Source organism: Dermacentor variabilis, chromosome 1 (assembly GCF_050947875.1).
Source record: "Dermacentor variabilis isolate Ectoservices chromosome 1, ASM5094787v1, whole genome shotgun sequence".
Taxonomy (NCBI): domain Eukaryota; kingdom Metazoa; phylum Arthropoda; class Arachnida; order Ixodida; family Ixodidae; genus Dermacentor; species Dermacentor variabilis.
Genome location: NC_134568.1, coordinates 122,832,266 through 122,936,868, shown reverse-complemented (window position 1 = coordinate 122,936,868; position 104,603 = coordinate 122,832,266). Strand labels below are relative to the sequence as shown.

Genomic DNA, 104,603 nt, shown 5'->3' with positions numbered 1-104,603 from the left:
GAAGGCCAGCTCTCGCCGCGTGATTAGAGAGTTTTAGACTTAGCGCCGCAACACTTTTGGGCCCCAAGCCGCATTGCGTTGGTTGCTCTTGGGTTCGGGGGAGCATCAGAGATTTAAAACTGGGGTAAGAGCAGCGATGGGTTGCGCGCTAGGGACGCCGCAGTGGTGAAAACAGAAGACGCTTGAAAGCGAAGAAACAACAAAATAATTAACTTTTTAGGTCGCAGGACGCCAACCTGTCCTCAGCTATCGTCTCCTTGCGTTGGGCTGCGCGTCTCTTGCCTATAAATATGCGAAAATCACCCGGAACATGGCAAGTCTGCTCTGCAACCAACTGTTGCGTGCCGATTTAGGTTGGATTGAAATGCGACCACCCATTCGAAGCTTTCTGGCCAGTCATGCTTGGCGCCATAACTTGACTATGCAATCCGAGCTCTGGATGGCTGCGGCTCGTATGTCTCTCATGACTATCACGCGACTGCTCGTCGCGCGTGCGAGCCAGCCAAGGTGGCTTGTGAACCCACGTTATATTTCGAGTTTAGCGTCTTTGGGTTTAACCTACCAGTAAAGTTTCGTTCGTTCTCCGTCCTCGCTTCACCGTTGGAACTCGAAGCTTCTCGGACGATGATCGGCAGTTGTTGATCAAACGCAGACAGGAAGCTTCAAGTTCCAACGGTGAAGCGAGGACGGAGAACGAACGAAACATTACTGGCGCAGCACGACAGGATCGGCAAGCCCCACAACGAGCAACGAGCAGCGAGCCAGGCGCAAGGCATCAGAGGGCCACCAGCCAATTCCGCAAGGGTTGCACTTCATCTGGACGAGGACGTCAGGCGGCGCCCCCAGCAGCAACGGGTGAGCGGGATTCCTTGCGTTTTGTCGAGGTTGGCATGGCTGTTGTTCAGTGAGGTTAATGGTGTTCACGCGCAGAACAGCAAATGCGATTGAGGCTAACATAAACATTGATACTGCATCTGAACAAATAGAGGGTCAGAGACGGCAGGAGCTGCAACGCGTCGGAGAGACTTGGCTGAAATCAGGATTACTGATAGATCAGTGAGGCTCCGTACCATGTACGTTAGACTTGGCTGAAATCAGGATTGCTGATAGATCAGTGAGCCTCCGTACTATGTACGTTAAAACGAGTCTGGGCTCTAACAGTCATTGAGACAGTCGAAGAGTGAGACTTTGTTTCTCAGTTGTTCAAGTTTGTAATGTATTTGTTTTACCTGCCATGTATATAGAAAAGTTTACGTATAAATATTTCTTGTACATCTGATCTGCATCGCTTCCTGTCTGCGTTTGATCAACAACTGCCGATCATCGTCCGAGAAGCTTCAAGTTCCAACGGTGAAGCGAGGACGGAGAACGAACGAAACATTACTCTACCGCAAAGACCCAAGGCCGTCTTGCGTTCTGCTCATGCTCAGTTATGGCCCGGTATCTTCTTGGGGCCTCAGAGCACTTGGGGCCCCAATTCTTAAACCTCTGTTGTTTGCAGTTCACACTCTCAAAACAGTTGCACCCTTTGGGGTGTATATTGCTACAGAACAATAATCGTCATCTGTCTTGCCCGCATTTCCCTTCTTTAACACTGCGAGCCGGGTACTTCCAAGTCACGAACGGCATGTGTGTTATCAGCATGACAGAGCCTTCTCGACAGGAAAGTAACGAGCGCAGCGTTTTCAAGAAAGGAAGCGCAGGCAAGGCAGATGATTATTGTGGTGTGGCAGATATACACCTCAAACGGTGTACCTTTGTCTAATAGTGAACTCTAAAATGCGTTTACACCCTTTGGGGATTATCTTGTCCCACCACAATAGTCTTCATCTGGCTCGTTTGCGTGTCCTCTCTTGAAAACTCGGCGCTCGCTACTCGGGGCTCACTATTTCTGCAGCACGTGGAGGGCATGATGAGTGAATACCCTGAAAAACCGATTATGGCCTCTGACGATAAGCTTCCGGTGGCATAATATAAAATAATGCTTCCTGTGCATGATTCTATTAGGCGCCTTGCTTAAGCTATGAGTTTTCTTGAGCCGAAGGAGGAGGAGGAGGAAAGAGAAAAGAAGAAGGCAGGGAGGTTAACCAGAATAACGTCCGGTTGGCTACCCTACACCGGGGGAATGGGAAAGGGGAAAGCAAAGATCACAGGGAGAGAGAGGAGGGAAGGAAAGAATGAAATTGTGGCAAGTTCGCTGACGCGTGCGGTTTTACAGAAATTGCCTTAATAGTCACAGGTGGTCGCACAAACCCGTCGTCCTTAAGAAACACAAAAGTGCCTTCACCGCTTTATGGGCCGACGGGCGATGGGGGCGGTGTTCCAGCAGCACCTGCACAGAAAGCGGCCGATTGTCCAGTTTTTGGAAAGCTTTGGCAAGTTCTTGTCGCTCTAGGGCATATCTTGGACAGTGGCACAGCAGGTGGTCGATGTTTTCTTCGGTGCCACAGACCTCGCATGCTGCACTGTCAGTCACCCCAATTAATGTAGAGTATGCCTTTGTGAAGGCCACTCCTAACCAAAGGCGACAGAGAAGCGTAGCTTCACGTCGAGGAAGTCCGGGTGGAGGTCGGAGCTGCAGGGATGGGTTTAGTCGATGTAGTCGTGTAAGTCGTAAGTTTTGCGAGTTCCACTCGGTCACTGTGAGGCTACGTGCCAGGTGTCGAAGCTGCCTTGCAGCGTCAGTCCTCGAAAGCGGAATCGGAATGCAGTGCTCTTCTTGATGAGCTGTGCGAGCAGCGTTATCGGCGGACTCATTGCCACTGATTCCACAGTGGCCAGGTACCCACTGAAAAACGACTTCGTGGCCTTTTTGTTGGACATCGTGGTGAAGTTTCACGACTTCGTATGTCAATTGGTCATGACATCCGTGTCGGAGAACTGACTGCGTGCACTGTAATGCCGGTTTTGAATCACAGAACACAGCCCATTTTCTGGGTCTTTCCGAAGCAATGAATTCCAGTGCTCGACGCAGGGCCGTTAGTTCTGCCGCCGTTGAGGTCGTGACATGCGATGTCCTGAACCGCAGTGTCATTCCTCGCGTTGGTATAACCACGGCACCACCAGAACTGCACGACGTAGTCGATCCGTCGGTATAGATGTGCACGTGGTTGCTGTACCTTTCATGCAGAAGAAGTAAGCTCAGCTGTTTTAGAGCAGGGGCCGGTAGATCTGTCTTCTTCTGTAGTCCTGGAATCGTTATCTCAACTTGTGGACGGCTCAAACACCACGGAGGAAACGCTGGCTTGGCCGCAGGTGCGTACCCTGAGGTAAACGACGCACGATGTGCACTGACAATACCGCTAAATGTCGAGCAGGGCCTTGCAGCAGTGAGGCTCGCCAAGTGGTGGGAAGGGGTCCTAGCATAATGCCTGAGATACATACGCATTGTCTCAACGGCAATGTGCGTCGTGATCGGGTAATCCTGCGCTAGGGCAATGGTTTCAGCCGTTGATGCACTGCGTGGTAAGCCAAGACATATCTTAAGGGCTTGGGCTTGAATACTCTGAATCGTACGCAGGTTAGTCTTGCAGGTGTTGGATATTGCAGGCAGGCTGTATCGCAGGAATCCAACGAACAACGCCATGTACAACTGTAACATAGCGTGTATAGATGCTCCCCAGCTTTTTCCTGCAAGGAACCTGAACAGGTGACAGATAGCAGTCAGCCGCTTTTTCACGTAATTGACGTGCGGAGTCCAAGACAGGTCTCTGTCAATTACGACTCCCAAGAACCTGTGGCTTCTGCTGTATGGTATAAGTTGTCCGTTAATAGATACGCCGTAACCAGACATTGGATTCCTCGTGAATGCCACCATTGCGCACTTTCCGCAGGAAATTTCAAGTCCTTGTTGACGAAGGTAGCAAGATGTCATTGTGGCTGCCTTCTGAAGCCGAGCACGAAGCTGAAGTCGTGTCACACCTGATACCCAAATGCAGATGTCGTCCGCATAGATGGAAAGTCGTACGGTGCTTGGCAGGTTGTAAACTAATCCACTGAGGGTGAGATTGAAAAGAGTCGGGCTAAGCACTCCTCCTTGAGGGACTCCTCGGCTACCGTAATGCTCGGACGTCGGGCCATTTTCTGTGTGCATGTAGAATGGTCTCCTCTGTAAGTAGTTGCACACCCACATATACATCTTACCACCAAGTCCGACGGCTTCTAACGTGCTAAGGATGGCTTCATGGGTGACACTATCATAAGCTCCTTTAACGTCTAGAAACAGAGCAGCAGATAGTCGCTTACAGGCCTTTTGGTGTTGCACAAATGTTATCAAGTCAACAACGCTGTCTGTTGACGAACGGCCCCGTCTGAATCCGGCCACAGCTTGTGGATAGATTTCATAGTACTCTAAGTACCATTCCAGACGTGTTAAAACCATTCTTTCCATAGTTTTTCCGACACAGCTGGCAAGTGCGATCGGACGGTATGAGGAAATGTCCAAAGGCGACTTGCCAGCTTTGAGAAGTGGAATGAGGCGAGTTGACTTCCACTCTTGCGGAACCGTACCCGTCTGCCAGGAGTCGTTGTATAGGAGCAAGAGCGCTTTCCGAGCTTGGTCTCCTAGGTTACACAGGGCACGGTATGTAATGCCGTCAGGTCCTGGCGCTGAAGAACGCCTGCACAAAGCCAGCGCAGCTTCCAGTTCTTCCATAGAAAAAGGGCATTCCATGCGGGGATCGCGTGAGAACAGTGGGTAGTCGAGCGTTCCCGTACCCGTTCCATCGGAATTTGCCTCGCCAGCAATCTTTCTGCAGAAAGATTCAGCGACGTCAATATCTCTACATTGTAGATAAAGTGCCAAAGACTTTAACGGGTGGCGCTGACCAGAGGTTGTGCGAAGGCCACGAACAGTCCTCCATATAAGCGACAAAGGTTTTCGCGGATCCAGGGACTCGCAAAAGGATGCCCATTGTCGCGAAGCCAGCTTGTTCATGTGACGCTGTATTTTCTTTTGTGTTCGTCTAGCCAATCTCAAATCATGATTTGACTTCGTGCGTCTATATCTTCGCTCCGCACGACGGCGAATGGCGCGAAGTTTTGCTAGTTCAATGTCGAAATCGGTGCGGGAAGAACTCCTCGAAAGCAGATGCGTGGTTGTTTGTATGGCATCCTTTATCGCGCCCTGTAGGTTATAAGTCTTGAGCCCAAAGTGCCTGCGGCACCCAAGCACATCTGGTTGCGAACTTCAGCGACCACTTCAACCTCAACATGGCGTCCTAGTCCCGAGTATATAAACTTGTACGGTGCTATGTTTGGCGGGCGTCAGCGAGAGAAAGACTAGCAAACAGCCACACAATGATAAAAACTTGCTAAAGCCTGCTATTGTGGAAACACTGCCTAGCATCAACACTATCTGATCCGAGCATATATGTAGTATCGAAGCCAAATCCAGTCAATAATTGAGGCTCAAGGTGGATTTATTTAACAGTCTTTCAACTTTCAATTTTATTTCGAATTTTCCTTCCTTTTTACAGCAAAAGAAAATGCAAGAGCAGGAACAAAAAGCTTCACAACCGCAGCTTGACGAGCTTCCTGTCCCCTTTCTTCGACAACCAATTGCGGAATATACACAAACAGACTGTGTTCATCATCATTATCATCATTCTGTTTTATGTCCACTGCAGGACGAAGCCCTCTCCCTGCGATCTCCAATTACCCCTGTCCTGCGCCAACCGTTTCCAACTAGCGCACTGCGAATTTTCTAATTTCATCGCTCTACCTAGTCTTCTGCCATCTTCGACTGCGTTTCCCTTCTCTTGGTACCCATTCTGTAACCCTAATGGTCCAACGGTTGTCTAGACGGCGCATTGCATGACCTGCCCAGTTCCATTTTTTTTCTCTTGATGTCAATTAGAATATCGTCTATACCCGTTTGCTCTCTCATCCAAACCACTCACTTTCTCTCTCTTAACGTTATGCCTAGCAAACTTCGTTCCATCGCTCCTTGCGCGGTCCTTAACTTGTTCTGAAGCTTCTTTGTCAATCTTCATGTCTCTGCCCCATATGTCAGCACTGGTAAAATGCACTGATTGTACACCTTCCTTTTCAGTGATAATGATAAGCTTCCAGTCAGGAGCTGACAATATCTGCCGTACGCGATCCAACCCATTTTTATTCTTCTATGAATTTCCTTCTCATGATCATGGTTCCCAGTGATTAATTGACCTAGGTAATTGTACTACTTCACAGACTCGAGGCTGACTGGTGATCTTGAACTCTTGTTCTCTTGCCCGGCTATTCATCATTATCTTTGCCTTCTGCACATTAATCGTCAACCCCACTCTCACACTCTTTCTGTTAAGGTCCTCAATCATTTGTTGTAATTCGTCTACGTTGTTGCTGAATAGAACAATGTCGTCGGCAAACCGAAGGTCGCTGAGATATTCGCCGTCGATCCTGACTCCTAAGCCTTCCCAGTTTAATATCTTCAATACTTCCAAACACGCAGTGAATAGCATTGGAGAGATTGTGTCTCCCTGCCTCACCCTTTTCTTCATAGGCATCTTCCTGCTTTTCTTGTGCAGAATTAAAGTAGCTGTAGAACCTCTGTAGATACTTTACAAAGTATTTACGTAAGCGGTCTGTACTCCTTGATTACATAATGCCTCTATGAGTGCTGGTATCTCTACTGAATCAAATGCCTTTTCGTAATATATGAAAGCCATATAGAGAGGCTTATTGTATTCTGCGGATTTCTCGATAACCTGATTAATGACATGGATGTGATCCATTGTAGAGTATCCCTTCCTAAAGCCGGACTGTTCCCTTGGTTGACTAAGGTCCCGTGTTGCCCTTAGTCTATTGGAGATTATTTTGGTAAATATTTCATATTATACTAGGGGTAAGCTAATGGGCCTGTATTTTTTCAATTCTTTAACGTCGTCCTTTTTGGGGATTAGTATAATGTTGGCATTTTTCCAGTGTTCTGGGACCCTTCCAGTCGATAGACGCTTCGTATAAAGAGCAACCAGTTTTCCAAGCATTATGTCTCCTCCAGCTTTGAATAAATCGACTGTTATTCCAACTTTTGCCGCTCTTCCTCATTTCATGTCTTGCAAGGTCCTTCTGATCTAATCGCTATTCATAGGAGGAGTTTCTGTATCCCGTTCATTACTGTTTTTAATGGCGGTATCCTGACCCCTCTGGGCATTGTAAAGGTCAGTAGAGAATTCTTCCGCTTCCTTTACTACATCTTCAAGATTGCTGATGATATTACCTTGCTTATCTTTCCGTGCATACATCTTGGTTTGTCATATGCCAAGTTTCTTTCTCACTGATTTCAGGCTGCATCCATTCTTTACGGATTATTCAGTCTTTCTCACGTTATAGTTTCGAATATCACTTATTTTCACCTTGTTTATCAGTTTTGACAGTTCCGCGAATTCTATCTTATCTCTTGAGTTGGACATTTTCATTCTCTATCGTTTCTTTATTAGGTCCTTTGTTACTTTGGAGAGCTTGCTACTGGATGCCTGGGTGCCTTGTCCCCCACTTCAATTGCTGCCTCTGAAGCCAGCCTAGTAACCGTTTCATTCATTCGCTCTATGTCATCATCATCTCTCTGTTCTAAGGCTGCATATTGGTTTGCAAGTGCCAGCCTGAATATGTCTGCTTTTACCCTTACTGCTTCTAGGTTGACCTGTTTCTTCTTGACCAATTTTGCCCTTTCTCTTTTCCAATTGAGTTTACTCCTAGCCTCACTAACCTATGATCATTGCACTTTACCCTACCTATCCCTTCTACATCCTGCACTGTGCTGGGATCACCAGAAAGTATGATTTCAATTTCATTTGCTGTTTCACCATTAGGGCTTTTCCAGGTCCACTTTCTGTTGATACGCTTCCTGAAAAAGGTGTTCATTATTCGAAGCTTATTCCTTTCTGCGAATTATACCAACATCTCTCCTCTACCGTTCCTAGAATCGACGCCGTAGTTGCCAATTGCTTGTTCACCAGCCTGCTTTTTCCCCCTTTTGCATTGAAGTCGTCCATTACTACAGTATACTGAGTTTGCACTTTTCTCATTGCTAATTCAACATCTTCATAAAACTGACCGACTTCTTCATCATTGTGAATGGATGTTGCAGCGTAGGCTTGTACTACGTTTAATCTACCGCTCTTATTAAGTATGATTACGACTACAGCTACCCTCTCATTAATATTGTAGAATTCGCCAATGTTGCCCACTATGTCCTTATGGATTAGGAATCCTACCTCGTATTGCGTCCTATCTGGCAGACCTCTATAGCAGAGGACATGGCTGTTATTCAGCAATGTATAAGCCTCAAGAGTTCTGTATTCTCACTAAGGCCGATGATATCCCAAACAATGTATGTGTTGCATATTTACAAAACGAATTGATATTATACATACATCCATATTCACATCAGAACATATATAACCTCTATATATATATTCCCATCTGTGCACATACGTATCTACACCTGTCCAACATCTATACATCTATACATGCAGACATACATCTATATCCAGAAAAAAAACTGAAAATAAAAGAAAGATCATGCACAAATGATAAGCAAAGCCAGTAAAAAAACACGTTATAAATAATACCAACAATTTTACTGACAATGTAACGACAATGTTCAGTGGAACATAAAAAGAAATGCGGAACGATGGAAAAGCGAAAGATTATGAACATGGTAAAATTTTCAAACCTTACGATTTAGAAAATTTGACCTTTTTAATTAATTTAATTTCATTGCCTTTCTCGTATTAGAGTCGAGTTCGGTATGGGAAGCATATATCACGTTTATATTCTCGGCACCTGGTACTGCAATCGCCTGAAATCGTAATTAGTTCTTGTGAAAGGTAACACCCACTGGCTCTGTTTTCTGAATTCATATAACGCTTCCTTTGACTTGACTAAGTTACACAAATTTATAAAAGCCTTGTTGTTACACCGAAATTTTTTAGTACTATGTTATAATCATAAAAACATTCAATAGGAAGCATATTAAGAGCGCAAAATACATCGAGTGTATTTACATCAAACGGTGCCATAAAAATATGTCGGACAGTTTTCATTTGCAATATTTTTAAGCTTCGAATGTTTGCTTGCGATGTCGTACCCCACACTAGATTACAATAGCTAACATGCGAAAGGAAGATACTGTTATATACCATCAGTTTTACCTTAGAGGGCAGAATGTGCCGTAATCGGCAGATTATTCCACATGTTTTCGCCAAAGTGGACACAATACGCTCAACGTGTGAATCCCAAATTAAGTGTTTGTTAAAAATTACTCCTAACGTTATTACATGATGAACCAATTCTATCCTTTTTGTGCCGAGATAAAGAACAGTATTGCAGTTTACTGTTTTTGTGGTGGCGTAAACAATACAGCCTTAATTTTATTCGCATTAATTGCTAATGAGTTCAGGTTACTCCACTTTTGTAACCGGTTTAAAGTCTTGATTGCCATATTTGTAAAACGCGCAATGTCATGTGATCTGAAAAAAAAAGGTTAGTATCATTCGCATAGACTATGAACTGTACATGTTCGCTAATATTGGTTATGTCATTAATATAAATATTAAATAAAATAGGTCCAAGTACACTTTCTTGTGGAACGCCTTGTGTTAATTCCCTTGCTGATGAAAGTTTTGATCCAATAGCGACACAGTGCTTTTTGTGCTCAAGATATGATTTCAAAAGTCTAAGGGGAATCCCGCGAAAGCCATAATAGTTTAATTTTGCAAATAGGGTTTTATAATTAATCGAATCGAAAGCCTTGGAAAAGTCAACGAATACACATACAGTTAACATGTTGTTCTCAAATTTATTTAAAATTAATTATTTTTGCGCTAACAAGGCAAGCGCTCTAGACATTCGATACCGGAAACCAAACTGCATATCTGATCGCCTGCTATGTTTATCACAAAATGAGGTAATTCTCTTGCAAATTATCTTTTCGCGACCATTCGAAATAACAGGAAGTATAGGTATTGACCTATAATTTGTTAACTCGGTTTTGTTTCCGGACTTAAATATAACAATCACATTCGCATGCGGCATTTCCTCAGGAAAGACGCAGTTTAATAAGCAAACGTTAAAAGTCTGACTAAATACATTTAACAAAAGGTCACGTGCAAATTTAATGGGTTTAATTTGAAATCAATTTATATCGCGCGATGTGCTGTTTTCTAAGGACATAAAGGTAGAGTATAATTCTAGTGTTGCAGGCTCAAAAAAAGGCTATGTAAGTATTGGGACTTCTCAGAAAGGAAGTTGAATTTATATCATGCGTCCTTAATGTTACAGACGTAATGTGATTGTTACATTTATCAGTTAATTCCTCACCAGTAATTACTTTATTATCAGTTGTCAGCTCTAATTCCGGCTTAATATGAGATTCCAGCATAGAAGTTTATTTACTTCACGCCAAACGGCATCGCTCCTAGTTCCCCCTCTATTAAAAACATTTTTGAAATGTCGGTTCTTGGCATTTCTCAGAAATTTATTTAAACAGTTTCTGTATTTTTTAAATGTAGTGAAGTCAGCGGGATCCCGAGTCTTCAGAAACTTTGCATACAAAGATTTTTTTCGCCGATCATTCTGAGGCATTCATCAGTAAGCCATGGTTTCCTAATTTTTTTCATTTTTTATTTTTTTTGTACGGGAAAGAACCTTCGTAAACGTTTAAAACTGTATGCATAAATATATTACACGCTTCATCTGCGTCTGTGCAGTCAAGTACGGAGCTGAAATTTAGTTTTTTGGTTTCCTTGCGAAAGTTTTCTAGAGTTTTCTAATTAAGTGCTTGAATCTGAAATGGCTCAGAACGATGAGACTTCCAAAATGCGCGATTCACCTTATATATCATGCACACGAGTGATCTCCTATGTTTCCTTTAAATTACACCAGACTGTACATAACCGTCCGAGCTATTCGTGATAAACAAATCAAGCAAGCTTTCGGAGTTGGTACAAATTCGTGGGTGCCACAATTACGTTTCTGCAGCAGAAAGAATCAAGAATAATCTGCAATCTTCCCGACTTCGGTGTATTAACTAAAAGGCTAAAATTGAAATCCCCGCCAATGACAAGTTGCAAGTGATTTGTGCTGACGAAGCACAACAATCTTTCAAGAAACGCGAAAAAACTCTCAACGACGTCGCTAGGAGGACGATACACAACAGTGCAAACACACTTCTGTGATTCTGGACTGAACACTTCGTGATCTGTTGTCAATGCAGAGTAAGCTGGAAGCATTCTACATGAAATTTCCTCAGATACAAGCTGTAATAAACCCCCGCCACACCTATGAGAGCGATTCAAATAGAAGGTTTCGAAACCAGGCATTCGAAACACTTCCCAGTCTGATCTATGCGATGTTTCCGTAATCATTACATTGTCAAATTGAAACGGGAACTCACCGATAAGCGCGATCAACTGGTCATGTTTGTGTCTACCGACTGTGCGTCACAGTGAATAAATGAAAGGCAATCGCACGAATTCGGCTTTATGACGTCTCTTGCTGAAACCATTCCCATGGCGCAAATAAAATAAGAAAACTGATCAAGGAAATCTTTTTGTACACGTGTCTACTCGCTCATATTTTGCAGATGTGCCTCGCAACGAAGTCAAATTTCATAATTTCATAATTTCATGATTTATTTATTGGTAAAAATACAGAAAATTGCATGTACGTAGTATACATAAATAGGTTCCATATTCGAAGACTGTATCGAGACATCCATAAAGATATTTATGATGATATACAATGTTTAAAGCATCAGTAGTACAGATGAGAGCTAAGAGTAGTATCAAAACGTGTTTGTAGCATATGAATAATAAGAACACTTGTTAACATCATGACAGTATAAAAAACAGAATAAAAGTAGAAAAGAAAATACAGACAATATCAGTAAGTATTTATTATTAATGTTTTTGTACTCTTTTAAATTGGTATAAATTCTTTGCATTTTTGATGATAGGTGGTATAGTATTCCAAAGCGATATCAAAGAAAATTCCGCAGTCTGTTTACCATAGTTAGTACGCACTTTAGACGGAAATTATTATTGAGAGCAAATATAATGTGACTATATATGAGCTATCAGGTCACAAGGTGAGAAATAGATCGATGGTAGTTCCTTAGTCATATATTTGTAGAATAATATCCCTAGATAATATTTGGTGAGTTCTGAAATGGCTAGGATGTTGTTTTTACGTAGTAGTGATTTTCCATTTGAAAAGCGTGAACTGCTTGTAATAATTCTTATGGATTCGTTCTGGATTATCTGGACGGATGCCAAGTGAGCATTATAAGTGTTATCCCAGCATATTATGCCGTAGTTAATATGTGAGTGAATTAATGAGTTGTATAGCGAGATTAATGTACCCTGTGTAAAGTAAGGACGAGTTATCTTTATATTTCAAGTTGCAGTCAAGAGAAATCCCAAGGAAAGATGGGCATGGATTGGGAGAGATAGACTACGAGCCAAATGTTAAAGAAGTTAAAGAAGAATTGCATAGGATGTTACAAAACGCCAGTTTAGTTCCCGTTTCTTAGCAATGGCCATGCCAAGAAGCTTCTTTAGCTGTGGACAAATATGCTCATTTGCAAATATTGCTTGCCACTTGTCAAATCCTAGATCACTGGAATTATTTCTAGCCTTCCGCGCTTTCTCAAGCACTTTCTCACGCTTTGCACGGTGGTTGAAAACAACCACAATGCTCTGCTCCGTATCCGCCCTTCGTGAAGCGACTCGATAGCAAATCTCAATGTCTTCCTTCTTAATCGGTTCACCCAGTGCGTTGCCTACTTTGCCTAGCACATCAACTAGGTTTTCAGCTTTCTCCTACGGAATTCCCTTAATTTCGATGTTTTTGTTACGAGATTATTGGTCTTGAACAGCGACCTTGGGCGATGTTTCACGCAATTGTTTTTTTAGTGCTTCGACTTCCTGCATAAGTGCCTGTTGCAATGTTTTGAGAGCTACATTTTCCGCTTTCATTTCATCACAGTCCTCCTTGAGTGTTTCGAACTCTTTGTTGATAAACTCAGGACTATCTTTAAGCTCCCTTATCTCCTCGCGCAGTTCCCGCGTTAAATTTGACACTTCCGTTGTCACCATGAAAAGCAGTCAAAGATAACAGTGGTTTCGCAACAGAGGCAGCAAGCTAACAAATAGATAAGTTTCACTATAAGGTAAAGTCTCAAACCTGGAAAATCAAGCAGGGAAATGTTAGGCGTCTTTCCTACACGCTGCTTCTGTTGCGAAATGGTGTTTCGTCGATGCCGCAGCGTTCTTTTATTTCAGGTCCTGGTGGCGACAAGATCCACGTGATCCAGCAAGGTTCAGCAGGATCAGCTGATAACCGCACGGTCTGGCTGCACCCACTCGAGCAGTGGTAACGCTGCGCTTGTCTTCTATTCTTCTGTGACGGTTTACTCAAGCCTGTGTGTGTGTGCGTGCGTGCGTGCGCGCGTGCGGGCGCGCGTGCGGGCGCGCGTGCGTGCGCGCGTGCGTGCGTGCGCGCGCGCAACGCCAATGCCGCTGACGTGCCGGATCGCTCAATAGAGCAGTTTTCAACCAAAGTACATACGTCGACTCGACACTGCAACGTTAACGCCAAAGGAAAAAGAATGAATTGGAAACAAGAGACTTTCCTTCAACACAGGAATAATAAAGAAATCTTGAAAGCTTGGGTAAGCTGAGTTAATTGAGATGGGTAGGCGTGGAAAATTCATCGGGGCTTAGAGACGAAAGCGAAGAAAGGGCAACTGCACTCGCGTCGACATGAGCCTTTCTTTGTCTGCATGCCAGGCTGAACTTTCATAATGATATCTTTAAGAGCTTCATGATTCCCACATAATTCCTTTTTAGGGTCACCCTTATTTCAAACATAAACAGTAAGGCACCTCCTGCGATACTTACGGTAGCGATGGTCATCGTTATTCTGATGCGGCATGCTTGAAGTGACCGCATGTGTTCACTGCGCGGATGGGTGATTCGCGATTCGTCTGTGTTAAGACATCGAGAAGCACATTGCTTTTTTTTACATGTATGCCTTAATGCACAGAAGCCTGAATGTAGAGGCGTATCCTCTTACTCAATGTACTGCAGACTCCAGCAGTGGCTCCGACAGAATGTGACTTCTTTGTTCGCCTTTCTCTATTGGTGAGACAAGAATTTTATTCCGCTATATCAGTATGAATATAGCTATTATCAACTAAGGGATCTAATTAAGTTCAATTATTTACTCTTTGTAACCTTTAAAGAAGGAAACGTACGGATTTGTTACACGCGCTTCAGTTTTTCTGAAGATATCCCGTTCTTGCTGAGAAAGCTATTCCGTTTTTAGTTGAAAAAAGAACAGAACGCGCTTCATTTGGCTATTTAAAGCCATAGGAAATCGGAGCGAGTAGACACACGGCGCTTTCTCTTCTTTGAGAAACAATCGGGCAACCGGTTCGGCCTTGCCAAGCGCTTAGCTTAGGCGCACCAGCCGGCAGCGTCGACAGAGTGGCGCGAGTATGGCAAGCGTGCTCCTGAATATTGCGCACCTTGAGGGTGCCTCGATGTCGTCCTTGCCCACCACTCCGCACGGAGTGGCGGGCAAGGACGGTAGGAGTCTATCGTACTACTGCACGCCACCTGAATATATTGGCATTCCAATGAAAGGCTGCGCTGTCTGAAAAGTAATAGGCGCCCTCAATTGTTTCCTCGTTTCATTTATTTCATGTTTTTTTTATTTTTTTGCATTATTGACAACCCTCTCACTTTCAACTCCATTAGACATTTGGTTATCTTGAAGGGTGAAGCAATCGCTGTTCCAGCCTACAAGGTCAAGCCTAGGCACAAACGCGGTTCATCACTCCATCTGTTACTTAAAGCGTGCGATCATCGTGCTATATTTTCTCGTCTCTTCTCTGGCGTTCATGCATTATTATAGCTCACAACATATTTACCTTAAAATTGTGGTTATGTTCGTGGTAAGCTTTTTTTTTCTTCTTATCATTAGGGGCTCTAAGCCCTCACCAAACGTCAACTTTTTTGACGAAGCAACGATAATTTCTACAACAGTATACTGGCGCACTTGCTGAATCCATCCCAAGTGAATATAATCACATAGGCTCTTGCTGTAATGTATCAGTCTTGTTAGGTAGTCGGCTGTTCACGTGGCTTTCCCTGTATTTTACTTTCCTCTTCGCCTACTGGACGCAGCTCCTGTACGGATTTGGAAGCAGAAGCTCGTAAATTAGACCGTAAAACTGCTCGCTTTCTTAGAGCTACCATTGCAGTAAACACGACACTAGGGCCCTAAATGCTGCCTCGCAGTGAATCCCCAACGCAAGTTCGAGATAGTTCAATGCTGCTTCTTGATATTGGCGTGGCTTTATGAGGCTCAAACTTCAACAATGACTTTTCTTTTTGTTGCGATATGCCGTTACAACGCTGCAGCATACGGTTAATAACAACAGTAGACTATTAGTATTATATTCAATAACAACTTGCCCAGTTTACCCAGTTATCTTCTTAGATAACGTTGAAACAAGAGAAATGAGAGGAGGAACGTATGCCGTGCGACACATAAATAAAACGGCCTTCACAAGTCGCTTGCGACCGTCTACAAACCGACAGCTCGTAACGAACCACCGTCCCTCTTTGCCTTGTGAAATATTTATACTCGTGAATTGACAACCAACCTTGAAAACGACGGCCTGCGCATGCTTTATAAAACAACTACAATTGAAATGCCCACTGTGCCAAATTTCTCGGTACACGCGACGTGGCATGGAGGACGATCAACCTGAGAAATTGCGGAAACTCCTTGTTTACTTGCGGCGAAGCTATCCCAGCGTCGCATTCGTCCATTTCAAAGAACCTAGAAAAGATTAAAGAGGGCGTGGTCCAGAGCACGACGCATGCATGCTCGCATCTCTGCGTTGACAACTGACCTTGCTTCTGTTGTCTTTTTTTTTCAGCTCGTCATTTTGCTTCTTATTCACATCTCACTCATCAACCTAAGTTGCGCATGCTGAAAAAAGGAAACCTTCGCAAACTGCTTTTTTGGTCGAAAGCTGCGTCATGACTAGTTAACTTATATATAATGAAAAAGCATTCCCAATTTCTTTTCTTGCACCATTCTGTGTAATTTTGTAACGCCTTATTCATTTGTGTACGGCGCTGCAATGAAATTGAAGCTAGCACTACTTTCTGTGGTCAGAGATCACGTTCCGCTGTTCTGTACTATGTCCTGGCGCATCAAGTGAGGATGTCATGAAGCAACAGCGAGAATCAGTCGGCGCACATATTTCAAGCCACACTACTTTGCCAGCTACCTCGGTCTGACAAAGACGGAAAAATGTCAATTATTAATAATTCATTTTCAGACGACAGCGTTAAGGAGCTCGTGTCGCAGAAAAGCCGGTGTCGTCCGCGACAGTGTCGGCGTCGGCGGAGTTGGCCGTGAGCGATAAATTCCAGAAGGCACTACATAAATAAGAAAACATCGTGCAAGATGGGCTGGTGGGAATCAAACCATGGTCTCCGGAGTGTGAGACGGAGACGCTACCACTCAGCCACGAGTTCGATCGTTCAAAGCCGGACAAAATCGCCTCCAGTGAATGCGGTGTTGCCTTAGAAACGTGCCGTAGAAAGTTATACTGCGGTGTATATCTGTAATTATGACCATGTAAATTACAGCAGTCGCAGTTTCACGAGTAGCGAAGTACGTTTCCGCTACATTTCTTCTGGGCTCTGCGCACACGCAGAGCCATCTTGCGGCAAACACAGAAGACCCTCTCCTCGCAATGTACGGCGCTGCCCCGACACGTGGCGCGCCACTCGCCCCATGATCGCGTCCGCCTTCATGGCGCGTCGCGGCCCGGCTGTTCGTGCCGATCGCGACGTTTGGTTCGCGTAGATCGTTTGAGTAGGCGGTGCGAACGGGGTGCGATAACGCTATCGCGTTCCACTCTTGAAGGCGACGCTTAAGCGTCCTCCAATTTTTATTTGCACGCTGAAGGCGCAGGGCATGAACGTTTTTACCTTTCTAAAAAAAGTTTAATTAAGAATTCTGCAGACGGAAGCGGTTAATTGTAACGTGGATGGGCGTAATAATATCTGGAACGCTTTGCCTTTCCATCTTTTTAAAATTCAATATAAATTTGGATCATCTTTCCGGAGGACAATGCTTTTCCCGCCCGCACGCTCGCGCGGAATAAATAGGAGGCGCAGTAGCCCAACTTGTGGCGATAGCCCAGCATACGGTCAGCAGAAAAAAAATACACATTGAATATTGCGATAAGAAGGGTGAGTGGCAAGTGCACAATGAAATTATTTATTCATTTATTCATTTATTATACCTCAAAGACCCCAGTTGTGGTATTGCATGAGGGCTGGGTTTTAATTACAATGAAAGTGTGATTCCAGTGCCGCCTTGAATTGATGTAGATCGGAGTGGTGCGCGGCAATTGCAGGTAGATGGCTCCAGTCTCGTGCGGTCGTCACAAAAAAAAAGGGGAGGGGTGAAGATGAGTGGTAGTTTGCGCTGGTGGAGGGTAAACCACTGGGGAATGGTTTGTGCGGCTGGACAAGCGATGAACTGGCAAGATAGCTGGAACTTCGAAGGGAGCATTATAAAATGTATGGTAAGGGCATAGTGTAGATATGTGACGTCGCAATTCAAGGTTGGTAAGGTGACCACGAGCCTAAAGCTCGGAAATGCTGGAATGGTAAGAATACACAGAGTAAATAAAATGAGCTGCACGATTTTGGACTGATTCGAAAATATTAGATAGGTTAGATTGATGAGAATCCCCGACAGCACATGCGTATTCTAACTTTGGGAGAACAAATACAATATAAGCTAGTAGTTTCACTGATGGGGGAGCGACTCTTAAGTGCCTACTAAGAAAGCCCAAATCGCGATTCGCGGAGTTAGCTATGTTTGTTACGTGGGTTGACCAGGAGAGATTGCTTGAAAATATTACGCCAAGATATTTATAAGATTCAGTGGATAATATTGCGGAGCCGGAAATGATATATTGTGCTGACTGGTAATGCGGCCTGTGGTGGAAAGGTATTAATGAAGTTTTCTTTATATTTAAGAACATTAACCATGTGTTATTCAATCAAATACTTGTCAAGTTAGCCACCTTGTTCGATGTTCGCGCAGTTTTGTACTTTCAACGGGCATGATTGCGCCGAATGTGGTCGTTCACTTTACTTTGGCAGCGTGCTTTCCGTTTAAAAAGTTCCCTTAAGGCGCAATCGAAACAGGTGGATCACTGGAAAATACCACGGTTCGATATAAAAAAGTTGGACTCACCAGCACTCATGAAAATTGCCACAGATTCAAAGCATACTTTCTACCGCTGGCGCAGTAGTAGTGGTGATAATAATTGGTTGTCTATTTTAAATACCTAGATAAATAAAGGAAAAGGAGAGTAAATACAGATTGCTACTGACCACAGTAACTCTCTAGCGCAGTCGGATGACACGCAGTATGTGAACTTGGAAAAGTGTTGCAGTGATGTTTCACTTTGTGAATATGGGTTACACTCAAGCGTATGGGTGCAATTCCCCTTTTTTGTGCATTGCGCGCAGAATGGTTTACAAATGATTTGATTGTGTGTAAGCGTGGCGGATTTTTCAAGGCTCATTTCTTATTTTGTATGTTTTCCGACCGCTTTTAGATTATTATGAAGTGTAAAGTGTCATTAGGAAAGATGGTAAAGAACTGTAAGGAAATGCACAGCCTTTATTACTGCAAGCAATTTGGTAATGTGCCCATTCACATTATTCATTTTCGCTTACTCCTCTTCCTCTTCTGGAGACTCCTTGGCACGCCCAACCCGCGCCTTATGCCGCACTTGTTCAGCTCGCTCACGACGACTTCGGGGTCGGTCGACTCGAGCTCGACCTGCCGCCGCTTGCGTCGCTGCTCCGTCCGTCTCGCTCGGCGCTCGACCTCTCGATCACGAGACGAAACCGGTACGTCCACGGCGCACACAGAACACGTAGCAACTGCCAGGGGAGGTCAACCCAGAGCGCCTCCGCCTACCGTCCTCCTCCGCGACGTTTCACGTCCTTTCTCCTTGCCCGCTTGGCTCAACGCCACCTAGACTTTCCTCTACGTGGCGTTGCTTTGCCACGCACTCGGCGCGCTCCTCCGTACTTTCCCGACGCGCGGTTCTCTCCTCCACCACCAGGCGCCTTCTTCCTCGAGGCGACGCACATGTTCTCGCCTATTTCACAGACGGGGAATGTACGCTTGCTCGTAAAAAATAACGCAACAATACGCCCTCATATGCTACCTTAAGGTATCAAAGCTGCCCAAGTTGAAGCACTCACTATGTAATTAACGACAAGAAGGGCAAGTGAAGGGCTCCATTTTTGCTAGTCACAACCATACGAGGCCAAACAGACCAAGGAAATGATAGGGCAATTTACTTGAAAATTATGGGTGGCGTGAGCTAACACTCGCAGGGCTAGATTTAGTACACATACACAAGTGACCCGAGAAAGTAGATGGGAAAAGGCGCCGCCGCTGTAGCTCAATTCGTAAGAGCATTGCATGAGTAGTACAAAGATGTGCGTTTCGTTCCCATCTGCGGTAAACGGTCCTATCATGCACTTTAATTTCTCTTTATCACTTCTACATTTCAATTAAAACAATGTATTTTACCCTACGCAGTCCTTGGTTTCATTGTCTGTTGGCTTCATATGATTTGTGACCAACAAAAATTGAGCCTGAGTTTCCAGTTATTGTCGATTATACAGATGGAAGATAACTTCCCTTTTCATGAGTCTAACTTCACCTTGCGAATTTCGCGAGAGCTCTTTTGATGATTGTTCCTTCCTGCGTAGTTGTCGATTAACTTTCCTTAATGCTGCCCGCAGTAGTAGCACCCACGGGGCCGTATTTTAGAAGGATTCTTCTTTCCCAGATTTCATTCACTTTTTAGCATCCGTTCTTCCAAGTGGCCCATCTTCGCGATTGCAGTGCCGCCACTTCGTGTGAAACAATGGCGAACGACAAGAAGGATGGAAAATGAAAATAATCACTAAAAGAATGCCCATGGATGCCTATCTACTTTTGGTAAAATTTCAGAACACTTCTAAATGACGTGACGCAACAGCATTCCATCCCACAGCTCACAGTGAAAGTGGTACCGCCAAAATTGATCAATCCACAATGCAGCTTTGATTAGCTCATTTCTTATAGTGCCCAAATGAGTTTTCTTTCCATAGTACCCGCGCGGGCGCGCTTGTGTGTGTGTGTATTTTCACTTCATATGGGAAACACCATTATGCTACTCCCTTGAAGCTCCTACAACTCACAATCCCGCGGGATTTATTTTGGTTATTGGGTCAGTGGGCGCAGTTCGCTCGCTGTGTCTCTTAATAGTTCGGCTTTTAAACTGAAAAGCAAGCGCCCTATTTTTCCCCCCTTTGCTTTCGTTTACATATACCCGTTTCTACGCTTGACACATGCATAGTTCTTCACCAGTTGATTAAAATTAAAATTTAAAAATTTTTAAATGATATTGCGCTACAAAAAAACGACACGGACGTGAGAGAAGACGACACACCAAGCGCACACCATGCGCTTGATGTGTCGTCTTCTCTCACGTCCGTGTCGTTTTTTTGTCGCGCAATATCATTTAAGCAATGGATTACCAACTTGCCCGGAATGCAGCTCTCATTAAAAATTTTCCACGCACTACACGGCAGCACATTTCAAAACTACTACTTGAAAAGGACCAGCGTTTTTGAAATGCAAGGAGAGCGCAGATGTGTCTCTTACACGCAGCAAAAAATATTGAAACAATTTGAAAAAAAAATGAAACCAGCAGCTGTGTCATGAAAAACGTTCCATCAGACACAACATGCTCCAGACAGGCCAGTTTAATCCGGACGTATCGGAAACAGCCATTTAGTGACACGCAGGTTCTCAGACATGTCGTTCCAGTTCCTTCACTATCAAAACCTACATGCTTTCTTATTTTCTTTCTTTCTTTTTGATATGCCGTAAATATCCCGGGAACAAGAGGAAAACGGTTTCGAGGACGGCTAAATTAACCATAAATAGGAAGTAAACTTAGTGAGGTAGTGAATCGTACTTCCGAAAGAGAGGACTCAAATAACACTCCATCTCTATCCTTCTCTCTCTCTCTCTCTCTCTCTCTCGCTAACGTTAAATAAGTTATTAGGGCACAAAAAAATGCTTGTTTGAGCTCAGTCTGCTTTCCGCGAGCGCTTGTGCTTCGTATTCTTCAAGTTATTTATCCTACAGTGCATTTTAGTCTTTCTTCTTTTGTGCCGAAAAATAGTCACAGTGACATATGCAATTCATTTTCATGCAAGTTGTATTGTCTCCCGCAGCCGATTTGCAGTTGCCTCACTCAGGTCTGTTTTGAAGGTCAGCCTATTCTCGTTTGACGCAAAACTGCCGGCGTTGTTTTCGGTGACTCAAGCACAACTCTCCTCACGTCGCAACATAAACAAGCCAGGCTGTTTCTGCCGTCTTGTCCAAAACAATGAAGCTGGCTCGCTTTACACTCTGCAGCTCATAGAAGGTAACGTCGCAGTGACCAGCGTGTCTGCCTGCAAAGTAAGTTTGGGTCGCGTTCATGTACACTTATATATTATCTTTTTAGTTCCTGCTCGAACGAATCTCGTCGACTGTCGCGCTTTAGCGAGGTCTCGTGCTCCTCTTAGCGATACTCAAAGAGAGGTAAGTAGACAGATAACGAAACACTTGAAATTTAACTAGCATGCATCTGCTCGGCTACATTACACACGTCCAGGGTGAGAGAAGAGCGAAAGAAAGAGTGAGAGCAGATGTAAAACTTCAGGGGCTTAATTCGCAAAGGTCTTCGTTCGTAACTGCTCTTCGATACTTGCTGGTCGCCTTCGCGTTATAGTGTTCAGCATCAGGATTGGCTGAGAATTGCTCTTACGAGCAACCCTAGCCCAAGAGATTTTCGTGAATACAGGCACAAGTGCGTCATACCTAATGGACGAGTCGTAGCATATCTGTGGTAGCGCACTGAATACCATTACCTTCAAGGCCATTGACCTTGAGGGTAAATATATAAATAAATAAATAAATAATAAGTGTGCTGCGCAAGCTCTCGTGTGTCTTTCTAGGCAGATGAGGTGTGAAACCAAATAACCTTTCACAGAGCCTAAGGACCTTTGAGTCTAGCAATAAGCAAATGCTCCATCCAAAAAAAAGGCACATCGCTAAGTAGGACTTCCCTATGCTTTTGCACACCAGAAACCTTGCATGGCATTCGTCATACCTAGTAAAAGTATCAGAAGTTAAGCTTTGTGTTGTGTTGAAGAAGAGCGTTGTTTCAAGAGGCGTAGGACAGGATGCGGACACAGTCAGACGCCTTTTTCACCAAGAACCAATGTACAGAGACTTCTTTTAATCATTTTATGGGAGGATGGGGCAAGAGTGTCCATGGTGTCAGTAGTGTTGTCAATCGGAGTTCATGAAGCTTTTCGTTTGTATTTACTGTTTGCCATTGGTCGGCAACCTTCGCTAATATTATGTGCAGCGTTAAGATTGGCTAGAATTTGCTATTCGGAACAATTCCAGCATACGAGCTTTCTTTTTCCTTTATTGCGGGCCCTGATATTTTGGAATCTATAGCAATTTATATCACTTCGAATATTAGTGTATTTTGTGAAATTTATGTATCTTTATGATAACAGCGTATTTATTATCTCCGACAGATATCGTGTTTAACAGGAAGCTTTAACTCGTGCCCAATACTGATCCCGCCTATATAAATACATGTAAAACGCAGAAACACTTTTCTGAGATAACCACTGAGCAGATATTGACGAAATTGGTTGCATTTGCGAGAGAAAGTTCAATTCTAGTGATTGCAGGAAGCGGAATTTCGATTTAGGGCCCGAATGTCTTTAAAAAATTTGCAAATGCTGGTAAGCTTGAAAAAAATAGCACGTAGTTTACATATTTGTGGCTCTGCACATAGACAGATATCACAGTTCTGTAAACTGTATCCACTAGAGCATTCAAAGCAAACAACTTTGAAATGTTAGTTTATGTCTTGCGTGGATTTGTTACGTTATCTACAAGTGTTTTGCAAAAGTCCTACTCGCATATTAATGATAAGCGTGAGAGCCATGTGTAATACATCAATTTTTCCGCTTTAGATGTACTATTATATACAATTGACAGAATTGTTATATCATTTTTCATTGCTGACTCAAAGAGTCGTAACAATTATAGTTTCGTTTTCTGGAAATTTGCAATTTTAGCAAGTTTTAATGAACATTGACGGCCTAATTAGAAAATATGCTAGCAAAAGTCACTTTACTTTCACTTTTTCCTTTTAAATGCAGTAAACCTAATCAAATTTCGTGCAGTGGTTGCCGAGAAAAACGATTGCCATTTTCCTATGTATTCAGCATAGGAGCCCTCGCCAAACTAATGATTCCTCTTAGAAGTGGCTCAATTAATTGAATGATGGAACAATGTAATGGGGGAAAGAATAATGCAATATCATTTGATATCGTTGAAAAGGACTATTTTTAAAATATTGTAAAATGTAAGAAAACACCTCTGAGTAGCGCAAGCCTTGTTTTATTCGAATTTCTTGTGAATCGTATCAATGCACAAAAAATGTTATAAGAGTCCCAGCTAACTGCGTTGTGCAACACAATTTGGTTGTTCTATTAGAATAAATGAACATACAATCTGTCATGCGCTAATATCGAATCTGCTCGTAGCTATTGAATCCATTTTGCTGCTCAAAAATAATGTGGTTGCTTCAGCTTCGGAACCTTGCTCTCTGAGTTTGTGTTTTGTGAACGGCACGATCTGCGTCAATCGCATTTGGTTTTTCGACAAAACTAAACTACGACAAGGCATCGGCGGAGCACGCACACGGACCAACACAATGCGCGCAATTGCAAGCAAGTGAGTAGCAGATATGGCAGCGCTATGGTTCTCATATAAGTGGTTAGAGGGTGCGAACCGTTTCAGACTCAGTGAATGTCAAGAAAGGTTGCTCACAACAACGGTAGTCAGTGAGACTGTGCTTTTTCTCATTCCTACTTTCCTCTTCTTTCTTTCATCTTCCTGTGCAGCACGTTCAATGCAGAACTTTCACACGGGGTGTCTCCAGGAGAATTCGCAATAAGTGCAGAATTATGTTGACAACCATCACTTGTGAGTAAATATTGAAATCAGTCATGTGTGATGATCTTGGCACGTTCTTCACTCTGGCATTCAGAGTTTTCTCCCAGAACATACTCTTGGCACGTTCGATCGTATAATTTATTCGCATATTGATATTTCATCACTAAATTATTCACAAGTTCGCATGCCTTAAAGAGTACACTTCTGCCGACAAAAAAAAATATTTCAAACCTTCCTGACGAAACCTCTTCCATTTATGTTACCCTGCCCGCCCCGTTACGAAGTCCTTCTACTATTCCTGCAATGCAAGAGCTATGCGTCTACCGTGGGACAAGTCGGAACACCCAATGAAAAGGAAATGCCTGCAAAAGCAAAGAGCAAACATGCTGAGGTATGTTCCGGTGCTTTCTAACGAGATAAATCTTCAATATAGCACGTGCTCAAAAGCAACGTAGTATTGTTTTTAGAAAAACGTGGCACTCGAACTAGACTACTCTCGTCGAAAAGTGCGCAGACGCTTCTGTCAAAGTTCCTTGTAAGTGCCGAGCATAAACGTCTGCGTTGCAGCTGCGAGCCACTGTTTGAGCTAAACAAGCTATTGCCATCATTTGCGATTTCAAACTAGAATAAACATTCTAATTTAACAGCACGTTCTAAATTAGAATGTGTAACAGCACGTTCTGTGTAGCCGACCGGGCTCAGTCCTGGTTAACCTCCCTGCCTTTCATTTATCATTTGCTCTGTCTCTCACACCACGTTCTGGTGAGGGTGTTTTCAGACTTAGCGCTCATCTCTGCAGACAATTGTATGGCTTCACTCACCCAGGTAGTACATATATCAGAATATGATTACAACTCAACCTCGATAAGTTCTTGTACTGTGCAACTGACCGTTGTCACCAAGAACAGAGCAAATGCTTGCACACTCTCCCATCCCTGACAAAATGGGATTTTGTGTCGCCTTCCTGCGCCCTGTCTTTAAGGTTTATTGCAGTGCAGCGAACGGCATAGTGCAGCCCGCGCCTGTATACAGGCGGAGCAGGGAAAATACATCGCACTTTACTGTTTCCCGGCGCGCAGGAGCCGCCCTCACCTGCACTGATGAGACGCAGCATGCGCTCACAGGGAGCAACGAGAGACACACAGGAGAGAGAGTCCATTCATCGTTTCATTGTTGAATATAATCTTGGTTCGTGCGATTTGCCGACGAACTTTAGAAGCAAGATGAACACAACTCACAGGGTTCGCTTGCCGATACAACATTGGCTATTAAACTGGACGATAGACTCCATCCAAAACATCAAATTCCAGCAATGTCGACAACATCCGTTCTACTTCTTAACTACTTTGACTTGAGCAGCCCACAAATAACAGGTACAGAAAGATGCGTTGCCGGCTCTCTTTCGGTCCTTCAATTCATGTTCGCCGCTGAAGTCAAATATCACGTCGAATTACAGTCTTCGTAATTCAAACGTGTCCATATCAGTGCTTCAGCGCACCCTGCAGCGTTACCACTGCTGCAACGGCGTTTTGAAACAGTAGGCAGAAATGACGGACACCAGCAATTAGGGCTCTTAGCGGCAGCGAGCTGGAGACAGGCAGTGAAACGTCTTTCTCAAATGTATAATCCCACAGCCTGTGAGCTGCAAGTGCCACGTTATAAACTGATTCCACCCGTCTATGCGCACAACACACACGGGGCAGCACTTCTTCTTTTCCTTGAATTTGGGGTTCATGTACTTGCAAAGCTAGGCTGTGGAAGGCTGTATAACTCGTAAAAGCTTCGCACAGAACAAGAAAAAAAATACATTCCGCGACAAAGCGAACATGAGTTCACTGGCTCTGTTTCGGCACTGCGCGGATATTTATTCGCAGTGTCGCTCATTACGTTCGTTTACTGACCGAGCAGAATGATTTGCATCCCTTCCTGACTCACTGATGTTATTGTGAAACTTGGAACCTCGGGAGTGGTTGTGAAAGACTAAACAGTGCGCCGCGGAGTGGCGGGCAGATTAATCAAAAATAGGGATGTTTGAATAGTAAAATTTTGAATAAAATGGAATACGAATATTCGAGATAGACTACCACCGACTATCGAGACAAGTATTGAATACTTTGTAATTTCTAAAGCAAACTGAAATGTGAATCTTGCGTAGGATTCGTATGGTAAAAAAAGAAATCAGGCTTATACGTGTATACACTGACACATGCATGCAATACCGTTCATATTTAGACGTTCGGACAACTGACGAGTTTGTAAATGATAACGGCTTTCGACTATCTCGGGCAACAGGGAAATGATCGTAATGAATCAAGGGCACGGATTGTTACCAGATTCACGTAGAGTGTTGCCATCGCTGGAGTAGAGAAATGTGTCTGCAGCCCAGTACACTGATTTAAATGCACGGAAAAATGGTCAGACTGGTCAAATGAAAAATTGGTGGTGCATCCATCCTTCGGATATGATTGGCGACGTTAACGCGTTTAGCAATTTTTCTTTGGTGAGTGTGTAATTGGTGATGATATGCTTTAAACATTATAATGATTATTCGCATGGTCATTGTATCTCCATGCCCTATATCTATGCCATCCGTCAATCCCGAAACGTTGCGATCACATTAGCACGCGCACGAAGTGGCAATCTCGCTGCCAACCGCAATGCCAGAAAAAACATTCGAAAGAAATGAATATTTGACAACTTAGAATAGTGAACTCTCGAACTGAATACGCATCGAATAGCAGGGGCTATGCGATTCGTATTAAAAATTTGCAATATTAGCGCACCCCTAATCCCAAATGTCCAGAATTTCAGCGTATGGAAATGTGAGCGCTTTGATTGCACACGTACGGTCGAGAGCAAAAGTCCAGGGACTACGGCACCAGCAAAAAAAAAAAAAAACTAGTTTATTTTAACACAGCCGTGCAACGTGAAATTACCTTAATGCATGACGTTGGGCAAACAGGCGCACGTAGGCAGTGCCACTAGATTTCAGCCTTTGTGCCAAGGCTGCGAGGGAAAAAAGATTTACCGCTTTTTCTCGTCCCCAAACTTTTACACTGCACTTTACATCACGAACAAATTTTCATTGAGCCTGTGGCTTTAACTGCGGCTCGAACAAAGTTGGAACGGTCTGTCCATAGACAAACTGTTCCAAAGGTTTTGAGTGGCGTTTTCGCCTTCCAAACCAAAGTAACGCAGTGCACTCGCACCTATTTTTTCGTGCTGTCCTCGAAGAGACACAGTGTTAATATAAAATTGACGCATCGTATAACGAAGATGAAGAAAATCTTGCAAATTGGCGGCTCTAATTTGACTCGTCTTCCTTTGTGGAGGTGACGCAACCTCTAGGCGGATAAGTGTCGACCGGTACCATCGTCAACTGACTGTTGTGGACGTGGCTTACCGACGACTAGAAGAGCTGGCTCAGTTCGTTTAGGGGTGTGGCCCAGATAGCCCACGTGCAAGGGAATAATCTGGGGGAAGGGAATGTGGGCACATGTGATAATACCTACTAAAGTGTAAGCTCGGGGATGATCTCAGTAAGATTGTATCGCGCTAGCACGCTCCCCGCAGACCCTACGGAAGGGACTGCCTGATCTCTTCTCAATGCATAGGCCAGAAGGGTACTCGCCCATGCTCACTCACCAATATTGTCTCGGGCTTCGGTGATCGGATACGGACGCTCGGTATATCATCATTAAGGGCTAGACAGGGAGTGTGTTCATTTCTTTCTATACCCTGATAGCGAAGGACCCATTCCAAGAGCACCCGGAGGCTGGCGCCTGAAGGCATGTGAACGCTTAAATAAGCGCGAAGGTGACAATGCAGTTAATCTAGTATGACATGGCGGAGGGTGTATATGTAGGCTGTCGGACCGTATGATCAATGCGTCGCTGGCCTTTGTGGGCTTGCAGATGATGTCCAAAATAGCCTATGTTTCGGCGTCCTCAGCGGTTGACATGGCTAATAAGAATCTCTGAATGAATAAGGTGGACCCACTACTGCCGTAAACGTCCACTCCGGTGTACGGGCGGCGTTTACACAGTACGTGGCGTGCAGCGTTGTAGTTACTCAGGTTGCATGGGCCTGTCAGCGGCTGTGGTGATCAGGTTTCTGCACATTGGAACGACAGCGGCCCACAGGATCAAGCTGATTACTGGTGGGAAAAGTTGAAAAGGCAAAAGGTAACTTATTTCGTGCCGAAAGTGCGCCGCAGTCACCCGGTCCTGCGTCGACGTCATTGATGTTACGCGCGGTGATACGTTTGAATATTTTCTTCAAGTGAATTATGTAGTGCTGCTGCCTCTACGTCACTTGTTCGTCCACGATCATGATGATTGATGATGATGATTTATTGGCATTCCCTCTGAAATGGGGCGGTGACAAATGGTCAGGTAGCCTGCTTGAGTAACTCACGTATGCTATACATGTTTTTCATTCTAGCATTTTGTATAAATCTTTTTAACCTTTTTTTTTCTTCCTCAAAACTTCTCTTTCTACCTTGCACCAACCCATGTCTGTAACAGATTTTATCGTATCAATCTCTTTCCTGCTTTTGTTCCCCCAATACTCTAAACGTACTTTGTTTATCTCGACTGCTGGCCGGTTTATGCGTCCGTCCACTTTTAATCCAAACGCTTCTGGAAGGTGTACGTTATCTACAGGTCTCACTGGGTTAAGCCCTTCGCATTCCATTAGCATGTGGTGAGGGGTCTCCGGATTGTTTCTGCAGCATGCACATGCTCCATCTAATTGCGAATATTTGCTGCGGTAGCTTTTTGTCCTTAGGCAACCAGCTCGAGCCTTAAATAGCAAGGCACTTCCCTTCGTGTTATCATACAAATTTTCCTTTATAATTTCTTTCTTCTCATTCTTGTAAATCTCCATGGTCTTATTTGTTTACGTTCTTTGCATTCAATTCACTGTATCTGTTTCTCTCAACTTTATTCTGATAACTGCTGGTTGTCTATTTACCCATTCAATTACCCTGTACTTGGTTGACAACTTTATTGACCACTTCCTGCATTCTGTGTCACGCTTTTCTGGTACAGATACTTGTGCACTTAAGCCGCCCTTTTCTTTTGCTTCATATGCTCCTAGGTCTTCCTAGAAAATTAATTTTGCTCTGCGCTTCTCTTACTTCAAACGAGGCCCAACCCATGTCAGCGTGCACTGCCTCATTTGTGGTTTCGTCGTGGGCTCGCAAAGCCAACCGGCCTACCGATATTTGGTTAACTTCCAACCCCGACAAGATATCCGATTTTGAGCAAAGAATGACATTTGCGAACGTTCGCACTGGCACCATTATTCCCCTTTCCAGATTCCATTCACCACCTCATATTTATGTGGCCCCAAAGTGATCTGTTTCATTATAGCAGTATTCCGCTTCCCCCCTTTTTTTCAGATTCTCTTGGTGGGTGCTTGAGTAAGTCTTTCCTTCGTTTATGTGTACGCCGACGTATCTATATTGCTTGACTGTGGGTATGACTTGCTGTTGAATTGACACTACGTAATTACTCGACTCTTCATTAAAGATCATAATTCCCAATTTCTCTGTACTCAACTTAAGGCCAAGATTTGTCACTCTGTTGCCACACATATTCGCAAGTGTCTGTAAGCTCTTGAATCGTCCACTAGTAGCCCCATGTCGTCGGCACACATCAGTACGGGACCTCCTGTTACGCCATTTGTTCATTATGCATGTATGATAAATCAACACCGAATTCACCGTTTTCCGGTGGTCTTTCTGTGCCCTTAACAATAAAGAGTGAACAACAATGAAGACAGAGGAGATCCTTGCTTGAGTCCTTGATGAATTTCCACCACTCCATTACATTTTCGACCTTCCCATACAATTCCTACTCAGTTGTCTCTGTATATCTTCCTCAGCAGCTCCCCGAAATGTCCGTCTATGTCTTCGTGCTTGAGAAGGAGGGAACGCACGTAATAGAATACACAGCTCCACTTACTGACATTTCCAGAGAGTGGCCTGCAGCTACGAGTGCTGCGTACGCGCCGGGGTCAAGCGAGAGCACAGTAATTACGCGAAAGTAAACGATGGCTTCAGCTCCTTTTCGGAACATTTCGTCTTTCAGTCACAATTTAAGCTTAACGACTGACATCATCCTGTGCGCAATCTGGTTGAGTTGTGTTATTTGTGTTATTAGACGCTTCATACACCCCGTCGTGTTCCAGCGGAATACCATGGAGCGCTGACGCAGCGTCGATTGGGTTTTGTTAGCATCTTTAGGAGGAAGGTTTCGTCGGCGTTTCTGTGATGCTCAGAAAAACAAAGCGTTCAGGTTCCCTAGAAGGCGTAGTCGCATGAGAAGTCACAGTGGGTAATATCATTGCTGCCTGTTCGTTTTTCTTTCCTTCTTTCTCAGGGTGGACGCGCCACAAAGGAAGAAATTTGCTACGCTAACGTGGGCTGCTTCTCTCGACACGACCGACTGACACATCCATCTAATTTCCCAAGCAACCCAAACCTTCTCATGCCCCTTTTTCACCTATATTCAAGAAAAAAACGGCATATTCCAACAATTTTCCAGCTGAGGCCAAAAGGAAGTTATTGGTATCTGGTGGAGTTTGGCAACGAGAAACCGTTATTTATTTTGATACATGGCTGGCTGGAGTCTGCCTACACTCCTTGGGCACAGTCCATCAAAGACGCACTCCTTGGAGAGGTAAGCAGATTTTGCAGTACTCATAAAACCACGCATGTGAGCCTCTTAGTTGACAGAAATGAACTACCAGCATTGCAGCAGTTTATGTGCTAACAAAGATCTAAAAGCTCCAGAAATTTTTAAGGCGTGAAAAAAAAAGCAGGATTAAAACATGTTTTTCTTTCCGGAAATTTTGGAAACATTAAAAGAATATCCAAAGTTATTTAGCATGGAGAGGTAAAAGTGCCTTCCCATCAGAGTTAACGCCAGGAGATGTTACAACTGCTTGTGGCGAATTGTTGATATTTTGTAACAAATATACTACGTTTCGTTCGCTCAGGAGCCCTTCGTAGTAATTGTCATTACCGACGATGAAATCAGTTATGTTGTTCTGCTACGGAGGGAGGGCTAGCGCGCTACGTGTTAGCATTTATTTCAGCTGCAGTCTGTTTGCTACACGGCAAAATTTATGTTGCTGGTTAACCACGGTGAAAGCTAGGTCACGCATCCTAGCGCCTAAGAGGTACGGAACTGTACAAAAGGGGCAGCAGTAAGTAGATTGTTTTGTGCCACCCGATTAAGACCAGTTTAAAATGGCAGTCTTTAAAGCCCTATTATCGTTCATTTTACAGAAAAACAAGGTTGTTTTTAATTTTAAAAATGCAGGCCAAACTTCCATTTTTTAATATGAAATTTAGTGAATTAAGGTATTTGTCTGAAGCACAATGTTCCAAATGTTGCTTTATATAGAATGCAACAATTCCAGTTATGCGGCCAGACAGCCGGCTATCGGAAGACGAGAGCATAAATCTTAGTGCAGGGCTGCACGACTCCCAGGGGGACCAAAGCGAACTTCTCTTGGAGTCGCACTGACCACAATTGGGAGAAAACTGCGAAAATGCAGTTTATATTCGGAGCCATCGTACTTGCTGCCATCCTGAGCACGTTTTGTTATGGCAGGCGGTTATGATCAGTCATCGAAAATAGAAGGTGGCTCTTGATCAGAGATATCAAACGGAACGTCTGCGACCGAAGGAAGAGGCTAGTCTCAAATCATTGTCAGCTATATTTCTGCATTTTTTGCTATCGGGCTGTTTTATAAAACAAAATGAGGGGCCTCTTCCAATGCATTCTTCAAACTCCGTCCAACACTGGTGCGCGATGAGCTCTATAGTGCTAGTTGGAGCCGCAGCCTTCCGGCATCACCGAGAAGGTGTTGCGAAATGCAAACACAGTCGTGTACTTAGGTTTATGTGACCGTTCAAGAACGTCAGGTGGTAAAAATTATTTTGGAGCCGTCCACTACGGCGTCTCTCATCGCCCCAGTGTAGCTTTTGAACGCTAAAACCCGTGAATCAATCGGATGTGTGTTTGGTCGCGCGTCCTTCTTTTCTGCTCCCGAACAAAAATCCCACACCAGCCCCTTACCTGTTATAGTGCTTGACGCAGTCAACGGTTCACGACGGCTATCGTGTTAGGATACAAAATTGTCGTTTATCTCAATATATATATATATATATATATATATATATATATATATATATATATATATATATATATATATATATATATCCATGCAATTATCACCACCATAGAAATCAGAACTCGGACGTTGAGCAGCCCTGGTCTATTGAATGCAATTATTTGTTTGGAGCATCAAGTTACTCAGCTTCATAGAAGAGTTCGCGAGCGGTCCCTCATGAGCAGGCGAATGTGTCGCACGAAACGAAGTAACATTTTGGAAACTAAACGCTGCAACCTGCACGTGCAAAGCTAAACGTACTCATCGAAAAACTTGCATGCTGATGAAACGTGCTCACAGGCTATCCCTGGCACCGGTGGGGTACACACCGCAGACCTGCGCCCTTCCTACAGAACTCCACAGCAGTCTCCCCGCTGAACTGTTCTGCTACTTGCTTATGAAGCCTCAATAATCGTTGTTTCGTTGCAGCGTGCTTAATTAAAGTCACGCGCGGATTCCTTCGATAATAATGCAGCCGCTAGATTGCACATGCTCGTAGGCAAATCGTTATGCAGTAGTGTCGGCGATACCGACAGACGTCATCTTCGTAATCGTAAAGAACGCGTCAATTGCAGTTGTACCATCGATTGGAGGATGAGAGCATGATGTCTATTGGCGGCGAGGAGTTACGGAGTCGCCATCTATCGGAAGCGGCTCGCTGGCGTAGTATGAGGGATCACGTGGCGCGCTCCTCATAGGTTTTGCTGTCAGCGCTCACTAAAAACACCACGCGCGAGCTCTTCCGGACATTTCTGTAAGTACTTTCGAAACGAGAGAAGCTTTTTACTGTCTAAATAATAATCTTGGGCAAACTGAAAGAGCACAATCGTTTACAGACGCTATCTCTTTACCGAATACGTACAGTGAACGCAACTGCGCGCGGTCGCCGCGATGGAGTCTCCTGAACCGGCTTCTTGCGTGAAAGGTAGGTAAACGCTGAGAACAAACTACATGAAGTATGTTCTTATAGTGTTTGTATAACTAAATGTAGCGTAATAGAATGAAGCCTCAATGCAGCGATCGCACAGATTCGCAGCGACCGACTGCGCGTCTGCATGCTTGTCCGCGCACTGTTTCGCTTTCGCCGCGTGCTCGATTTCGCACTGTGCCATGAGCTTTAGGCCGCAGAATATGAGCGTTTGACAGTATACAAGCAACCATTGTTGCGTGGGCGCTATCAGAGCTGTTCAAAAAATAATTTCATTGTAGAGACTTCGACGCCTACGGGGACTGTGATGTACGGGCCGTCGCGACGATTCAATATTTTTTTTATTCTAAATTCTTTTACCTTTCAATATTATTTCTAGAGTTGCGTCACACTGTATGCTTATCGGTGTTCTCAGCGTGCGATTTCCCGCTGCTCCTTTTTTGTAATCCAGTGCACTGATTCATAACACAAACATGACCATATGCCATGCTTTCTTTTTAATGTGCTTCTTACCACTCCCTTTCCACTCCACTGAACTTGCCAGTATCTATAGCATCGACAAGTTCATAGACCAAACCGTCGTGACATTACTCGGGCAATGGACTCGGGCGAGCGTCGACCTCAGTGCGCGTTTTCGAACATCACAGACACGGCGCCGTAGCAGAAATCTTCCTCGCGTCTGTGCTTGCTGGATACTCGAGTTGTAGCCGATGACTGTTTGCCGGTTTTATGGTTCGCGAGCCAAGCTTCACGCGGCTTCTTGTCCTGCGCCTACGTGTGAAGAAGGCTGACATCGGCCTCCGTTACGTACGCCCGGCACTGCGGCACCGAGCAGTAGCCTACCATGTTGCGCGCCTTCAAAGGCAGCCACTACCTATTGTAGTGCTTTCAAGCGTTGTAAAGGAGACACTGGAAGCGGGGAAATCTCCCCACTAAATGAGGACCGCAGCGTACGAGGGAATTTAAACTCTCGTTTTCAGCTGGCTTCGGCGCTCCCGAAGCAGCCGACGCGGCCGCTATGTCCACGTGATCCCTCCTAGCACGTCACGCCGACGGTGGCGCCAGCTTTTCCAGTGGTGGAGCTCGAGGCCAATATAGTTAACCAACACATTTTTCTCAAGCATTATCAAAATCTTGCTCTATAAAGCGTCTAAACTCTAGTTGTGGATCCAGAAAGCCCACCATTTGGAGGCAGAGCATATAGTCAAGCTTCTCAAATTATTGGACTGAAGCGTCGTCAACACCTTTCCACTGAGGTTGTGCGACCAGAAAGCCAGCCACCGGAAGGCTATAGACCAGAAAGACTTGCAGGAAAATTGAGAGTCAAAGGAAAGGACGAGATTATGCGGGGGCATTTCTTGATAGAATTGGACGAAAAGACCAGAAAGACAAAAACTGTTCTTTTACAAAAAACCTGCTATTGACATGATTATTTCAAAGTATAGAAGAGGGAAATAGCAGCTAGGGAAGGGTACGCTGTCAGGCAAGGAACACAAGCGCAGCGTAGCTATTGCAGAATGATGCACAGCTTTTGCAAATGCTCAGCTCATGCGCACCTTCGAAATCGGGTGAGCGCAAGGGCAAGTTCTGGTCTGCGCGCTAGCCGACACGTCCCTAGACAGACTGCGAAAGGCACCTGACCTGTCATTTGAGTCCACTTTTTCTAATCAATGTGAACAGCATACCAGGATTGTCGTCTTTTTATTTCATCTGTCGAAGGGCGGATCCTGTTTCCCACTACAAGTGACGCTTGTCGGAGGTGCCCCTCCGAGCAACAAACATTGACAACGCAGCACACCACCTAACCTCAAAAATATTCCACAAATTGGATTAAATAACGTGTTCCCTGAACGTTAATTTTTAAACAGTGACAACAACCGAGGTCACCCACACCGGCGCACCGTCAACGGGAGCTAACAGCGTTTCATGCTTAAAAGGTAGGACGCCGAAAGCTCACATGTGGAGACAGCAACAGTCTATGTTCGCTGCCGCGCGCGCGCGTAGCGTTAGTTCGCGGATAAAGACGTGTTTACTGAGGCCAGCTTTCTTAAGTAAAATTATCAAAAGGACGCGATCCTCGACCTTTTGACATGCATATGTGATCTCTCACATAGAACTTGCAAATTTTCATTTTTTAGCAGACGCGCTCAATTTCTTCAACCTGCTGTGATCTGCATTTTTATTCCAGCGTGCTTTTTATTCCTGCTTAACTATTTTTACGTTTTTACACTTTTTACTTGCATTTGTATTACTTGTATACTTTTTACTTGTATACTTTTTACTTGTATACTTGTATTATTTACTTGTATTGTTACTTGTTTTCTTTATATATACAATACAAATCTTTTATTTAAAAAACGATGACCTTGAGACACCTGTCCTCTTCGCATACGAGCTCTACGGTGAGGCGGAAATACTTTGCGTTGCTTAAGTTGCACTGAAAAGACTCATTAACAAAAATTTATGAATTAAAAGTTTATTAGCGACTTAGAGGCAGTTGTAGAAATGGTGAATTTGAAGGCAGTGACACTTCAATGCTCTCTCGCTTTTTTTTTTAAGATCTTGAAAATCACACCTAATACCAGATATTTGTCGTCAAATCCTGGCAATATCGAAACCGAGCGCCAGAAGAGCACAGAAAAGAAGGCCCCTCTATCATATCAGAACTGACAACAAGTGCGAGAAGGTTTGAACGTCTCGGCCAGTCGCGGCACTTACTCATACGGCACGCTCTGCCTGGCATGTCATGTGCCGCGCTGTGTGTCGGGTCAGGATTTGCTGCGTCATGCTAGCGTTCAAACTTCTCCTCAGACTTCTTTGCGGGGCGTTGCCGTCTGACGCGCAGCGGGACGCGCTCAATTTGGTTTGTGCCCATATTTGGCCTTCAATTTCCATTATGAATACCTCACTGCACGCGCGTTGTTCTCGATATTTAAAGAAAATGGTTATGCAATAAATTGCGACACCGCACAAGTTTGCCATATAAACAACTGCCCTGAAGCTAATAATAGAAAAAGTAAAGGAGTTTGTGTTTATTGACTACAGAGTAACTTAAGCTGCGGCAAAGTATTTCCGCCTCGCCATAGAGCTCGTATGCGAAGGAGACAGATGTCTCACGATCATAGCTCTTCGATCAAAAAATGTGCATTGTCTAAAAAACAGCACCCTGTTTAGTGTAGAAAACCTCATGCAGTGCACTCAATGTGTACCATTTTTATCGTTTGTATCCAAATGCTCTTCTACCACAAAAATAGGTGGATCCCACGCCTGAGTAGGAATCTGGGATAAGGGAAGCTGTTCTTTACTGAAGTTTTCCTTTCCCCGCTTCACCTCTATGTAGCCAAGCGCTCCACACTCAATGCACGCTCTTGTTCCACGTTGTTCACTTAATGGGGTCCTGAACCACCCCTCGGGCTTGGTGAAATAACATAGTCCGCTGGTATAGCATACACTGCTGTAAACATCTTAGACAAGTTTTGCAGTCGTACGCAGTGCGTGGAGCTTGCTATTCTGCTTTAACTCTTCTGGACGCTTTATTTCGTAATAAAGCGGATTTCCATACGCGGCTGCTATTGGTGAGCTGCGGTCTGCTACGTAGCGTAGATACCGCGGCCGCCGCGGGGTGACGCAATCGGTCCACTGGCTGTGCACACTACGGCTCGCTGTGGGCGACGGCGTTTGACGTACGTTCAGCGCGTCGTAGGCACTAAAATGGGAAGTAGTGGCGTCTACGTTAACATCCCAAATCAAATTTGAACTGCGTGCCACGCTGACTTTCAGTAGGCAGAGCGTAGAGGGCCCGCCCCGCTCTGCCGTAGCCTTCGCAGTGTAAAGGCCCAACCACTGGCATGTGTCGGCAAGCTTCGGCACGTGTGAATGCGTCAAAAGCGTCGGTCGGGAACAGGATGACACGTGGCGACGCGTCGCCGGCGTGCACCAATCAAAGGCGGCTATGCGTCGCCGGCGTCAACCAATCGCAGGCTACGAGGTCTCCGGCGGCTATGCCTATGATGGCCGACGATGCGTAGACGCCGACACCAACGATCGTCCGAGTTCTTTGGACGCACGACGCACGCGACAGCGTTCCTGAAAGACAGTGTTGTGATAGTAGGTCGACAAGGACGCGACCGACGACCGTGGGTTGTGGCAGTGCGACGTGGATCCGAACCGACTTCGAACGACGCCGACAAATCCAACCTGCCCACTGGGATCTGCCGGTCTCAGTGCGATCGTCTGCTAAAGCATCCAACCGAATCACGATTGCCGCAACGTCTGTGCTTGGTGTAGGCGTATTTTGTTGTGCTCGAAACGAATGAAAACATGCTATTCTATTCTAGTCGTTGTTAGTATGTTTTTGACAACGTCATGCACAAGGCATAATTTTCAAGTGACTGGATACGTGCTTTTCAAGCTTTAGAAAACCCGGATCAGTTTATATTCTCGTATTTGATGTTCCTGTAGTGAGTTTTCTCGTGGAGTCTACATTCTGTAACCTTGACAAAACTCAATAAGCAATTGACAATTCATAATATTTTCTGCAGCTGTACACTTTCTATGATTCCTAAGATGCAATAAATGTGGTGAAAGCAAGTTTTCAATCAACGAGAGCTGCCCCCATACATTTGAATGAGTGCCTCAATAGTACGACTTGGCAAATGGCAACAAAAGACACCTAATAAAACCCTCCAATTCTCAAGTTCGTATTGTCTGACGGTATGTCATTTCATTAATGTCGAGAAAGACAGACTTGACATGTTGAAACCAGTTACAAGAGAACGTGGCCTTTGCAGAGTGAAAAGTTCTCTAGCAATACACTCAGACTTGCTAGAGATTGATGCCGCTCAATGTGAAGACCTCCCGATGCGGTGATGATGCGTCAAAACAACCTAGAAAGATAAATGAGGTGCTCCATGGGAAAGATTAGGCAGAAGCAAGAATCGGAAGTTGACAAGCTACGAATTACGTAAATTTTAGTTGTTCTAGATGGTTTTTTGTGAACGCTACAGGTGTTTCAATTCTTTCCGCTGATTTTCTCTGTACCCACTTTTTCACGTTTCTTTCATACACCAACAAGCACAATTATATTGACGCGCATACTTCTTTACCTGCATCCGGTGACCGTATTTCACCAGCTAACAAGTGTTAAACATTATCGCTCGGCGCAGGACGCGCCTGCACGTATCGGAAGTTTCCCGAATATTTTCGATGGTTCTATCCGTTGTCTGTTGTCGACGAACTTGTATAATCTGACTGCATACGCGACACGAATTGTGCAGTAGTTTCTGGAAGGCGCGCGGGCACCAGCGAATACGCTGGAACTTTCGACGACTGATGTATGAAAGCTTACGCGCTTGACCCACAGATGAGATCGACGGTCACCGAATTTGCTCGCCGCTATTGTTGCGAATGAGTTGCTTTTGCTGGGCACTAGTTCGCTAATAAAGAGTTAAATTTGTAACTCTCACTTTTGACTCTGCATCATTTTTCACCGTCAACACTACGTGACAATATTTCTAACACAAATTTTTAAGAAATTATGGGGTTTTACGTGCCAAAACCACTTTCTGATTATGAGGCACGCCGTAGTGGGGGACTCCGGAAATTTCGACCACCTGGGGTTCTTTAACGTGCACCTAAATCTAAGTACACGGGTGTTTTCGCATTTCGCCCCCATCGAAATGCGGCCGCCGTGGCCGGGATTCGATCCCGCGACCTCGTGCTCAGCAGCCTAACACCACAGCCACTGAGCAACCACGGGGGGTCACAAATTTTTCAATTATACTTTGCGTGCCTAATTCTTACATAGTTGGCTGCGCAATGAGCTGCCAAAAATGAAATCGTACAACAGCTTTTGATATGATATGGCATAGCCGTGCAGGTGTTTGCAAAACGATCTTGTAGACAGAGGACGCGCGAGCGCGAGCGCTGATGTCAATATTTTGTGCACTATTGTTACTTCAAAGGAAAGAAGAAACTGTTGCGGCAAGCGTGCATTCATTAATCAAACGTGTTTTCATATATAAAAGAGCATACAGATCACTAACTTATTGTTTAAAGCTTAGGTTACAGCGGGCTGTTTTAGGCCGGACTTGGACGATTGAAGACAAAATAGTCCGACAACAGTGTGCCGCAGCCGAGTAGCGAGCGTCGGCGCGCGTCAGAGGAAGAGATAGAGATTCTTGGTTTGGGAAGGAAAAACAGCTTGTGTCCAGTGGTTGAGTGCCCTTTTCCACCAACCGACGCGAAGCGACGTGTTCGCTTCTCGGCGCGTGCCGAAGCGCACCGACGCATGCCAGTGGTCACGCCTTAAGGCATTGAAAAAGGAGTGGAAGCACAGCGAAGGACATGTTTGATTGCCAATAACTCCACTCACTTCTGCTGAACGCACTGCAGCACTTTTTGCGGCGAAGTATTTCTGAATTAGCTAATTTTACCTTTAAGCGCATTTGTCCACTTCGATAAAAAGCGGTTCAGGACCCCTTTAACTTCTTTCTCCACATCTGGCCGCTTTTGTTGCCGACTTCTTCTTCGCTTCGATGCAGCCGACTCCTTCAACTTTCTACTGCCGGCTTCTTCAGTTCTTGTCTCTTGTTCTGCTGGTCTATTTGGACACGTACCTAGTGGCACATATCCATTCCTGGAGATTGGCCAAGAATGTTTATATACTCAGCGTCACATGCGCAGGTGCACATAACCAATGGCCCACGTTACCTATCCAGACACACACCCAGTGGTTCTTGCAGTTGCACATACTCAGCGGCCCAAGTTGCATAATCGTCTGGACAGCAGCAACCAGCAGTCAGCTGCCGCAAAGCGGGGAGAAGAGCCCAAAGCTTCATTTCATTAATCTGACACATGCGCGTTTGTGTACAAAGAAAGCCATTTGATATGATCATTGCGGTGAAAATCAAACCCTTTTGAACCCCTAATTTGAACAGGCAATATTATGCAACTTACAAAACGAAACAAGCCACCAGCTTTGATTACGCCAAGACGTTATTAGAGAAAAAAAACGTCTTCCAATAACTCGCATAGTCGACTCTGGAAGCAGTAGTTGAAAACTAAATGATTTAGCATCTCTGGCACTGCAGTATAGTCGCACAATGGGCTTAGAACCCACATTTGCAGGCACACACACATTTGGCAAAACCACAGCAAGCAGTCGCCTATGGGCGAGAATACTTCCCGTCGGATATTACAGTGACGCGCCTTAGTTGTCGAGCGCATTGACAATTTCGGCAGCATGAGTATCGTAGAGTCTGCTAATGCCTCTCGCTACAACGGGACGCCTCGTTCAGCTCTTGTTTCACTTATGTCAGACGAAAGCGACGCGGGCTGTAAGTGACTGCTCTGAGAGTTTACGGCCCCCTGAGTAACGGAGCGCCTCCTTTTGCCTCGCGTTTCTTGCTGCAGGAGGACAGCAACGTTCTCGTGGTCGATTGGAGCGGATTGGCAGCCACAGCGTACGCCAACGCAGCGGCCAACACGGCTGCCGTGGGGCGCACGCTAGCGCTGCTCATGCAGCGGCTCGTGGACGAGTTCCCGCTGCGCGCCGCGCGCGTGCACGCTATCGGATACAGCTTCGGCGCGCAGGTGGCCGGCTTCTTCGGCAGAAACATCAAGAAGAATACGGGCACCCTCATCGCTCGTATAACAGGTGAGCCTCGAGAACGCAAAGATGATAACCAGTATTGCAAGACATTTCCACTCGGATTTCGCACTGAACTTTACTGTTCATTCACTTAAGCTACAGCCCTGTCTATACTGCTTAGACGACCACGATGTGTACAGCTTCGGTTATAATGGCTGTCACTCGGTGACACCATTGCTGTCACATGCATTCCTTGTTGGAATGGCCCAACAGACCTAACTACGACGCCTGCAGCTGCGATAATATAACTGCGCCGATGCTTTGTATACCTGCCCACGTTACAGTGCGGATATGTAAGCGCTGCATAGCGCTTGACACGCCGGAGAATTACCCGCTATCGGCACAAAATATCGTAGGGAATTTACCATCCAGGACAACTGTCCTGAAGACTGCTAGTGCTTTACTTCCTTTTATGGTGTGAATTCACGGTCCTTCGAGATCTCTGGTTGAATTTAAGGCTATACCTCTCATTTGTTTGTGAAATTTCCATCACTTTTCCCTCTCTTTCCTTCCCACTCTCTTTCTAACTCCTTTTTTCATACCCGCGCGCAGAGTAGTATATCAGAGACACATCTTGGTAAATTCCTTTCCCTGCCTGCTTTGACTTTAATTCCACGAAGTGCGCCATTGCCTAGTATTCTTAGCAAGAAATCATTGTAGACAATGCCCGCAATAATCCAGCAAAGTTGCCTCAGAGCCCCCAGCAGTTACTCGCTGGCCCGAGGTCAGGCGCAGCATTGAACAATATAAGAACCCTTCCTTTAGGTACAACTAGGCAATGAGTCAAGAGCCTCTCAATCCAATGACCGACGCTTTGCCGACAACGTTTGTATTTCGATGTAATAGTTCATTTTTAAATGGGTTTTATGTGCAAAAACCACTTTCTGATTATGAGGCACGCCGTAGTGGAGGACTCCGGAAATTTTGACCACCTGGGGTCCTTTAACGTGCACCTAAATCTAAGTACACGGGTGTTTTTGAATTTCACCGCCATCGAAAATGTAATAGTTCTGCGGAAACCCGCAAGGTGGACAGAAGTAATTAAGAAAGGGAAAATCAGACATCCACCCGTTCGTAGCGATTGCCACAAAGGAAACCCAAACGGGTTCCTCGAAAGAAAAGCCCGCAGTTGAAGAAAATTTTGTCCTGGTCCATGAATTTTTCTTGCGGGTTTCCGCAGAACAATTACGTCAAACTCTTTCTTTTGCTTCGAGTTCTTGACAAAATCGACTTCGCCCTGCCATCGCCGCCTGGTTAGCTCAAAAGGTAATGCGGCTGCCCCGGAAAGGCGGTGGTCCCGGGTTCAAGTCCCAGACCAGGACGAATCTTTCTTTAACTGCGAGGCTTTTCTAGGTCTCAACATACCTCCTGTAAACACGCTGTGAATAGCATTGGAAAGATCGCATCTCCCTGCCTGACGCCTTTCTTTATTGAGATTTTGTTGCTTTCTTTATGGAGGACTACGGTGGCTGTGGAGGCGCTATAAATATCTTTCAGTATTTTTACATACATACGGCTCGTCTACACCCTGATTCCGTAATGCCTCCATGACTGCTGAGGTTTCGACTGAATCAAACGCTTTCTCGTAATCAATGAAAGCTATATATAAGGGTTGGTTATATTCTGCACATTTCTCTATCACCTGATTTATAGTGTGAATATGGTCTATTGTTGAGTAGCCTTTACGAAATCCTGCCTGGTCGTTTGGTTGACAGAAGTCTAAGGTGTTCCTGATTCTATTTGCAATTACCTTAGTAAATACTTTGTAGGCAACGGACAGTAAGCTGATCGGTCTATAATTATTCAAGTCTTTCGTCCCCTTTCTTATGGATAAAGATTACGTTGGCGTTCTTCCAAGATTCCGTACGCTCGAGGTCATGAGGCATTGCGTATACAGGGTGGCTAGTTTTTCTAGAACAATCTGCCCACCATCCTTCAACAAATCTGCTGTTATCTGATCCTCCCCAGCTGCCTTCCCCCTTTGCATAGCTCCCAATGCTTTCTTTACTTCTTCCGGCGTTACTTGTGGGAGGTCAAATTCCTCTAGACTATTCCCTCTTCCATTGTCGTCGCCGGTGCCACTGGTACTGTATAAATCTCTATAGAACTCCTCAGCCACTTGAACTATCTTATCCATATTAATAATGATATTGCTGGCTTTGTCTCTCAACGCATACATCTGATTCTCGCCTATTCCTAGTTTCTTCTTCACTTCTTTTAGGCTTCCTCCGTCCCTGAGAGCATAATCAATTCCATCCATATTATACTTCCTTATGTCACCCGTCTTACGCTTGTTGATTAACTTGGAAAGTTCTGCCAGTTCTGTTCAAGCTGTAGGGTTAGAGGTTTTCATACATTGGCGTTTCTTAATCAGATCTTTCGTCTCCTGCGATAGCTTACCAGTATCCTGTCTAACGAAGTTACCACCGACTTTTACTGCACATTCCTTAATGATGCCCATAAGATTGTCGTTCATTGCTTCAACACTAAGGTCCTCTTCCTAAGTTAAAGCCGAATACCTGTTCTGTAGCTTGATCCGGAATTCCTCTATTTCCCCTCTTACCGCTAACTCATTGATTGGCTTCTTATGTACCAGTTTCTTCCATAAGAAGCTGATCAATGAGTTTGTCGGCCGCAACCTGTTCTTTCAGTGAGCAACGTTGCACTGTAATTAATAATTCGCGGGTGTTCCCTTGGCAAACTTGCTCAGCGTACATTACGAGTGCAGTTGAAGAATTGTGCAGTATCGATCTTACCATCATTTCCCAATCGCTATCCTCACATAAAGGAGTAGCAGGCAACGAGGCAGCTTAGAGTTTTGCGCACACACAAATTTACGTCCTCAGGGGTTTACCTTGCCCCACAACGTTAATCGCCATCTGCCGTGCTTGCGTTTCCTTTCTTGAAAACGCCGCGCTCGTTACTTTCCTGTCGAGAATGCTCTGTCGTGCTGATAACGCGCATGCCGTTCGTGACTTGGAAGTACCGGCCTTGACGATTATTGTTGTGTGGCAAATATACACCCCAAAGGGTGCAACTGTTTTTAGAGTGTACACTCTTAGAAATATTTACACCCTCTGGGGCGTATCTTGTCCCACAACAATAATCGTCATCTGTCTTGCCCGCGTTTCCGTTTTTTAACGCTGCGAGGCCAGTACTTCCCAGTCACGAACGGCATGCGCGTTATCAGTGTGACGCAGCTTCTTGAAAGGAAAGTAGCGAGCGCCGAGCTTTCAAGAAAGGAAACTCGGGCAAGACAGATGACGATTATCGTTGTGGGACAAGATAAGCCCCGCAGGGTGTAAATATTTCTAAGAGTGTAGAGCAAACTAATAGGGCACCGCAGGATGCAGTCATGAAACCGGCAATCTTAAGACACTACCTCTCATTGTAATCTCTACCACACGAAACATGCGTGTTTAAGAGAGAGAGAGAGAGAGAGAGCACAGAATTTATTGTAGAAAAGACAGATAGGTTGGCCTGAGCTACACTCTTAAACAAATCCCTTTGGGTCGTATCTTACCACACAACAATAATCGGCATCAGTCTGGTCCGCATTTCCTTTCTATAATGCTGCGAGCACGGTACTTCCAAGCCACAGACGGCATGCGCGTTATCAGCATGACAGAGCATTCTCGATAGGAAAGTAGCGAGCGCGGTGTTTTCAAGAAAGGAAACGCAAGCAAGACAGATGACGATTGTTGCTGTGTGGCAAGATACGACCCAAAGGGTGTAGATTTGTTTAAGAGTGTAGTACACTCTGAAAACAGTTGCACCCTTCGGGATGTATATTTGCCACACAACGATAATCGTCATCTGTCTTGTCCGCATTTCCATTCTTTAACGCGGCGAGCCCGGTACTTTCCAGTAACGAACGACATGCGTGTTATCAGCAAGACATAGCATTCCCGACAGGAAAGTAACAAGCGCAGCGTTTTCAAGAAAGGAAATGCGGGCAAGACAGATGACGATTATCGTTGAGTGGCAAATATACACTCCAAAGGGTGTAAACTTTTCTTAAAGTGTATGCTCTGATCTGCTACTTTGCACAGGTAACGGAAGAAAGGGACTTCGCATAACTGAAGCCACCTTCCTTTATCGCATCCGCACGGGGTCAGCGCCGACACCTGCTTGGAGGTACATGACAGTGCTACTGAACGCGTCACTGTCGTGTGCGCCTTGTCAACCTCGTGGTGACATTAACCGTATTTTTTAGAGAGCTTTGAATGTCAAGTTTATTTAAAACGTGCTCAAAGTACAGTTTTGAAGGCCACCCTGGCAAGAAAGCTGTCAACATACAGCTTGATGAAGCCAGGGGGCCACCACCAGGCAGCATCAGCCCCCCCCCCCCCATCGCACACATCCGTAATAAAAACAATAAGCTTTCGTAAGTAGCTTCATTAATGCAACACGTGGCATATATCCACTTTCCTGGGCATGAATACATCTACATACATGTATTTAGATGTATGTAGACACCGAAAAAATGGAATAGTGTTAGTATAAATGCAAACGCAGAAGAGCCAAGCGCACAAGCGGGAGTGACATAGTGTACTGGATATACGGGCACCAGATATGTAGAGGGAGGTGCTTAGGATCCTTCTGGAATTTCTATGCGATAAAAAGCTGGAGTGTGAAAGCTAAGCCGTGTAGGCAGGCTGACAGTGTGAGGTGACTTTGGTGGTGCGTAACTTGGTGCTCCCACTTTAACCCGTCCTCGTGGTTTGTTTTGCCTGTATGCGCTTGCATTGGCTTCAAACTCAACTGCCCCTGATAAGAGGACCACGGGCAGAGCAATTTCCGGCCGTTTGTTCCAAGACTAGTTCAGTGCGCAGCTATTCCTCGTTCCTCCCCAACGTTTTCATGCTCCTGCCGCATCAGTTGCCGCCATCTATTTTTTTTTTTCCTTTAGACCTGATGGCCCGAAGCATCAGATACCGAAACTAAACCAAGTCCAGATGAACGCATTTGTGCAACTGTTTCTTTCCTTATAAAAAAATTCTGCCCCGATTACGTGAAAAGTCGTAGCACCTCACCTGCCAACGCACTATTACTTCTCCATAATAAATACGCACGCGTTACCGCCTTACTTTGTTGCCCTGATAAACCACGCGAGATGTGGGTGCCTTTAGAGCGTATAACAAGCACTTCCGCGCAGCCCGATTCATCTCCCACCCAAACAAAAGATTGAAGGGTTCACAAACGTGTTCACAAACGTGTTCAATCTGTGTTCACAAACAAATGTTCACAAACGTGTTTTTCCTGCCGCACGTGGTGTCTTGAGGAAACAAACGAAGCCTGGAGGCGATGGTTGTACCGAAGTGCGTTCTCGCTTCGTCAGCGTGTTGGAGTGCTGCTTCTTGTGTTGCGTAATGTACCAGTTTACTTCGAGGAGATATCCCGCCGCACCTATTTCAAATTGCTTCCTCGAAAGCACTACTCTTCTCTTTCACTCAGTTTCTATTCATTCTTGAGGAGTGTCCTTGAAATCGTGTATGAGACATTACGACTTGTTGCCCTGGAGCTTTTACGAAACAAAACTTGGAACAGCGCCACTTGAGGCGCCTTTCTCTCTTGTTTATCCATCACCTTCGCCACAGCAAGAGCACAAACTGCTGCCTGAAGTTTCTTTCTTACTTTATTAATTTCGCGTAGGTCTAGTAGGGGCTGACCTCTCGGCTGACGCAGGCTAACTCTTGTTTCTCAGGAAGATGGTATTAAACGTTCTGTGTGAAGACTAAAAGAATATGAAAGCGAAGGAATGAGATATAAAATGAATAAAACATGAAGCATCTGTATCCCAATATCATCGCCCAAACAGAAAGTGCCCAAAATTTCAGAAATGTTTTTTTTTTTCCTAAGAAACTGACTTTCTTACTGAAGTATGAAATATTGTTACCGTGGACTCTCACGGGTCAAATCAGCGCAACGTCCTTCGCATGGAACTTTCATAACTTACCGCTTCTTCCTATTTAATCAAAGTGAGACGTTTATCAAGTATTCGTATCGTATCAAGTATCGATGCTAAATGATTTTTTTTCACGCAAGGGAGAACTGCCCTCCACGTGACTAGCAGAATCCTAAAAAGTGACCAATTGCGGTGTCCTCAAACTAGAAAAAGAAATTATCCAGATCCGGAGAGCGTACGCCAGACCGACAACTTTCCCGCGTAGTCAGATTACCCTCTAAGCTAATCAGGAAGTTCGCGGATGGATGAGTGAGGCCCAATTAATCGAAACGCTGAAAACTTGGGTCGGGACAGTGTAACGATTATATTGCAATTATTTTGCTTGCCGCTCTTGGTCTGTGGTCAGAGCGGCGCTCCGCCTGCATTATCGCCAGGATTGGCAGGTAGTGAGCGATGGATAACAAGAAGGGAATTGGAATCGAGCAAAAGGAGTCCTTACGTTACACCGGCTTTGAACAAATTAATTATACACATACGTACTACGCGAATGTGCAAGGCAGAGTATGTATCTAGTAAGAAAAAAATTGCCATCCACAAGAAAGCAGCAGAATGGAAGTTTTGCGGTGGTCTTACTAAATTTTACCAAACCGGCGTATTATGCATGCTGTAACAATAAAAAGTATAATAACAAGAAGATAATTAACTATAATGTAGGTAGTTTGTTTTATAAGCCGATAACGAAGTAGCTCCCAGTTTTTCTAATTTCGAAATCATCTTTACTGAATGCTAGCATACAAGATTTGCACATAACAAAAAACTTCATTTTCCTCAAAGTTCGCTCTCATTGTGGCGAATTCCCATTTCATCTTCTTTTTTCTTTTAGTTTTCTTTTTTCTCGCTGTGGTGTCATAACGCTTTTGAGACTTTTATCTACGTTGGCACCCTACCTTATTTTCATTATAGCTCATAGTTTCTTTAGCATTTTTTTTATTTATGTCTTTGCATATATATAACATTCAAAAAAGAAAATCGACGAACCTTATGGCATAGTTTTTAACTGACGTTTCGGCCGGAGGACCGCCATTTGTCGCTCTGACGAAGACCGGTCCTCCAGAGGAAACGTCAGTAAAAACCTATGCCATAAGGTTCGTCCATTTCCTTTTTTGAATGTTATACCTTCGGGTCTGGCAGGAAACCCGACGTCTTGTATATATATATATATATATATATATATATATATATATATAGTAGGCAAAGAGGAATTCTTCAGGCTAACTTTCAAACGTAAAGAACTTGAGTGGTGCCACAAGGTAAACAGAACGAGTATTTAATTTCAACAGTTTCGAACGGTGGACCGATCTTCATCAGGGTTTACAAAATATGGCAGTTCGGCCCTGGTAGTGAAGACACCAGACCGGGTGCCCGGTCGTTCTCAGATACATCGGTCCACCGATCGCAACTGTTGAAATTAAATACTTGTTCTGTTTACCTTGTAGCACCACTCAATTTCTTTATATATATATATATATATATATATATATATATATATATATATATATATATATATATATATATATATATATAACAGGTATTCTTCTTATGGTTGTTATATGCGTGTAGTTCACGCTTAATTTACATACATCTGTACGTACTCGCATACTTGCACTTTTTACTATTTTCTTTCATTTCTTTGTACTTCCGCTCAACTTCTTCTCTATAATATTTGTTCTATCCTAATGTAAACAGTATGTTAATACCCTTATTTTACGCCGACGAAGCCGCCCGACCTGCACATGAAAGTGATCAATGTGTTTTGATTCCGCTTTCGCGAACAGATGGTGAGATTTACGTTCCGTGAAGATACTTTGCCCCTGTGAGACTCGAACGTTTTCACCATGTGTCGTTTGGGTTCGTTGTCTCCGGATATACAGATGTATCTACCGTCTAGGCTACCACGACGGGAACAAACCAGGCTGTACCATCTGTGGCTAGATGTAGCATTTACAAACTCTTCTGCCTTCCTTATTGGAATGGCCAACAGCCCCACGTACGGCACATCCAGCTGTGATGAGACGCTCGCACACATTATATGTGTCTGCCCGCGCTATAGCGACGAGAGGCAAGTGGTGTGCAGAGTGCTGGAGCAGTTGGACAATCGTCCGCTAGCAGAACTGAAAGCTCTAGGGCTGTGCTGCCAAAGGAAATTCCCGCACGAGGCCTTCTTCGCGCTACTGCGATTCCTGCGGTCTACGAGGCCTCACGATAGACTTTAAAAACACCGCCCCCTACAGCTTTATAGTGTACACGGTTTGTTTGTGCTCATCTCTCTTTCTCTCTCTCCCCCCTTTCCGCTCTCTTTCTCTTTTCATCCCCTTACTCCTTCCCTCCCGTGCAGTGTAGCCAACCAGAGCTCCCTCTAGTTAACCCCCTGGTCTTTCTTTGCATCATTTCTCTCTCTCTTTCTCTACCATTATATTGCTTTATTTTACTGTCATATAGTCCTTCCTTTCATCATTTAACCTGGACCGGAGGTCCCATCATTGACTATGGGACCTCTTTTTGTATTTCATATCTGTCAAAACTTGTAGATACCTTGCGAAGCAATAAAATTGGGAACATGTCATTACGTAAGTATTACATGTAAAGCGAATAAATTACATTGAATGAGGCTTACAATCTACGCGCATAATTACATCGGCGCGTTGCACAGCACAGCAGAGACGTCGGCCTACCACGTACAGCTTGGACGTGCAGCAATTCAACCAAGGCATTGCGCGACGCCACAGGCCACTCTATCTTGTCTTAAAAGACTGCCGAGAGTAATGCAGTATACGGGTGAAATAGCAGCAAAATATTGTTTACCATCAAACCTCAGCACAATTTCGTCAAGTGTTTTTCGTCACACAATGAAATGGCCGAACCAAGATGTAGGACGTCACGCTTACAGCAATGTGGGAGGTCAAGTTTCAGGGTCACCAGCTGAAATGTATGAACGGTGTCTCACAATCGTGATTTTCTTTTATCTTTTACGCTTGGAGTGCAAGGCCCGCCGTCTTGGTTAAGTCAAGAGTGCTATGTGGAGAAATGAAACATTAACGGTTGGCACAAGGTCTGTCAAAATTCCGATATCTTAAAGAATTCGTAATTGGTTCCTTCACTTCCATCAGACCACATTTAGCCTAATATTGGGTTTATTAAGACGCTTTAAGCCGGCCGCGATTCACCGCCCGCGCCCAGGAATTTGTCACTTTTGACTGCTGATGGGCCCCTCAGCTACCAGGTGTCGGCACTGCGAGGTGACGTAACAAATGACGTAAAATGCAGTGTTTGGTATGTGACTGAACAGACACGAGTTAGCGTGAAAAAAAAAAGCCGCAGCTTTGCCCGAAATATGGAGTACTGATAATGATAGCAAAGTATTAGAAAACTACACGAAGCACACGAAGGTTCGCCTACTTATCCGCCATATGAACTGCAGTAAACATTCACTTACTAAATAAATTAACAAGCACCATGTTACATTCGTACAGCTAAGCATGAACAGATCTCACTCGATGACCATGAACACTCGCTGTCACAACACTGGGGTGATGAAGAGCGCAGGCAGCGGGGAGTGAACGTTTCGGGCTGCCTCTCACTTCACCACGTCCCGGGAACCTAATATTCGGCGACCTCCAACACTAGGCACGCGGAAACACAGTGCGCATGAAGCCATCAGCCATCTCGGCTCGCACTTACATGAAACCGCCCCAAATTACCTCCAAAATATGCACGTGAGCCGCGCATGCGGTCAGCCACGTGGGCGGCAGAGATGCGCTCTCTCCCCTCCTAGAGCGCACTTGATGAGGTGATCTCAAACATTGGGAGCCCGAGAAGACTGCGCACCAAAGCACCATCCTTCTTGGCTTACCTTTGTACGCTTTCCCTCGCACCCACAGCAAACGGCACACGTGGCGCGATAGGAGCTTATCACATTTGACTTTATGCCGAACGTCACGGCAACGGCAACAAGAGCGGTGATAATTCGTCTGGATTGTCCATACGCTTGATATCGCAATTCAAAAAAGGAAACTAGCTTCTGTGCCGTAATCGAACCGCCAACCTCACGTTTGTGTTATTAGTAAGTTTTATTGTGTTCGTCGAATCGGTTTTGGTCATGGCCACAGTGGGCGCGGCAGCTGACCAGGAGTGTCTGCGAGCCAGGACGCTATTTCTCTAGCTCGGCTGTTTTCTCCTGATTTCTGCGCACATCTTTGGAGGGCCGCCATGGTTCGTGGCGCGGATTCAAGTTGACGTCCCCTTGCCTCTGCTGGGCATGACGACTTCAGCGACGGCTGCGTCTAGGAAGCGGACCGGCCTCCAGAGCGACACCGACGGCGATGACATCAGTGTCTACTCGCTCAGCAGTGAGGAATTCTCCGATGACGCCTTCGAGCTTGTGTGGAGTCGCAAGGCGGAACGAAGACACACCACCAGGGCATCCATGTCTTCGAACACGCCAACGGTAGGACCAACTCGGAATACCGCAGTCAGTACAATTCTATTTGTACCAGAACTCTACCGACAACTTGAGGCGACTCAACAGACAGTCTATCCGGGTGCAACTTGAAGCGGTGGCACCCGACAAAACCGAGACGTTAGAGTCAATTGACCCACGAAAAAAATGTGTTGGCTATTGACGTCCCACATGAGTCTGCGCTGAGATATTTGAGCAAAGTTACAGAACTTGGCGGCATAAAGCTCCGCTCGTACATCCTCCTGGACGGTAGTTACACTACTGGCGCCACCTGCGACGTGGACATCTCCATCTCCAGCGCTGACTTGCCCATTCTAGTGACACCTGCCGTTGATGGCGTCGCCATAACCCATGTGTATCGCCTCGGCACATCCCGCTGTGCGAAAATAATTTTCAATGGCGAGACTCTCCCTTCGCCCTTCAAGGTGGGCCATTTTAGGCATCCGGTGCGACCATTTCTCCCAAGGCCACTCCAGTCCTGCAATTGTATGAGGCTGGGACACGTGAGCGCCATGTGTGAAAACACGAGAGTTTGCGCACGCTGCCGCAAGCCCCACGCTGCGGACTCTTGTGCAGCCACGGTTCTCAAATGCACTAATTGCATTGGGTCCCATGACGCTTCCTCGAAGGACTGCCTCAAAATGAAGAAGGAAAAGATGGTCTTGAAGCAGATGGCGAGAGTCCATCGGGAAGTTGTTGAGGCCCTTAGAAAGCGACGCTCCCGGCGCCGTCGCACTTCAAAGAACGCTGATGCTTATGTGAAGAGTACGCCCCATCCGACAACACCTCCTCTTTTGCCCCCTAGGCCTGGCGGAATCGAATCTAAGTCTAACAACGTCATGGCGGAGACCAGACAACTTGGTCCGGACTATTAAAGCCACAACCAAAGCCAGAACCACAGCGGAAGACACAACCGAAGCCGTAGCCGATGCCACAGCCGATGTCGCAGCCGACGCTACAGCCGGAGCCGGTGCCACAGTCGATGCCACAGCTGGAGCTGGAGCCACGTCAACTGATACAGCGGCGCACCGGTGCAGGGTGCACAGCGCGGGTTCCTGGCAAATTGCCCGAAGAAGACCGGCATGTGGTTATGATGCTCCGGTCCCTGATGAATACTTTTCGAATGTTCTTAAATAACCTGCACACTCGGTCAGCGCGAAGTGCAATGCAAGTGTTGGATGCTCTCAATTCAGTACTTGCAAGTCTTGAGTAGGCGCCATGGCTCACCCACAGCATTCTGTTCGCCCTGAAGTCAAAAATGCTGGCTTTTACTTTAACGATACACTGCCACGTACTGCAAGGTACTGCTGACGACCAGCGGCTCCTTGGTGTTCACAGGTGGCTTCAACGTGCATCACCCGCTATGGGGAAGCACTACGATTAGCTTCAGGCAGCAGAATGACGGCAGCCTAATGTATCGTCGGTGCACTTGCTTGGACTTGACTGATTTCTATGTGCTTTGCTGCGTGCACACACAATGTTCCCTCTATCCCGCTTTCCTCTTTCTGTTCCCCCTTCCCCTTCCCTCAGTCTGGGGTAGCAATCCGGACGCTCGTCTGGTTGACCTTCCTGCCTTTCCTCTCTTTGCTATCTCTCTCTCTCTCTGTCACTTGACTTTGTGAATTTGGAAAAAACAAATTAGAAACCCTTTTCTGACTGTTTCGAGGCACATATGTCAGCGAGCTGAAAAGCAAAATTTTTGCACTTTCATAAGACCTCTGTAATACTGCAATCGACACCATAGTTTCTTCGCAAAACACTTTCCACTTCCGCCATAGAATTTCCCACAAAAAGTCGCAGTTTTATGCGAAAGGCGAAGCATTGGTAGCGATAGCAAAGTACTAGCCCTTTCTCCGCGCACTCCGCGCTAAAGGACCCAAATAAACCGATTCTTTTTATTAGTTCAAACAAATATACATGCAATGAAATATCCATTAATATGCCACTAAATGTATTTGCCTTCAAAACTCTAGGGTTAGCTGAAAATATATCTTCTTAACACTAAGATAGAGCGATATGGCGACTTTGATGAACCCCTGAATAACTTGGCTTCGACCGTTCTAAAAGTTGGTTGGCCTCTTTGTGGTGCACTTGAAAGCAAAAAAAAATTGTGCACAGCGCCATGCTACACTCTTCGCACTAGGTCTGGCTTTCTTTCGAGTGTTTCTCTTCCTATCAGCTGAAGATCGTTTTAGCCCACGAAGCATCTTCTTGTTGACTTTTGACTTTTAGCAGTTGTCGGAATTTACTTGGCGAAGTGGTGAACGACAAGCCCTAACATGAGCAGCTAAGGATTGACAGTTTTCTTCTTTTTTTTTTTTTTTTGAGATTGTGGTCGGGAGTTCTCATCCCTCAGACTATCTACAACGTGACGATGAATTTGGGAAACTGGTTGCCAGTACAAAAGCGCGCTTCTCTGTCGTGTCACCTAACGCGCAATATAAATAAATGCATGCAGTGGACGCTGAACAAACATGCTTCCTAAAGTCGAACTCGGCTCTGCATGATTTGGTTCGGACGGGCCCAACTCACCCTTGGTAGGAGCAGTACAAATTCCAACGACCACACTTGTTCGTCCTTGGTAGCGAAAGGGTTAGACAACTACACGAAGTAAAATTCGTAGTTTTATTCGCCTTAGAAATTACAGTTGACATTCGCTTACTAATCAAATTAACAAGCGTTGTGTCAAGCGCGCACAGGCAAACATGAACGGATCTCACTCGATGACCGCGGGCACTGGCTGTCACAACGCTGGCGAATTCCCCTTCATACTGCCTGTCGCTTCAGCGCGAACTGGGCGATCGAAAACACAGCGCATACGAAGGCACCAGCGAACTCCACCATCTCGGCTCGCCAATCTTTGCACTCACCGCAGACTACCTCCAAGATAAACTGCTAGTAGGTACAGCGGGGCGTGGCGCTTTTAACGGCGCTCGACGTCTCTGCGCAGGCGCGAGTAAGAGCGGGTGCGAGAGAGAAAACCTGAGGGCCTTTGCTCCTTCAATATGTGACTCTGCCTAGGCACTACGGTGGAGAAATTGCTTTGCGCGAGTAGCGCGCGTTTGTCCCTAGCCGTGCCGGCATGGCGGAGGGGGGTTGAGTTTGTTTACACTCCGCCGCTGACTGCCCGCGCGGTGAGGCAGTGGGCACGGACGCCCCATTTGGTGATCACTGTCTCTGAAGGGGCAAGGTTCTGACTGGTCTTGTATAAGTCGCGGGTCACTTTGTTAGTCGCGACGATAGATTGCATTTTTTTACAAGCACTGCTCCAGGAGGGCACATGTAACCGGCAAACGGAGGCCTCAGGAGAGCACCTGAGGTTATCTTAAAGCAGGCGGGGCAGGATCTCAGGGGCACTCAAACGGTAGCGCGGGGATCAAAGCTGGAAGCAGGGCGGCCCGTAGGTTGGGGCCGCGGAGGCCGAAGCGTGCCAGGGGGTGCTCGCATAAAACATTGGCTGTCCGCTATCGCGGACAGCCGATCTTATATTCCCCTGGCACGCGCAGGCCTCTGCGAGCCCCAACCCACGGACAAGTCCGGCTTCTAGCTTTGATGTCCCCGTTGCCGCTTTGGTGTCCTGGAGGCGCCGCCAATAATGTGAAATAGTGACACGTTGTTTTAATTAGCAAACAACATGACTGAATATATATACTTGCGTCGAGCCACCAAATTGCGATGCTAGGTTCAGCACTACCGCGCCCCGCGACTTCTGCCGGCGCGCCTAGGGACAAGCGCATACAACACGCGCTAAGAAACTCCTCTGTAGTGCCTAGGCAGAGTCGTATATCCACATTTCCTGTCTCGCACCCGCTCTTACTCGAGCATGCGCGCAAACGTCCGTCGTCTCGGTAAGTGCCACGCCCCGCTGTACGTATTAGCAATTGGAAATACGCTTCCGGGTCCTCCTCCAACGCACCCTCCCCCCATAGCGCTCGAAAAGACGGCCTATCAGCGCCCTCCTTCTCAGATCACCCTCGCGCGCTTTTTCTCGCTATACAGTTCACGGCGTGAGGCCGCAATCTTATCGCACTTGGATTATACGAGGAACTCCACGGTGACGCTGACGCCGACGGCGACTGCGAAAATTCACCTGGACTGCCCATATAATGGCTATAGCAATAAAATGACTCGACGGGAAACTTAAATACATTCTGAGGCTTCTCGCGCAAAATCGTGATCTGATTATGAGGCACGCCATAGACGGGGACCCCGGATTCATTTGACCACTTGCTTTATTGCAGCAGCAATTACATCGACACTCCAGGCGCATTTCCGTCTTCGTCTTCGCCGTCCCCGTGATGTTCCACATAAAGTCCAAGTGTGATAACATCGTCGCATCTCGCCAGCCATTGTAGTGAATGCGGCAGCCGCCTTCCTTCGAGGATACCTCAATCATTATGAAACATCACGATTATCGCACAGCTGAGATTGCTGAGGCACATAACATAGACAAGAACAAGAACGTTTGTACTAGTCAGCCGTCAGTTTCCTTATGAAACGAAGAAATGGCGTTCATTGATAGCTTGTGAGTATGTGATGATTTTTTACATGTAATCCACATTACTTTCATGATTACTGTCTATATAATCTATTTCTTCAAGTAAAAGCTTTCATTGGAAACATATTAGTTGGTGTCTGTTACCGCCCCCCTGAAATGTCCCTTCCATTTGTTGATAAACTACGCGAAAGCATTGTTACTGCCATGCAGAAATGTTCAACTAGTTATGTTTATCTGCTTGGCAATTTCAATTTTCCCCAAATCAATTGGCCATGCTTGTCATCATTAACCTTGGACTTATATCTTTCTCAGGTAATCAATCAACCCACCCGTGACAATAACCTTTTAGATTTGGCACTAACTATTGCACCTGCGAAACCGTGTGTCCTGTGTTAATTTCGGACGGTTTTAGTGACCATAAGCTGCTTCTGCTGACGCTCCAGATACCCATGTTATTTACTGGATTTCAGTATTAAAAAATTCGGGATTACAACAAAGCTAACTACTTTGCCATCAACACTGAAGTTCAGTTATTTCTCAGTGACTCATTCTTGCCGTCTTTTTCCCAACGTTCCGTTAACAAAAACTGGATACTTTACAAAGACAAATTACTCGCTCTTGCAGACAAATATATTCCGTTCGTTTCGGCAGCCAACGACAAGTCTAAACCATGGTTCAATAAAAAACTTCGAACACTACGTAATAAAAAGAAACGTCTGTACCGCAATGCTCTAAACCGTGCAAGCGAGTCCTCATGGAGCAAGTACAAACGTTTCCTTAGTGAATACACTTTAGCCTTACGCACTTCTAAAGACAAGTACTTCGCTCACGACTTACCTTCTCTCCTGAAGACTAATGCGAGAAAATTTTGGCAAACGTTAACACCCGGTCACACGTCCGATATTTCCCTGCTAGACGACAAACAACAACCTCTTTCAGACGGGGAATGTTAATCGCTATTTAATGCATATTTTTCTTCTGTTTTTACAAGGGAAGACCATTCAGATCACAGTGGTTACGGATTACGATTACCCATTTATGGCACCCATAAATATCTCAATTGAAGGCATTGTTAGCCTCATTAACGAACTTAAAGCAGCATCGGCCTGTGGCATTGACAATATTAACACTAAGCTATTAAAAAACACAGTATCTATTTCAAGTGTCATTCTGCATCATATATTCAAGCAGTCCTTGTCGCCTGGTGTCTTGCCCTTTGACTGGAAGATCGCGACGATTGTCCCCATTTTCAAAACTGGAGATAGACATAGGCCTGAACTATCGCCCAATATCGCTAACATCCGTGTCATGCAAACTACTTGAACACATAATCGCCTGGCACATTTACTCGCACCTAGACAAAAATAACTTTTTCTTTCGGAAACAGCATGGCTTCAGGAATGGTCTATCTTGTCAAACACAGTTACTGGAGTTTACCACCGATCCACACAGCAGTATGAACAACAGTCAACAAATAGACGCCATTTTCCTGGATTTCTCAAAAGCATTCGATCGCGTTGCCCACTGTCGGCTCATTTCTAAAATATCTCATCTAGGTATCGACTCACTAACCCTTTCTTGTCTTAGAAACTTCTTATCGCTTCGTCGCCAATTTACCGTTGTTAACGATTGTCCTTCTTCTATCACTGAGGCCACGTCTGGCGTACCACAGTGGAGTGTGTTGGGGCCTCTGCTTTTCCTAATATTTATTAACGATCTACCTTCAAACACTTCCTTTGCGTACGACTGTTTGCCGACGATTGCGTTGTTTACCGACCAATTAATTCCATTAACGATCATACCGCCTTGCAGCATGACCTTCACATTATTACCGACTGGTGTAACATATGGAAATTGTCTCTTAACCCTTCCAAATGTAATAATATATCATTCTCACGCAAGCGCACTAGCTCCATATTCACATACACCATAATTAACACGAATCTGTCACGTACCACTACTTACAAATACCTTGGTGTAAACCTCACTAGTAACTTTTCTTGGTCTTCGCATATCACTATAATTTGCGCAATTGCATCTAAAACGCTTGGCTTTCTGAGACACAACTTGCAAAAGTTATCTGCTGACGTGCGTAAATTAGCATACGTGACGTTCGTACGCCCGCAATTAGAATTTGCATCCGCTGTATGGTCACCATACCAAGAATATTTAATAACCATGCTGGAACGCATCCAGAACAGAGCTGCCCGATATATAACTCGGAATTTTGATCGAAAGTCCAGTATAACGCAGATCAAGCTCGATATTTCTTTACAGCGCCTAGGCATCCGCCGCAAGGTTGATTGGCTCTGTTTATTTCACAAATATCTTCATTCCGATAAGCCATGCATATTACCCTTCGAAACCCCCGCCCGTGCGTCTTCAAGATTACATAATCATTTTAGCTTCAAGTGCATTTTCGGTAAAACCACTGCTTTCAATTTATCTGCTGTACCTCGTGCCTTATCCCACTGGAATTGTCTTCCCGATGATATCGTCTCGATAACTGATCGTAAAATATTTCGTGAACGCCTGTGCGTGCTTTTTACATAAGCTCCTTCTTCTTATATATCTGCTATGCTTGAAGCATGCTGTGCTTTGTTTTGTTATTTAGATTTATTTTTGAGTTGTTTCATTGTACTTAACAGTTCTTTGTTACATTGCCCCCTTAATTCAATGCCCGATAGGGCCTGTAAGGTGTTTTCTAAATAAATAAACCAATAAATAAATTTGTTAGACCAGCGCTTGTCCTGTATTCTATCTCGTGTTTCGTTTGTTTGACCGCTGCCCAAGAATGGACAGATCCCAACTCGCCCGCTTTTCAGTCCTTCTGCAGCAAATCGTGGCCGCGCGCCGTATGGTGTATGTTCGAGTGAAAGTGTGCGAGGATGAGCCAACGATGGTGGTTCAATATCGCGCACGCAAGGGAGGAAAGCGGGCAGGTAGCGCACCGTCTTCCATCACGCGCACGGCACGAGGAGGGGGGAGGGAGGGGGAGGCGTTCTACTCTGGTGGCCGCGGCGTAAAGCGCGGCCGCGCAGAGCCTACCGTGAAAGCGAGCTGCGATGAGGACAGAGGTTGCCGAGTGCTGATAGCTTCGTTTGTTCTCGCCCCTTATCGGTGAAGCGAGAGGCAGCACTAAGGTCAATTCGCTCGCTGCTGTTGTCGCGCTTCCTCAATCCAGCGTTTTAACAGCGAGTGCGCGCGGTCAACAAGGAACATGCGTTCATGTTTTCCTGTGCACGCGTGACGCCATGCTTGTTAATTTAGTTAGTAAGCGAATGTTCACAAGTTTATAAGAGCGATGGAACTACTATCCTTGCCTCCATATCTGTCTAATAATTTGCTATCGCAATCGATGCTTCGCGTTTTGGGCGCAACTGCGGCTTTTTTTTATATTGTTAGTATTTAAGATATGGAAACATGGGACGGGACCTGAGGTATTTTAACGTGCTCCTAAATCTAGGAGGAGGAGTAAGGAGAAGGGGTGTTGCTTGAAGCAGGCGGACTTAGCCTTGCAAAAGTTGCCGGCAATTGCTCCGCCTGAACGCCACCTTCAACCGCGGTACAGTCTCCAGAAACAAGTTAGCTGGGAGCCCAATATCTTGCGCGCTTTCCGAACCCCGACGAGCCATAGAGCTCACCACTCACTTCCTAACCCTGTATCACGGAGGAACTTTAGGAGAAGGTGAAACACCTCCCTTCTAAACATACAATGTCGTCGCGGGAACAAAAGGCAACTTGAATCTGAGTGTGGTGCCGTCTAGCGCTTTAGTCCATCTATTAATTTCTTACGTTCTGCTTCAAATCCCGGACACTTTAGTATACAATGTGTCACCAAGAGCTTGACAATGCACGCACGACGATGATGGGCCAAGTCCTGTCTTGCACCGCCAAGCTGCAGTTTGCGATGAGCCTGTGCGGATGCCGTAAAGGAGAGCGGCATCAGTTCCGTTTAGTCCTTTAATCACACAAGGTTGATGCGATGGATACCTCAACAAATGGAAGTGTCTTAAGCTGGCCTTCTTCACATCTCTTTCTGCGTCCGGGGGGACCCTTCTTCATGGGCTTGAACTGTAGCGCTTTGCGCGCCAGACTGTCAGCGGCCTCGTTGCCTGCTACGTCGATATGTAAATGTGCCCAGTAGAACATGATGGTAAATCTAAGCACCCGAGCGTTTCTATATATTTTGCCCCAATCGACATGCGACCGCCGCAGCTAAATTAAAACAGACTAGTCTTGCGCTAATGTGTACGGCTGCTGGAAGCGTGGCAATTTAGCCAACATAACAAGAGTGGGCAGTATATGGATCCGCATAAACTTTGTCATTCTGGCTTAAAACCAACTTTAAAAATTATGCTTGGCTCTGCCATCGCAAACACCGGCGGAGCTGGGGTAAGGCCAGTAAAGTAGTGCCAAATCGCACACTTAGTCTCTAACTTTTGCAGGGTGACTAAGCAGATTGCTAGCTGACAAAGGTTGGGTGACTGTCGCCATCTCAACCGATTTAAAGGCGATGCCATCATAAATCATCATCATCACCACCTCATTTCTGGGGCCCTATAAGGTACAACTATTCTAATCTGTTTCCATTCCAATCTATTGATGTCAAATTTACGTAACCGCCAACGCAAGGATCGGGCAGCATCGTTTGCACCACCCTAATCAAACGCGTTCCTCATTTTAAGATATCACTTTTGTTCGATTTCAAAGCGAATAGCATTACCTACCTCTATAGGTATTTGTTATATAATTGACTGATAAGAGGCGAGGAGCACGCAGAAGTGGAGAGGGTGTTGGTGGTGCCGAGCTAGCGCAGTAAAAGTAGATAATCTGACCAGGAGGGTGGTGCCGGCGTCTGCGATTGGCCCGTTTCCCCTTGCTTAGCTTGCGGTGGCTGGTCGAAAATTATTGTGGCTCGCAACTAAAGGGTAAAATTGCTGCTAAAACGGATTCTTAGCGCACTAGAGTTGGCAGGGAGATGCCGTATACGTTCAGAAAGGGCTCGATAACGTTATATTGCCACACAATTTTTTATTATACCCAAATAAATCCGCTCTCTCGCGAACCTCCGTGTAGCTAGTGCCAGAGCGATCGTCGAGTAGAAATCCTCTATTCCTTTCGGAATCAGTTTCAGCTTTGTTGTGCATATTAATACATCTTTAATTCGTACACGTCACATTGACGTGGTAAGCTTTAGCGGTTTTGTGACGTCACATGACAGACATGAGAATTGGGAGCAGCCAGAAAAGATTTTGACCAATCGCGGAAAGCTAATGGAGAAAAAGGCACAGGATCGAAAAAGTTTTTCTTTTGTTTGATTTAGGCATACTTAATGAGTGTGTATACGTCATATGAGATGGGAAGTTTTCGCTGTTTTCGCAGAGTCGCGTGACAGACAACAGAAGTGGGGGCGGCCCAAAACATTTTTGACCAATCGTGGACGACTGATTGCAGAAATGGAATAGAAACCGTTTGGAATATCTTGACGTCATAGCGCCCATCATTCTCAAGCTTTACTAACCCCAACTCACCTCGGCCCAGCACTGGACCCAGCGGGCCCGTTGTTCAACGACACCGACGTGTGCGTATGCCCTGAGGACGCGGCCTTCGTAGATGTCATCCACACTAGCGGCGGCTACGAGCATCAGCCCTGGCAACTGGGGCTGCTCAGGCCAACAGGCCACGTGGACTTTTATGTGAACGGTGCCAAGAACCAACCCGGATGTTACGGCTGTGAGTCTCCTGCAAAGTGTTACCGCGGGCTGGAAACTCTAAGCAGAAGTTTAGAACATTTTTATAAATGCGCTACCGCAGAGCTCCGTTAGATGGTTTTGTTCAAGTACGAACAAAAGCAACGCAACACAGTCCTGTGATAACCAATAACACTTCTCTAAACGAAAATTCAGACGCAGTACGCCGTTCACACGAATAATTATGTGGCACAGAAACCCGTAAGTTTAGTACGCCCTCAATATCGAAAAAGTCCGAGCGTCAACGCGCTTCGATCTCATAAGTGTACAACGCAGGTTGCGTTTGCTTCCACTTGTACGTTACTGTTAAATCGCGATAGTAACCATCGGCTAAACTTCGCACCGGTTAAAGCAGTGTTATGAAGAACGTTTCATTTGCAAACAACTCTGTCTTGCACTTGAACAAAGGCTACTACGCCCCTTTCGGGCATAATTTCAGCCACCAACTCCCCAAGCTGTCCAAGGAGCTCCTTAAAGTAGGTCCCCTCACCTCGTAAGAATAAGTAGCTCACCGTAGTTACGAGGAATACGGCTTGATCAAGTTTCATTTTGAGCGCAGAGAGTGTACTGCGGGCAAAAACTCTTCTATAGGCGTTATCGTTTCCACTACTAACCGTCGTAGTCATGGCAACGGGACAACCCAGCCATGTGATGACAGGGAAGGGGGAGTCAAGTGCGTTGGGTTGGAAGGAATAGGATTTCGGTTCGATAGGAGTCGGTTCAGATCACAGGGTTACGAGTTATTACTTTCAATCGATTACGTTCATTCATAATTTTGAAACTGGTCAATTACATTTACTAGGAACCGAGTGATGGCCATTCGATCAACATTTTAGTAGTCACTTGTTATGTTACTGTGTTACATCATTCAGTGAGAAAATCCGTACAACTCACGTGCTTGTGAACATGGCGCCAAAGATCTAAAGAAGCGTTTTCATCGTGTAAAAGCAAACAATAAAATCATGCTAAGACTTGTCAGGCTATGCGCGCGATATCTTTTTTTTCTTGTAACTTTCACAAAGGCAGAGGATATAAAAAAAAGGTAATAAGTTAGGGAATACTCCACTATCACCATTATGGCATGGTGACGCAGCAAAATGTGAAATACAGAACGCAAAGCTAGTGTGTACGTATATCGACAATGTTCACAGTTATAAATATACCCAATAGCAATGCATTCAGAAACAAAAATAAGAACACCGTTAACGTATACTCTATAAATATAATATTGTTAAAAAGTGACTGTAAAAGGCAATACACAACACATAAAAAATGCTTAAACAAAATGTCGAAAGGAATGTAACATCGACGTAATCAAATAACTTTTTTTTTCTGATTGCTCTATTACTTTTTCAGGCTGCCATGGATAACAACTGAAACCAAGTACATTTTTAGTGAAATATAGATAAAATTATAATCAGTTAATTTCTGCAACTTGCAAGCTATTGTAGATGCAGTCAATGCACAGGTCTTTGATAACTGTAATAGAGATTACAGTGCTTTGGAATCCAACCCACTAGCACCCGCTGATTGTCAGGAAAGACATGCACAACCGTAAACCTGAAATACGACCAAAATTCTTTTGTGGATGCCAATGAGAACAGAGGGCTTGTGTGACACAAGACGAGGTTTCACCTTTATTGCCTGTAAAAAAGAGAAATGCAATGTTTGTCTACCAGCACAATCAGATAATTTCCTGGTGATGACTTCCAGAGTTAAGCTCCAAGATGTAATCGGTACACTCAGCATAAGTTTGCGCTCCACAACCACTCAACTCGCTGGTCCGCTGGCTGTCGCGTACTGCTGTCTTTTTCGCTTTCATGGAGTAGGCTACGTTGCCTTTAGTCCTCCCCTATAATTACATTAAAAGCACGAGAGAGGAAGGCAAAGAAAACACAGGGAGGTTACAGAGCACAGATTAGACATTGCAACTGTCTTTCTATATACAAGAAGGCTACGTACTCAATGTTTTCTTCTTAAAGCACGTTCTTTTCACTAAAACCTTGCAAAAATATTTGACTGAATGTCCAGCATTGCCACAACTGGCTCCTGGACGTAGCTATAGGAGTTTGTATTGCAACATCGCGTCACTGAAGTGGTTTTTACATGAGCAAATCCACTTCTTTAGTGTGTGAGATATTTGCTCGAACGTGCGCCTTCTGACTTGTTTAAGCGAATTTCATTTGGCGACCTATATTAATTTGCTTGTTTGAAATAAGCTAACTAGACAAAGAACTTCCCCAGCAGTCGTCTACAGCTTTGACGATTCATTGATTAAATTATGGGGTTTAGCGTCCCAGAACAACTCACAGGCTTGTGAGAAACGTTCACAGTGGGGAGCTATGAATTAATTACAACCACACGTGTTTATTCAAAGGGACTGACAACCGGTCACAATGCGTTGTGGGGTGTTCATGGAAATGAAATGGACGATGATTTATAGTGATAGAATCCAGCACGCCCTTTGCGATTTAAGTAGGAATTATAAGTTAAAATTGGCCAAGAAAGTCTCGAAAAACCAGCAAGTGGTGTGGCCTGGCGGCGAGTTCTTGGTACTTCGGATGTGGTACATGAGATTACTGTGCCTAAGTAGGCTGTTATTAATTACAGAAGGCTTATTGGTTAAAATTTCAGTTCGTATATTATTACCATTTCGCGCTTTACTCTATGCGTATTATGAAGCAAAAAAAGTGCCCGCTAACGAGCGACGCTGCCCTCGTGGTAATGAGTAGTGCGGAAGAGCGGGCAGAGCTGTTCAATGTATCGTGGTGCACATGAGGGCTGTTGTACGCGAGCGAGTTTGCGTGTACCCCGAGTTCTGTAGCCTCTGCGAGTTACAAAAGGCCATCGACGAATCGTACCTTGAGTGGGTGCCAGCACTGCAATAATAGCACTGCTGGCATATCCTAGCACTTAGCTTGCCTTGGCTAAAAAAAAAAAAAAGTCCTGGCGCATGCAGCCAGCAAAAGCATGGCCTTCAGGATCAGATCAGTTGTGTTACTTGGAGGGAGCCGTCGCTGGGGCGTACATTTGGACACTTATTTTGGACAATTTACTGCAAAAATAATTCAATGCTTCATAAAACATGAACCGCACGAACATTGATAAGCAAAATATTGCATTCTTGCAACTACAGTGGCAGTTGTCGTCTGCGCTTTCCACCAGTGCCGGCGCATAATCGCTACCTATCGCGGTTTCCAGCATGTTACTTTAGCACGGCTACATCCAGGGCTTAAAATCTCCCTGCAGTGAAGGCGAAGCCCTCATCCTCATAAGGCGGCGACCAGTATAGCGCACACTCACAAAGGCTCGTATATATATATATATATATATATATATATATATATATATATATATATATATATATATATATATATATATATATATATATATATATATATATATATATATATATATATATATATATATGTTAGGGAAGCTTCGAATTACATGATGCAGCCGTGAAATAGGTCAAGGAATAGCAGAGGACATTCCCTCCGACCACATTATGCAATCGATTAATCGCGATTACATCATTATCACACAAAAAAATGGAGAGTTAGAATGGCCCCGCACAAGGCACTACTGGTGACAAATTCACCTTCAGCGCATGTCGAATGGGTGCAGCAGTTGACTTGCCGAGGAGGAACAGGTCAAAGAATGGAAGCACGTAGAAAATAGGAAAAATGTCGGGATTACCCTCAGTAACATACCCATCCTTTCCCTATTTGCTTGTATTCTTGGATATATATATATATATATATATATATATATATATATATATATATATATATATATATATATATATATATATATAAAGGTGTTTATGTGGCCGAACCCGCCGTGGTTGCTCAGTGGCTATGGTGTTGGGCTGCTGAGCACGAGGTCGTGGGATCGAATCCCGGCCACAGCGGCATCATTTCGATGGGGGCGCAATGCGAAAACACCCGCCCGTGTACTTAGATATATGTGCACGTTAAGGAACCCCAGGTGGTCCAAATTTCCGGAGTGCCCCACTACGGCGTGCCTCATAACCAGAAAGTGGGTTTGGCACGTAAAACCCGATAATTTATTATTTTTTTTTTATTTAGCAGAGCTCGGAGCAGCGCAACGTCAACGGTCAGGACAGTGGCAGCTTCCCAGCACGAGAGCCTCTGCCGAGCAAGAGCGCTCGACCGACTAGCGTTTTGATCCAGTAGCGCTGAACCCACTAGCGTCTCTTTTCTTCGTTACAATCGCCCCCGGGAGCGATAAGGAAGCCGACCGGCGACCTAACAGCTCGTCGCGATGAGGGGGTCGTAGTAAGGCTTTAGAAGGTCGACATGGACAATTTCTCGTCCCCGGCGACAATTGTCTGAAGATGGCTGAACTGGTTCTATTGCATAGATTACAGGAGATGCGCGTTCGAGGATACGATAAGGGCCTTCATACTTCGGAACCAGTTTTGAAGAGAGGCAAGGGGCAGTGAAAGGGAGCAACACGAGCGCTCCCGGATCGAAGGTGACCGTGGCAGTGGCATCACCGCGAATGCTCCTCTGGCGCTCTTTATCATACGAAGTAAAGGCCCGAGCAAGGTCGCGGCACTCTTCTGCATGTCTGACCGTGTCAGAAATAGGCACGCACTCGGATGCATCCGGCCGGTACGGAAGAATTGTGTCGATGGTGGGCGAAGGGTTCCGACCATACAACAAGAAATAGGGTGAAAATCCAGTGGTGGTCTGCGTAGCGGTGTTATACGCGCAGATTACGAAGGGTTGGATGGCGTCCCAGTTCGTGTGGTCGGAGGTGACGTACGTACATTGAAAGCATGTCGCCGAGCGTACTGTTGAAGTCTTCTGTGAGGGCATTCGTTTGAGGGTGGTACGCCGTAGTTGTGCGATGAACAACGTGGCACTCTTCGAGAATGGGTTCAACTAGTTCCTGCAAGAAGACGCGTCCGCGATCGCTGAGCAGTTCTTGAGGTGGACCCTGCCGCAGAATGAATCGGCGAAGCAGGAATGTGGCAACGTCGCGCACTGTAGCTGCCCGGATGGCGGCCGTTTCGGCGTATCGTGTGATGTGATCGACTGCAACCGATGGCCCAGCGGTTACCAGCTGATGTCAAAAGACCCCGCATCTCCATCGATTCTAAAGATGTTTATTTGGCACAGCTCGGAGAAGCGCAACGTCAACGGTCAGGACAGTGGCAGCTTCCCAGCACGAGAGCCGTTGCCGAGCAAGAGCGCTCGACCCACTAGAGTTTCGATCCAGTAGCGCTGAACCCACTAACGTCTCTTTTCTTCGTTACTATATGTGCGTGCGTGCGTGCGTGCGTGCGTGCGTGCGTGCGTGCGTGCGTGCGTGCGTGCGTGTGTGTGTGCGTGCGTGTGTGTGTGTGTGTGTGTGTGTGTGTGTGTGTGTGTGTGTGCGTGTGCGTGTGCGTGTGTGTGTGTGTGTGTGTGTGTGTGTGTGTGTGTGTGTGTGTGTGTGTGTGTGTGTGTGTGCGTGTGTGTGTGTGTGTGTGTGTGTGTGTGAACGAGAAGAAAGAGAACCGAGAGACCCGCTTTGTATCAATCATATCATGAGAAGCCAGCAACAAAAGACACCAAGGACAACACAAGGGAAATTACTTCTACTTCCTAATTCAATTAAACTTGCTAATTCAATTAAACAAATGCTAAATTAATGGAGATGAAAATGGATCAAAAGATAACCGGCCGCGGGTGGGGAACGATCCCATGTCTTCACATTACGTCTGCGATGCTCTTACGAACTGAGCTGCCACAGCGCCGTTTTCTCATTCCCTTTCTGGGGTGTTTATGTTTTACTATTAGAACTAACCTTCGGAGCGTTAGCCAGAGCCACCACTCACAAACCTTGGCGGCGGATGTGGAACATCCTTTAAGCCGCAGGCGTCACGATTACGTGATCTTTGCGGGTGAAGGCAGGTCGATGAACTGGTCAATAAACCCACACATGCTACCTGAAGGCATCATTGTTACCGGATTCGAGACCCTCGTTATGTAATGAAGGAGAAGAAAGGGAACCGAGGGGCCCAATTTTTCTTACTCGTATTATGAGAAGCCAACAAAGACACCAAGGAAAACAGAGAGGAAATTACTTGTACTTACTTGTACTTAATGATTGTATTACCTTATAATCCTGCTCTCACCCCTGTCTATGTCCTCCTCTGAATTCCTTTTTCTTTTTTCTGTACTGAGCTTGCATGAATTTGTGTGAGTATATATATATATATATATATATATATATATATATATATATATATATATATATATATATTTAACACATAAACAGAAGAAAAAGCATACGCACTGGGAATACAAAAATGGCACTCCTTCTGATATTGGGTTTTATGACAACCTGAGGCCCTGCAACAATATATTTTATGGTTTCACACCTAGTTACCTACAAAAGTGGACAAAATTCAAGCGTCTTCGGTATAACATAGCACTCATAGTGTACAACTAAATGAATGAAAATTAAGCGGTAATCTAAAGAAACCAAGGTGAACCTTGATAATTCACGATCAGGTAGCTTCACGCTCAGGTGGTTCATGAAACAGTATGCTGTGCCAAGAATCTCAGTCGAACAAGGATGGTGACCGTCATCTGCAGTGCCTCGAGGAAACGCATGCAGCAGTAAAACGACATCTACTTTGGTGTTTTTTACTTATGGCACATCAAGCGATTAATCGCGATTAAATCGGTAATGGAAGAATTAGAGTTAGAATTGCCCCGCACGAGGCACTAATGGTAATAAAAATCGCCTCCAGCGTTTGTTGAATGGGTACCGCAGTACTACAGTTGACCTGCCGATGGGGTGGGGGGGTGGGGGGGGATGCAGGGAGACACAACCCCGTCTCAAAAAATAGAGGATGGAGGGGACCGCACCCCCCCCCCCCTTTAAGCACTGACTACATACTCAATACAGATCGGAAAATTCTGGTAAATAATTTTCCACGGTGTTTTCTACGCTACTACTGTACAGTTAGAACACACACAGCTTGCGCTGCACTACAGTAAGGGTTACCATAGAAATTGGCTTTCAGTCCCTTCAACGTGCACCCAAAACACAATACAAGAGAAGGTCTTTTTTTTCTGCGTTTTTTTTTTTCAATCTGCTCCATCGGAATGGGGCCGCCACGCCCGGAAGTCGAACCAGCGACCATGTTCTCAGTAATATAATATCACTGATGAAAGACAAGCGAGGCTGACAGATTTTCACGCCAAAGAACAGGGAGACCGCAGTGACGCGCGGCACATTTGAACATTATTTAGGTCTCGCGACACATGCTGCTCACGTGATCTCTCCTTCGCGCTGCTGAGTGCACGCCGCTCTGGTTAACATGCTCAAATGAATGTTCAAGATATCAAAAACAGCTTTTATTGCCCACATAGGCTCATAGACCGATTCAACTGCGCCCCTCTGAGCATAGCTTTAGTTGAAAATTCTCGTTCCCCTGCTTATATGCAGCGATATAATTTAATAATTTTAACCCTTAATAAAGTCATTTAGCAGGCAATGTACTACGTAGCTCGTCAATTTTTGTGGCTGCCATAAATGACTCAAAGACTTGAAAAATGTCACCATTAATAAAGAACAATGGCGCGCATATTTTTACGAATTTCAATTCCAATTTAGCCTCCGGAATTTCATACAATTCTTGTTTTATTAGTTCTGTGATCCCTGCAGTGCGATGGGATTACCCACATTTCATAACTTCTTGTGATTCCCCCAATTACCTCACAGGTCAACTTTTCCAGAGTATTCATTCTCACCCTGCTTTTACTTCTCTTGTAACTTTCCCTTTCAAACTTCCCGAGAGGTGTTACTTTGAATTCGTGACAATTCATGAACTTCTTCATACTCTCACCTCCCCCCCTCCCCCCCAATTCACAGATCTTAATAATTGCTGCTGCTGATGATGTGCAACCGTCCACATGTTGCTCCAGAATAATTGCGATTAAAATTTTAGTTACTCGCAGTCGGGGCGGGCGCTTCTTTCGAGACACTCTTTTTTCCTTTCTTTCTTGTCGTTCTCTATCCAATATAATAATAATAATATTTGGGGTTTTACGTGCCAAAACCACTTTCTGATTATGAGGCACGCCGTAGTGGAGGACTCCGGAAATTTTGACCACCTGGGGTTCTTTAACGTGCACCTAAATCTAAGCACACGGGTGTTTTCGCATTTCGCCCCCATCGAAATGCGGCCGCCGTGGCCGGGATTCGATCCCGCGACCTCGTGCTCAGCAGCCCAGCACCATAGCCACTGAGCAACCACGGCGGGTCCTATCCAATATATAAACAAGAAGAACAGAGAACCGTGCAAATCTTTTTTGCGCATGCAGTACATAATCCATGGCTGATATAAGATTTCGCATCTATTCCGGCATAAGTCTGAATGCCTGTAGTACAAAGCCCTTTCTTTCTTTAAAAAGAAAAGGGTCTTTACGCTAGGACAGTTCGTATGTAGAAGCAGACAGTGGCAGCCAATCGTAATGTAGGACATAACGTTGGCGAAGGCAGCTGGCCAGTTACAAACAGCTCTTACATACAAGAAGATTTCTGAGTACGAGCATTTCAGGAAATAGCTTTTCGTGAATACTTGCTCTGGGTACACATTAACAAAAATCAAGAATCCTTCACAAAAATCAAGAATAATTCGGAACCGCCCTTAATCCACCATTCTGTCTCCCTCTAGACTCCAATAAATGTTTTTGTCACTTATATCTGTCTGAGAAAGCCGGTAATCGTCCTCAGGGCTTCTCTGTAGAGTTGTAAGTTAGGCGGTCTCTTTTTTCTTCATCTGAAAGCACATCGCGCCGTATAGCACTCCCTTGATATCAGAACAGACATCACAAGCGTTCTTGCCAGTCCGTTCCCACTCCGTCATAACAGAGAGAGATACGTCTGATCAGGTGCATAAAGTTTTACCGCTACACCGACATGTCAGCACTGAATACGATTTTCGCTGAAAGAAAGAAGGGACGAACCTACCATCGCAAACTCACGCACCGAGGCAGTCGGCTGCTAAGCTACGATAGGCAACAAGTGCAATAACCGCGGCGATTGAATGGCTATAGCGTTTTACTGTTGTGCCCGAGGTCACAGGTTCGTTACCCGGTCTCGGCGGTCCGATTCTGATGGAGACAGAATACAAAAATGTTCGTATGCCATTCTCTGAGTGCACTTTAGAGAATCACAGGTGGTCTATCTGGAGCTATCCATTACGGCGTCCCTCAGAGTCCACTGTTCAGCTTAGGGATGTCGAAGCCTATAAATAGCAAAAAAAGAATGAAAAAAGAACACGCATGATGAGTCAATTCGTGCTCCTCGATGCTGGTGGGTACATTTTCAGTGTTAAACGATAAATCGCGATTATTTACGTTGATGTGGCGCTTATCACGTATACGAGTGTCTTGAAATCATGCCGTACTGAGCGGTACATACACCACGGCGCACTGTACCCCCACAGCGGCTCTGTGCGACCACGCCCGGGCCCCTATCCTGTTCCTCGAGTCACTGGTGAACAAGGCCTGTCGCATGGTGTCGCGGCCGTGCAGAGCAGGCTTTGCAGCTTTTGTGCGCGGGAAGTGCGGTCCCACCGACGCTGGAGGTGACCGCGGCGAGATGGGCTTCTTCAGCCCTCGGGCGCCCGGCCGCGGTGTCCAGCTGGTCTCGACGGGTGCAGGCCCACTCGGATACTTCTGCAATAAAGAGCGTGAGGAGTGATGGCGGCTGTCCGTTACTTCGTGTTTGTGCTTACTATGATGACGTAGCCAGCGCGAGAGTTGATGCGGAGCACAGAAAGAAGCGACGAAGACAAGCGCTGTTATATCATCATGGGATACCAGCTTCGCCGGTCTTACATCTTGTACCTACACCCCGCCAGCAGGCATCTTCTACTCGACGGTAGCTTACGTTCTGTGACACACCTTCCTATACTGCACACTTGCCAGCGAAAACGCAGCTAGCCGCAGGGTAGCCCTTTTTGCGGTCAATCACTCTTTTTTTTTTTTACATCCTGAAACAAGAATGCCGAAGCAGCAACCCTAACCAATTAAGCCTTTCTTGAATTATACTGCCAGAGAAAGAAAGTATCGTGTTCTAAGAAAAAATATTTGATGAAAGAGGCCCTGGACAAAGTATACAATACCATCGTGCCGCATGTTGCGCTTTAACAACGCTATTGCGGTATAATTTCCCCACCGCCCTCGAATAATACCTAACGAATTTACGCACTGTGGTAACACAGCATAAGGATACGAAAACAATCCTGCTGCTGGACATATGATTAGCGAAGGCGGCCGGCAAATGGGAAAGGGCACTTACGAACTAAACGCGTTGTCGATTCGGCCCCAGATTCAGAGCAGAGTATTTACGTAAACGCATGTTTACACAATGAACCAAATCGATAATTCAGAGGTAGGTAAGAGCATGACGTACATAACTGGCACATAATATAGGGCCGAATTCACAAAGTGGTTCGTTCGTAAGAGCTATGTGCCATTGGCTGGTCGCCTTCGCTAATGCCGCAAATCGAGATGTCATCCGACATCTCGGTTGGCTCACAGCTAGCCGCTCTTGCAAATAGTTCCTGCCTAAGAACGTTATTTGTGGACGCGGGCCCTAGTATGTATAAGGCTGCCGCGGATTAGCTATTCACGGTGTAATTTGTGGTCCGTCGCATAAATACACCTTTACTGTGGAGGCCTGGCATTGTTGAAAGTGCAGAAACACATGTAACATACGAAAACGCGCTCTGGCTCTTAATCAACATCAGTCCTTTTTTAATCCGCTATATGCTTACTTCCTTCGTATACCGTCCCGACCGAATAATGAGCATGCATGCGTGTATACAGCAAAGTCACGGAGTTTGGCTGGATAATATTAAACGTATATGCGCTGCCAACTAATACAAAAACACACACAAAAATGAGTCGCTCTGATTATATGAATACCCCATATATGGTGCGGTTAGTTCATTCTAGAAAAAGTCGCAGTTCACCCGAAAGGCGAAACATCGATTGTGATTGCAAATTAGTAGACAGCTACACGAAGAAAGGATAGTTGCTTTATCGGCCGTATAAACACGTAAACCTGCGCTTTTTAACTAAATTAACAAAAGTGGTGTCACGCGCGCACAAACAAACAGGAAAACACATCCCTCGATGACCGCGCACACTCGCTGTCAAAACGCTGGCGTTAGGAAACGCGGCAGCAGAAGCGAGCGAACTGACCTTCGTGCAACCTCTCGCTTCAACATGAACTAAGCGGCGAGAACACAATGCATACAAAGCTATCAGCACTCGGCGTACTCTGACTCCATTGCATATCGCTTTCAAGGTAGGGCCCGCGCCGCACGCAGCCCCCGCCGGAGTAGAAGGCCTCCCGTCTCCCCTGGTGCCTTGCGCTCGACGGAGCGCGAGGTTGCGCGCGAGGTTCAGCCACAATCGTTGTCTCACCCTCGCACGCTTTCACTCGATCGTACAGAATACAGCGCATGGCGATGATGTTATCGCCCTTGGACTTTATACGGAACATCACGACCACGACGGCGGCATAAATATGCCCGGAGTGTCCATATAATTTATATCTACATAAAAAAACTGTTCGCGTGTGCATGTCTCGGTACGTGTAGTTGCCGAAGCGTTTGCATTATCGAGCGAACGCCGGCTGTTCAGCCAATCCCACTTGTTCTAACCTAGGGCGCGATAACGTAAGACTATTCCAAACTAAAATTCCAAAAGTCCAGACGTCAAAATGACGTGGCTGTTTATGCGAATGGGGGCGGGAACTAGCGACGTTTTTCAATCAGCCCAATCAGCAGCCTTCGTCCTTGCCGGAAGCATCTCTTGCTTGTTTTTTACTCCTAAAGGGGCCGTATAGCAACTTTATTTGAGATAAAATTGCTTCATAAATAGACAATTGTGTGCTATTGAAATCAAAATTGTTTGGCAATCTTTTGACGCAAGAATGGCTGAAGCGCATTGCAAAGTAAATGCCAGCATTAGCATTTTTCGAGCCACAGCCACGCATGCGTCAATTCCGCATCCAATCCAGTTCGCTGTGCGCACGCAAGATGGCGGCTACGTGAAAACAACTGGTGGGTTCTTTGGCCCGCATTTAGTGTACGTTTGCCCGTAACGCTGCCCAATTAGATGAAATCCCGGCGTCCGAGATGTACTTTCGCCCGGGAAGAATTTTGGAAGCTGTGAACATCATGGAAACCGTGAAAGCCTAGTGCACAGTGAGTAAACACCATGCTCTCTTGTGCACAACGCCTGGAAAGTCCCATCTGAACATCTGCGGTGATCGTGAGATGTTTACTTTTTCTTTTATTCCCGTAGGATACTGAAGTATCGATGAAGATTGGAAGGGAATACACCTCGATGGATAGCTGGTAAGCAAAAGCTTTTTGTGAACGATCATAATTATCCCTGAACGTAGGTAAACTTCGCAATGATAAATTCCCGCTGCACGCTGAACAAATATTTCTGCTGGATTTAACTTCCACGGGAAAATATTGTGGTGTCCTTTCTTATTTATCCAAATTTTTTTATCCTAACTTTGCTTCTTTAACGGTTTGTAGCCGGGATTATTTTGCGTAACTTCCCCCTATGATAAGGATTCGATAAAATTACGCATGGCCGCTACGCGATAAAGTACGCATGGCCGGAGCAGCTGGCGGAAGAGATGCAGGACTTGCGGGAGGCGACTGCAGTCTTCTGAGGCACCCTACGCCAGGTCCTGACTGCCATTGCGCATGACTTCGCGAGCCACCTCAGCTGTGATGGACTTGAGTTTTTTTTTTATGATCCTTAGTGCAACCAGACTACAAGTGTAGCTTATCTTTCCATTCAAATTGACGCGGCGTTATTTGGTGGTGGTGCTCGCATGTCTTCACAACCTATTGAGGCCTGTACTAGCCAGCCTTGTAAGATATATTGTTGCGTTTGGAGGCGATCCCACCGCTCGCAACCAGTTTGTTGCGTACTCCAGGGTAGCGTACCGTACTGCTGCCGAGAAGTAGCGGCGCCTGCCTATCGAAGCTCGACCGACATTACTTATTGGGTAGCGTGGTGTTGTCGGCGGGCTGCAGGCATCCGGTAGATCATGGCGACCAAGCAGGGGCGAGACGATTTGCTAGTGCGAAACTTGCACGGTTTATTCAAAGGTAGTTGAAAGAAAATAAGAAGAGCATGAAGTATGAAGTATATCACAAGTACATTTCGGAGCCCCTTAAATAGGCTCTCGACAAGTGTGGGCATGATCTTGCTTCCGTCGAGGACACGTGACAGGCACAGAGAGAGGGCCCCTCCTCCTGCATTACCGAGCACGGGTAGGAGAAGTCGATCCTCTTTTCGACGAATCCGGGGAGAAGGTCGGGTGAATGACCTGTCGCCCGTGGACTCCGGCCTAGTAGAAGGTAGGGGGAACGACCTGTCGCCCGTGGGCTCCGGCCTAGTAGAAGGTAGGGTGAATGACCTGTCGCCCGTGGGCTCCGACCAAGTAGAGGGTAGGGGGAACGACCTGTCGCCCGTGGGCTCCGGCCTAGTAGAAGGTAGGGTGAATGACCTGTCACCCGTGGGCTCCGGCCTAGTAGAAGTTAGGGGGAAATTCCTGTCACCACGTGGTGTCAGACGCCAACCCTAACAATATGCAGGTCATGCATGACAATGGCAACCAAAAACTGATAGTGTCATGATGCCGTCTGAAACACGAATGCACATAACGTTTTTTTTTATATATATGTTGCATGAAAGTGTGATATGACTATCTGCAGCCCACAAGTGAAACAGTGGATTCGCACTCTGATTACTGGGCCTACAGCAACCAACAATAGGTTGAACAAATGTGTGTTGCTACTTCATAACTTTTCTTTAAATATGTCATTTTCATGTGTAGTTGTACTTGCTGTACAAGTTTTCCCTGGTGAGAGAGTTATTATAAACTGCATGTCTAATTTTTTCAAGTTTTCAGTTGGGTGCGTGCTTTTATTTTTCTGTTACCGCGATTTTTCAACATCTACTGATTTTTGGGGAACATATGCACGATGTCATCTTTTTTTGTAGTTTGACCACAGCAGTTTTTCACACACATCTACTATAGAAGCATTTAAACAGCATGCTATTATAACTTTTATTGAAATTCCCCGCAAGGATTTTCATGCTACAATTTGTCGAGTTTGCACTTTGACATCTTTAGCGCCTGTCTTTAGCCACAAGTGGCAGTGTTTAAACTTCTTGAAAACAGCAAGTGATTTTACTTGTCCTTACCTGCGATAGCAACATAACCTAGTCCCCATTTGTAGTTAAGCACAGTCTGTGATATACGTAACTAGCCATCGACGTGGCCAATATTTTACTACATTTACTACCAGGCTGTTCTTGTAGTCGTTGTTACAAGAAAGATAATTGAAGTGCGAGTTATTTTCTCAGTTGTGTTGTTCGTTATAAGCATGTGGCTGCTGTTTTATACTGGTAATACATAATATGGCAGTAGCCATAGAACATAAATTCTATTTTGTGCTACCAATATGTTGAATGCATAACAGTCAAGACTCGCGACACCTTTTGTAATGTGTAGTTGCTGGGTGAAAGTGAATGGTTGTGCATGAGTTTCAAAAAGTCATTAAGCTCATGTCAGATATTTGTGGGATTTCATATTTGCCAACTGTTCATTTACAGTGTATTGTATCCCATGTAGTGCGACATCACGCTGTGCTTTTGCTAGCATAAAATCGTGTTCTGTGTACGTACAGCTGTGCACTGGAATGAGTGTCATTTACTTTTATTAAAGATGACACTGACGATGTGTTATATGTTTTTATTTACACCGGTGGCATGAATAGCTTATTTTCAACAAGGTTACTGGCACTTGAAATGAATATTTACAAGTAAATGTACAATTCTACAACTATTTAAAAAGCAATGCTCTTCCATTGGAGAATAATTGATATTTCAAAAAGGAACTGTGTGGTGGCTGCGTGAGAAAACTGCGCAGGGCCTACGAAGTGTGTGTGAACAGTACACATGGTGAAGCGAAAAGTGTTGTGCTTTGCTGCAAGCCAAACAGGAAGCAAGGAGTCGAAGACCAATATCCTCCCATTCACAGTGAAGATGGTGGTGACCGTGTCGGTGATACCAGTAGTGAAAGGCATCAAGATGACAGTAGCAACAGCCACAGCAAATCAATTGGCAAACACCTGCTGCCCAGAAAAGTGGCTATGGTATTCTTCTGATGAACGCAAAGGCGTTCTAGCCACAGCTGCTAAATGAAAGGCTCTCACGTAGTGTCACAGTCGAATGCTGCAATCATCTCCAGTGGTGACAGCTCATTGACACAGGCTACGCGAAAACACTCCTCACATGGCTCGCATCGTCATCCGCACTGATGCCCTCCAGGTCACGCGGCTCCTGACGCCGACATCCACCACCTGCTGTGGGTTTGCCCTGCGTTGAAACCGACGAGGCTCCGTCACCTCGCAGCAGCGGAACTTTCGCCGCATAATCCTAGCCATTACACTGTTTACGCAGGGACCACATTATCGATCCCTCCTGAACTTTATTAGATCCACAAATCTTTTTTCATTTCTTTAATCACCCTTATTCGCCCGCATCCCATACCCCTATGTGCTTTGAGGCATTAACCCTAGCATTAAAAACAAAAAAGGTGTGATAACCAAACTGCAGACTATTCACCAATTGCCGAAACATCTTCACATTTGTTCCTCCTTTCTATTAGGCATATGTGCCTGACGCTGCAGACACGTGCTTAGCGCTGCTGTTGGTGTTGCTGCCGGCGCAGCGGCCTCCGCACCCTTCTCAGGTATAGTGCTGGTGCTGCTGCCGCGTTGTATCAAATAAGCTAATAACACCACCCCGGGCAGCACATCCACGGAGGTACATTATACGTGATGCCATAACTCTGGGAACACCCTGTCTGAGGGGGTCACCGTTGTCATCATCACTGCAGCTGTTGCTGTTGTCTTCGTCGTCATCATCAAACAAGCTGTCACCTTCATCAAGTCACAGACTGTGCAACACCGCACATGCTGCAACGATGTTGGCTACACGGTCTGGTTCGTAGTGAAGGGCATGGTAACGCTGAAGGCAGCGGAAGCGGGTCTTAAGAAGCCCTATGCACTGCACCACTACGGATCGCATGGCAGCATGCGCAGTGTTGTACCTGCCTTTTGCACTATGCGTGGGAGGATGGCCTGCGACCGGTGTCAAGAGCCATGGTTCCAGAGGGTATCCGCTGTCACCTGCATGACCATAAAAATAGTATTAAGTCATATCTGTCTGCACAAGGTTGAGTGAGTGAAGCACGGGTCATGCAACATATGCCTACCACACAGACGCTGTAATATAAGAATATGCAAGCTGAGCACTTGACACTGCTTTGATCTGCACAAATAACAATAGCTGGCACATAGTAAAATCCCAGTTTTTAGCATCCAGCAAGGCGGCTGTTTGGGAAAGCTGGTATTGCATTGTTTAACAAATATTAGAGCAAAAAGAAAGTGGCAAGACACATGCGCTGTACTTCAGACTGCATATGCACAATAAATATTAGTCTGAGGCACAACACATGCGTCTTGTCACTTTCTGTTTCGCGCTGATATTCATTAAAAAATGCAACATCCCTTCAATGGCTTATGTCACCTATGTAGTTCAAACATAACATAGGCGATTCGGGCTTCAACATTATGTTTCGGCGCCAGCACACTTTAACGTATGCAGCCAAAATTGCAACTGTATCAAGTTTTCCCTCTGCTCACCGAGGAGGTGCTCGCCGGCCTTGGCAATGTGCCCTTCCTGAAAACGACGGCGCAACCACGTAGTCTTCCAGACGTAAGCGTCGTGGTCCGACCCCGGTCGCAAAGAATTCACGGCAAGAATCCTCATGCCTGCGTCACAGATCTGACGAAAGCGTGCACAGCATCAGCAAGCGTTGCTATGACGGGCTAATTAGCAGGTGAAGACCGATACTTACGAACGTGGTGTTGAAAGCATAATACCCCTTGCGGCGTGTGAAAGTCCCCTTCTGCTCGCCCTTCTGTGCGATAACGGCGATAAGGTTACCGGCCACACATGCATCGGATGACGCCGGGAATGGCGCCGCGTCGAAGGAACCCTTTTCCACGGCCGCCTTTTCCTCCGACATCCTCGGGAGGTGGACCCGCTCGTCGCGGGTCCCTACGTCGACTATTGCGTCCGCTACGTGTCCCACGCATTTGTTGACCGCAGGCACGGTTACGCAATCGTTTACTCGCTTCCTACTAGGCTTGAGAACTACCCGTGGTGAAGAACCGCAACGCGCACAACACTTGTCGCTCCAGCGATAGCGCTATTGCTCGCACACCTCCGAGTCCCTCCGCCACTACGTCGCACACCCACCGCAGCACAGTTTCTTTCTTCAAGCGACAGTTCCGCCGGAACAGGTCGTCTGGCATGTCAAACGCGCCCTATGGCTCATTTCTCCCACGCCCGAGCTGCCGAGCCACGGCCGCTAACACCAACAAGAAGGCAGCCATTTTGAATTCCAAACGGAACGGGGCCGTCTCCGATTATTCCAAGATATTGCCGGGTTTGTTCGGCATAATTAAGCATAATTATTGCGCAAACGCCATTTTGACGTGTCGTTTTATGAACATTCCTGACGTCGCTTGACAGACAGGCAAAATGGACACGGCCTGAAAAATTTGGACCGGTCACCGTGGGGTAATGCGGATTTGGAATAAAAACAGATTGGAATAGTTTTACGTTATACAGGCCCTAGTTGTGAAGTTGTGAATCCTAATTCGTACAGAGCAGGACCAAGTCCTTTGGCTGCAAATCGGGCATGTGAGTCTGCTGGACCATTCCGGGCTTATCGCCGTCTGTGCATCTGCTTTCCCGGTTTTTATCTGCCTTCCACAACTGGCCGCGAGTGCATGTAGCCGGCTTAATGCAGTGGCAGAAGCGTAGCACTTTGAAGCACCATGATGCCTAAGTAAAGTTTCCAGTTTTTAGTTAATTTAGCGATCATTGTTATTGTCATGTGAAACATAATGTGTGAAGCAAAAACGAGAATGAAATGGCGCGTCTGATCTGCGCAAGCCGTGATTAATTGATTGCAGCTCATGCATGGCGACAGCCGCATGCGTTTGTAGTCCTGTGCTTTACGCGTCACTATTACCATTTTATACATGCATATAAGACACAAATTGCGAGAAGGAATGACCTTATCGAACTCGATTTTCAAAGAATTATGATTAAACTATGGATAAATAAAAAGCTTGGCCCTAAATTTTCCTGTAGTAATTAGAATGGCTTGTGTAAGTGCATGATAAAAAGGAATTAACGCGTATGCGTAAAAATAATCGCTTTCTTTTCAAGAGTACTCTAATACATTACGTAGCCCAACTAATCAACGTGAGTGTTACACCTTTAGTCGCCAGGGGCGTTGATACCTGAATATATACATCGGTTATTAACAAAAATACATATATAATATATTACAACGGGTAGACATGCAAAGAGTGGTTACTCGAATGTGCATGCGCGAATAGAGTTGGAGCGAGAAGGATGAAGCGAGGCGACAAGCTTAAAGATGGCCTCTAGCAGGTAGATTAAACGAGTGCTCAAACCCGCGTGGCGTTCTTAGCAATTATATGTAACCTTTTCGGATTAGTGAGAGTTGAATAACGTAAACTTTGTTCATTAATGAAGATTTCTCATCAGCATACGATTCTCAAGGTTTTCACGTACACTTAAATTGCACAATTCGTTTGCTCACATTGCGGCTTATATATAATAAAAACAAAAGAGAGCCCCAAAGGGAAGCTTGCGGAACGACGCTGCAGATTACAGTCGAGTCTCGCAGATAAGCTTGACATGCTGAGTTTTCCGAAAACAAAGGTAGGTTTTCTTACTTCTATATGAGGCTTACAAAGTTGTGCTGGAAATCTTGTCAACCACGGCGGAACTTATAGACTGTCGTCTGTAAGGCTCCTGATCTGCGTGTGATGTGTTTTCGGGGGCCTTCCTCGTCTCTTTTCCTTTTTACCTCCTCTTCAAGCGGGGTGTCACATTTAGGAGAAAACGGCTAGCCCGCTTGTCCTTCTTTAAGCGAGGTGTTTTTATGTGTTCAAATAATAATAATAATAATAATAATAATAATAATAATAATAATGGTGGTAGTGATGGCGGTGCAACTCCTATGTCACATGGCTCCGGCTTGTGAGTAAAAATGATCAGTATTCACGTGGAACAGGAAGGCGCCAACAAAGTCTATACAGACAGGTCCAAAATGCTGGTTTTTGTCACTTTAAGATGCAACCTTTAAGTAAAACCCACTCAAGCAAAATTTATGGAACGTGCACGCTTAAAACTCAATTGTACTTATGTTCGCAAGTGAAGTTTCTCCAAATGGTTAGAAAACTATTGTTCATTAAGTTTTTTTTTCAACTTTACTAAGAATGGCATGAACAGACTTAGGTTCGCAACTGCTTGATAGCCTCTCCTCCATTTTTGAGGATTATAGTTATGCAGCGCTTCCTTACTCGATGTTTAATAACGTGGCTACCCTTGCTACGGTCACGAAGGTGTACTTGAGAGCAAGAAGATGAAAACCTACACGGACGACGGCGCTTGACAATGCCACGCGTTTGTCAGTATATAGCCCATCTTGAAGATTTAGCTGTGTGTATACTATTGCGCACATTTAGAGGAGTTCAAAATCTAGGAGCTGAAATATGCGGTCACTCTTCGGAGCACTGACACACACCCAATTCATTTGGTCGATATCCTCTCTTCCAATGCCAAAGCGTTTAATCTCGTGAGCAGCGCGAGAAACTCAAGGCCAAAAAAAAATAGAAACACGTGCAGATTGGATGTTGGCCAGAGTTATATGCAAGTGTCATTAGGGGACGCGCGCGTTCAATAGACAGCTGGCCCATGGAACAGCACCAACGCAAACGACTGTCGATACCGATCGCTGTGGCCCTCCTCCTCAGACCCGCGTATCCGTTCTTAATCTCGGCTATGATGTCTTTAGGGGGACGCGTGCGGACGGTCAATGCTACAGCTCCCCCGCCGTCGGGGCTCTGACCTTATACCACCGAAGTCCTTCAACGTTATAACGGTTTTCGTTACGCGGCTTCGTCGGAAGCGCAGTTGCATTTGACTGCACGTAATGAAACGAATAACAACCCGTCAGTACCAGCACAAGTTCGCAACTTCTACTGGAAGGCCACCTAACAGACCAGTTCTTGCGCGGTCATACGCGCCGCTTCCTTTCTGTGTCTTCGTAAAAAAGGGCCCTTGGTACTACGTGTTACTTAAAACCAAGCAGCAACATTGTCTAGACAGGCGGACGATTGTAATAATTTCATTATTACAAATAAATGTCTACAGACCACGAGAAATATTGGAATAGCAAAGGCCAGCATTGTACTTGAAACAAGTTACTAAACGTGAAGCCCTATTGAAGACCTAAGCATCACCCATGTGTAACCAAGGACGTATATCATCTGCATAGTAGCGCAATGAACCGCAAGCAATCCGAGCCTTACTGCAAGGCTGCTCAGCCTGAGGCACAAGTGCTTTCGATTTCAAAAATTTAGAAATAACCTAAGCAGCTTCCTTGTTGTAACACTCAAGTCCGAGATATGGAAGTTTTCAATATGTCAAGAACGGATATATTGAAGCGATAGGATGTTCTCCGCAGCACGCTTTTGGCTCTTAAAGTAAGGTATACACATTAGTTTCTTGTTCGTTAATGTTCTTCGTCATCGAAAGCGTGTGCTTTGACCGCAGAAATACGCCGGCGCAGGAATATCCAAAGCGCAGTACAGTATAGTGCCCATTCATCGCGCAAAATGCCTGCTTACCGTTCAATTAGTTCGATTGCCAAGCTTCTCGTGGCGTGACTTTTAAATCGCTTACACATATTACTACGAAGGTTGCTCTTGTGGAGAGAGAGAAAGAGTGAGACTAATTTGAAGCAATAAAGCAGAATAATATAGAGAGAGGGTGAAGAAATGACGAGAATCAAACAGGTTAACAATGTCGCTCCGGTATACTGCAGGAATACATGTTGCTACGCAAATTAGCGCTAACTTTGACATGTATTTTACGTAAAGCAAAAGACAGCCATGTTCTTGCGTTGTGCTTTCACGCTGCCTAAAATATGCGTTCAAATCTATCCATTTATGTACCCTTTACCTAACAGAGGAAATTGGAACGCGAAGGAGACAGAGAAAACGTAAGTCCGGACGAATTCCGCGCATTAGATAAAGCCTATGACAAAGAAGTCGTGGCTTTGGCTCTTCTGAAAGCGGTACAGGCTCACCAATTCATTATTGCATTCGTAGGAGATATTGCAGACTAATGCAAGATTTCGATGCAAGGAAGAGAAGAAGGAGAACTGACTTTTTTATTATTATTATTATTATTATTATTATTATTATTATTATTATTATTATTATTATTATTATTATTATTATTATTATTATTATTATTATTATTATTATTATTATTATTATTATTATTATTATTATTATTATTATTATAAACGTGGTCATTTCTACGTGGGAATTTTTTCGAGCTTTTCTTGGGAACGACCTCTGAGCTTATTACGCAAGGTAACGGATGACCACAACAGCAATTCGCAGGGTTGGAAAACGTCGCCGCTTGTGACGACTGCGTTTTAACTAAAGAGCAACATCTGGAGAACATGGAGAACATGGAGAACGCCGTGACGAATGACAGCGGTTGGAGTTAGCAGCATCGCACGAATAAAATATTCAGTAAACAGAAGGCAGTGCACGCACTGACTTTAACTATTAAGCACGCTACAAACACAACAGTCACACACTCAGGCGCGAAAAGCTTAAGGTATGTTTTAAACCAAATACAAGGGAAAACATTATGACCCCTATAAGGGCCACGAGCCCGAAACTATAGTGTTTAAAAACTTCTTTGCTGGCATCTAGAACCGCTAGAGGCAACAAACTCGAATGTACTCCAGGAAGTACATTCTACATGTACAACCGCACATCCCGCTTTCAATGGCGATTTTTATTGAGGACATAGATAATTCGTTGCTGTTGTTTATATTGGTTTTGTTGCTGCTGATGTTGTCGACGAAGAAGAAGAAAAAGAAGGTTAACCGCACATTTGGGGCCCGAGCGGGAAGATGCGCCCGGTGTCGACGGCCGTGCGCTGACGTGGCCTGGTTCCTGAGCTCCCGAACACTGGTTCTGGTCAAGTAGCTGGCGGTTTTCTTTTAATCTGTGTCTTTTACGTATTTGTTTTTGACCTTTTCTTTCAATATCTGCTAACCTTCCAGAGTGATTTCCTGTTTCTTTGCAATGTCACTCTCATCGCCAGGCCAGGAGGCTTCCTCCTGGTCGGCTTCTGTTCCTAACTCTGATTTGCCGGTGGAGCTTTTCTTACGCAGTGGGACGAGCAGCGTACCTGTGGCTTTGGTTCCGAGTGATGGCGGTGTGATTCGCATGAAGAATCCCAAAGCAATTCAAACCGAACTCCGGATGGCCTCGGCCAATTTCCAACAAATCACCGAGGTTCGACAGTTCGGCCGAGGGGGGATTCTTTGCTGCTCGTCAGACCAGGCTTGCGTTCAAGATTTACTGAAGTGCGATGTTTTCGCGACACATCCGGTGAGCAGTTTCATTCCTCATCACCTTGCATGTACCAAAGGCCTAGTCCGCGATGTCGACATAAATCTATGTACGGCAGAAATTTTGGAAATGTTTTCAGCGGCAGGCGTGATTTCTGTGTATCGTTGCAGCCGTGTCGATGATAATAAGCGCATGCCCACTGAAACAGTCATTGCAACTTTCGCTGAAATGAACCGCCCATCGGAAATGAAGGCATATCCACTGATATACCGAGTTGAGCCTCTATCACCTCGCGTCCTTCAGTGTCTAAAGTGCTGGCGGTTCGAGCACTCCATAAAAGGCTGCAGATCCAACACACGATACCGAAATTGTGGAGAAGGCCATCACTCAAATGACTGTTCTTCCCGAAATGAGTCCTGCTGCCTTTGCAGTGGTCCCCACCCCGCAGATGAGCCTAATTGCCCCGCAAGGTCAAAAGAAGTTCAAATCCTTGAAATAATTGATAGACGTCGATGCTCTCGTCGTGACGAGGCCATTGGAGAAATTCAAAGTAGGACTCAGGGGTTCGGGTATAACGGCCCGTCAAACGATGTGTATGGAAAACTGAATCTCTGAGGCTGTGGCAGCTTCCGTAGAAAAGGCGCTGGAGAAAGCAGTGGAGCGCATCATGACAAATCTCACCGACTCCCTTGTTCAGGTGCTGTCCTCACAACTAGCTCCGTGGCTTCAACTAACTAATAAAGCCAATACTGAGGATCCGGTGTCGGATCTACCGCGGAGTCCACCAACTGAAATATCGACCGCGCAGACATCCGCAAATAACGAGTCATCAAAGCCATCAACTTCTAAGAAAATCGACCATATCTGTCTTTCTGACACAGATGGGATGGAAAATCAAGATGTAGATATGGACCCCCGATCTCTTAAACGAACAAGGTCACCGACGGAAAAAAACCTAGCTCTCACACCAAGTCCAAGGCAAAAAAATACGATAGAGGGATTCCTACTAAGAAGGACTTCTTAAAGGAGAGCGTTTTAGACCAAGCAGTTTCTACTGCTCCGATTTATTCACCATAGAAACTTTAACAGTAATTCAGTGGAGCTGTCGTTCCATACTTTCCGCTGCAACAGATTTATTATATCTTGTTTCCAAATATTCTCCAGGTATTATTATTTTGCAGGAAACTTGGCTTGTTGCTGGTCAGGCTTTTCATCACAAAAATTTCCGATGTTTTCGATTGGATCGCCTATCCCGAGGCAGTGGTTTAGTTTTGTTTGTCTCATCAAAAATTTGTCATAGAGCTACTATAACATACCAGATAATGTCTCCAGACTGTGAAATCTTAGCACTGGATATATTACTCCCTGGTTGCACACCTTTTTCTGTAATTAACACGTACTTCCCCGCTGGAGTGCAAGATACCCGCTATCTGGATACCTCTGTTGCACGCAGTCAGAACATCATCCTGGTGGGAGATTTTAATTCTCATCATGTATTGTGGGGTTTCCGAACGGACACTTGTGGCAAACGCTTGTGGCATTGGGTCTTAACGAATCAGTTCTCTTGCTTAAATTCGAGAGCACGTACTTTCGTACGGGGTCAGTCGCGATCTGCCCTAGATCTTACGTTTGCTACCTCGAGCATGTTTGTCACCTCCTGGAAGACTGTAGACTCCGGAACTAACAGTGATCACCTCCCTATAATTTTTGAACTGCTTACCCTGTTAACTAGTTTAGATAGTAATGTGCGCACTTTTGTTAATTACGAAAAATTTAAAAATGCATTAAAATCAGCTTTACACGCTCAGAAGGGCATGGAGAGGGATATTAAAGCAATGAGCCCATGTTCCATTCTAAAACAGTCATCAAAAAAAGCTCAGTTTGTTGTGCAATCTACTAAGGGTGGATCATGTTGTCCCTGGTGGAATTCTGACTGCGAGCGAGATTTTAGACGCAGAAAAGCAGCGTGGAAGAAACTTTTATTCAACCAAAGTCCTGTTAATTGGGCTGATTATACATATATAGCTACTACAGTTAAACGAACAGTCTCAAAAGCTAAGGAGGATTATGATTCCAAGCACTACAGATACCTTTCGAAGTCTTGCAATAAAAAGGCCCTGTTTAAATTTCTTAGATCTCGTAAAGTTATACCGGCGCCCTTGAATGTCGATTCCGTCGTTCTATCAACAAAAGAAGTATCGGAATCACTTGAGAAAATTGCTCAAGGACTTGCGCGACGTTTCAAACATAAATTGCTCTTAGGCCTAAAGAAACCTCCCTTGGCAGACGACTTTGAAACAGTAACAGCGACAGAGATTGAACGCATTATTAGTTCTTTGCCAGCGTCCGCCCCCGGTCCAGATGGAATTACAACAGGAATGCTAAAAGTTTTATTTGATTATGCGCCTCAAGACCTCCTAAACATAATAAATTTCTCTCTCAAGAATGCATGGGTTCCAAGAGAGTGCAGAGTAGCTAAAATTATTCCACTATTAAAGAAAAAATCAGCTGGACTTGACTTAGACAACATAAGACCAATTTCTCTTACTTCCAATGTCGTCAAATTAATAGAAAGAGTTCTTCACGGCCGTATAACAAATTTTATGCAGGATGACACCCTTCTCAGTCCTTGCCAGATTGGATTTCGTCCCAGCCGCTCCATATGGTGCGCCCATGTAGACTTCGAGAGCCGCGTTAAACTTGCTCGCCGCAAACGAGAGTACGCAGCTTTGGTGACGCTAGATGTATCAAAAGCATTCGACTCTGTAGAACATTGTGTTCTATTCCATAAACTTCAGTCTACGAATTTCCCAAAATATGTAACCGCTTAATTTGGATCTATGAATTTATAAGAGATAGAGAGTTTTATTGTTACCAACACGGTATTTCGACGTCCAAACACAAGCAGACAAGAAGTGTACCACAGCGTTCCGTTCTTTCCCCTATATTATTTAACATTTTGCTAAGCACAATTCCTTTGTGTCCGGAAGTACATGTTTATGTTTACGCGGACGATATCGCATTTTTTACGTCCGCAAATAATATACATTCACTACAACAGTCGTTGCAGAATTACTTAGGAATGCTGGAGACATGGCTAGAGGGGTTATGCATGTCGTTAAATATTAGCAAAAGTGCGGTATTAGTATTCCAATTAACTGCACAGGTGCATATATCTTTACAATACCGACAGAAAATCATTCCTCAAGTTGACGAAGTCAAGTAACTTGGTGTCATTTACGATGGCAAACTCACCTTGCGCAGTCACATTGAACATATTAAAACAAAGGCAGAACGAGCCGTAGCTATGCTCCGCCGGCTCAGCCACCGTCGCTCTGGACTACGCAGGGATACCTTACTGATGATCTATAAAATGTATGTTCGGCCCATATTAAAATTCGGCTGCGTGATATTTTCCGGTGGCCCCGCCTACAAAATTAAACCTCTCATACTTTTAGAAACAGAAGCTCAACGGTCATGCCTTGGGCTACCTAAATTTGTTGCCAACGCTGTTTTATATCAGGAAGCTCATATACCCACCCTAGATTGCAGATTCCGCATACTTACGGTTCAGACATTTTTAAAAATTTATGACTATTTAAAAAGATCTACGCAATATGCTTTTACCACTGAATCTGCTGAGTTTTTCCAAGTATCGTGGTCGAGATTCCACAGTCCTCAGATAGTATTCGTACAAGCACAGTTACAAAAATTGGATGTATCCATACGCCAAGTTTACCATTCAAATGATGCCTTTACAGACCTCAAAATTGAGTTCGAGGACATATTTCCTAATCATGCTAAACTATTACCAAGGCAAGATTTAATTAATATCTTACACGGCCACCTACACCAGCTAACCACTGACAACGTAATAGCTACTGACGCTTCTGTTTGCCATGAGAAGGCAGGAGTGGGGATCTTCTCTGAATCTCTACAATGGTCCTACTCCCTTCGCCTTCCCGACTTCACACCTATATTTCAGGCAGAATTATTAGCGATTATATTAGCATTACGAAAACTCCCCCAAAAAGACCCATTAGCTGTTATAGTGACCGACTCGCTATCTGTATGCACAGCACTAACTGCATCTTTTAATTCAGCAATTCAAAGAACATTTCGTTCGATGGTACCTCCATACTTTCGAAAAGTATGTTTGCTTTGGGTACCGGGACATCATGGGTTGCACTTGAATGAAATGGGCGATTCACTCGCACGAGCATCCCTGAACGGCCCTATCATATCTGTTTTGCCGACATCAGCTTATGTCACCGCGGCTAAGTACAGAAATTTCGCTATATCTCAAAATTCTGCAATATCCATGCTAACACCGTGTTCTGAATTCCACCATCTTGGCTTCCCATGGAATATTAATTGGTGTACTTCAAGGCAATTGGAAGTATCTTTTACAAAATTGAGATGTCGTACACCTCCTCTAAATTTTTACTTACACAGGTCTGGTCTCGCTATGTCCCCTCTATGTTCTTATTGCAATGCACCTGAAACTATCGAACATTATTTTCTCTCATGCCACCGCTTTCTAAGACAAAGAAACATATTAGAATACTCATTTACCAAACTTGGCCTATCGCTAACCTCGACAAGCATTCTTTCTTTTGGGGCGACTTCACTGGGATCCAGCCACAGGGATGCTTTTCTAGCAGCTTACAATTTTATTAGAGAGACAGAAAGAGTACCTTGCCGATTTTCTACAATTATGCATAGTTTCCAATATTTCATTTCTTTACGTTAAATTATTTTATCAAAATTCTTAACAATATTTTCATTGAAAGTCTAAATTACAGTTCTATCGTCCCACGCTCCACTATTTAAATCTAGTTTCTCTATACTTCTAACCTTACGGAAAACCGCCTGCTTCTTGGCCAATCCCCCAAAGTGGGTACGCGCCACTGTCTGGGACACAAGACAAGACATTCGACACGCTCCATCGTGCAGCCTATGTCTAAACGTAGGGTGTTGTTATTTTGAGGCATGAGGACACAGCCTGAATTTAGACGTATCCTATAGGTCTGATTTTTTGTGTAGCATCAAAAGAACATCTCCAGATTGTAGTTTCTGTGTCAATCCCGGCGCTTCAGTGGAGAATATTATTAGAGGATGCCTTCAGTGTGACCAGCAGACGATTCGCCTGCATGACCGCTTGAACAGCATTAAAAGACGTCCTCTTACAGCGAGCAAATTGGTTGAACCGTTGCCATGACCTGATAAGCAGAGGTGGGCCATCGGCGGCCTTTAATGGTCACATATTTTAATTAAATTATGGGGTTTTACGTGCCAAAACCACTTTCTGATTGTGAGGCACGCCGTAGTGGAGGACTCCGGAAAGTTCGACCACCTGGGGTTCTTTAACGTGCACCTAAACCTAAGTACACGGGTGTTTTCGCATTTCGCCCCCATGGAAATGCGGCCGCCGTGGCCGGGATTCGATCCCGCGACCTCGTGCTCAGCGGCCCAACACCATGGCCACTGAGCAACCCGGTCACATATTTGATGGACAGCCGGTGAGTGATATTTCGTAAGTTTCCCGCTCTGTGCAGTGCTACTTTTTACGTGCAAGCATACACGGCCCGGCTGTGAAATCGGCGAAGGTAAGTTTCCGGCGGCTTCTGCGTATGGGGCGGCCACGCGAGCCCTATCTTGAACGCGATCTGCGATGCGGACAGTCTAAGCGTCTAGTTGCACCGAGGGCCGATAGCTTCCTGTGCGGTATAGCACCCATACGCTTTCGCGTCACCCGCCTTCACGAAGTGAAACGTCCCTGTAACTTCTTTTTTCAACGTACAGATGTCATGGCTTCATTTCTTCTTTTTGTCTGCATATTAAAATCATGGCCGTGATGTCCTTCGCGGTCAGCTTTATGAGCAAACATGAATGCTGCGTAAAAGATATGTACGCATGAAAGTACTTGTGTGTGTCATGCATACACGAAGCACACAAGATGAAGCCCATTTGTTGTCCTGCTTACTTTTTTGAGAACGTGCCGTTTTATGCATTGAAACACAGAGGTTACTATAATGTCAATGTATTTCACCGCACAATTTGGAAATTAATATCTCAAAGCTGGTGTCACGCTGGGAATTCGTCACAAGTGGATACGCCTTGCGACCCCACCGGCTACAATTGGCAAATTTCAGTGCCTGCCGTAATGCAATTAGTTAAAAGCTTAATTTGCGCACTTCTGTTAGTTACTCGACTACACATTTAGATTTCTTGTACAAGTAACGTGAGCTTTTTTTTAGTAATCCAGTTCAGGGATTAAAATTGGGCTTTGCCATAAGCAATCTTCTAAAAAATCTGTATCGTCTAAAAGTAATGCCCAGTATACAGGGTGTCCCAGCTAACGTTAGCCAGAGTTTCAAAATATGCGAATACAACGTAGCTGGACAGAACCAAGGTAATGTTGTTTGCCGTCGCTAGTGGATACTGAGATTATCTTTTTTTTTCATTTTACCTAATTACGCAATTAGTCTTAATTAAATAATGAACTTCTCAAACATTATAATTAGATTAAAAGTGTCAATGAGAAAATTGTAGAGCAACATGAAAGACTCCCGGCGCAGCTTTCTGTTGCTCAGTACGTGCTACGTGAAAATGTTTTTTCCGAGCGCAAAGGCCCGCGAATACACGCAAAGTGCCTCGAGCGGCCAGCAGCGCGGCAATATTACGTGCATTTGCCAGCTTCTTTCACGCTCGGAAAATCACTTTCATGTAGCACGTATTGAGCAACAGAAAGCTGTATCGGGAGCTTTTCTTGTCGCTCTACAATTTTCGCATTGACACTTTTCATCTAAGTATATTATTTGAGAAGTTGATTAATTCATTAAAACGAATTATCTAAGTAGGCGGTATTTAATAAATAATTTGAGTATCTCCAAGCAACGGCAAACAACATTACCCTGGTTCTGTCCAGCTACGTGGCATTCGAATATTTTTTAATATCTGGCTAAAGTTAGCTGAAACACTCTGCATAGGCTAGATACTAGTTCTCAAGGCTCTGAAAGATTTTCTCGTTGTTGTTGTAGATGTAGCCTTTGAGTTAGTGGCACATACCCACTCGCGGTTGTTCTTGTAGTGTTATAACCTTATTTCTTTTATGTTTATTTCCTCCGTGATCCATAGACTTGTTTTTCTAGTGTCTTGCACTTTCGTTGTAGAGGTCTGACAGTATTTTGTACCTTGGTTATACATACTTTTTTTCTGTCTGTGATTGTGGAATAGCCGGCTCATTCTGCGTCCAAACTTTCCATGTTTCGCAATTAATAAAGAAGAAGAATACGCTTGTAGGCTTTTATTGTACGTCTTGCACAGCGGGGTGTGGGTTTTTAGAAGTTAGATGTTCGACTTTTGTCTGGGCCTGCCCCCACTTTTACGATGCGAATAAAATGCATTGAACCGTACACTCTAAGCACGTTTTGCGGCCGTTTTTGCAATGCGCGGTCATTGGAACGCCGGCGCCCCGAGCCGCGGGAATCAAACCCAAGACGTAAAGCTTAGCAGCAGCAGAACGCCATATGGCCAATGAGCCAATAGGGCGGGAGTCATAAATTTAGGAAGCGTCGTCATTGCTCGGTTTCTTCCTCACGAACATTAATTCCGGTTCAAAAGACCGCGAAGTAAAGAGGTCCTTCATTATTTTCCTCATCAATAGAGCCCCTGCCCTACTCGGCGTTGGCTGGCGCCGTATCTCACCTTGGCATCACCGCTGCCCAGTGCCCACTGGAGGCCAACTGTGCCCATGCGTGTCACGCAGCCGCCTAGGTTGGGACGCAGCCCCGCGACATGATTCAGGGCCACCTTGGCCGATAAACCCTTTCCCGGGGGCGCCCAAGTTTTTCGGACCCGGAATCGCGCGTTGCATCACATGTTTGCCAGCCACGAGCTTCCCGCGTGCCAGAAATGACTATGTTCCCACTCCCACAACGTACCCTATGTCATTGTCGCACCAAACCAATGAGGAATAAATAAAGCTGCTGGCCACATATATCTCTTTGGTTGGCTAAACTTCCTTTATAAAATGTCAATGCGAAGCCACCGGATGACTTAGACAACAAACAAGCGGATCCACTTTAGGTGAAGGTTCACGCTTTAATAAACCACCCTGTCGTATTTACTCGCCCTCAGGTGCGGGCCAGGCTTCAGCGGGCGGCACGCATGACAGCGTTTTATCTCCAAGAACAAGGCCTCAATGTGTTTACCGGGAAGTGCGCCTGTTGGCTTTACGCGCAAACAAATGTCATCGTATCCCGTTTCAAGGAGGTCCCATTAAAGTCTTTGACCTCGGGACCTCCTCCTGTATAATATTCCCTTGTACTGTATCTTGTCTATTAATAATAAAACCTCATTTATTCTATAGTCAACGGTCAACATGTATTCTATGTTAAGATGCATCGCTTTCTGGATGTCATCAGTGACCGCAACCTCTCGTGGAGCCCTCACTGCGTCTATCTGAAGAAGTTATCTGCCATTGCTGAAAAAAATTAAATTATGGGCTTTCACGGGCCAAAACCACGATCTGGCTATGAGGCACGTCGTAGTGAGGGACTCCGGATTAATTTTGACAACCGGGGGTTCTTTAACGTGCACCTAAATCTACGTACAGGAGGTTTTTTTTTTTTTTTGCATGTCGCCCCTACGACAGCCTAAAGTCAACAGTTGCTATTCCTGGAATTACAAAGAAAGTCAATCGTCCGTCACCGGCTCTGAAGCAACTGACGCTGCTATTACTGCGCCAGCCATATCATGACCGCATATATAGTATATGCCGATGGTTCAACCTCACCTGCCAGTGCAATTGCCGCTTTCGTTGTTCCAGCTAAGCATACTACAGTTACATTCAAAGTGTCACACCTGACTACATCTAAGGTGTCAGAATTTGCAGCCCTCCATGCTGCTATGAACTACGTCACCGAAAAGCCGGTGCGGAAATGGTTCACATCTAAGTCTGCTCTTCACAGCATCAAGTCCACCCTACATCACAGAACATGCGAGCAGATGACATCACAGATCAGGGAATTATACCATCATGCTCTCGAAGTAAGGCACAGCATAATCTTTCATTGGGTTCCTACTCACTGTGGCACCGTTGGCAACGACCTTGCTGACAGAGCTGCCCAGTCTGCCCATGAAGACACACAGACGCGTCCAATACCTTTGGTGAGGACGGACACATCCTGGAAACTTCGTCTGGCTGCATGCAAAAAGTCACAAGCTTTCTGAAGTTCTTCAAATGCCATCGATTGCCGATTGCATAAGCTGGAGCCCCTTACTACGGCTACAACTGTCATCAAGCCTTTCCAGCGACAAAAAAACCTGGCTGTGCCGCTTGTGGCTGGCAGTTGCGTTCACTAACGCTTACTCCGGCCATATGTGAATGACCAGGAGCCCGATGTGCGACTCTTGTAGGTGCGAGGAAACAATCGAGCACCTACTGTGTGTCTGTCCTCGCTGCGTCGAACAAGTCCTCTCTCTCCGAACAACTTCAAACCGATTGCACTCGAGACCGTTCTTTGAGTCAAAGATTCTCGGACCGAGGCCACATCCGCCACTGGCACAAAAAGCGATTCGTGCACTATAGTTCTGTACTTGAATCACACCGGTTTGAGAGACCGCTTAATGCGCCCCTGTGCATCCTCCCACGTGCACTCAGTGCTCACTCTCGCTGATCAAGTTTCCCTTTCACTTCAATATTCTCCTTGTTTGCATTTTGTGGAAAGCGCCTGTAAAGTCGCCGTATCTTTTTAACCAGCCTCCTGCCCATGTTACAGCTGCTGCTCAAGCGACAAATCTACGAGGGTCAGTCAAATAAAACCTTAAATTAGGTATTTTTGGTATAGGTTATTTAGCGAAGGAGAAACACTTCAGCGTCATTTTTCTACATAACCTGCCGCACGCTAAATACAATCTTACAAACCTTGCAAAGCGTGCGAACTTTCTAGGAGAAAATTTTGTTTCGCTGCGCCGCCAGTCATTCATCGCTCGGTATACTTCTTCATTTGAGTTCTTTTACCCAGTGCCTCCTTCAGCGGTCCAAACTTGCGACATTTTCTCGGGACGAGATCTGGTGAGTAAGGAGAACATGGCGGACACTCAAAGCGTTGGTCTTGAATGAGCGCAACGTTCCACGGGCAGTACAGGGGCGAGCATTGTCATGCTCTGGCTTCGCAACTCCCAGTGCTTGACTCGGGTGACGAGCGTCTTTCACAGATGCCACACCACTTAGGAATCTTCTGCTGCATTCGTGCGCTTTCTTCTGTGACAAACATACATTACCATAGTTAACTTTCATTGTTCGAATAATTTCGAGATATTTTACTCCTTCCCTTGTCAAAGACCTGATAACATAAGTTCTTATTTTGTGGATGTCTCAAGTGGGACAGCCATCTTTGAACTGCGAATGTGACGGTTTTTGTTCAGCTACACTCTTCTGCCATTTCCCGATTTTTTTTTTACTTCTAGCAACAATTTTACCAACTTACAGGTCGGTAGAACGAGATTTTGAAATGTTATAACAAATTTAAGGTTCTCATTTTAATGGCCCTCGTATAAGACATAATACGTGCTATTGCGCAGAACCATAGCCAACTACTTTCATGCTAGCAGCTATCCAGCGGCTTTGTTTGCGTGTCCTGCACAAGAAAACCGGAGGGCGTCCTTAGCCTCAACAACCCTCTGTGCCTCAGGGTAAACAAAAAACACGCGGACATGTTTATCCGTTTCGAGTAAGAATGTTCCGTATCAATGAGATCTCAAACGTACCAACTCGAAATACGAGACGGCGCGAGTGAATACCAATAAATCGCCTGGCGTTTCACAATTTGAGCGCGCAGAAAGCACGCGACGTTTCCCTCGCACGCTTCGGGGAGGTGAACCCGTCGGGCGTATTTCTTGAATGAATACTGCGAGAAAGGCGCAGAGTGTTGCGTGTACAGCCCCCCGCGCAACAAAAGATAATTCATTACCGTTCAGAGAATAACAAGCGCTTACAACCCACCTGTGCGTTATTGATCGCGGTCTATAGGCCTTGCAGCGCGTGAAATTAAAGAAAGTGAGAAATTTCTGCGTGAGAAAACATTAGCGAACTCGGGAACATAGCAGACATGGGTTAGATTTCTTTCTCTCGCTGGCCGATCACCTATCCGTATGGCACAGAAGAAGAAAAACTAAAGGCAAAAAAATGCCCAGGCATTTAATCGACAGATAACCTTCCTCACTCGGGGACCAGCGCGCGGCGAACGATGTCTCGAGATAGGAGATCATAAAACTGGCGTGCATGAATGAATGCCGCCACGTTCGTTCTATTAAAAATGTGCAAGGTGAACTCTTTCACGGCAAAGCTTAAAGGCCGGTGCTCGTCCGTTCGTATCGCAGGAGTAAAACTGGGAAATATTATAATTGTAACGCAACTGAGGGTACCCGATTAGCCACTCCTCTTCCCTTTCTGTCTCCACTAAAGACCAGAAATACCTTACTTCAGGGAAGTTGTGTCGCATTTCTTTTTGTTTGCGATATGTATTCGCTAACATCGCTGTAAAGCTGCCGCGACATTGCTGAACTAAATCACGGTCGACCATCGACGATTGCGAGACCGTAATGAACAAATTAAGCAGACAGGAGCAGGCCAGCGTTTTGGTTCCTCAAGCAAAATAAAAAGTAGTGCTTTATATATCGCACCAACAACTCTCTGAAATCAACAGATTATACTCGAACAATTCGTGGATGCCGCTGCCCAGCCATTTAACACAAAAGAATGGTGTGGAAAAAAACCTCACTTTTGAACAAAAAAAGAAGAAAAGGAAGCTGCAGCGCATCCTTTCTGAAAAATTTAACGCTTTCTTCACCGGAACCTCGCGAGTAAGCGGATTTCGGGCACTCCTATCGACTCTTTTTTTTTTTCAAGTAGTGATATATGACACCAATAAGCCCATAACATTATTACCGCCACTATCCTGTGGGAATGAATGTGCATTGATGGCACACCGGCCGATTGCAGGTGGCAAGGTCCAGATAGTAGGCAACGTACGGGTGACGCAGGCATACAAAGTGATCAACCTGCGGACAACTTGTGAATGTAGTGGGGAATCGGCTGATTTGAGCAACTTTGATACAAAGAGCATATCGTCATAGGCAGGCGGTTTATGTAGGTTCTCTCGGAAACTTCTCTCTCTCTCTCTCTCTCTCTCTCTCTCTCTCTCTCTCTCGGAAACTGATCACTTCGTCGGGTTTCTAAAGCTGCCACCGTTATAGTGTTTATGAAAACTGGAAGAACGACACTGAAACATTAATTGATGCCACAATGTTGGTCGTGCTTATACGTATTAAGCAAGAAATATGCCCATCGGCGGCTTTACAACTTGATGAAACAAACTCACGTACCTGTGGCGCACGTGATAGCTGAATACAATGCCGACAACGCTACAATATACGAGCAAAACTGTTCAATGAAATTGTCCTGATCACAGAATTCTCTGCAAACAGCCTTTTCGTGCACCACTGCGCACCCAATGTCACCGTCACTTACCGTAATCGTTTACACATGAACATCAACAATACACGTACAAATAGCGAAACTTTTTTGAGCAGCCACAGACAATTTACGGGCCACCCCTTGAGCCCAGCACTTCAGGCGGACGTCAGAGGGTCTTCCTTTCTCTTCTCCTTCTGCAGCTTCCTTTCGTCACCTGGTTGCTGTTTTATGATGTGTCACTACCTTTCAGAAAAATTGTTTTTGACTGATCTTAATATTGTTAAGTTGTCCTTATCTGCAAAAGAGTGGTTCCAAGGGCACATCAACTGTTCCAAATAACTATTTTTTTATTCATAGAAAAAGACCCCAATGTGCTTCTTGGGTCAACAATCAACGAAAGCCCATTTCTTTCGTTTTTTTTTTTATGCGTGGGCCTTATTAGCCATGGTAGTTTCTTTATCGGAGCCTCGTTGCGCGTCCTCGTTGGCGCATAGCTTGGTCGAAAAGTGAAACAAACGATAACTTTCGAAATGCGGGCTTTAAGATGGGTCGGTTTCTGCCAGCCGCCCCTGCTTTGGAAAACGGAATGCGCCTGGCACTCTAGCGATCAGCGCGCTCGCGAACAGCAGCGCCGCGTGTCGCGATTCTGCCGCCCCGGCCACCAGTGCCTTGCACTAATCTGTTTTCGCTGGGAGTGTACAACAAAGTGTACATTTTGTTAGCGCGTGTCTTCGCATTGAGACCTTGCGAAAAAAATCGTCGGACTTGTGCAAACTTGCAGAATCAAATTAAAGTTTCAGCGATGCTGTCAGTGCGCGTAGACCCTTTTCATTTGCAAATAAAATTTATTCCTTCAAGATTGCCAAACCAAAACACTCTTTAGTTCTCCTACACGTCACGTGTTGTGGTAAAATATTGATCTTTTGTGGCTTCCTAGTTTGCCCTACAGAATTCTAATTTCGTGAGCATGTTATCGAAGGTATGTGCTCTATTCGAAGGAGCTTTATGTCTAACAAACCCAGCTGTTCTCTCGCGACGGTTCTATAAAGGCCCGAAATTTGTCCGAGCAAGTTTAAAATAACCAAAACTGACGTAATTTGTCACAATGAAGGTAATTCACCCACATTTGTCTCCTTCTCCCCCCCCCCCCTTATTACATTTATCGCTTCCAGATTGCTTACAATTTCCAGCTCGCTGTGAAATTCGTTTCTTTATATAGGTTCGGGCTAACACTTATGCGTCTCCGTAGGCGCGTTCGTTTTTACGCGTCTTTCGTTTACTCTTGCGCGTGTCAGCTTACTTTTTTAGAACGCTTATATAGTCACAATAACAAGTTCGGCGTGAAGTACGAAATCAAAGGTAATTAATGGCAAGCTGCACCGCAGCCACAATCAGTCTTACTCTTTAGAGCTCCTGGGTTTTCATGCATGAGTGCTAATCACTACAACTAAAGCACGACAAACAAGCGCTCACAACCCCAGACAGCCGAGCACTGTTTAGAATGCACTGCAGATATTTTGCTTAACAATAATGTACTCTAATTGCTTCCCGCTCGAAAGCACGTCAGGATGATAATCATATGCCACATACCACAGTGAACCACAGTGAGCTTGTGGTCTTTTTTATTCGTCACAAATTGCCACGATTCGCTTTCTCATAAACCTGCAGGCTTACATTGAAGAAACTAGCTTCAAAAAAAAAAAAACCGGGCGGACGGCTGGAAGAAGCTGACGCCAAATGAGGTGACAGCCCGACATGCCGGAGATAACTCTAGATGGTCATCACATTCCCGTCTCCACCGTGTATCATTTTTCGGCATCAAATTAGATTCTAAAGTTTTATCCATACATTGTCTTCATTAAGCGAAAGTGTGCCTTCGGCATTAGAACATTAATCAAGTCACTTTTCCAAAGACGCGTTGTTAGCATTATATTTCGCTTTCATTCACGGTCACATCAATTACGGCATTGTTTCCTGGGGAAATACATATTACTGTCATATCTCATTTATTCAGTGCTTGCAAAACCAAGCAATGCGCATTATCCCTAACAGCGCTTTTTTTTTCGCTAATGCTACTCTGTTACTTCATGAAAGCGACATACTTCTTGTGACGAGCTTGTTCAGCTATCATCTCACAATTCTGCTTTATAAATTACTTACTTAATAGCTTCCACACAAATTCATTGATTCCAGGGGCTCTATAAGGTAAAACTAGCTACTTCAATTTGTTCTTATTGCAATCTCCTGACGTCATATTTAAGTAACCACCGACGTAAGCCTCGGGCGGTGACCCGTAGCGCTATTTGAACTACCCAATCAAATGTTCTCCTTGTTTATAAGAGGTCACCGTTGTTTGATTTCAAAGCGAATAGGTTTGCCTGCATTGACAGGGTTGTCTTATCTAATTGGCTGACAAGAGGCGAGGAGCACGCAGAAATGGAGAGGGATTCGGTAGGCCGAGCAAGCGCAGTGAAAGTAGACAACCACACAAGGAGGGTGGTACCGGCGCTGGCCCTCTTCGCCTTGCTTAGCTTGCGATGTCATGTTGAAAATCGCGTCGACATGGAATGGAAGGTTAAAAATCTCGCTAACTTAGATCCTCAGCGAAGAAAAGTTGGCAGAGTGATGTTATGCTGCCACGTAAAAATGTTTATTATGCGCAAATCCGTTCTCCCGAGTGCCTTCGAACAGCCAGTGCCAAAGCGATCGGTAGGCGTCTTCTATTCCTTTCAGAACGGGGCAGTGTCCGCTTATTCTGAAAGAAGTTTTGCGCGGCATATTAATGCATCTTCAATGCATCCACGTCATTTTGAAGTCGTGAGTTTTTGCGGTTTTGTGATGCCAAGTGAGAGAAAGGCGAAGTGGGGGCAACCCGCAAACTTTTGACAAATAGCGGAGGGCTAATGGCAAAAAAAAGGTGTGCCAAATAAGACATAATTATGTTTTCTTTCGTTCAGTCTGCCCTGCGTGCTGTCATGCGTATGAGCTATTCGGCATGACTGTAGCCCCTGCATCCCAGGTCGGTAAAGTCCGGGAGGTTTTGCAAAGAGAGCTCCGCTTTAAGAAACATTTCTGCCAACACACAAAGACGCGTTGACCGGAGGATCAAAACTGCCCATTCCTTTTGCACGAGACAAGTTTAAAATGCACTCATTAATGCAGCACATTATAAATCTCTCGGAAGGCCAATTGTACAAAAAAAAAAACAGCGGCGGCATACAAAATGAGACGGCATACCTTACGACGCTCGTGTGCGACGCGAACCGCAACCAGTGTCTTGTTAGGCATTGCTGCTTCTAGCTCTTGCACTTCGTCGATGCAGTAGTGGAGCAGTTTCTGATTTTTTTTGTTTAACTGAAGCTTGCTTTACGAATGCTCCCGGACTTCCCTGACCTTACCACTCCTAATCGATTAGCGATCATAGCAAATGGAGAGGTTGACCCAATATGCAAAACCTGCGATAACAACTCCATAGCAAACCAAAGTCGCATCCTCTGGGAAGGCGAGGGCCTTCCCCAACTAGAGAGGTTCTGCGAGCTCCCTCGGAAACGACATGGGAGACCTAATACGGCCCCTGAAGAAAAAGTACAAAAACAAATCATTGCCTGGGCGAGCAAGTGTGGCGGTTCAGGCTAAGCTCTGTTCATTGAGAGAGAGAGAGAAACAGAAAAGAGAAAAGGCATGGAGGTTAACCAGACGCACGTATGGTGTGCTTCCCTGGACTGAAAGCGTTGCACACATCCGTCAGAGCACAATCGCGCATACACTTTTACCGTGTCAAAGCCCGCTAGCTCTGCGAGATGATCGCCGCGTGCGTCGCATTGCTTAGCACGGGTGCACGAGAGCGCGTGCGAGCTCGCCAGTTACCTTTACGCGACAGACGCGGGAGTGAAATGGGCAAATTTATAGCATTTGATCAACCTCTTCACGAAAGCTTCGCTCCGCGAGTTGGAACACCTGTGTTGGATCTGCCAAAGTTTTTCTTTGCCCGATTTTATATATATGCGCTATATATATATATATATATATATATATATATATATATATATATATATATATATATATATATATATATATATATATATATAGCGCATTTGGTTGCAGAGCAATTTTGTCAATTCAGAGGAACAAGCAGCAGGCGCAGCCATGATAAAATTTGCAGTGCCTTTCGTTGACCAAACTTCTATGTATCTGATGATGGACATCATACGCGGCGATTGTTGAGACACGCCAGGACAGCTTTGGCAAACATTAACAGTTATTCGCTGTACAGGTGGCCCCGGTGAGATGTAACAAAATATATATTTTTTTTCTTTAAATCAGGTTGGTTGTTATGCAAGCAACGCAATGGCACATATTTTTCAGGGTGAGCGATTACTTGCTCTACACTCGTGCCGCTGCAGTCGACAAATAAATCACCTCACCGGCACAATTGCTGTTTTTTTTTTTATGTTGTAATGGGCGTCTCTTGGCTACAGGCATTACTTTAGACCGCGCTATGAAAGACGATGGCTTTTTGTCAGCATTATTTCTGAATCCTGTTCGTGGCCTTCTGTCTTCCGATGAAACCGTGACCATTCCAGCTGCTCAACGCAACACATACGTATTGCTGTAATTGCGTTGCAGTGCATATTGCTTGCAAAAAGTAGGTAAACTTCACATCGCTAGTTAGACGATCGTTATAAATTGTCTGACCAGCGTAGAACACCTCACAGCTTTTTTACAGCGAAGGCGCCTGTGGCTAGAATCTAGAAAGAAAATGTGTCCGATGGATCGACAAAAACAAATCATCATGTGGGCCGATCCTGGTGATAGTGCAGAAAAGGTCAAGGCTACGTGGCACATACCCCTGTGGGCTCACTAACGTATGACGATGTGTGTCAAAACGTCAGTGCATATGTTTAAATTTAAAAAAAGCTAATAATATTAATAATAATAAAAATAAATAAAGGATAATAAAATATTAACATAAGAACAAACATGAAAAATAAAAATAAATTAAAAAGAAAGACGACACAAGCAACGAAGTTTTGTGTTTGTGCCTTTATTCAACCAATATAGCATAACCACCATATAGAACTTAATATAAGTGTTGAGCAATACAGCTGCGCCGGTCTTCCATCTTCACATAGCGGAAGGGCACAGAATTTTCTTTTTCGGACAATTAGTACCCGCCACACGTACGACACGGCCTTAAACAGGGTGTTTCAGCTAACTTTAGCCAGTGTTTAAAAATATGCTGATGCACTCTAAGACGACGCGACCAAATGCATGTTGCTCACTTTTGTATGTAGTGTGTCACGCTATTTTTTGTAATTTGCTTTATTAGACAGTTAGTCAAGATTATTAACCAACTTCTGAAGCAACGAAGTTAGGGAAAAATTCCAATTGGAAAGTTGCAGAGCGGTTTGCCAAACGTCCAAATAAACAGTTTCTGTCTTTCTATCTATTAAGCATTAGTCTTTTTCAGCTTACTGATGACGCCCGCAAAATAAAAAAAAACACCGCGTGACAAGCCCGCTTGCGCGTCGTGATTGCACTGCACCCAAACGTTCCGGGCGCAAACAGCCATAGGCGCGCTGCCGCTTAAGACGCGACAGGGCGGCGACGTAGGCGTTGGTTGGGCAAATTACGCCAGCGATGTACTCCCCTTGCGACAGTTTGTCATAGCGATAAGCAGACCCAGCGGTTATCGCTTGTGCTGCCGGAAGCCACAGGTGCGCGATAGCTGTAAGCAAACTCAAAATCTCTAAATAAAAAAAATCAGTTTTCAGAAGACTTAAAATAGTCGAATAAGAGTATCCTAAATGGCCAGACGCAGTCTTTCACTGAATTTACCTTTATTTTTCATGCGCTTTCACAGCAAGTGCTCGAAGAGGTCACCTTCTGCAGCGACAGAACGCTGGGATCTTCTGAGAAGGCTTGCTGTCGCTGCCTTGAGCACCGTCGGTGAAATGCTGCGGCAGACTTCAGTTATCTTCTCCTGTAAGGCTTCTGGAGTCATCGTTTCCGCCGTGTATACGCAATCCTTAATATAACCCCACAAGAAAATGTCAAGAGGGTTGAGGTCGGGTGACCTTGCCGGCCACAGGACAGGCCCGTTTCTCCCTATTTATTGGCCTGGGAAGGTAACATCAAGCCATGCTCGTGCTTGACTGCAGCTGTGGGCCGGGGTCTCGTCATGCTGATACCAAATTGCGTCAAGCCGGGCTAGTGGCATGTTGCAGCAGAAGTGCTCAAGTGGCCCTTTGAGTAACTCACTTATAGGCCTCTTGCCAGTCAGAGTGTTGTTAAAAAACAGCGGGCCAGTGACTGTGCTGTTATATATTCTGCACCAAACGTTAAAATACTATTGATATTAGTGGCGGATCTTCCTAGCCAGTGGGAATTTCGCTCATTCCAATAGTGTGTGCTGTGGATATTTACTTGGCAATTTCGGGAAAAGTTCGCTTCGTCAGTCCAGAGAACATTGGTGAGAATGTCAAAATCCTGCTCCTCCTGAATCAAAATCCAATTCGCAATGTCGAGCCTCTTTTGGAGATCTCTTGACTCCAGGCATTGGTTCAACTGCACATGATAGGGGTGCAGTCCAGCTGTTTTCAAAATCCTCCAAACAGTTGAGTTGGACACACCGAGCTGTGCGCTCACGCTGCGCGTGCTAGCGTGTAGATTAGCCTTCATGAAACACAAAATGTTGGAGCGAACCTCATCATTTATGACTGAAGCTCTCTGCCTCTTTCTTGTGAAGCTGCCGGTTCGCTTCAGCGATTCGTAGGCGTTGAATTTTGTCATCGGGCTCGGTCGCGCAACCGGGTGCCAACTTCCAAGTTTTCTTGCAGCCTGCCGTACGTCTCTGTCCGCCTGCAGCTCCTAGGGTAAGGATCATGCCTGCTTTTCCTCGCTGGAAAAAGGCATCACGAAATTGCTCGCGTTTTAGCAGCCCATGCACGGTAGTATGTTCGTCGCTGTCTGGAACTGCCACCACCACCACCACGTCCGTCAGTCGTATTACGCAGCGCAAGCGATAATGGTTGCTAGCTTAAATCGAACAGCGAACGCTTGCGTCGCGGCCCTGTCGCTTCTTGAGCAGCAGCGCACCCATGGCTGTTAGTGCGCGGAACGCTTGGGATCAGTGCAATCCCGACTCGAAAGCGGGCATGTGATTTGGTGTTTTTCTTCTTTTTTTGTGTGTATTTCGCTGGCATCATGAGTGAGCTGAAAGACACATACTCGATAGAAAGAAAGACATAAACTGTTTATTCGGACGTTTTGCAAACGGCTCTGCAACTTTCTAATTGGAATTTTTTCCTAGCTTCGTTGCTTCAGAAGTTGGTTAATTAATCTTGACTAATTATCTAATTAAGTAAAATAGCGTGACACACTACATACAAAAGTGACCAACATGCACTTGGTCGCGACGTCTTACAGTGCATCGGCATATTTTTACACTCTGGCTAAAATTTGCTGAAACACCCTGTATATTTTCGGTCTTCATGTTGGACCTATGGAGGCATCGCCTTGTTAACGCTTTATATTATACGAACGCTGGTAAACGCTTCTTTTCGAATAGCTGCAGCCCTAACGAATGTTCCCTTGCACGTGTCTTCTTGTAGCACCTTAAGCGACCTCAACTTCCTCGGGAGCTTGCGCGTCATAAACTCTAGTTAAGTTTGTCGTTGAAACCCGCCGTGGTTGCTCAGTGGCTATGGTGTTGGGCTGCTGAGCACGAGGTCGCGGGATCGAATCCCGGCCACGGCGGCCGCATTTCGATGGGGGCGAAAACATCCGTGTGCTTAGATTTAGGTGCACGTTAAAGAACCCCAGGTGGTCAAAATTTCCGGAGTCCTCCACTACGGCGTGCCTCATAATCAAAAAGTGGTTTT

The 104,603-nt window shown here is 45.2% G+C and overlaps 1 protein-coding gene across 1 annotated transcript; it reads left to right on the top strand.

Annotated features, from left to right (window-relative positions):
* The first annotated feature begins 21,695 nt into the window (after nucleotides 1–21,695).
* Nucleotides 21,696–71,351, top strand: LOC142584166 (putative phospholipase A1 magnifin). The gene is made up of 7 exons (XM_075694337.1): nucleotides 21,696–21,714; nucleotides 24,108–24,189; nucleotides 24,444–24,550; nucleotides 30,546–30,845; nucleotides 40,688–40,931; nucleotides 61,392–61,583; nucleotides 71,079–71,351. The coding sequence occupies exons 2-7, from the start codon at nucleotides 24,171–24,173 to the stop codon at nucleotides 71,333–71,335; spliced, it is 1,119 nt and encodes a 372-aa protein (XP_075550452.1). The 5' UTR covers nucleotides 21,696–21,714; nucleotides 24,108–24,170; the 3' UTR covers nucleotides 71,336–71,351.
* Nucleotides 71,352–104,603: the final 33,252 nt, after the last annotated feature.

What these genes read in the sequence shown, in the direction of transcription:
- LOC142584166 (XM_075694337.1), top strand. An exon ending in AAGACGCACTCCTTGGAGAG is followed by an intron (nt 30,846 to 40,687) that starts GTAAGCAGATTT and finishes TTCTTGCTGCAG; the next exon opens with GAGGACAGCAACGTTCTCGT. An exon ending in CCAACCCGGATGTTACGGCT is followed by an intron (nt 61,584 to 71,078) that starts GTGAGTCTCCTG and finishes GTACCCCCACAG; the next exon opens with CGGCTCTGTGCGACCACGCC.